Source organism: Arachis stenosperma, chromosome 1 (genome assembly GCF_014773155.1).
Source record: "Arachis stenosperma cultivar V10309 chromosome 1, arast.V10309.gnm1.PFL2, whole genome shotgun sequence".
NCBI classification, from domain to species: domain Eukaryota; kingdom Viridiplantae; phylum Streptophyta; class Magnoliopsida; order Fabales; family Fabaceae; genus Arachis; species Arachis stenosperma.
Window position 1 is genome coordinate 129,200,826 of NC_080377.1, and position 144,179 is coordinate 129,345,004.

Consider the following 144,179-nt stretch of genomic DNA (forward strand, 5'->3'; position numbering starts at 1 on the left):
CGTTTGGCGACACAGTTTAACTATTCTGCTTTCATGATGCGATATTGAACGAGATTTATATAAGGCAAACATATATTGCGTTAATTAATAATTTCCTTAACCTAATTACTCTTTGTTGTAGTTGTTAGCGTGTGGTTATATCCTTGAAAGTTGAAAATTGAAAGGCATGAATGATGAATGCAATGCCCACTGAGTTTTACTTTTACCTTTTCGTGGAGCAGGGCCAGTCGCAAGTTTCAACTATGTCCTCCTAGGATACTTTTCATTTCTTCAATTTTTTAACCACACCTTCAATTTCTTACCTTATTCAAGAAGCCTACTCTGTCAAACTTGTTACACTGATAGATGGTCCTTAGTCAGCATTAGACTTTTACATTTTGACCCCAATTTTATTCTTTGACCGAGTTATCAATAACTTCTATTATTTGATTATCTTAAAATAGTAAATATAATGTGAAATTTCCCTTTAAATAATATTATTGAAAAGAACAACAGACTCCAATTTTCCGCACCATATAGTATGCTGAATTGGTGATAACTTAACATATGGGATATGCATGGTTGTTGATGAAAGTGAACAGGTTGCAAGGATTAGGATTTAAGCGACAAGTTAGGGTTGCATTATTGGCTTATTGCTATGATGGCTCCAAACATAATTAATCTTTTTCACACGATTTGTGCAACATACACATGCAATGTGATACACTTTATTTGGAGCCTAATTTCTTTTGTTCTTCTTAATTATTAAGTTTCAGTATTTCTGTTATGAGTCTCTGCAGTTTGGACCTATTGTAATAGTCAAGGGTATGTGTCTTCAAATATATGAGAATAATAGAATATAGACAAAGGTATTAGTCAAAGTCAAAGACTCAAAAGATCTACTATAGAATACAGGGGTTCAGATTGTTATATATAATTTTAAGGTGGGTACTCCCATGAAGATATTATAATTGTCTTTATGTGATGATTTTTTTTTTGATCATTGGATGATGGATTGTAGGGTTAGATTTTGATATATTATAAAAGTGTTGCTTTTATTTGAAGTGTGGCCAAATCAATAAATTACACTTTTATACAAATCATCTTCATAAAAAGATGTTTTTTGCATCTTCATTTGAGTAGCTCCCTAATTTTAATGTATGTATCATCAGTATAAATAAATTTATTATATATATATATAAATAATTAATTTTTATATTAATAATATGAATAATTATCCAAAAGAAAATATATAATTATGATTCAGTATTATCAAGTATGAACCATATGTATGTAATAGTCATTAAAAACACTAACCCATAATAGACTCTTGAGTGTTGAATCCCTTCATAGCACAAATAAAGAAAGAAAAAGAAAATGAGAAAAAAGTGATATGAGTACCTGACTACTTTGACACATACATGTTACAGCTCATATATGTGTTTAAAGAAGTGTATGAGATGAGAGTCATGATAAAAGCTTAAAGCTGATCCTTTCCTATTAATATTGTACTCCATTACAATCCCCTAAATCTAATGGTGACTTATTCTGTCTTCCCTTTAGAGATATATGACAAAAGTTTATCACTTAAATGACACAGATCATGATCTTCAAATTAGAAACCTCTCTTTTATGGTGGAAGAAAGTTGAACTGCCATATATATTTGAGTTAAAGGGATAGTAGTCGGTGGTGTTAGTTTTTTTTCTTTACGATGACTTTTTTTACCTTACCCTTTCTCAATAATTTTCTTTAAGGAAAAAAATTAAACTCTATGACTAAAATACATTTACAAGTTTAATACTAATTAGTTTAGTGTGCTATATTCTGTTATGTCATCATCAACTAAATTTTAAACCATGATTTTATTGGATTTAGGAAATTATTTAACGGATAATATACTATACATTTAAGTATTTTTATGAACTAAGTTTAACTAAATTAAATAATTAAATTTAAATAATATTAATCATAACTGATTTTTATTATGTTAAATTAAATTGATTAAACTTAATTAACAAAAAAAATTTGTATATAATATTTCTCTTATTTAAGAGATAAGTCATTATAAATACTACTTAAGGAATGTATCTGATATATAAGAATAAAATTTTTATATAAAAATGTAAAAATATATTTATAGTCATTGAATTAATTTAAATTATTAAAATTAAATGTGTCTAATAAAAATAAAAAACAATAACTATAAATATAATAACTGTTAAATATATTTTTTCATGAATTTAATAATTATATTAAATATATTACTTATATATCATTTATTAATCATATTTATTTTCAATTACTTAAATTAATCAAATGACTATAATATAAATAATTTTCGTATTTTCGTATATTCTCATAACCTATATATACACTAACAATGAATATACTATGATTTATTTATAGATATTTTAGTCTTTAGGTAAGGAAAGGATTCCTTGTGCATCTTGATTGGTTTCTCTCTAGTTTCTATGTCAGTAAGATTAAACAATAAAAAACAAAAAATTCTTAAAAATTAGGATTGCTATGATTTTTTACTATATTAAAAAGTACACTAATATTAGAAAAATTAAAAAAATGTCAAAATTTTTCTTATTTAATATTTATTAATTATCATAATAATTAATAAATATTAATATTAAATAAAATAAATAATTAATAAAGTATATGGTCCACACAGCCTACAGTCCTTTTGTTCCCTTCTCTTACCTCATCATTACACTTAGCAACACAATTCCCAAATCTCCTCTCAGCTTTTATTATTATTAACTAATTGCTAGATATTCATTACCCTTGATTAGAGTAAGCTTTTGTTTAAGTACATTTCTCAACCGTAAAATATGAGCAATCATAACCGCAAATGAGCTTTTAGAATCTTAAATTCTTATTATAATGACTAATAGATAAATACCACAATTTACCAAAAAGAATGAGTAGATAAAGTAGCTCAGGAACGATGTACTTTCTGTTCCTTTCCTTCGTTCGGTGAAAAGGACATACGAATGCGCAGATATGAACACAGCCATAAGGGAAAATATAAAGTATACAATGTTCTATACATAAAAATATTGTTAAACTAACTAAAAGTTTCTTTTTCTTTTTTAATTTCTGCTCCCTTTTCTTTTCTTCCTTCAATTTTATCGTCAATGAGAAGTGTAATTATTGTCATCACATGAATTCATATAAGCTTTCATGGGAGTCACATTAGGACAATTATGTGATCCCACTTTTCCTTTGGGTACATATGGGGATCACACTTTTTTATACCTACAAGTCCTCAACTACCCGATAATTTATTGGTTGAGACATTATTAATATCATTATAATGAGTGAATAAATTGTAAGTTCAATGCATAGTGCCCTTGGTCATTCATACAATAATACTAGTAATAATTAATCTCATAACCAAGCATTGATTGCCTCACTAATCTCTTTAAATAAATGTTAGGATTTAAATTCTATTTATATATTATTTATTTATGAATGATAAATTTTTAAATAAAATTTAAATTCATAATAAATTAATTCTTGAAATATCTAACATGAGTAAAAAAAATAAGCTAAAGAGGTACGCTTCATATGTTGATGATAAGGAAGAAACACATATATATGTGGTGAGAAAAGTTGAGGTAAAGTATTTACATTCTTAGAAGTATTCAAAATGATGATGACTAAGCTTATAGGGTTGATCTCTTTCTTTCTTGGTTAATCTACTAGGCATGAAAACCCTACTCCTAAGGATGTTATTATTGATATGATTAGGCACCTCGGGTGGCTTAATAGACCTAATCAAAGCCCAATTAACAGGCTTAAAGAAGTCATGCCTCTTAATCTCAAGAGAACCCATGCAACTGCCAATCCTCTTGTTTGGATTCTTCACCAAAAGCTTGCTTATAAGATCTTGAACCTTCACCATCTCCTCATACTCCTTGCTACTAGTAACCGCAATCCTTGGAAAAACCAACGGCATCTTGAGAATATTCAACAGCGTCTTCTCATTATTCTCGCCTTTGAACGGCGTTCTTCCGTACAGCATCTCATACAAGAACACTCCGAAAGTCCACCAATCCACGGCGCTGCCATGGCCTTGACCTAAGATCACTTCCGGCGCCAAATACTCGTGCGTTCCGACGAACGATTTCGACCTTGCTTCTATTGGCTCCGCTACGAGCTCTGGATCGAGTTCTTGAACGTGGTTAGCGTTTTCTGTTATGACGGTTGTAACGGTCGGGGAACGTTTCTTGTTTCTTGATGAAGATAGTGAGAAGCATGAGAGTACTGGCTGGATGGGTGCGGTGGCGCAGGATCTGGTCTTTGTGGACTTAATGGTGCGTTCCAATCTGGTGGTAGTTTTGGTCCTTAGGAGCTTGGGAACGACGTCGCATTTGAGAGAGAGATCGAAATCCGATAGCATTATGTGGCCGTCTTCCCTCACCAGAACGTTCTCCGGCTTCAAATCCCTGTACACTATCCCCATCATGTGAAGATATTCTACCGCCAAAAGTGTCTCCGCTCCATAGAACCTATCAATTTCTTAACTTAATTAGCACCATTGTATCATGCATAACGAAACTACACACACCCACGCCATTAAATATAATCTTACACCATTAAAAATATTAGTAATGACCAATTGATAGCTACAAATCACAAAAACTGTTACTCCTATGATAATTTATAATACTAGAAAAAGTGCTTACTTAGCGGAAGCAATGGAGAAGCGCTTGCCGGGCTGGCGTTGGCGAGCAGCGTATAAGTCGCCGCCGGGGCAGAACTCCATGAGCAAGCAAGAGTAGTGAGAAGCTTCAAACTGAGTGTACAAAGTTGGCAAGAAAGGGTGATCAAGCATTCCAAGAATCTCCTTCTCCATCTCCGCTCTATGAAGCTTCTTCCTTATGGCAAGTGCTTCTCTGTCCACAACCTTCATGGCGTAGAAGCACTGCGGAAGCCCCACCACCGGGTTCCTTATCTGGCAAAGGTACACGTTCCCTATGTCGCCGCTCCCCAGCCGCCTCAGCAACCGGAAGTGGTCGAGCCCCACGCGCCCGTGGTGGCTCAGGAGCCGCTGCATGGCCTCCCATGCAACTTGGTTCGCCTTGTGCGGCTTGCTTTGGAGAGAAGAAGAAGTCAGAAACAAAGGGGTGTCTGTGATGGCGGAGGATGAGGAGAAAACGGAGACGGAGCTCTGGCGGCGGAGGCTGCTGAAGCTGAGGTTGCTCATCCAGCTGCGGGTGGATTCAGGGAGGGTGGTGGTGGTGGTGACGGAGGAGGAGCTGCTGTCGTAGTCAGGTTCATTATTATTATCTCTTGAGGGTGTGGTGATGATGGTGGTAGCCATGGTGGGTTCTAAGGTAACATATGTGTTATGGAAGTGTGTGTGGGTGTGGGCTTAACATTTTATATGCACAACCAACCCTTCACTTTAATTTTGTTGCCATTCAAATCTTGCACATGCCACACATCAAATAAAATGTGACTTGGAATAAGAATCAATATAATAGATCAACTAACCCTTTATTATCATCACTATTTTTTTATAACAATTTTTCACAATATTATTAGGACTCTTTCTAATACTTTCAAAATTGTTTACCCTTTTTCTATAATTTTTAAGAATTATATGTAATATAAGAGTCACGTTTATTATTAATTCAAAACAAAAGTTTACAAAAGGGTGTCTGCTTTTACTAACTTGAAATGCCATTAAGTCTGTATACAGTATATTGAACACATTAGAGAGCCCATGTTTCTTTTGGTATCAAAAAGTGACACTTTTATTAATTATCATTCATACATTTAATTTCACTCGAACAAATATAGATCCTTAATTTTTTTTTTCGGTGTAATTAATTAGTTTTTCTGATAGGGTGTTTATTCATAGGAAAATAAATTGACATCTGTCTTAGATATAACTAAAAAGATTTAAATTAAAATTAAAAGAATCTTTTACTGAATGAGAGGCTACACGGGCAGCAACATATTGATCCTAATTAAGAAAATTTTGTTTTGTCAAAAAGCATAATAGTAAAGATTCCTTAAAAATTAGTATTTTCTGCGGCAGGTAATAACGTTTAGGCTTAAATGAATCTTTAGATTTTTATGGGAGCCGTGGAAAATGTTTTTATTTCTTCTTCATTCTTTTTTGAAATGAAATAATATTTTGTTTAGGAAGGAGTGGTGGGAAGAGGGGTATCAAGGCATTTTTTGGATAGTCCTCACGTTTAATTCTTCTTCTTCGGATTTGTATAGAAAATAGAGACAGCCAAAAAGGGATATATGAAGTAACTATAAGCTTTTGGTGTTGTTTTCCTTTTCTTTCTTTTGTTTGAGGCATGCTCTTAGTCTCAGGCAGTCAGGCCAATTGCTGACGAACCCACTAGTTCTTGTTCTCTCTAAAGCGGTTTTCCAAAAAGTAACGCCCATCAATTCTAATATTATATATATTTTTCTTGCTAAATATATATAATCAATATTTATCGTTCTCTATATATGTCTCTTTAATTGAGGTATGCTTGAAACGATTCTTTATTCTTCTATCTCCAAACTTCTCCATCCAAACATATTCTATAACGACATTTCGGGTATGCAAACGTATATGCTGATGAAATTATCAATTTATCATTAAAAACTTTTCACAGATAAAGTTGTTGAAACATAAAAAAAAAATTATATAGAACTATTTCATATATACATATACAAATTTTCATTCTGTTTTCATCACCCAACTAAACATACTCTCAAAAATAAATTATAGTATCTATACAAGAGAAATCCTAGAAAACTAATTTATTATTTTTAATTAACAATTAATCAAAAATGTAATTTAAAATATATTATTAAATTATTAAATTAAAGAAATTTAATTAATAACTAAAATAATAATAAAAAATAATAAATTTTGATAATTTTTTAATATTTTTTGTGTACAGCTAATGTTATTTATATTTATAGTAACACAATATATTCATCAAGAATGTGCTGAAACCTCTGAATGACTATGATTTAATTTTAGGACTTGAGAAGCATATTGATGGATGTTACATATATGACATTTCCTGGCTAACCTTGCCATTGGTAGAACAAGTCCAGAAACACTTTTGGGAAGACATCATTATGGAGTGCACCGTATTATATATTGGTACACTGAATATATATATTGAAAGAGCAGAGAGAAGTACATAATAAAATATTTGGTAACAATAGATACGGTGGAAACTCAGGTAGAGTCGATTTCACGTGAAGTTGATAATTGAGAGTCGTTAGATAATTTGACTGATTTTATTAAATTTTCATCTAACGACTCTTAACTATCAACTTCACATGAAATCGACTTCAATTGAGTTTTTACCAATAGAAAGTGTTATGCCTACAAATTATTCTCTCTCTTATTGTAGTATCCACTATTCACCTTCATATTTGGTAAATGATTGTCAAAATGATCTTTTTGGGTGCATTACAGATATATAAATTACTTCAGTCCAAAGTAATTAGTAAAAGGATATATAAACTACTAATTAATTAGTTAATTTAATTATAAACCGAAGCTTTTAAAAGTGAATTGGTCAAAAGCAAGCTCTCTTTGTGTTTAAAGCTTATGTAAACCGCATATCAAGAATAATTTCTTTTCTTTTTTATTTATTATTCGAATAACAAAGCATAGAAAGCAGGAGCAGCATGCAAACGACATCGTAAACTCTGCCATATATTGATCATAGAGATACCTGGTTCTTCTTGTCTAACACTCCACCATATATACACATTAAGATGTGAACATACATTATTCGTTGAAAAAATTAAATAAATGGTATATAGCAGCTAGGAATGAGGATGCACGAAGAACCCGTGTTCCAAATTGAATTCACCACCTCAATTTGAAATGGGGGGTTGGAAATTAAAGTGGAGTTAGTAATATAGCTTATGTGTCTACGTATGAATGATGATGAGTATATGCATAAGAAATTACGGTACGGAGTAGTAGTAATACAGTAGTGATGTTAATTTATGATTTATGATATTCTTGCTATGCATGTGAACCAATTATGAATGTAGGGGACCTGTCTTTGGTCACTTTTCTTGGGTCCATACTTGCGCCCACCACCTCTCAAAGTATATACATATCTATATATCTCTTGTATTTGTATATACTTAGGTGTATCAGTGTATGTGATGCTATTTGATGATGTATATATGTAGTACTTGTCAATGTAGTTGGTAATATATACTCCTATAATTTAATCTCGAAATAAGTATTGTTTTAGATCCTTAAAATATAAGATCAAAATCAAAATTGTCTTTAATCTTATTTTTAACATTAAAATTGTTTTTGTGTGTTTGTAACCTAAAAATTAGTGTAGGATAATATTTTAAATAAATTACTAAAAATACACTCGAATTATTTGAGGTTGACAAAAATATTTTTAAATTTTATTATCGACAAAATTATTCTCGAATAATTTTAAAGACCTATTCTGTTAAAAAAATATATGACATAACTCACTCGTTAATATTAGAGTCTCACTTGCTATATAAAAAATTCTATTTATCAAATTGTTCTTTTTAATTAACATTAAATGTCTTAATTTATGAATGTGTATTTTTTTTACGTTTTAAAATGATTTAAAGATATTTTTGTTAATAATAAAAATTAAAGATATTTTTATCAATTACAAAATAATTCAGGTATATTTTTTGTAGTTTACCTTATTTGTTTATAATAATGTGTCTATGTATATCATCATATTTGAAGAATATATATCCTAGTTTATTAGCTTCAAGAGAAACTAGCTAACTTCAATGTGATGAGTGTTAATTATTAAATCTAACTTTGTTAGTATTTTAGGGAGGCTTGGCTGCATTATATTCCTCGCTTTTAAAACTTTATACATCAGTCAAACAAAGAGTTATCTCTTCCTAAGTCTTATGTATCTTTTTTTTTTTTGTTTCCCCCTAGAGTAGAGTACATACACTACTACTAGCTGTCACATATATCCCATTTCATTATGCTGATCTTGTGGACCCATAAAATATACACTCTTTTTCTTTCACATTTTCATTTCCATTAAATTAATAATAATTTGATCACATGAACAGGCAGGGAAAGTAATTATCCAAAAGAGAGGAATTCAAGCACAACTTATTCATGCAAAATATTTTGAGGATATAATGAAAAAACAAAATGCATGATGGATTAATTTTGAATTGGAATTGGATGCTTCATGTATATATGTTGTGGCATTGATTATTCAATGGCAACACAAATCTTGTTTCCTACTTGGTGACTGGGATTTGTGGATTATCTTACTTTGAATTCTTGCTTCATGAATTTCACATAAAGCCAATAACTCTAATCATTATTCCATACATGTAGCTCTATTAATATAGTTTTTAGAAATTGTTGGAGTTTATTTTTGTTATCTGCAAGATCTTGTCCTTTTGGTTACAATTTGAGGCAGCAAGAACTGAATGATTTAAATTTTGCAGTGATTCAGAGTGGCAAATATATAGGAAGACTCAAAGGTCCATAACATACTTCTCCCCAACCCTTCAAAAGTGCCATCACTCTACACCCCACCATCCTTTTATGATGTCTTCTTGTTTTTATTGTATAAAGGAAACGAACCCGCAATCAAATTGGGACAAAAGTTAAACACAACAAATAAATGTCATTCGTATTGAATAGACAAGTGATGTACTTACTCCCTTGCTCTGGATTTGGATGCATGTTGGGTCATATTTTAAGTAATAAAAGATGTAGTCTTTGATAAGTTATTGTTTTCTTTTTTCACTTAATCTATTGATTTGAATTCTTCTTAAGTTTTGAATCTTGATGAGGCTTTTTTTATAGTCTTAAGAATCGAACTGAATTGGTCAATTCAACTTTTATAACTAAAAATAGGTTTAAGATAAAACTGTTTGATAGCGAATTAATTGAAAAATTGGTTAATCGATTTAAAATAATAAATTATAAAAAAATTAATTTTTAAAAGATTATATATTTTATACATAATATATTATTTTATTATTTAAATTTCTAATTCTACAGTTGGATAACCGGAACCTTGGTTCTTTGAGATGTAGGTTGCCAATGCAATTCTAATAAATTATAAAAGAATATAAAGTTACATGAGTATTAGAGTGAGATTTATAATAAGTTTTGACCTGTGAATAAAAATAAACAGGTAATGACTAATGAGACGTATTTAATTTGATAAAGCTGCTATACTATATGAAGTGGGATTGTACTTGATTTGTACACAGGAATCTGAGATATACCCTCTGATCAAATGTATTGGCATGCACTTGGCAGAATGTGGTTAATTTAATGAGATAGATGAATTGGAATAAGATGAGAGCAAATTAAAGCAAGGATGACGCATGCAGAAAGAAAGAAACAAGTTCAGCATATCTTAAGAGCAGAGTGTGTATCAGAGTTCCACTCCTCTTCTTCAATAATTTGGAGCATGCACTGAACAAAGTGTGGCCAATCTGGCAAACTCCTGCAAGATAATGTATCATATAAAAACCAAGCAGCACAATTTAAATAAATGTAGCATAATCAGCACCTTATTATAAATGCTAAACTAATTACATGTGTATAATATAATGGGGAGAGCATAAATTTCAGTGAAGGACACGTACCCGGGAATTGGGGAAAACAGCAATGGCAACCTTATGCCGTTATGCGAATTGAACTAATTTGTACTCCCTCCTCTCTCATAATGTTTCTCTTTTGAATTGAACTACATCAATGCTTTTCAGTTGCTTGTACATGTATGTATATCCAACATTATATTTGTAATTAGTGAACTATTTAGTTTCTTTCTTTTTCCCTTTTTCTTTTTTAATAGAATTAAAGACTTTTATTTTATGCAATCACAAATATCCTACACTTTAGCTTCCATGAAAAAATTTCAAGTCAAACTTGGTTGGAAATTCGGCAGATATAAAACCTTAAGAAAACAACATAGTGAAAGTGGCTACTTGGCACGTGTAGTCATGTCAAAGTTAGTAAATATGTCAAACTATCTAGCAACTATTATTTTCATGAGTAGTCCTCATTTATTTAAGGGTAAAGTACGTTTTTTTATTCTTAATATTGATGATTTTTTTAAATATTTTTAATATTTAATTGTATTTAATTTTTTTAAATATTTTTTATTTGTGTCAAAATTATTTTTGGACATTAACTCTATGTAAAATATTAGGAATAAGATTAAAAATTTTAAAGAATAATTTTGATACAAATAAAAAAACAGGGACAAAAATGAATAAATTGAAAGCGTTAGGACAAAATTGAATGAAATTTAATATTATGAGAATTTTGAAAAAAATCATAAAATTTAAGGACAAAAAAGGGGTTAATAGTCATATTAATCCCTAAAAGATGACTCATTTTTCAAATTCGGTCATAGAAAGATTTTATCAATCAAATTAGTAATTCAAAAATTATAAATTAATCATTTTCATCCTTCAATCACTCGATTAATAGTTTTCATAAACAATTAATGACATGAAACGTTAACTCACATCATACATAATAGCTAGCATATATAATTAGACGCTGAACAAATATATTTATGAAGATTTATCAAGGTTATATTAGGATTAGGGTTAATATAATTGGGAAAATAAAATTTATAGATTTTCATAATCATATTTATTCAAGGTCCAATGCAATTAGACATGCTAGGTGTCATACATGCTATTAAATTAATTTTTATTTCATTAATCATTGACAAAAACTATTAATTGAGTGACGGAATGATAAAAATGATTAATTTGTAATCTTTAAAGAACTAATTTAATTAATACAATTTTTTAGGAATAAATTTAGAAAATGACTCATCTTTTAGAAATTAATTTAACCATTAATCGGACAAAAAAGAATAATATTATACATTTAAGTCTTTTAATGAACCAAGTTAAACAATAAAACTTAAAATAATGTTAGCTATAGCTGATTTTTATTATATTAGACCAACTTAATTAGATTTAATTAATAAAAAAACTTAAATATGTAGTATTATTCAACAAAAAAAAATACTTTATCCTTATTTAATTTAACCTAATGTTGTGGTGCTCTTTCCTAACTAACTTCGTCAACAAAAAAAAAGACTTATCATCTTAAATGACTGGAGCGTAAAAGGATAAGCTAGTCCTTATTTGATAGGTCTAACATGATAGGGTTGATAATATAAGAGTCTAATAAATATCACTTTTATAAAGAATTTTATTATTTCCTTTTAACCTCTTGTGAAAAGTCTAAAACTGATTCTCTGACCGTGATAGTTCATGGACAATGATGTTCATGCATCAAAGTTCCATATACTACCCATACCTGTAACCTTTAGGTACAATAATGCTACAACGACAAAACAATGTAGCCAAATCCACCCTCCCCTCTCTATTTGACAGCTATTACGGCAGCCGGATGAAATAGAAATCTTGGTAAGAACTAAGAAGTTACGTGCTAGTAGGTGAGAACTAATTTTTTTTTTTTAAATCTACTAAACTATGCTAGGAAGTATTATTATTATTATTTGGGTTGCCGTTCTAGGAAATATCTTAATGGTGTATTTATTTCTTTTTTATTAAATCTTAGGGGGAACCTTTTTTTTATCACAATAAACACCTGCATTACACACATAAACCGATTCATATCCACTAATACTAATAGGCAAAGCCACAAGAATAGTGTGGCTTTCGCTTTTCGCCCACGACCAAACCAGTAACCATAGTCATGAAAAGGTGGAAATAATAATTTTCGCATTTATAAGATAGAACGCTGGACCATAAACGTTTGAAAATCTAGGCCTTCATGGTTAAGAACTAGTGGCCTAAAAGTAAACTTCAGCCCACTTGAGAGATTTTTTTTTTCAAAATTAGGAGTGAAATTTAAATATGAGGATTTAGATTCTCTAAATTTTGAATTTCACTTTAGAGAGTAAATTGTGATCTCTCACCATTTATTTTACGGAAATGTTTGGTAACCAAAGAAAATCAAGCAAAAACAGTCATAACTTGCCTTATTTAGCTTTCATTAATTGTTGCAACAATTAATGAATGCTAAATAAGGTAAGTTCTGGCTGTTTTTACCTTGTACAAATTCAAAATTTAGAGAATTCAAATCCTAAATCCGAAACCTCTAGGTAGAGCTGGAAGTAAGCCGAGCTGAGCCGAGCTAGACCAAGCTCAAGCTCAACTCACAAAAATTGAGCTTGGCTCACGGCTCGACTCATTAACAATCGAGCCTATTTCTTAAGCTCAAACTCGGCTCACCGAAAGCTCACGAGTTGGCTCGAGCTTACGAGCTGGCTCAAATAATAGAAACATAAATACATAATTTATAATTCTATATCAATAAATTATAACTTATATATTTTAAAAAATATTTAAAATTATATATGCATTTAATATATACTTTTAATATTATATACATACATATGAAATAGTAATATATATATATATATATATATATATATATATATATATATATATCAAGTAAGCTCACGAGCTAATGAGCTGAGTTTATCCAAGCTCAAATTCGGCTCATTTAATTTATGAACTCAATTCCAAGCTCAAGCTTGACTCACTAGCTCACAAACTTAGCTTATTGAGCTATTAACGAGTCGAGCTCGAGCTAGCTCATGAGCTGGCTTGACTCACTTCCAGCCCTACTTTTATGTGAGAATGGAGATACTATATCATTTGAGTTATAGTTTACTGCCTTGAGATTCTCTTTTACATTTATTTCATTTATTTATTTCATAAAACAAGTAGCCTTACTTGCATAGTTAGCCTTTTGAATTCCATAATGAATAAACGTATTAGCAGCTATAGGTTATTAGAACCTCGAAGCAAATTAGCAAACTCACCCCAAACAAGCCTAGTCCTAATAATGCAAGTGCTAGTGGCATTCGACACACTACCACAATATGCAACAATTCATTCTCAAAATGCTAGAAATAATGCATAACTAATAAGCTTAACTTGTACCAAAAAAGATAAATCTGAACATAAGAAGTGCAGCATCTAGCTCTTACAATATATGGTTTAAATGGAAAACACAAATTTCAACCAAAGTTTTGAATTGTACCCTTCCTTTGAATGCTCGTTGGAATCAGTCATAGCCTTTTCCCAGACAATTCAGACAGCGTTGGACCCTACAAAGCCATGAAACATGATGAGGATAACTCGCAGGTCACAATGTTCTAAGAGAATAAATTTATAGGCACTTGGTAATTTCCTTGGAATTCATGTAACCGCAATTATCAAGTGATCTTGTGATGCTCAATTGGTATACTAGAGAAGAGAAACAAGGAAGCAAGGTAACCTGTTTCCCTCACAAGTAGGACAAAGGCAAGGGTTGATTGCAATGGGATCATACATTGGTGACCATGAAATGGTGGCATTCCCTTTGCACAGTTTGCATATGTAGAATCCCTTCCCTCTACAGGCCATACAAGGCAACGCTGTCTTTTTCTGGGGAAAAAATGTCAAATATATGAACATATACACAAGAGCATGATAAAAGAACCATGGCAGAAAAATAAAAGAAAACCCCTTTAGCTTATGCATCTTTACCCGTTTCTTCTCAGAAACAAAGGAAATCGTTTTTAGGGTCACAGTAGAAGCCAAGTTCAAAGCGGCTATTCCACCCAATATGATTCCAGCACCGGTAATCACTGTTCTCAAAGGCCCTTTATTCATCTCTTCTTCTCAGAGGAAATTTATCAAACACCTGAACTGCAGTTTCCACAATAACAACATTTAACCCCCCCAACTACGTGTCTTGCGATGGGGTCACAAAATGAGACAACTTTGAGCCGTTAAGTACCTACCAAGTTGATATAAACGACTTACCGTTTCGCGGGCATGTTTACCATACGATGTCGTTTTCATACTTGGCTTTAACTAACATTCTAACATCATCGTTCTGCAACAGAAGATCGCGTTAGTGTACTATGTGGACTCAGCTAGAACTACTCCAACGACAATAACCTGTCTTCCATCAGCACTCCTCCATGAAAATCGTATTTTCGAAAAACCCAATTAATATTCTAAATTCTCGATCTACTTCTTCTTCCCTTTTTCTCTTCCATTTCCGTTCCAATGTTTTCAGAAGCCGCAGCTTTGTTCTCAGTTCCAGCAGAAAATGGACCCTTGGAACCAAATCTCTCAAATTATCGTCTTCTCCCATAAGAGCTTCGTGTGCTCCTAGCTCAACTGTCTATGGCGGCTGGGACGAGGTTGCAGTCGCCGGTGACTCCGATTCGCTGCACAGCTTTCTCGCTTCCATTGGAATCGATGATAGGAAGAATGTTTTCGTGTTCATCTTGGGCCTTGTTTGCGCCATGGCGATTTCCAGGGTTAGGGTTTCTTCCATCATTGTTATTCCAGCTTCAGCTCTTGTTTTTGCGGTTGGTTTCGCCGTAGGGTTTTTCCGAAGCGGTGCCTTCGGTGACGCCAGGATTAGCGGGACCAAGAGGAAAGATAAGGACGAGAATTCGAAGCAGTTTTTGGAGAAATTGAGGAGCTTGTTGGAATTCTTTGATGAACTCGATGGTGTGGTCAATAACTTGAAGAGCGATGTACAATTTGCCATCAGGAATAAGAAAATTGAAGAGAGTGATTTCTTTGGGTATGTTGATGTCACAGATAAAATAAAGTTGAAGGCTTTGAATGCTAGGAATATTGTGAAGGCTTTAATTGATAATGAGGGAAATTCTAATGGGGCTTTTGTTGAGAACAATAAAGGTAGTAGAAGAAAGAAAGATTCTGGAGAAGCTGGGTACCAGATGCTACAATCTATTGGAAGTTTGTTTGGAGAAAAATCAGTTACCTCGAATTCTAACAAAGTCAGAGAAAATGCTAAGCAAGAGACAGTGGATAGAGCATTGGATCAAGCACCAGGAAACGGTACTGTGCCTCCTGTTGAAGATAAGGCTTCAAATTCAGATAGTAGAGGGAATGGTAAGTTGGATTCTTCTCTAGATTCTTCAATTAGATCTGTTTCGGATATGTACAGAAATGGAAGAACAAAGGGTATTGCCGAGAATGATGATTTTGGATTAGGAGGTGTTGGCAGGAAAACTAATAAATTTCGTGATGAGAAAGAATATAGTTACCGGAACAAAGGATTGAGGTTCACAAATAATCGCAGTTTCTCTCTGAAGATGGATTCCAGCAGTGTAACAGACATGTGGGAATCCCATGACAATCTTCTTGATTCTGAAAGCATGAAAGTCAGAATGGAACACAGGGAAAGTGAATCTTCCTTTGTGCAGGAGCAGTTGCTCAATCAAGGGCACGAAACTTTCACGTCTTCTTATGACAAGAGGGATGATGAGCCTCATAGGTTTCCATTTGAAGAAGATGCGATGAATTATGATCATCGCAATCAGCATCATGGTGATGACTTGCCTGGGCGTGAGAGTGAACTCAATGCTTCTTCATCTGCAAAGACATCAGATGATGAAATGTTTGGTAGGTTCCTTGCTGAAGCAACCGAACTTCAAAAGCAAGCAAAAGTGTTTATAAAGGCTAGGCATGATGAAGAGCAAGCTGAAATCATGTTATATAGGTCTGCTAACTTATTTTCCAAAGCTTTAGACCTGAAGCCGATGAGTTTATTGGCTGTAGGCCAGTTAGGAAACACTTATCTTCTTCATGGAGAATTAAAGTTGAAGATCAGTCGTGAACTGCGAGGTCTACTTTCAGGTAGCATCCAATCATCATCTGGGAGACGTAGTAGAGTACTGAAGGGAATGCGGAAAAAAATCACTAGTAAAGAAGAAGTTGCACCATTGCTTATTGATGTATGTGAAGAATGTGAAGAGCTTCTGGTTGAGGCTGGCAGAAAGTATAGGCTGGCATTGTCAATTGATGCGAATGATGTGAGAGCCCTGTATAATTGGGGCCTTGCTCTCTCTTTTCGTGGGCAATTGATAGCAGACATTGGTCCGGTATGCATTTCTTGACATCTTACTAGAAAGCAGCTTGCTTAAATTCATAAAAAAGCTTCTGTGATTTTGCTGTTTGGTTGGCATGATTTCATATGCCAGTTTGATAAGCTCACTTTTGTTGTTTTATTATTTTGTTTTTGTTTGAAGTTATTGTTGTCTTCAAATATCACAGGGTGCTGCTTTTGAGGCTGAAAGAGTATTCCTGGCTGCTATTGACAAGTTTGATGCTATGTTGTTGAAGGGCAATGTTTATGCACCAGATGGTAATGTCTCCTGAATTTGAAATTTATAATTTCCACATACAAGTGCATCTGTAAAATATTTTGCTGACAAATTTCCTGTACAAAGCATATGGGGGCCGTATATGATGACCCTATTTGAATTTTAAGGTAAAAATAGTTTTGAAGTTGTATCTCTGAGAAGAACCGCGATCGGAATATAGGTCTTGAAAACAAAAACATGCATAATAGATGGAGACACATTTGAAGTAACTTATGGATAAGTTGCACTTTATCCATGTTTGATGGCCTCATGCTCTTTGTCTGTTTGAATTTTCGCTTAGTGAAAAAATAATAATAATCGACAATAAGCAACATATAAGGCTAGGTTGTTGCTTATGATATTAAATTGATCTTTCACCACATCCCCCCCCCCCCCCCCTCCCCCTCCTCTTCTCTTTTTCTCTCCCGTCTCGTTTTGCATATATCTTTTACTTGATGGTACCATTTTGAAAGTCCTAATGCTATGTTTAACTTGGATCTCGAAATTGTTGAAGCAGCTTTGTTCAGATGGGGTGTGGCATTGCAGCAGAGATCTCGGTTAAGGCCAGGAACCAGTAAAGAGAAGGTGAAGTTGCTGCAGCAAGCAAGAAGGCTCTATGAAGATGCCCTTCATATGGATTCCAATAACATGCAAGCTAAAGAAGCTTTATCCTCTTGTCTCTATGAGCTCAATTACCGGTAATTCTAGCAGTCAATTCATCATGGAAAAGAGTTATCCAAGGGAATCAATCTGCTTTCAGTCCCCTGGTTTGCATAATAATTTGGCCATAGTGGAACTTAGCCATGCATGATTCCTAGTATTGTCTTTTTTGTATTGATTCTTCCTATTTAGACAGAGTCAGCAAAATAATAATAGTTAATAATAATGAGGGTGCTAGCATAGTAATAGAGACACAATCTACAGAATGAGTTCTATTCTTGGAGAGCACCTAGGAGGTTAGGAGAGTAATTTTGACTACCTGATAATAACAAAGGGGACACCACCCTTGGAAAGAAAAAATGATTTTTTTTTTTGTTGGTTTTTTGGGTTTACATTGTATTATATGATATGAATCCTGAAGTGAAGATGGAAATAAGCATGTGGTTTTGATTATGGGTGAAAGAAATAAATTGTAGTTGTGAACACGGTTGATGGTTGTTGGTTGATTAGCATTGTTGTGTGGTTTAGGCGCGTAGTCGTAGGGATAGGACTTAGGAATAGGAGGCATTCACATGAGTTGAACTTGATTGAAGTGCTCGTACCTTACCTACGTATGACATCCATCAAATGTGGCCTTCTTTTTTGTCTCTACTCTACTGTTTGTTCAAACTTCAAACTGCTTCAATTTCTAGTACGTCATCATCGTGATTTCAGGATTAATAATTTAATACTTTCTCAAATTCATAAATAATAATAATAATCATCGTTGGATACAGTTACAGGCCCCACGCGCAGCTTGTCTCGTGCCCAAACTTGCAAGTGCCACTTATTCATAAAAATCATAACTGGCTAAATAATTGTGTCTTTAATATTTAACTTAAATTTTATTTTTATTTTTAATGTTTGACGTATTTTATTTTTATTTTATTTTATTTTATTTTTATTAGAATTAATTTTTTAGAAACACCAAAAAAATGAATGATTTTTTTTAAATTTTTTTATTATAATTTTTTTTAAGTACAACGAAAATTATAGTGATAGTCGTTATAGTAGTAGTTGTAGTTGTTATGAAACCACTTATCCCAAAAGTTATAGGAGAAGGTAACACTAATGGTTATATTTCTAACATTTTTTTTCAAGCAAGAGCCTCTCTTTTTGGGTTTGCTTGATTTGCTATTTTTTACACTTTTTTGGGGTTCACCAAGAATCGAACTCTTGACCTTTCGGACATAGAACTCTGATACCATGTCATGAAACTACTCATCTAAAAAACTTAAGCTGATGGAAAAAGGCAACATTCCCCTTCAAACAATAGCCTCTTTTGGGTTTGTTTGATTTTTACATAAGTTTTTTTCTCTTTTATTTGCTTTATGCTATTTTTTATTTTTGGGGTTCACCAAAGAGTGAAAAAATAGGAAATCAAGCAAATCCAAAAAAAGAGGTTCTTGCTTGAGGGGGAATGTTGCCTTCTCCCATTAGCTTAAGCTTTTAGGATGGGTAGTTTCATGACAATAGTAATTTAAAAGTAACAGCGGCAGAATAATAAGAAAAAATATATAATAATAGAAAAATAATTTTGAGACAAAAATAAAATATTTTAAACGTTACGAGTGAAATTAACACTTAATCAAAAGTTTGAAACATTAAGAATTAAAATAATATTTTATTGAGTAAAGTATCATTTTTGTCCCCAACGTTTAGGTAAGTCCTAAAGTTGTCTCTAACGTTTCAATCGTCCTATTTAAGTCCCTAATGTTTCAAAATTGACTCAATGTTATCTTGCCGTTAGGGATCCGTTAACAGAATTGACGGCGGGACAAAATTGAGACGGTTTTAAAACGTTAGGGACTTAAATAGGACGAAAACGTTGGGGACAAAAACGATACATAGAAATAAATTTTAATTTAATTTTATCCTTCAATAATATCAATTTTTTATTATACATAGTATTCAATATTTTTTAATCACATCTAAGTAAATTATATTTAATCATATTACTGTCATTCTACAAACATTTCATGATAACTAAAAATCTTTAAGAGTAAAATTATAAAAAAAAAAGAATTTATTTAAAATGAAAGTAATGTGATTAAGTATAATTTACATAGATGTAATTAAAAAATAATTGAATACTATGTACAGTAAAAAATTGATATTATTAAAAGATAAAATTAAATTAAAATTTATTTTTATGTATCGTTTTTGTTCCCAACATTTTTATCCTATTTAAGTCTCTAACGTTTCAAAACCGTCTCAATTTTGTTCCGCCGTCAATTCTGTTAACGGATCCCTAACGACAGGATAACATTGAGTCAATTTAGAAACGTTAGGGACTTAAATATGACGATTGAAATGTTAGGGACAAAAACGATATTTTACTCTATTTTATTCGATCATAAGTATTTGTACAATCTAGTGGAAAATTAATATATTCTTCACGGACAATAATAAATATATAACTTCTAATTTTAATCCTTAATATTTGAATTAAATCTTAATTTTATTTTTAATATTTGAAACTTCTTATTTTTATTTCATCTCATTTTTGTATTTTGATTAAAATTATTTTTTAAAAAATATCTTTTTTCCATTATGATTTTTTCTTAGTTGCGACAAAAATTATAATGATAGTGGTCATAGTAGTAGTTACGATAAGTGCTTATTTGAACATCATTAAGTTGATAAAAAAGATTTTTTTAATAAAATATATTTTTTATTTTTTTAACGTGTTTGACAAATTTTTAGTAGTAAAAGTAAAAGAGGCTTGCTACACATACAAGCATTTTTGTCTTACAAGCTATACAAGTTGGTTCAAGTAAAAAAAAAAAAAAAAAATACGCGCAACACTCCTTTAAAATCGAGCGTCCAACGCACGCGTTCATTATGCCGCACTCTTCCTCTTCTTCCTCAGTCAAAACGCAAATCGTAAAGATTCGCACTCTTCCTCTTTTTCCTCAATCAAAACGCAAACAGTCAAAATTCAAGCGACATTCGAAACAAAAGACACGTTCCAACTCCTCGCGAAGAGTAGAAGAAATCAAGAAGAAAATATACAAATCTCCATAAAAAATCACCAGAAAAAACGAAGAAACATTATTCAAGGTATTGTTTTACTGTTCTTCTAGGTTTTTTTTCTAGATTGTCTCTGTCATGAGCATCATCTTTAACCAGCAAAATATTAAAAGATTTCGAGAAGAAATATACTGTCTCCCCATGTTTGGGTGTATTTCTTAAATTCTTTGGGTGTATTTTTGTAATCCATTGGGTGTATTTCTGTAACCGTTTATGTGTATTTCTGTAATCCTTTATGGAACCGTTTGGGTATATTTCTGTAATCGTTTGGGATATTTCTGTAATCGTTTGGGATATTTCCGTAATAATTTGGGTGTATTTCTGAAGTTCCATTATCTTCAAAACAATTTCAAAGCTTGATTTCAGAAACCATGAAAATCGGAAAAAAAAAACGAAGCAAGAAGGAGATCCAACAAATTTGGCAAGAAATTCGAAAAAAGAAACGAAATCTTTTGAAAAATGGAAGTTATATATTTGCGCGTTAATTGATTTGAATTGATTTAAAAGATTGTTAAAGAGGCACGTAACATAAGCAGCGTGTTTAGTGGGTTTCAGACTTGTAAAGCTTGTAAGTGCAAAACACTTGTATGTAGAGATTAATCCAAAGTAAAAATAAAAAAATATATTTTTTGAGAAGCTACAATTTATATCATTTTAAAAATAATTTTTTTCTTAAAAAAATATTTCTCATATAATAAATAAACAAAAAATACTTTTATATTGTTGTATTTAAACATAATTATCAGAGAAAAAGACATTTTTGTATTAGATATTCAAATATAAAATTACTTTTATATTTTAAAAAGATCTTTTAAAAAAATAATTCAAAAAAAGATATTTTCTTAAAAATTTATCTAAACAAACTCTAATTTAAATTTTTTGGTGTCTTACCCTAATAATAATAATAATAATAATAATAATAAGAAAAAATATAACAATAGAAAAAAAGTATTTTTAGAAGAAAAAAATCAATTTTTACTAGAAATAGAAAAAATAAGACGTTTGGAATAAAAATAAAATATTTTAAATGTTATAAATGAAATTAACACTTAATTAAAACGTTAAGCACTACATATGTATTTTATTCGATCAGTATTTATACTATCCAGTGAAAAATGAATATATTCTTCAAGGACAATAGTAAATATATAACTTCCAAATTTTTATGCAAGATAAAGTATTAGGATTTGATGTCTATATTATTCATACTAAACATAAGAGAATCAGATTTTTTCTCCTCAAAACCCTATGAATGGACTAAGGAGTTCCATAAGCAAACCTGTTGACATTTCATCAGAGCTTCTCAGGCGGATAAGGCAAGGTGTGATTTTTTTTTTTTTTTTTGGTTCGACTTCTTCAAGTTTCAATGTTTTCAAAAATACACTAACTGGGGCTAACAATCAAACAATGGACTTACATACAAGAAAGCATAAACGTAAAAAATAAAGAAAAACTGACTTATCGTCCATGCAATAATTTATTGATTAATGATAAATTTTTGAATAGAATTCTGATACGAGAGATTGTGAAAAACGAAAAGAAAAAGAAAAATCGATTTTGGCATCAATGAAAATGTTGGTAGAACAAAATGATAGACCCAACACGGATCAAAATAAAAAATAGACCTATTATATGATGGTCCATGTGCAAAACAACAGAACCGACCTAATAATTACACATGAATCATAGAGGAAAATTGAGTTTAGGAGAGGAGTTTTCTCTCATTTCTTATTTAATTAGTTGGAAGAGATAACTGAATTTTAATGTCTAATCATGCCAAACAACATTACCTCCCCTCGAAATATATGTAGAAAAGGGAGGGGAATATAAGGCAACAAATTCCATTGCGAAAGTCAATGTAAATATCTGATAGGAAGCCATAGTTAATTAGTTATCAATCATATAATCTTATAAGCACAATAATGCATGCATCCTCACAAAAAAATTAAAGAACGTGTGTTTGGTTCTGTGGGATAGTCAATCAACACCCTACAATTTGCACTTTTTTTTTTCTTTTCTTTTTTTTTTTAAGTAATGAAAATACTCTTCTCTTCTTTAATTTTCTTTTTATTTTTTTTAGTTTTATGTCACGTTTATTTTTGGTAGGTGATTAGAAAAATAAATACTGAAAATTTAATTTACAACATCAAATTCAGTCACTGTTAAAGTAATATTGTTATTAAGAATCAAACTTTTAATTTAAAAAGAGATTCTTATAAATAATAAGTAATGTTATGAAACACTTAATAAGTACTTAGTGATACTATGAGATTTTTTTTTCAATTTATAAAAAAAAATTATTTCTAAAAAAAATACTTGTATTAAATGAAACTTTTAGAAAAATCTTTATTATTATTTCATGAGTGTTGTCGAGATAAAATAATATCATTATGAATTCATGTTATTTTTTATATTTTTGTCAAATACTCAAATTAACAAAAATCACATTTTTTTGTGGGTACTACTTTTGATTAAGAAGAAGCAAAATAATTTGATGAATGATTTATAAGAAAAAAATATAAATGGTGATCAATTTGAAATATTTTTTCTAAATATTATTATTTCTTGTTTAGACCAAGCATTTAATGAGTTGATTGATTTTTCTTATTCAAATATTTTGGACAATTTATTTTCAAATGATGTTTTCAAAGCAAAAATTATATTGGCTCATATATTAAACATTGTTAAAGAGGTCAACAATTATTTAATGTGTATCATTCTTAGAGATAAAGAAATTATATCTTAATTTATATTCAATTTATATGAATAAAAAAATACAGAGAGTCAACTATATCATTTAATAATATAATATTGATTAATCCAATGGCCTCTTAATAATATAAGGCTATCATTTAAGAGATTTAAAAATTATATTATAAAATATAAAATTTTAATAAATAATACGTTAGTTATACTGTTTTGATTATAAAAATAAATATAATATTAATAAACAGAGTCATCATAATTAGATTTTAACAAAAGCAATTTTTTATTTTAATATCTTTTGTCATGATAATTAATAAATTTTAAAGACAAATTTTATCTTATATATGTTAGTCTGTTAGATAGTACTTGTTTAAACCGATTTTTACTTATAGCTAATTATTTATAGCATTTTTAAGCGTTAAGAATAAGTGTAACTTGAAATAAAGTTTTATCCACAACTCATAAGACAGTATCTGTAAATTCAACCATTAATATTGTTTAAAAAAAAAATCTTTAACAAATATAATTATGTGTAAATTGATTTGGACCATTCCTGTAATTAAGTCCAATACCAAAAATTAGGGTTAAGAGTATGAGAAGTTTTAAGAAATTAGTTTGATAATTAAGATTTAGTTTGGTAAATTTTTTATTTTTTTTTTAAAATAACTTATAAAAATTAATTTTTAAAAGTTGTAGTATTTGTATTTGGTAAATTAAATTAAAAATGACTTTTAATAAGTACAAACAACAATAAATGTGTTTAGTAAAATAGTTTTTAAAATTTAAAAATACTATAATAGATATTAATATAAGAATTAAATTTGAATATTAATTAATGTACGAGGTTATATTAGACTTTTTAATTTTGATAAGCACAAGTCAACTTTAAAAGTTTTCCTTTTAAGTGTTTTTAAAATTACCCCTAACTTTTAAAAGTTTCAAACACAAGCACATAAACTTTTTAATTTACCAAATACAAAACGAGGTGCTTGTGCTTAAAGCATCTCTTCAAAAAATTTTACCAAACCAAGTCTAAGTGTTCTCTCGAATTCCAAATAAAAAAACGTTACAAAGAGAACACTAACTTTTCATGATTCCTTTTGATATCTAATAAGAGTTAATAGTCAAAATCGTCCCTGAAAGATACATCGATCTCCATTTTCGTCCCCGAAAGATAAAGTTAATCAAAATAGTTCCCGAAAGATAATCGAGTTGTTCTCGTCCTTCCGCATCTCCTTTGCTGAGGTGCCTAACGTTGGCTTACGTGTGACGTTAACTGCCAGTGTTGCAGACGCCTAGGTGTACCCTGATATTGCTAACAAGGTAAGTATGTTAAAATAGTTCAAATCAGTCCCTTAATTGATGAACCCGAATCCTAAATTCGATGGTGAATAAGTAGCGACCAATAATTAGAGGGCCATATGCTTGGGTAGAACTTGAAATTGTTGGTTCGCGGTGATCATGGAGATAGGAAATGGAGGCCATAGTGGTGGTGTGTTGTTTCCGTCGCACGACAGTAATGATTCCAACGCTTCAATGCGAACCAGGAGGAAGACTCATAGGGAATCATATTTCTGTGGGTTGAAGGCTGTGATAAAAAAAATCTGGGACAATGAAGAACTCAGATAGATTATTCTATGCATGTCCAAGGCACTGAGTGAGTGTTGTGTAAAAAGCTAAAGGTTTTCCATCTTGTTCTGTGTTGTTGGGTGTTTTTCATTTTTTTCTTTTTTGATTTTTCAATTTGTAGAAGGGCATTCATTACAATTACTTTAAGTGGGTCGATGATGATGACTATCAAGGAGTGAATGAAGGTAGAACAAAGAAAGATTATAGAACTGATTTTCAAGTTGAAAGTGACTATGATTAATGGAGGGTGAAGGTGGCATGAAGATTAGGTAGCTTGGAAGCTGAAGTTAGAGCTTTGAAACTACTAATAATTTTCATGTTTGTGGTAGTTATAATTAGTGTGATCCTTTGTTGTTTGTTATGTATTTTCAAATAAACCAAATTCTGTTGAAATGTCATGGTGTATTGAATTGCATGGCTTGAATGAGAATAGATGTTCAATTTGGTTGTTTAAAATTAAGTCCAAACTATCCATTAAATATTGCAAACTAATCAGAATCACTGTTGCTATAAGATATATTAAGCCATAAACAAACTTAGTAATCAAAGTAAGTAATCTTAACATTGTCTTAAGCATAAATACCACAGCAAATTCATAAGGTTTTGCAAGAGGATACAAACCTAAAAAGAAGGCTACACTAAAATAAAAGGACAGATACAACTTTCAAATACACAAATAACATGTTTAATATGGAACTTCATTTGCCTTGTGAAAAAAATATAAAGTAGCCCCATACAAAAGAAAAGTCAAGCAAAACACGTTTCTTTTTAATCAAAGTTTTTTATCAGTCTTCATAGGGTGCTTGTAGCATGGAGTAGGCACGAAAGTCATAAAGTTAGACAGCTTCTTAGCAGTTGCTGAACTTGTCTCTTTGATTGTCTCTGCAGATATAGCCACTGGTGTAGCTGCAGTAGGTTTAGGAGAGGAAGAAGGTTTGGCTTTCCCTTTAATCACTTGTAAGCTATGATTTGTTCCTACATAATTTAATACCATATGCATTTGTTAGATTATAAAAGAAAGCAGATATTTTTTACAATTGAGTAATGATTATACAACCTGTTGTGTATCTTGGATTGGTAGAATACTTTCAGATTGGCTAATGTCAATCTCTGTTGGAGGCTGGCTTGGTGATGGAAGTGCAGGCAATGGTGCTATTTCTCCTAGAGCTGGATCATGTTCAACAGGGACAGAGTTCACTTCAGGCTCAGCCCCATTTGCACCAGGGGCAACAACTTCTAGTTGCAGCTGCATCTGCTTGCCGTGTTCCTCAGCATCTACAGCTTTCTTCTTTACACAACTTCTTTTGTTGTGTCCAATCGCATCACAATACATGCATCTGATGGGGTTATACTTCCTCTTCATTTTTGTCTTTGACCTAGTTGGTTGCTCATCCTTGTCCCTTCTGCTTTTCTTTATCGGTCTTCTAGGTTTGGGCATAAATGGTGGTGGGACTGGAGTTGGGTGTGGAGTTTTTTTTCATAGATCTTGTCCTTTAACCGGATTGACATTGAAACAATAAGTCCTCCTGTACGCTTTCATCTTCAACCATTCATAACAATACTCTTCAACCCTTTTGTCATTCTTATACTGTATTGCTGATATTGCATGCATACACGGAATTTCTTATAAAACAAATTAAAAAATTAATTAAAATTTCATGCTTGACTGAAGAGATCATAACTAAGTGATGAACTTATTACTTGTGAGTTACTAAAACCTACAACTTCATGTGTACTTTCCCAAGTCAACCTCTATATTGGTTGGCCAGCCATGAACTTCGTACAATTCTTCTTTTTTATTGCCAGACCACTGAGGAATCCAATAGCTAGACAATGTTGTCATTGCTTCAAGTCTACTTTGCTGAACAAGGGAGAGAATTTCTTGATAGTTCTGTAACTTCTTCCTATTGTCAATCATACTCATCATGATGATTCTTCTAACTTCCTCAGCTAAGGTTAGGATGGGATTGCTCCTTTCATGCTTGATTTTTGCATTGAACGACTCACAAGCATTGTTGCATATGTTATCCACTTTTGGAACTTCACTGAAATGCGCCTTTGTCCATGCATCTTTCGGCCATTTGTTGAGATACTCCCAAACTTTCTAATTGATCAAATTCACTCTATTCATGTTTCTGTTGAATTCATTTGTTGTCCTTGATCGAGCACGTTTCCATACCAAGTCTTTTAACTCCCAGCTTGCTCACTGCTTTGAAAAATTGCGCCACAAATACCACACGCAAAATTGATGGTGAACCCTTGAAAACACTTCCTGAACAGTAGGGATTAAACCCTGCACCCAAGCAAACATACGAAAAGATAGTAAATCAAATTAGTCCCTCAATAATTTTCATTAAATCACAATGGTCCTTCAATGTTAATCATTAAATCAAATTAGTCCTAATAGTGTGTTATCATGAATCAATTATATCCTTACTTTCTGCATGTCTTAGATAAAGCACCATTTGTTCTCTCTGTAGTCTCCTAGATCCGTGTGAAGTAACTCTAGGAACCACTTCTAGTTATCTTTATTTTTGACGCTAACAATCGCATAAGCAATCACAAAGATGTGATTGTTAGCAGGGACGGATTTATTTATAAGCTAGTGGGGGCAACTGCCCTCAGTGAGATTTTAAAAAATAAGTAGTAATTTTGAGTGAAATACCATAATTGCCCCCACTATATAATTAATTTTGCCCCCAGTCTAAAGTTTCAAATCCCTAACGCTTCTTTTTCTCCCTTTCTCTCCAAATCGGAAATCCCTAATTGCTTCAAGCCTCCACCCTCCACCCTCCAGGCTCCAGAGTTACTGCCGCCAACCCGCCATTCTGCGTCTCCGCCAATCCGTCGATCGTCAGTTTCTCCTTGCATCACTGCTGCACCGCATCTGATGGTTCTCAAGTTCTTCCTTCTTCTGCGTCACTGTTTGTGATTTGTGTGGTTCTGCTGCTGCTCTTCTTCTGCGTTCCTTCCTTCGGCACTCGATAGTTCGGCGTCTGGTTCTGCTTCTGCGGTTCTACCTTCTTCTTCAACAAACATCAATCTCTTTTGGACTTTAGGTTCTTCTTTCTTGGGGTATGATCCTCTTCTCTGTTACTGTTGGTGCCGCACCACTACTGGGTCGTCCTCCTGGTCCTGGAGTTCAGTCTTGGACTTTGCCTCTTGGTACATAATTGGGGTTTAGGAACCCAAATCAACCTTTCAAGAGTGGTAAATACCAAACAATTTTCAAGTCAACCTGTAACCAATTAATTATAGATTTATAGCATATGTATATTATAAATAAATAAACTTTTGGGATAGGGTCGTGGAGATTCAGAATAAAGAAATGGTTTGTGTCTTTGTGACTTTGTGTAACATGACATTGGTTAGGTGGTATTGTGTTGGTTTTCTTGTTAATGAGATAATGAGATAATGAGATTATGTTCTTGTTAATGAGAAACTAACCAAATCCATTATGTTCATTGAGATAATGAGATTCAAATTCTGTTGGACAGTTGAAATGTTATATTTTTATGTGACTGAATAATAATCAATAGTTACTTAGTTAGCACACCGTCTCTGGTTAGTTGCTTCATTCAGGTTTTTGCTCATTTACTTTATGGTTTGATAATTGATAATTTGATATAGTTGGTTTAGGAACTGTGAATTTGTAATTGAATTTGTTGTGATGATGTAATTGACACTTTAGTTTCATTAATTTATTTGTTAATTATTTTTTGTAATTGATACTTTAGTTTCTTGGTCTTGTTCATGTTTTTAATACTAATGCTTTATCTATAAAATTAGCATTAGAGTCATTATTAGAAACATATAATTTAAGTTTATCAAGAGTACGTGACCAAGGATATGATGGTGCAAGTAACATGCAAGGAGAATTTAATGATTTGAAAACTTTGATATTGAAAGAAAATTCTTATGCTTTCTATGTACATTGCTTTGCCCACCAACTTCAGTTAGCTCTTGTAGCGGTTACAAAAAAACAAGTTAAAATTGTTTTGCTTTTTAATTTGTTATCCAATTTGTGCAATGTTGTTAGAGTTTCGTGTAAGCGAAGATATATGCTTCGTGATAGCCAGATGACTAAGACAATTGAAGTATTACAAAGTGGATAAATTTCTGGTGGACGTGGTTTGAATAAAAAAATAGCTTTGAAAAGAGCTGGAGACACTAGATGGGGTTCACACTATGGAACTATACTTAGATTAATTTCTTTGTTTCCTTCTGTGGTCAATGTTCTTGAATATATTGAGAAAAATAGAAATAATTCAGAACACAGAGCTGAAGCATGTCATTTATTGAATGTCATTCAATCCTTTGAATTTATTTTCAACTTGCACTTGATGAAAAATATCTTGGAAGTTACTAATGAATTATCTCAAGTGTTACAAAGGAATGATCAAGACATTGTAAATGCTATGGCATTGGTTAAAGTGTCTAAGCAACAGTTGCAAACTATAAGAGATGATGGTTGGTCTCTTTTACTTGACGAAGTCTCATTGTTTTGTGACAAACATAATATTATTGTTCCAAAAATTGATGATATATTTGTATCACAAGGAAGATCAAGACGCAAAGCTCAAAAGATCTCAAATTTGCATCATTTTCAAGTTGAGATATTCTATCAAGTAGTTGACAGACAATTTCAAGAACTCAACAATCATTTTACAGAGGTGAATACTGAATTGCTTCTATGTATAGCTTGTCTGAATTCAAGACACTCATTTTTTGCGTTTGATAAGGAGAAGTTGATCTAGTTAGTTCAATTCTATCCATTAGAATTTTCTTCTACTCAACTTTTGGCACTTGATAGTAAACTTGGGAACTTCATATTAGATGTGCATTCTGATGATCAATTCTCAAACTTAAATAGGATTGGTGCTCTTTCTTAGAAATTGGTTGAGACTCACAAAAATATTGTTTATCCATTAATGTTTCTTTTTTTGAAGTTAGCTTTAGTTTTGTATGTAGCAACTGCATCAGTTGAAAGAACTTTTTCTGCTATGAACATCATAAAGAGTCAGCTCAGTAACCGTATGGGAGATGAATTTTTAAATGATCGTTTAGTGACATATATAGAAAGAGAGATATTTGATTGTATTGACAATGAAAAGATTATTCAATCTTTTCAAAGTATGAAACCTAGAAGAATAAAATTTTAAATTATTTATTATTTTGAATTATTATTTTATTGTTTTAATTTGTTAGTTAAATAATTTAAGGAATAATCATATTTTATAATACTATATAATTATAAAAATTATTATTATATTATATATATTTTGCCCTCACTGATAAAATTTTCTGAATTCGTCACTGATTGTTAGCATTCTATCCACATGTTGTCAGAATTTGTCCCCCATGTAACGTCTTTAAAACGCTCCATCCAGCCCAATTAAAGGTCTACAACTTGCCTTAAACCCCCTATTGCAGGCATTAAGACAGACATAGAATCGATCAAACAGGGGAGGACTCTCAAGCATGGGGATGACACCTAATTGTATTGTGGATTCAGGGTTGCTAGTCAGTAACTCATTAGCATAGTCTCACACCAATCCATACTATGCTAACTCATAACCCTCCACAATCTTTCTAGCAGCTTTCAAAGCTTTAGTAATGCATGTGCTATTCAAATACATATTACACTTTCTTACAAACTAGTCATAAACCTCTCGATGCTTCATGGTAAGATGTGTCCTAAGCTTAGGTACTAGTTTACTAAGTGTCCAAGTTTGGGTGGCAGCTCTATTTTTCCTCCTTCTTGGACAGGTGTGAGTATCAACTAGAGTTTTAATTTGCCAAAACCCATCTTGTTTGTTACATGCACAATATACTACCCATAGACAATTTTCAGCCTTACAAACAGCTCTAACTCTAACTTTGTCATTTTTTGTAAATAAAATTTTTCTTCCCAATTAGATTGTATAATCCCTAGTTGCTTGTATAAATTTAACTTTTGACTTAAATATCATACTCTCCTCAAATTTCAACAGTCCAAACTTGGTTTTTTCATTAAACTAAGGATATACAGCTGGTGATTCCTCTAAATGCCATGCGTCAGCATCCGAGGCACCATCAAGGTTATCATCACTGTCATCTAAATTTGCCAAGAAAAAATTCAAATCATAAGCTACCCTAACATTTGCCAAATAAATCAATAAATAAATAAATAACCCTAAGGAAATTAATATACCAGAATCAAAACTTTGTTCATCTTTAGAACCCTCATAGCTAGAGTCATCAATATCTATTTTTTATCCCATAATCTGGCCTTAGGAGGCTTGTGCTTCTCTCTGACATCAGACTTGATGTCCCTTCTTGCACTTCTTTTTCTATTGCCAGAGTCATTATCTCTATACAGATTGTCTCCTAGAACTTTGGGAGGCCTATACAGTTCATTTTCAGTACTCTCATATGAGTCACAAGAGTCGGTGTCATCTTCCTGAATGGGAGCTTCTTTCACTTGTCTTCCAGATATGGTGAGTCTGCAACCACTGCTACTTTTTTTATTCTTATTACCTTGTGAGTTTTTGGCTGTTTGATATGATGCATTGGATTGAGGTGGAACTGTATTGCCCTGATGGGTGGTCTTCCTGGACTGAGGGTCGGGTTTCATGGGTTGCAAGGGAGCCTTCATGTGCTGAGATGTAGTCTTGATGGGCTATGGGCTGGTTTAGTGGGTTGAGAATTGGGCTTCATAGCTGGTTTGTTGGGCTGAGAATTGGGCTTCATTGTTAGTTTGTTGGGCTGAGAATTGGGCTATGAGGTTAGTCTTGTGGCCTGAGAAGTTTGCTTGTTTGACTGAGGGTGCATTGTTATGGGCATCTTAGTAGGTTGAGAATGGCGCTTCTTAGCTTGGGAAGAGTTAATCTGCTTCAAGCTTTCTGCTTCCACATTGACTACATCCTTCTCCATATTGTTTACTATACATGGCTGTGAAATACAGTTCTCAAGGTACAGATTGATCACATTTTAGTTTCTCCTATAATCCTTGCACATTGCAAGCAAGTCTGCATTTGTGACTAAACTTCTCAACTCGGATGAAATGGGAACTCCAGGTGCTTTTTACCAACAGATTTCAGCTTCAATGTATCCCAACTCCTTATAGTAACTCCTTACAAAGAACACATCAAGCGTGTCTCCTTCAACACCCATCAACACTTCCGTATTGTTAGGTTCATATATCATGTCTCCATCAACATTCTTTTTAAACAATCCACCATGGTGAAACACAAAAGTCATCAAAAGACCTTCTATCTACAATAACAGAAATGAAAATACCCTTAGCCCACAGATTGTCACTAGCTATTCTCAATCATAAGAAAACATATCCTAAACCAAAATGTACATGCAACAAACAAAAAGAACCATCACTAAAATGAAACACCCCTAACTAAAAATCATCACAAAGTCACTAAAAGCAAAGCATTCTAACACACTCAAATTCTTTAAGAAGAGTCACACAAAGCCTTAGTCACCCCAAACACTGCCCTAAATCAGAGGAAAACATACAGCACACCACTAGGAAGACATCACGCCACAGAATGACTCAAAAAACATGAAAAAGGTTTCATCCTTACTTCTAACCGTGGCGATGGCTTTCTCCACAATCAATGTTGCTCCAGGAGACGATGAACTCTATATTCAGCAGCAATACCTCTTCTGCTTTAATCATCAACTAACACTGACAAAGGTTGATGGCGTGGTTCAAATGCAGGGTGAAAGGCTTAGGGTATAGCTTGAGGGAGACGACACATTTTAGAGCGAAACATAGAGAGATGGTTGTTATGAGATGGGGTGAGGCTTTACAAAACTGCATCATTTTCATTGTCTGCCACGCTGGCAGTTAACATCACACGTAAGTCAACGTTAGCCACCTCAGCGAAGGAGATGACGGAAGGACAAACGTGAATAACTTGATTATCTTTCGAGGACTATTTTGATTAACTTTATCTTTCGGGGACAAAAATGGAGATCGAGATATCTTTCAGAAATGATTTTGACTATTAACTTTATCTAATAACTCAATTTTATAGTTTAGTTGTTACATTATAACCTTCGTTCTACTATTAAAAGGATTGTTACAATATAGATTATATATAGACCTAAAATCATGAACAAAATATTAGATGAGAGAAAAAAAGGGTATTTCATAAAAAAACTCATGAAAGGATAATTCATATAAGAGAAACTCACAATATATAGGCTTTATTTGGGTGAATTTTTAAGAAAAAATCTTTTTTTTAAAGATCTTATAGAAAAGTAAAAATAATTTTATGTTTGGATATCTCATGTAAAAAGATCTTTTTATTTATTAATTATATTTGGATATAACCATATAAAAGTACTTTTTTGTTTATTTATTACGTGAAAAATATTTTTAAAAAAAAAAGATTTTTTAAAACAAGATGTAAATTGTAACTTCTCAAAAAGATGTTTTTTTTTTTTTTTAGTGCTTTTACTTTACTATTAGAAATTTACCAAATACGCTAAAAAATAAAAAAGATATTTTTTCATTGAAAAAAGAATTTTTTATCAACTTAATGGCGCCCAAACAAACAATATATTATTCCAAATAATACATTTAGGTATGATCTCTAATTTAATGTATCTCGCGATCTATACTAACTTGAATCAATAAAACTCTACATCAAAGCAAAATACTTAACAAAGTCTAATCAAGTTGTTATAACCGCTTTTCAAATCACGCACCTTCTCCTTCCCCTCCTCCTCCTCCTTCTCCTTTCAAATTCATGCACGCATGTTCTTCTTCTTCCCCTTTTCTTCTTCTTATTCTTTCAAATTTGCGCACGCAAATTCTTCTTCTTCTCTGATGCTGCGCCTTCTTCCTCTTCTTTTTCTTTTTCGTTATACTTCTTTTTCTTCTTCTTCCCTGATTCTGCATTTTCTTCTTCTTTTTCGTTATCTTTCTTTTTTCTTATCGTCATCACAAAAAATACCAATATTTTGCTAAAATCTTTAACGGTTCTGATTTTCTCTAGTGCCATCATTAAGTAATTTCGGTTCATTTCTTAGTTTATTTTGGTTCATTTGTGTGTTAAATTTGAGGTTCATTTTATGCTACTGATAAATATTGACCAAATTTTTTATTCCTTAAGTAATTTCGATTCATTTCTTAGTTTAATTGAAGTTCATTAAATCTAGAAATGATATGGAAGTGTTTTTGTTGATGATTGATTTTTTTACTACTTATTCAAAATTGAACTAATTTCGGTTCATTTGTGTGTTAATTGAGGTCCACTCGATGCTTTTAATAAGTATTGACCAAATTTTTTAGCAAAGAAAAATGGAATTATTCAATTATTACTTTATTCAATTGCATTAGATTTTACTACATTCCATTCAATTAGTTCAATTTTGAACAAGCAGTAAAAAATACTCAATCATCAACAAAAACACATCGAATTCATTTTTGAATCCAAATAAACCTCAAATAAACTAAAAAATGAACCGAAATTACTTAAAGAATAAAAAATTTGGTCAATACTTACAGCAACATCAAGTGAATTTCAATTGACATACAAATGAACAAAAATTAGTTCAGTTTTGAACAAGTAGTAAAAAAGACTCAATCATCAATAAAAATACATCCAATTTATTTTTGGATCCGAATGAATCTCAATTAAACTAAGAAATAAACCAAAATTGCTTAAGGAATAAAAAATTTGGTCAATACTTAATAGTAGCATTAAGTAAACCTCAATTAATTCACAAATGAACGAAATTAGTTCAATTTTGAACAAGCAGTAAAAAAAGACTCAATCATCAACAAAATACATCGAATTCAATTCTAGATCCAAATGAACCTCAATTAAAAGAAGAAAAAGAAAAACGCAGCAATAATAAAAGCAATAAAAGAACGACGATTCAGAAAAAACACGCAAAAAAGAAGAAGAAATGCGAAAACGAATAAGGAAGAATGTGAAAAAGAAGTAGGAATAACGCGAAGACGAAGAAGGATATATTTGCATTAGTAAAACGCGTGTGTGTACACGCTGATATAATAAAAGTTATTTTTGTTGAATTTTAAACTAATTTAATTAAATTTGGTTATCAAAAAAATTTAAATGTGTAACTAGACTAAACTTAAATATCAAAATTCTTATAAGTACAATCCTCTACTATTGAAAATAAAAAAATTAAAAATATTAAAAACTTGAAATAAAAAAATTGTGACGACTTTGTATTTCTAACCTACTCTTATCTCAAAAGGACTAAATACTTCCGAACATAAATATTATCATGTATTACTATCTATGTATAAATGTTTCACTTTAGAGAAACTTAAAATTCTTACTCTTATTTTTTAGTTAAACGTTGATTTTGATGGTAATTTAGTAAAGTTTTTCGAACAACATTTATTTTGTGCGTTTTCACTCAACAGTTAAAAAAATAAACCTTTAAGGCTATGTTTGGTTGGAAAGAAAGAAATAGAGAGGAAGGAAATAGAAAGGAAAGAAAGGAAAGGAAAGAAATTGTGTGGATTTTTATTTTTTTTAGATGTGTTTGGATAAAAGGAAAATAAGAAGGAAAGAAATGTTATAAAAAGACAAATTTACCCCTATATTATAATATATATTAAAAAAGTTAAGGGGTAGTATTGGAAGTAAAGAGAGAAATATTAGTTTTCTCTCTATTTTCTTTCTAATGTTGGAGAGAAAAAAAGTTGATGGCCCCACCAATTTTTTTCCATCCATCTTCTTTCCCCTTTAATTTTTCTCTTCAACCAAACAATAAAAAATAATCATTTTTCTTTCCATTTTCTTTCCTCCATTTTCTTTCCTTCTATTTTCCTCTCAAACAAATATAACATTAGTGTATTTTCCTATAAAAAGTACGAAGATATATACTAATTTTATTTATTAAATGTGTATAATAAAAATAAATATTAGGTTCATCGAATTAAAAGTATTTATATTTTAATTAAAATATTTTAGATTTAAATTTTTAAAAATAACAAACTTTTATGGACAGCGAATGTATCAAAACTCTTCTAATGTGTAAATAAAATAAATTTGATATATTATAAGTAAAAATAATGATATTGTTGGTTGGGATTGAATTTTTCGGTTTCCAGAAATAAGATGGAATTCAATTTAAATGACTGTTTGAATTGAATGGTTTGAATGTGAATGTCAGTGAGAGAGCGTAGATGCACGCTCCAAGGAGACAGAGCGGTGAGGCGAATGTCAGTGACTCAGTGAGGTCTGAGGTGAGCGGCTCTAGTCCCTCCCAAACAAAACAAAAACGGCGCCGACTCATATACTAATCTTTTATTTCAAAAATAAATAAATCCATAAATATTACTAATTACTAATTAAACTAAAATTCGGGGGAAAATGTTTGGAATTTCGCCAGAACAAACATTTTAGCAAAATGCCACGAGCGAACCCTTCAGTGCCACGTCAGCAGCAAGTTCTACTTTTTATATGATTCTCTCTCTTTCTCTCACTTCTGCTCCTATAATTACCACATCTACCTTGTCACATTTTCTTCTCTTTCTCATTTTCTCTCTCCTCCTTCTCCCTCTTCTCTCTGTCTAGCTTCAGGAGCAACCAGCTCCAGCAGCACCCTTTCTCTGACTCTCCCTCCCTCTCTTCTCTGCTCCGAAAGCTAGAAGAGACTTGTTGCTTCGGACCTTCCAATCGCATCTACCGACTTTGATCTTCCTGAATCCCCGCCCCAGATTCCACCTTTTTTGGTAACTAACAAAAGCCCTAATTTTTTCCCTGTTACCTAATCGATTTCCGCTGGTTGGGGTTATGTACCCAAAGTTCTAATATTTTTTAGGTTTTGTATCTGGGTTTCGATCGGCTTTGCTAATTGTTGTATGGGCAAGTTGGAAATGATTTTGTGTGTTCTGGACTTTGTCTGATGACGGACTTTTTTTGGACTTTGTTTCTGCTTCTAATAGGGGTTTCTGCGTTTTGCTTTGTGTAAATTGTTTCTTTGTATTTTTGTTGTTTTAGCGCGGCTTTAGTGGTACTCGAGGGTTTCTGTGGTGGTTGTTTTTCGGGTTGCTTCGAGAGTTCGATTGTTGTGCTCCTAGCTCTATTGTAACTTTTTTTTTGTTTTTTAATTATTTATGTCGGTGTTTATAATTCACAGAGACAGAGGTTATCTAATATGCAGTGTTAAGCTCGTCTCATGGTTTCGATATATCCCTTAAACATTGTGAAATTAACCTTTGTTTTATGAACTGTTGGTCTAATTTACTACTAGAGCTATGTTAGGACTTTGCAATTCATGTTGAATCATTTGAATTTTCATTTTGTATTGTGGATTTGGCCTGTGTGTCATTTCATATTAGTTTCCTACATATTGTATGACAAAATTGAAAGGACTGATGTTATACATCCATCTGTACAACTGTAACATAGTTGTTGTATATTCTGAAGTTAATGTGTATTGATGATCACTATGCAAAAAAGACTCCTTTTCTTCAAATATGATCATCGATGCATCTTTTGTCTTGTTCTTCTGATAGTGCAGGCTGGAGTTATGCTTATTAAGCTGGAAAATGTGTACAAATGCAAGTACATAATTTCATGAAAAGTGATATTGCATATGCTATTCAATAGAGTTTGTATTTGGTGAATGAACATGTGATATAATCTAAATTTGTTATGTGATGATATATAAAGATTGCAGAAACATGCCATTTCGCAGTGGATGGGGGTAATATGACGCAAGGCGGCAAAAAGTGATAATACAGATATGTTTTGTGTTGTATGGCTGAATTATATAATCTGGTTCCAGTTGAATAAGTTAACCTCTGAGGCATACTTTTATGTGATTATAACTATAACATAAGTTACAGCATTTGGAATGCTGCTAATAATATAGTGCATATTTTTCTGTGCTTAACTGATTATATTATTTAATGATCTTAGCCCTCTCGTTCATCTTAATGACAACTAATCCTACTTGTTAGATAGACACTGATAATGAACCTTGTCTGTTCATATCTAATGATTATGCATGTCATGCTGAATGTCTTTTGGGTTCTGTTGCTTTCAACTTGTATAAATTAATACAGTATTATTTTTCAGTTTTACCTATTTTTTTATATTGATGTCATCTATATGTAGATCCAAGTCTATTTGATTGTTCGTGCCGGTGGTGAAGATCACCTTAGTATATTTATTAAACGACATTGAATATTCAGAATGCCAAAGGAGAGAAGAGATAGGTCTTTGTCGCATGATAGTACCAGAACATCACCTTATCCAAGCAGCTCTAGCCGAGTCCGAAGATCGGCTCCTAAAAGTACTTTTGAATCTGAGGAAAACGTTAAAGAATGGGAGGACGCTAGATGTCCAGTCTGCATGGAGCATCCTCACAATGCTGTTCTCCTCATATGTTCATCGCATGAAAAGGGCTGCCGCCCTTATATGTGCAATACTAGCTATCGCCACTCAAATTGTCTTGATCAGTTCTGCAAGTCATTTGCTGAAACCTCTTCAGCGCCTCCTCAAGTAGAATCTCAGTTAGAAAGTCAAATTTCAAGCCCAAATTCATCTCATGTCCAAAGTACTGAAGCAAATACCGATGATACGCAAGAAGAAAGAAGTGAAGGATTTGTGACAATGCAATCTTTAGAAGAGGGGACTGAAAAACCAAAGCTAGTATGCCCTCTATGTAGAGGGCACATAAAGGAATGGAAAGTGGTGGAGGCTGCTCGTCATTTCATGAACGAAAAATCAAGGAGCTGTTCCTGTGAGACTTGCACCTTTACCGGGACATATACAGATCTCAGGAAGCATGCAAGGATAGAGCATCCTCTTGTACGTCCATCCGCAGTAGACCCAGAGCGTCAGCGGAACTGGAGGAGGTTGGAACGACAGAGGGATCTTGGCGACCTGCTTAGCACTCTGCAGACTTCCTTTGGAGAGAACAGGGCTGATGATGGTCTTCCTCCCATAGATGATGGTGGTTTGCTGGCTGTGTTTTTCCTTATTCTTCAACCTGCATCCGTGTCTCGTGGTGGTGCTACAGGAACTAGACTCCAAATGCGTATAAGGAGACCTAGGCTCTGGGGGGAAAGCTATGAAGGGGAATCTGGATCTGCATCTAGAGATGATGCAAATGAGTCTTCGGATGGAGGATCAGATAATAGAAGGCGTCGTGTCCGTAGACGGATGAATCCCGAGGATCAGCAATGATGTGGAAAATATTTGCATTATTTGTAAGAGTTCCCAAGTGGGTGTCCCCTCTGATCCTTTCCCCTTTTCTTGCTCTTAGCATATTCAGAGATAGGCATGAATCATGAGACTTTTGTTTGTTGCAGGTGGAAGGAAAGGAGAAGGGGGAGGAGTTATCGGCTTTGATGCTCGAATATGCTCCATGATTGTGCAACAATTCTGGGTTTGCATTGCTGATTGTCAGGGGATGAAGAAAAAGACGTTACTCGCCGGTGATTCGGTGATATCTGTATATTTAGCATTTTTATCCTTCCCAATCTGTGCTGCTATTTCTCGAGGATTTTGAACTATTGAGTTTGAAATAAAAATCTACTGTTGTCTTCAATAAGTTCTTTTACTCATTGTCTTGTTGCTCGCTTTTGCCTCTAGCAATTGCTAGTTGCTAGTTACTAGCTACTAGTTACTAGTTGCTGCCATCAAGTGTAGAAAACCATTCTATGTGCTATACCTGAACTGTTGAGGTGTGTAGTAGAGGAATAATTTCTCTTATTAAGTGCTCCGCAAGAACGTTTCAACGCGATGCAAATCTTTAGGTGTCAATGATTGCCAGTGATTTATAGTAACGATTAGTGTCAGTGACAGTTTGTGTAATAAATTTTTCTATTTTATAACAATAAACAAGAAGGGGCATGATCACAGATTCAGTCAGCCGGTAGCCAATAGCACAAAAGCAAATTTTATCCATTGAAGTATAGCCGAATAAATGTGGAGGAGGTTTCAATAGGACTTGATTGCCAAAGATATGATAATAATAAAGTCAAGTCATTATTCATTGAACAAACGGGTAGAGGCCTAGAGGGAGCAAAGAATATTCATAAAGACTAAAAAAGTATTTGAGTATTAATAAAGAAATTAATTTTGATGTATCGTTAGTATAAAATAGTTTTATATGTGTATTAAATACTGTTACGGTGGGTAACCGGAGATTTAGTCCAATGGATGGCGTTTGGCGGCCCAAGTGTATGGTGGAGGAGAACTCCGGGTATGTCCGCAACTCGGGAGGCTCCGTCCGACTTGTGCTCGCGTGTGAATGGGGGGTGGTACCTGCAAGGACACTCCGATGCCTAAGTTAGCAAGGGTGTAAGCAGGTCTTAGAGAGTATTGGACTTAGCAATACCTGATTGGTGTCAGTGTACTTATAGTGGTGAGCCAATAACCACCGTTGGTGTAGTGCCGTATCTTTAGGGTGATAACCGTCCCTATTATCTTGGGGAGGTTAAGATATGGCTTTATGAGGCGGTTAGAGAGATTTTAGGGGCGGTTACTCATTTGAATGAGTATTTATCTGCCAGCTAGTCTCACATCCGACCTCTTCATACCAAGTCGTGGTTGACACCGACTTCTTATGTGAAAGTCGGTATTTCGTAAGGCTTATCCTATTGGATTAGGCCTTTCGGTTGGACCTGGGCCCTTATCATTGGGCCAGGGTATGAACAGTGCCCCTACTTGAGCCCAAATTTTCTTTAAAGTTTGGGTTCAAGTATTCAACTCGGGTTCGTAGTCGACTTGTTTGAGAGAATACGGATCTTGGGAACCGACGTGATTTTCGCGACCTTTTGATTTCTGACAGTTACGTCAATTCAAGCGTCGTGTCCGTTGAGGGATCATTTAGGGATCGAGGGCTTTGGTAACGGTGCAGTCTCATTAATGACTGCCTCGCTTTTTACCATTATGCCCCTTAGCCTTTTTTATAAATACTTTCCCTCTCTTTCCATTTTCCGTTTCTGCAATCTTTCAAACTTCTTCTTATCCTGTTCGTGTTGCATCCTTGCGTTCAAAGATTTCTGTTCTTCTCCAACCTCCATTTTCGGATAAAGGTTAGTTTTGCTTTTCCCATGTCATTTTTGTTTGCATGTTTTGTTTGGCGAGTAGATAGGTTGACCCGTAGATTCTAGTTTCGAATCTTTCTTCTTTAGTGGCCTTGTTTTTTGATTTTCTTTTTTCCTTTTTCCCTTTTGTAGGTTTTCTGCCACTTTTCTTTACATAAAAAATGGCTTCTGTAGACATTCTTTCTCAGTGGGTTGACGATACGGTCCTTGGGGAGGAACCGTTGGTCGACGCTGAGTTCGTCACCCACCTTCGTACTCACCATAAGCTCTGTACTTCGGACGAGGACGAGCCCAAATATGAATTGATAATCCCGGGTCCTGAAGACCGGGTCTGCTTTGGGAGAGTTGATGAGGCGACCCCTCACTTTTTCTTTATGTATGAATGCATGATCACCCGTTTGGGTGTTTTTCTTCCTTTCTCGGATTTTGAGATATCCGTTCTGCACCACTGTAAGGTTGCCCCTACTCAACTCCATCCCAATTCCTGGGGTTTCTTGAAGATCTACCAGTTTATAAGCCACGCTCTGGACTTCCCGACTTCCTTGAGAATCTTCTTTTATCTTTTCCATATGACTAAGCCCTTTAGTGGGCTAAATAATAAGCAACAATGGGTATCCTTCCGAGCCATTCAAGGTCGGAGGATTTTCACCCTTTTTGATGAGTCCTTCCACGACTTCAAAAACTTCTTCTTCAAGGTTCAAGCTGTAGAGGGTCACCACCCCTTTTTTCTGGACGAGCATTCCTCCCCTCGCTTTCCCCTTTATTGGCTGCCGGCCACCCCTTGTGAAAAGATTGGTCTAGATGACCTAGACGAGGTGGAGGCGGCCATTGTGGGATTTTTCCGAGAAGCATGGGGGAGGGCCCCATACTTGGATACGAGGAAAATCCTCCAGGGGACATCGGTCTTTGTTCAATCTCAAATAGGTAGTGCATGCATTTTTTATTTCCGAGTTGTTTCCGCCCGACTTGTATTATACCGACTTGTAACTTGGTTGTTTCTTTTGTAGATATGGCAAAAAAGAACGCTCAGGAGGCCTACCAAAGGGTCCGAGAGGCCAAGGCGAAGTCCCGGGCTAGGTCCGGGGCGATCACCTCTCCTCCCCCTCTACCTCCTCCTCCTAAGAACACTGGCACTCCTACTCAACCTATTGTAATCTCTTCCTCGAGTTTGCCTCGACCACCCCCCTCTGCCCAAATTCTCTCCGAACCCGAGAAGAAGAAGCGCAAGACTTCAGAGTCTGGTTCTTCTTCCTTCGATGGTGGGGTTAAGGCGGATGCTATGGCATTCGTCCGAAAGAACATCTATCCTTTTATACATATGGATGATGTTTCTGTTCGAAACCACCTTACCGCCATGGCCGATGAGAGTTTTAGGACGGCGGGTGTTTGTGGCAAGCTTTTGGACATTTTTGAGAAGGCTCCCCTTAGCTCCTTGGGTGCAACCTCGAGGGTTGAGGAGTTGGAGGGGAGACTTCGTATTTTTGAAAAACATGAGAAGGAGCTGAAGGAGGAGAGAGATAAGTTGAGGAAAGAGAGGGATCACCTGAAGGAGGAGGAGGGCAAACTGCGGGCCCAATGTACTTTGGAGGCTAATCTGAGGAAGACGGCGCAAGACAGCTACCATAGCTTATTTCAAGATATTGTGGCCGTGAGGAAGGACTTGCTGAACTCTCGGAACGCATACGCCGAGTTGGAGGACTCTATCGCCGATGGTGCCGAGGAGTCTTGGAGAATTTTCTTGGAACAAGTCAGAGTTATCGCTCCCGACTTGGACCTTTCTCCTTTACATCCCGATAAGGTAGTTATTGATGGCGCCATCGTTGATCCTCCTGTCCCCGAGGTCGTTTCCGAGTCAGACCTGAAGACTCGGGGACAGAGAATTATCGAGTCTCCTCCTCGTCCTACGGATGCCTCGGGTTCTTCCTCTGTTCCTCCGACTTCCTCCTCAACTCCTCAACCTGGTCCTGGTGGCGCTCCTCCTGAGTCTGGCGGTGGTGATTCCTCTACTCCCTTAAGGAAATAACTTCTTTATTTTTGTGGCTATATGGGGGCTCGGCCTGTGAGTCCCCTCTTTTTTGAACTTATATTTATTTGTTGGTGGTTTGTGAACAATTTGCTTTTGGCCTTTTAGGGCCGTAAACAAAATATTCTGTTTGTTGCCCTTTTTTGGATAAGGGTTTAAACAAAATAAATTCCCTTTTTTGGATAAGGGTTTTCTAGTCAAAGTGAGTGCCCCTTTTTGGATAGGGGTTTTAAGTTACTTTGCGCGTATGCATGCTTTTTTATTTTGATCTGTTTGATCTTTTCGGAAAGCCTTTTGTTTGCTTGCATTGTTTTCTTGAGCCTTCTTCGTGCGAAGGTCCGTGTGCAAACTTTAAACTTTCTCAGGCTCTCATATCTCTTTTGTTATCCTTTTTACTCAGCTTTTGCTTTAGTGAGTTTTTATGACTTAGGTTATTTTTGCGATGCGCTTTATCTACTCGGAACTCGGTTTTCTTTTACTCGAAGTTCTGTCGAGTTTGCGTTACTCGGGTTTTCTTTCGACTTAAGAGTCGGACAATTCCCGAGTTTAATGCGATCAACTCGTATAACCTCTTTACACCGACTTGTACCTCGTCGTTTCATCCTGACGACCATGTTAGGTCGGTTCATGGGATTTTCACGTTTTGTCGAGCTTAAGTCGGCGCGTTTCGTAGAAAGACTTAAAAAATAAAGGAGGATATTTAATAGAGACATAGTAATGAAAAAGATCTTTATTAATTGGGAAGGTACCTTTTTGCTACTAAGGGTCTTTGACAGCATGTTTCCCTTAGCCTCTACTATGATGCCTCGTTAAAAACCCTTCTTCAGAAAAAACCCCTTTCTTTGGGAAAAAATCGTGAAGTTGGGAAAAGAGTACATCAAGGAGTAGAGTTCGCTTCTAACTGTAGTACCTTTTCATATTACAAGCATGCCACGACCTTGGTAACTCAGTGCCATCCAGATCGGTTATTTTATAATAACCTTTCCCTAACACTTCTTTGATTTTGTATGGCCCTTTCCAATTGGCGGCGAGCTTTCCTTCCCCCGACTTGTTGACTCCAATGTCGTTTCTGATTAGGGCCAAGTCGTCTACAGCAAATGTTCTTCGAATGACTTTTTTGTTGTATCTGGTAGCCATTCTTTGCTTTAATGCTGCTTCTCTTATCTGGGCGTTCTCTCGGACTTCGGGGAGCAAGTCGAGCTCCTCTTTGTGCCCCTGTACATTTCCGACCTCATCATGGAGAATTACCCTTGGGCTTTGCTCACTGATTTCTATAGGAATCATGGCTTCTACGCCGTACACTAGTCGAAAAGGTGTTTCTCCTGTGGCGGATTGGGGAGTTGTCCTATAAGCCCATAGCACTTGAGGGAGCTCCTCAGCCCAAGCTCCCTTTGCTTCCTGTAGTCTCTTCTTCAGTCCTGCCAGTATGACTTTGTTAGCTGCCTCGGCTTGCCCATTGGCTTGTGGGTGTTCTACCGAGGTGAATTGATGTTTGATTTTCATACTGGCTACCAAACTTCTGAAGGTGGCGTCGGTGAATTGGGTTCCATTATCTGTGGTGATGGAATAAGGTATTCCATACCTTGTGATAATGTTTTTGTAGAGGAACCTGCGACTTCTTTGAGCGGTGATAGTGGCTAGTGGTTCTGCTTCTATCCACTTTGTGAAGTAATCTATTCCCACGATTAAGTATTTAACTTGCCCTGGTGCTTGGGGAAAAGGACCTAACAGGTCCATCCCCCATTTTGCAAAGGGCCAGGGGGAAGTTATACTGATGAGCTCTTCTGGTGGAGCCACGTGGAAATTTGCATGCATCTGACATGGCTGGCATTTTTTCACAAAGTCTGTTGCATCTTTCTGCAAGGTCGGCCAATAGAATCCTGCTCGGATCACTTTTCTGGCCAGCGACCTCGCTCCGAGATGGTTTTCGCAGATCCCACTATGTACTTCCTCCAACACCTCGGTGGTTCTTGAGGTCGGTACGCACTTTAGTAATGGCGTTGATATCCCTCTCCTGTAAAGGACATTTCTCACCAAAGTATAATGTTGTGCTTCCCTTCGGATCTTTTTAGCCTCTTTCTCCTCTTTGGGGAGGATGTCGAACTTCAGGTATTCGACTAAGGGGTTCATCCATCCGAGGTTTAGGCCGACTACCTCAAGAACCTCTCGTTCATCTTCTGCTTTTGATACCGAGGGCTCTTGTAGGGTCTCTTGAATCAGGCTTCTGTTGTTCCCTCCGGGTTTGGTACTTGCTAACTTGGAGAGGGCGTCAGCTCTGCTATTTAGATCCCGAGTTATGTGTTTGATCTCGGTTTCCGCAAAGTGCCCAAGGTGTTCCAAGGTTTTTTCCAAGTATTTCTTCATATTGGGGTCCTTTGCCTGATATTCCCCACTTATTTGGGAAGTCACCACTTGTGAGTCGCTATAGATTGTCACCTTTGTGGCGCCAACTTCTTCTGCTAGCTTTAATCCTGCAATCAAGGCTTCATATTCTGCCTGATTGTTTGAAGCTGGAAATTCAAATTTTAAGGAGACCTCTAACTGGGTTCCTTTTCCATCTACCAATATTATGCCTGCGCCGCTCCCTGTTTTGTTGGAGGACCCGTCTACATAGAGTTCCCATGTAGTTGGTTTTTCCTCTTGTTCACCTGCGTATTCTGCGATGAAGTCGGCGAGGCACTGGGCTTTAATTGCAGTCCGAGCTTCGTATCTCAAATCGAACTCGGAGAGCTCTATCGCCCATTGAACCATTCTCCCTGCAACATCCGTCTTTTGAAGGATTTGCTTCATGGGCTGGTTCGTACGGACTCTTATCGTGTGAGCCTGGAAGTAAGGTCTTAGCCTTCTTGAGGCTATTACTAAGGAGTAAGAAAACTTCTCTAGTTTGTGGTACCTTAGTTCAGAACCTTGTAGAACCTTGCTGGTAAAATAGACCGGGTGTTGCCCGACCTCGTCTTCTCTGATCAGGGCTGATGAGACAGCCCTGTTTGCGACGGATAAGTATAGGACGAGGTCTTTTCCCGGTGCTGGTCGGGTTAAGATGGGGGGTTGGCTCAAGAATTTTTTGAATTCTTGGAACGCCTCCTCACATTCCGGAGTCCATTCAAACTGGCATCCCTTCCTTAATAGGGAGAATAATGGAAGGGATTTTAGTGCTGATCCTGCCAAAAACCTGGAGAGGGCTGCAAGTCGGCCGTTGAGCTGTTGAACCTCTCTCAAACAAGTCGGACTTTTCATTTCTAGGATGGCTCTGCACTTGTCGGGATTGGCCTCAATCCCTCTTTGTGTTAGCATGAACCCTAGAAATTTTCCTGCTTCTACTGCGAAGGCGCATTTTGCGGGATTTAGTCTCATCCCATGCAACCTTATAGTGTCGAGGACTTGTGAGAGGTCGGTTAAGAGGTCGACTTCTTGCTTGGTTTTTACTAACATGTCGTCGACGTATACCTCCATTAGGCTCCCTAAATGGGAGGAAAACATTTTGTTCATCAGCCTTTGGTACGTGGCTCCTGCATTCTTTAGTCCGAATGGCATGACCACGTAGCAATAGTTGGCTTTTGGTGTGATGAACGATGTTTTCTCCTGGTCGGGTTCATGCATCGGGATTTGGTTATATCCCGAGTAGGCGTCCATGAATGATAGGTATTGATACCCTGAGCTGGAGTCCACCAGGGTGTCAATACTCGGTAGAGGATAGGGGTCCTTAGGACACGCCTTATTCAAGTCGGTATAGTCGACGCACATTCTCCATTTACCATTTTGTTTTTTGACTAGCACTACATTGGCTAGCCATGTTGGGTATTTGACCTCTCTGATAAAGCCGGCTTCCAGGAGCGCCTGTACTTGCTCTTCTACTATTGAGGCCCTCTCTGGGCCGAGCTTGCGTCTTCTTTGTTGTACAGGTCGGGACCCTGGGTAAACCGATAGCCTATGGGACATGAGCTCGGGATCAATCCCGGGCATGTCGGAAGCCTTCCAGGTGAAGAGGTCGGAATTAGCTCTTAGGAGTTCACCCAACCCTTGTTTCAGGGTTTCCCCTAGGTTGGCTCCTATGTAAGTGTTTTTTCCTTCCTCCTCACTGACTTGTATCTCCTCGGTTTTTCCTCCCGGCTGGGGTCGCAGCTCTTCTCTGGTCCTGGCACCACCTAATTCTATGGTGTGGACTTCTTTGCCCTTCCCTCTCAGATTTAGGCTTTCGTTATAGCACTTCCTCGCCAATTTCTGATCTCCTCTCACCGTTGCTATTCCTTCTGGAGTCGGGAATTTCATGCAGAGGTGAGGAGTTGATACCACCGCTCCGAGTCGATTAAGGGTAGTTCTGCCAATTAAGGCATTGTAGGCTGACCCTTCATCGATGACTATAAAGTCTATGCTCAGAGTCCTTGATTTTTCCCCTTTTCCAAAGGTAGTGTGAAGGGGTAGAAATCCCAGTGGCTTTATTGGCGTGTCCCCTAACCCATATAGAGTGTCGGGGTAAGCTCTCAACTCTTTTCATCTAACCCTAGTTTGTCGAAGGCGGGCTTGAAAAGGATGTCCGCCGAACTTCCTTGGTCTACTAGGGTTCTGTGGAGGTGGGCGTTGGCTAGGATCATAGTTATCACCACGGGATCATCGTGCCCGGGGATTATTCCTTGCCCATCCTCTTTTGTGAATGATATAGTGGGGAGGTCGGGTGTCTCATCCCCGACCTGATAGACTCTCTTCAGATGTCTTTTGCGAGAAGATTTGGTGACTCCACCTCCCGCAAATCCTCCTGAGATCATGTGGATGTGTCTCTCAGGTGTTTGTGGTGGAGGATCTCTCCTGTCCATATCATCTCGCTTTCTCTTTCCATGGGTGTCCGACCTCTCCATGAGATATCTGTCAAGCCGACCTTCTCTAGCCAGCTTTTCTATCACATTTTTGAGGTCGTAACAGTCGTTGGTGGAGTGACCATATATTTTATGGTACTCGCAATACTCGCTGCGACTTCCCCCTTTTTTGTTTTTAATAGGTCTTGGGGGTGGCAGCCTTTCAGTGTTGCAGATCTCTCTGTATACATCCACTATAGAAGTCTTTAGAGGAGTATAAGAGTGATACTTTCTGGGCCTTTCGAGACCGGGTTCCTCTTTCTTCCTGACTTCCCTTTCCCTTTCCCTAGAGGAGGAGGTAGGTCCAGGTCGTGAACCCAGGTCTCTTAATTTGGCATTCTCTTCCATGTTGATGTACTTTTCGGCCCTTTCTTGTACATCACTTAGAGAAACGGGGTGCCTTTTAGATATGGACTGTGAGAAGGGGCCTTCTCTAAGTCCGTTGACTAACCCCATTATTACTGCCTCTGTGGGCAGGTCTTGGATCTCTAAACATGCCTTATTGAACCTTTCCATGTAGGCTCGTAGAGACTCTCCGACCTCCTGTTTTACTCCCAGGAGGCTCGGTGCATGTTTTACTTTATCCTTCTGAATTGAGAACCTCATCAAGAATTTCCTTGAGAGGTCTTCAAAACTAGTGATGGATCTTGGGGGGAGGCTATCGAACCACTTCATCGCTGCTTTCGATAAAGTGGTCGGGAAAGCCTTGCATCTCGTAGCGTCGGAGGCATCAGCTAGATACATCCGACTTTTGAAGTTGCTAAGATGATGCTTTGGATCCGTAGTTCCATCATAGAGGTCCATATCAGGGCTTTTAAAGTTCCTTGGAACTTTTGCCCTCATTATGTCCTCGCTGAAAGGATCTTCTCCGCCCGGGAGTTGATCTTCTCCTTCATCGCGGGAGTTCTTGAGGGAGGATTCTAGCTGCAAGAGTTTTCTTTCTAACTCTTTTCGCCGTTCCATCTCCTCTTTAAGGTACCTTTCGGTTTCCCTTTGTCTCTCCCGCTCTTGTTCCAGTTGCTCCAGGCGGCTATGGACTAGTCCCATCAATTCAGTTACGTGGGATGGTCCGCCCTTTTCTGATTCACGTCCATCTGAGGAGTTTACCTTCGGATTCTTCATTCCGGAGGTACCCTCTCTGTGTTGGTCGTTATCTTGTTGTTGGGCCATGTCTTCGTTGTCATTACCCATGTCCAGATTCTCTTGTTCAGAATCTGTTTCCACATGGCCTTCTTCGTGGGATCTATCCGCCATCGTTGAATGATCTCTCGGGTCCCCGGCAACGGCGCCAATGTTACGGTGGGTAACCGGAGATTTAGTCCAATGGATGGCGTTTGGCGGCCCAAGTGTATGGTGGAGGAGAACTCCGGGTATGTCCGCAACTCGGGAGGCTCCGTCCGACTTGTGCTCGCGTGTGAATGGGGGGTGGTACCTGCAAGGACACTCCGATGCCTAAGTTAGCAAGGGTGTAAGCAGGTCTTAGAGAGTATTGGACTTAGCAATACCTGATTGGTGTCAGTGTACTTATAGTGGTGAGCCAATAACCACCATTGGTGTAGTGCCGTATCTTTAGGGTGATAACCGTCCCTATTATCTTGGGGAGGTTAAGATATGGCTTTATGAGGCGGTTAGAGAGATTTTAGGGGCGGTTACTCATTTGAATGAGTATTTATCTGCCAGCTAGTCTCACATCCGACCTCTTCATACCAAGTCGTGGTTGACACCGACTTCTTATGTGAAAGTCGGTATTTCGTAAGGCTTATCCTATTGGATTAGGCCTTTCGGTTGGACCTGGGCCCTTATCATTGGGCCAGGGTATGAACAAATACTAATATAGTTTTTATGTGTGTATTAAATTATGCAATATCATGTTAGTAAAAATAACATGAATAGTATGAATGATTATTTAAAAAACAACAATGCTAGGGAACCAACTCTATATAAATCAAGAATCAGCCAACTGGTAAACGAAAGGCCGGATGTTGCTACTGATAGGCACATGGGGCACATGGATGTTTCTTTTTCTTGTAAATTGGATGGTTTTGGATATGATTTCTATGTTTCATGTGTTACGCATTAATAAAACATAATTAATTATATGGAACCAACTAATGAATGATCAAAGCATATGTTCCGTGATTTTCTCCTATCACTAGCGTATCTTCCCTCATGTTTTGAACGTGGTCAACAATAATTTAAAAAATAAATTAAATTATAAATTAATAAAACTAATTATAATTAATTATGTTGTTCCATTCTTAGCTGATTATTAGTTGGTTCCATATACTTTTCTTTTAAAAAATTAATGTTATTTATACTTATCTAAATTGGTAATTTTTTTATAAAATTTTTTTGATAGATAACTTTATCATGTCGTTTTAGTTTGAGAGATATCAATTTGTATGGCTCTTTAATTCTCTCAAAATTAATTTTGAGGTATCTAAAAGTACTTTTCAGTTGAATTATCGCTATACTACCACTACATTTACAATTACTCATTATCTCTTACAATTATGTACAGTAAAGTAGTTATTTACACAATATTTTTATTTTTAAAAGTAGTTATCTTATCCAAATAAAAAATAATTTATTTTATAAAAGAAATCCTCCAAAAGAAAAGGCCAATTATTTCAACTTACTCGATTCAATCATAAATTTCCCAACAGTAAAACGAATGAGGCAAACAAGAAAAAGTTAAAAAATTTGTTTTATTGATTGATTTTTAAATTTGTTTACAAGAATCCGAATCCAGCAAGAGCGCCTCCCTGTCGATCTGAAAGAAGAAAAGCAAAGAAAGTCGTTTAACCTTACGAATAAGTTAAGGTTTAGGGTTAAGCTTGTGCGTGATTTTGTTTGTGTTCAAGGTTCCTTTTTGACAGGGACAGGAGGTGGATCTGTCTCTATTCTCCAAGAATTTCATTTCTTTCCCCACTCCCATCTCCATGCCCATGTCAATAATCGATTGATTCCTTGAAACCATATCACATCATATCTATACTTGTTTGGTTTAAGAATGGGTACGGAGAAGAAGAAAGAGAAGGCGTCGAACTCGAATTGCGGCGGTGATGGGGATGGCTCGGCGGTTGTGTTGAATGTGTACGATCTGACTCCTATCAACAATTACATGTATTGGTTTGGACTTGGAATCTTCCACTCTGGCATTCAAGGTCCTCTCTTTTCTCTTTCTTGCTTTATTGTTCTTAGCACCACATTCAATTCATGGCACATTAATGTTGCGTTTTCTGGTTCGGATCTTCTTGGACTAAACCGGAGTTTACTCCCCTTCCGCTTCAAGATCCCAACTTGGAAATGCTCCCCTTTGATTAAAACAAGCTAAGCTACTCAATATGAGATAGTTGCTTTGAATGATTTGATTGAAGCCTTGGGAATCCGCATCTACCACACAATTTTGACTTTATGTACTACAATGATTCATATGTGGCTAGTGTGTTTGGTGCTGGATATCATTTGTCTAAATTTGGTTTTATGGTTGATTGAGAATCTGTGTTCAACAAATATATAATCAAGAAGGAATGAGTGTCTATGAATTTAATAAATTTATCTGTTTCATATACAGCTGTAGATCGTTTAGTGAATTCTTCCGGATAAGCATGGCATTTTGCATTATTGTTTGGAAAGAATTATTCATGTTGGCATTCAGACTTGTTCTGAAGAATATTAAGATTCTTTCACCTATGAACTCTTTTGTTCTGAATTTCTATGTTGTTTTAACTGATACAAGGCTTATTTTTCTTTCTTTTCTCTCTAATAGTGCATGGTAAGGAGTATGGATTTGGAGCCCATGACTTCCCAGCTAGTGGAGTCTTTGAAGTGGAGCCACGGAATTGTCCTGGATTTATATATAGAACTTCGATCACTTTGGGCCATACAAATATGAATTCTTCTGATTTCCGGACATTTATTGAGAATATGGCCTGTGAGTATCATGGGGATACTTATCACCTTATCTCTAAGAATTGTAACCATTTTACGGATGATGTTTCGTTGAGATTAATTGGAAAACCAATCCCAGGTTGGGTGAATCGGCTTGCCAAGCTAGGTAAAGCCATAAGAGAAATTCTCAAGTTAGCTTTCTTTATACCTCCTATGTTTATATTTATCTTCCTGAATTTATTATTAATTAGTAAGACGTTGCTTTCAGCTTTATCTTTTTCTCTCTTGCAACTGAAATTAAATATCCAGCATTAATCTTCTATTTATCCAGTGCTTCTTATTTATGAAGTTTAAATTTTTCCTAAAATTTAACTTGAAATAGAAATTGGAAAAAAAGGAAAAACTTTCTCTAGAAATAGTGTCTACGTATAAGGTCCACAATGTCTGCATTTCTTCAAGTTATGTTCAGGGAAGGAATTGTTTCCTCTGAACATATAACTATAATTGTTATTCTGTCTATCTGGAAAAAAGTTTCTTTTCGAAGAATAACTAGTCTTTAGAAAATTTATCATGTTAGAATGATAGCAGTTTTTTGGGCAATGGATCCAATCTACTACACCTTTTTCTCTCTTCTACTTCTCTTCTGCACTTTTGACATCATATACACCCAATTCCAACACACCATTATGGCATATATAAACATAATGATCATAAATCTAAGGTAGTCTTCTGTTGAAAAAATTTCAGGTGCTTTGTGCAGTTGTCTACTTCCTGAAAGTCTTCAAGTAACTAGTGTTAAACAGCTACCTGAATACCATGAATGCTCAGGTGTGTATATATTCTTGTTCCTTAAAATTTTCACGTCCAGCATTATCTCGAAACATGGAAATTTCGAACTTGTTAATATTTATAACTACTTATGCTGCCAATTTTTGGTGACTCTTTGCAGATGACGAATTCGTTGAATCCCTCTCAACCGCAACACCCCGTGAGTCAACAGAAATAGATGATGAACCAGAAAAGCACCTTCTGTCACCATCATCTAGAACTGAGGATGTTACTTTCATTAAAGAGACCCCAGTAAAGTGAATATGTTGTGTTTGAGGTGAGAAACTGCCTGGTTAATACAGGATGTGCTCCCTTGAATAGTTATCCATTTGATTTGCAGTGATTCTTTTCTCACAATGTTCTCACTCTTCCATTGTTTTCTGCATTCTAGTTGGTTCATTTATCATAGCTAAAGAATCCAAGCTACATAGTGCTACGTTGCATTTTGTGTATAAAAAAGGTTTTTGTGCGAGGCTTATTTGTGTTTCATTTTCCCCCCTTTTTTATTTTATTTTTTTTTTATTTTTTTAGTTGGAAAATGGGGTGGGGGATTATTGGGGCTTTGAAGTATGTAATGTAAATGAATTCCACTTTTGGGAACTGTATGATTTATGGAATATTGTTTTTCTAAGTAGATAAGCCACTTTGATTGATTGATTTTTGTGACAAATCTTTCAAGCACAGATGTGAATGCTTTCCTGCACAATAGTAAAAGAAAGAACTGCCCTCTGCAAGCATGTGAGGGTCAGAAATCCATTTTCTTTCTAGAAACTTCTGTTATTTAGGTTGGTGAAGGGAAAGATGGTTGCAGCATACAGTTTGGTGAATTACATGTACTCACGAGTTTCAATTGTAGAAAACTATTATTGCATTGTAATATGTTGAATGTCTGTTATGGCCATGTTTATTTTTTACATAAATCTGATCAATGTATCTTGCAGCCATTTTTTTTTGGTAAAGTATGGAGTCATCAGTCATTATGGATAGAATAGGCGATTTACATTTTACAATCTGTTGGGAAATTCTCATGGAAAATTACTATAACGTATATTGATATTTACTCTAAAATCATGCAACATGTTAGAATTTGTACTTGATTTGATGGTCATTATTTACTAGCCAGCGCCTTTTTGAGATATTGTTAGATACTCTTTTATTAATTATTATCAATAGTAGTACTATAATTCTTGACATATGGATCCTTGTGATCATTGGAGTTTGAGGAGTAATAAACACAATGAGTCAACACTTACTCAGTTACTCTTACAAGTAAAGGTTTTCAAATTTCAACTATTAGATCGTTTATCCATGAATTAATTATGGTAAGTAAAATACAAGAATTGACTTATTCATAGAATTTTTTTTTTTTAACTCTATTATTAAAATATCGTCGGTTAAATTGCCGAAAAACATTAGAAAAATGGCAATAGTAATTAGACTACCCAAATAAACTACTACAAAATAATTCGTGTATTTTCATCTTTTTATTCATCTTAATCTTCTTCTTTCTATGTATTGAAAGAGCCAAAGAGGTGTATTGAGTAGTGGTTAGTTGTTTAACACTTAGATTGTATGAATATAGCATTACCAAAAAGTGTTTTGTTGATGATGCTTAAAACACGATGAAATATACAAATTAAAATATGTATCAATATAGTTTGTTGGTAGATATGTTATTATTATTCGAAACGAAGTCAATACAAAAGTCATTATCAAGTAGTAGTATAGAATATATCTCTTATTAAAATTGGACAACAAAAAAATGCGGAATGGCGGTTGGCTGTTGCACCACCTAATTTCTATTTTTTCTTAGTCGCATGTTTGCAAGGATAGACTGGTTCCATTCATTTTACTGGTATTATATTTACAAGGGTTAAAAAATATGTTCTTCTATAATAAATATAAGACAGTGTCGGCAATAGATTCGGTCAAATGAACCTTCAAGCCATTGACAAAATAACAATGCCGGAACTGATGACTCATGAACATTGTATTTCACGATGAGAGAAAGCAAGTATTCATGGGGAAAAAAGAAATAACCTATGTATATAACTATATATAAATTTCTCACTTAAAAAAGCTGTAGAACTAAGTTTCAATTTATAGAATCAAAATTAAACCAAAAGTAATAAAAAAAAATAGAAAGTCCCTCAAGTTTAAACTATGTTTGGACTAGAAAAGGTTGTGAATTAACTGGTAAAGTTAAAAAAATTTATAAGATTATGGGGAAGTGGAATTCTATACAAGTTTACCTAAAGCCTTTCTTGATTGCAGCTTAATAACTATCTACCAGATAGAATAGTGGTAGTTCCCATTGAGTAGGTTGATGAACAATCTTCATGACTAGACATAGATGTCAATAACCTTGCCATGTTATTCTGATTGTGATCCAGCACTACAGGGTTATCTTCATCTTCAGATATCAAATCAACAAGCACCATTCTACTATCTGGTGGCTCCTCAACTGTGACACGGCCTTCTAGCATATCAGCAACTTGTGCCATACTAGGCCTCATTCGTGGCCTCTCTTGTATGCACCACAATGCAACATTCACCAACCTAACCACCTCACTCTCCTCAACACCACCACCCCCCTCCACCAATAATCTCTCATCCACAATCTCCATCAACTTCCCTTCCCTCACTTTCTCATTCACAATCTTTGGAAAAAACTGCAACTTCTTCTTACTCTTGTCCTTTGGATCTTCCACCTTACAAACATTCCTTCTCCCTCCAATCATCTCCAACAAAACCATCCCATAGCTATAGATATCAGTCTTCTCCGAAACCCCTCTTTCCAAGAGCCACTCAGGCGCTAAATACCCTCTTGTTCCTCTCAGTGTTGTCATAACTTGACTAACATCCTTTCCAACCAGCTTGGAAAGCCCGAAATCCGCCACAACTGCTCTGTAACCCTCATCTAAGAGTATATTCTCTGGCTTCACATCAAGGTGAAGAATCCTTGCCCTGCAATCATGGTGGAGGTAGCTAAGTCCTTTCGCCACATCGATTGCCACTTTGTACCTTAAGCTCCAAGGCAAACACCCTCCAACTCTTCTTCTACTATTGTCACTTTCCTTTTTCGGAAAAATCCAAGAATCTAACGAACCGTTTGATATGTACTCATAAACAAGGTACCTTGGTGAAGAAGGAGCATTGCAGTAACCATATAAACGCACGAGGTTGACGTGTTGAACGCTAGCAATGGCTGCAACCTCTGATCTGAACTCTCTTTCGCCTCTTTCGGCTCCGTCGTCGATTCGCTTCACGGCAACGGAAGTTCCGTCGCTGAGGATCCCTTTGAAGACCGTTGCGGAGGAGCCTTTTCCAAGAAGTGCTTGAAAACCGTCGGTTGCTTCCTCGAGCTCCGTGTAACGGAATTTAGTTGGGACGCCTGCCACTTTGCGCAAGAAGCTGTACTCTATTCGGAGCTCTCTCCCTTCTGACTTGAACCGTGACTCTAACTGCTTCCTCCGTTTGTTGTAACGGTTTCTGATTAGGACGAAGGAGAAGATGGCCACGATCACGGCCACGTCAGCACCGCATATTAGGAAGAAGGCCTTTGAGAGCTTCAACGCGATGCGAGCAACCATGATCACTATGATCAGTGTTACCACTGATACGATGGCTATTGTGTTGACTTTTCTGTCCTCCATTAACAACGCTTCATTGCTTTCCTTTTTCTTTTCGTTTCAAAGCTTGAAGAGCAAACGAGAGAAACGGTCCTCTTATTAATTAGTTTGTTGCAGAAGAAAATGTGTCACTTGTAGATTTAAATATATAATATTTGGTTAGTGAAGAAACAGATAAAAAGATGATACTATTATATTCCTTTTAGAGTATTTGATTATTATTAGTTTATTAAAGATTAGAAGCAACCTAGAAATTGAAGGTAAATTGGGTAATGTGGCTTTATTAGAGAGAAAAGACATAAAGAAAATGGTGGCCGCGGTTGCAATATTTAGAGTGACGACCAAAGAATTATGACAAGCGTGTGCTTTTTTATTTGGTCAATAAATGAGTTCCCTAATGATAGTGAAGAGTAGAGACGGGGAATTTTATGCCGTTTCTTTGTATACAACGTGGCTTTTAGTTTGGTCAAAAGTTGAGTTCTCCACCCCACTATGACTTTTTGTAAGTATTAGCTAATAAAGTTATATTTTCTAGTCTTAGTTAATTCTTATCATCTTTTCACTGTAATGGCTAATCTTCTCTATGTTCAATTATGGACTCTTTCTCCAAACTGAGAGTAATTTTTAACTTTATTACATTCATACGCGATGCTGCTGCCCTCAGCTATAAATACAATTTATAATTTTATATGTTTTTCGGCTTCGTCTACGTTGACTAGGAAAGGATGTGTTTGTTGCGTTCGTGGAAAATATATATAGTTACTCTCTCTACTGAGCAGGTTTCATTCTTTTTTCAATGTCAAACTTCCTTTTTATTTCAGACTTCTTGCTTTGTCTAACCTTATATTATATTAGTAAAAACGCTGAAGCTTCTTAATTTAACTCTTAAATGCTTATGTATACAATCTGAATACAAGTGACCGCAAGTGTTTGTTCTTTTAATCTTTTTCTTGTTTCTTGTTTCTTTTTTATTGGAAACACATACACACACACCCACGCCAGACACCATGGGAAAAATCGGTTCGCCTTTTTTTTTTTTTTCCTGTTGGAGGAAGGGGGTTTTGATGTAGCTTGCATGTTTGAGTTGCAAGGATCCATCAAGTTCTTTTTTAGTCATGAATCAAGTTTTTTTTTTTTTTTTCCACGGTATCCTCCAACCCGGCATAGTCATGAATCAAGTTTTTTTTTTTTTATTTCCCATGGTATCCTCCAACCCGGCAGGTCAAGAACTAATCCGTCGCGATACTGAGCTCTATTTAAGGGTTTGCCGCTGGCCACTGGGTTGCTGCATGCACAAGGCGAGATTCGAACTCCAGACACTTGCTTAAGCGGACTAATGAGCTAACCACTAGACCAACCCAACTTGGTTAAGTTTTATTTGGGTTATGACGCTGAAGCTTTGTTGTTGCTTTCTTGATTTGGGCTTCCATCTTCGGATGAGCCCAAACAATATCATGTTTTGGGTTGATTAATCCAGATCATATAACAAAAACAAAAACCCAAGATCAAGTCCCAAAACAAACAATACAAGAAAAAAAAGAATATCATGGTTATTAAAAAATAATAAATAGTATACCAAAATAAATAAATAAATCAGACCATAATTTTTTTTTGAATAAAATTCAGGCTAAAAATACAAATAAATAACAACTTGCGGTTCCAAGAAGGAGGTTGTCACTTGTCAGTGTCTCTGTTTGGAGTTGGACTTTCATAGTTATGATAGTTTGATCCATATTTCGTTACTTTTAGACTTGAATGCCATAGTTAATGTAACTCTCTTCTATTTCCATAGGTATGATTAAGTTTAGAATTCAGAAAATGTAGTTTCAAATTAAAAACAAAGCATGTTATGGTAGAAATTTCCCCTACATTAAAACCTTTGCTAGCTACCTAAGTTGTTAGAAACCTGTACGCTTGTCAAAGGAAATAAAATTTAATTTAGGAAAATTATCAGGTGTACCCGGGAACATTGGTGTTCCAGTTATTTTAACCGTTGATTTTAATTAATATATATTATATATATTTTTTTTAATTCAGATCAACGGTTAAAATAACTAGAACACCGGTGTTCCCGGTACACCTGATAACCTTCCTAAAATTTAACACGTATTTGAAGTCATGGAGGGCTCAAATGGACCAACTCGCATTGGTAGAAAGTTCATAGCTATAGCCTATAGAATGAGTAATCATATATATCTGACAGCCACTGGGTCCAATATTAATTATATTAGTAGAGTTGACTTGACGGATCCAAAAATTTTGTGGGTAAATCACAATAATAAATTAAGGAGGCCAAAATTTTAGCCAAAACGAAAATTGTTTCGTGAATTTATCAATGCACGCTTATATGTAGTTCAAATCAATTAAATTCGAACTCCATTTTTATATAAACACGCGCACACACTAATTCGAACCAGCTTGGTTCGAATTACACACATAATAATTTCTATGCTGTTAAAAAATTAATAATTTATTAAAAAAATTAATAATTTAAAAATTAAAAAAAATATATTTTATTTTATACATTAAAAAAAAGCTAACAAAAAATTTAATTACGAGACTTCTTTAAAATATTTGTGATCTATCAATTCGAATTCTATACAATACTCTTTTGTCCATTTTTAATAGTTCATGAATATTTTTTAGTAAATTTATTTAAATTATACTACAAAAAATATTTTATCCTATGCAAAACAATTTTTAAAAAATGGCTTAAAAAATGTTAGGAGTACTATAAAAATTTGTAATGTTCTAATAACTTAGGTAAATATATTCATGTACTCAAATTTTAAATAAAATACTCTACATAGTCAATAATAATTTAGAAATGAAAGAAAATATTTTATTCCATATAAAATAATTAAAAAATATATTTTATTCTAATACAAAAAAAATTTAGAAAATGACTTAAAAAATGTTACGAGTACTATAAAAGTTTTGTAATATTCTAGTGACTTAGGTAAATACATGATAAAAATATTTTTTATTTAAGATCTAAATATTCGAATCACCATATAACTTAGGAGTACTATAAAAATTTGTAATATCCTAATGACTTAGGACATTAAAGAAATACTCTACATAGTCAATAATAATTTAGATCTTAAAGAAAAAAATATTTTTATCATGTATTTACCTAAATCACAAGAATATTACAAATTTTTATAGTATTCATAACATCTTTTAAGTCATTTTTTAAAATTTTTTTTGTATTAGAATAAAATATATTTTTTAATTATTTTGTATGGAATAAAATATTTTCTTTCATTTCTAAATTATTATTGACTATATAGAGTATTTTATTTAAAATTTGAGTACATGCATGTATTTACCTAAGTTATTAGAACATTACAAATTTTTATAGTACTCCTAACATTTTTAAGCCATTTTTTTAAAATTATTTTGCATAGGATAAAATATTTTTTGTAGTATAATTTAAATAAATTTATTAAAAAATATTCATGAACTATTAAAAATAGATAAAAGAGTATTGTATAGAATTCGAATTGATAGATCACAAATATTTTAAAGAAGTCTTGTAATTAAATATTTTGTTAGCTTTTTTTAATGTATAAAATAAAATATATATTTTTTAATTTTTAAATTATTAATTTTTTAATAAAATTTTTTTAATAAACTATTAATTTTTTAACAGTATAAAAATTATTATGTGTGTAATTCGAACCAAGCTGGTTCGAATTAGTGTGTGCGTGTATTTGTGTATAATTCGAACTTATTTGGTTCGAATTATGTAAAAATAGAGTTCGAATTTAGCTGGTTCGAACTACATATAAGCGTGCACGGGTGGATTCATGAAGCAGTTTTCGTTTTGGCTGATTTGTGTAAAATTTTGCTCCCCTCGACTTAAATGTGTTTTTTGACCAAATTTTGTAAGTAAAAATAAAATATATATAATACGATAATAATTTTTTAGTTTAATTATTTTATTAATTTTTATAATTTATCAATTTTTTAGTTAGATTCTTATAATTTAAAAATTGATAATTGAATCATTATATTAGAGAACAAATTTAATTAATTCTTTAGTAGTTGTTATTTTTCAAAAAATACACAGTAATCATAAATATTTTAAATTTATTTTACATCAAATACACAAAAAAAAATTATTTAAAAAAATAAAAAAGGTTCTGATTGAAATTTTTTATCTAATATAGGAATTCAATATAATTAAAATTTTTAAATTATAAGGACCTAAATAAAAATTTGATGAAGCTATAAAGAGTAATATAGTAGTTAAACTTAATTTTTATAATTATATTTAGTTATTGTAAAATATGATTAATTTTTAAATTATTTAAAAAAATAAATTAAAATACTAAAATAATAATTTAAATTATAACATATACTTTAAAGTTCTATTATTCTAAATTTTATATTTAGAAAACAAAATTGAATAATCTTTTCATTGTCAATACAATTAAATATCTCTATTTTTATATGTACTATGTACCAAATAATTATTTAAAAATTTATCTTCGTTATGATTATTATGAAATTAACTTTTTATAATATTTATAATTGAAAAATTTTTTCAACTGATATAATTACTATGATAAAATTAAAGTTTTTTCTTGATAAAAATGATAAAATTAAAGCTAACTTAAAAAAAACGCTTATAAAGTTATGGATAAACAATATTATTTTAAATCTCAACTAATTGTTAATAAAAAATACCAATTTTATTTAAGTTTAAAAATTAATCATAAAAACAAATATTTAAAATGAAATTCTCGAGTTGATAATGATGTGCCAAAAATTAAGTGAAAAAAAATTCTAGTGGGTCAAATTAATTAATTTAAATGGAAATAAATAATTGTTACTGTTACACACTACTGAAAAAATTTAAATTCTAGTGGAGACACCTAGGACCTAGCTACTTTCACACACTAACATATATATCCGTTCCTGTCATAACAAAATCATAACAATTTCTTTTAAATTTTTGTGAATTTCGTATAAATATATTTTTTATTTGTTTTGAATTTTTTTAGAATTAACAAAGATAAAAAATTTAGACTTTTGTTCATACAAATCTTAAATTATGACATAAAATTATTTTTTTAAATTAAACGAATATATATATATATATATATATATATATATATAGAGGGACATATATAGTTAATGGAAAAGTATAAAGAACCAAAAACTTATCAGTCAAAAATTAAAGAAAATTACATTAATTTATATTAATAATTAATTAATTTTAAATTTTTTAAATTCAAAATTTAAAAATTTTTAAATTGATTAAATAAACCTAATTAAAACCTATAAAAAATTTCTCTTCTCTCTCACATTAATCTACCCACCTCCAACAATCACACACAGACTCCTCTCTCTCACCATCAGGCTCTCTCCGCCTCCCCACCGCGATCTACTGCTCTTCTATCACCGATATCTGACTCGTCGGATTCGCCACCATAAGGAGATGTTATGGAACGTAAGGAATGGATAATCATAGTAGAAGAGTGTGATTTTCAGATATATCATAGGACGTGGCATGGATACTATTGATGGTTATTGCTGAAAGGAGGCTGTGGCATTCAAGAATTTATGTGAAGCATTACATATTTGGTGATAAGTAGAATGCAATGCGACTTCAAGTGAGAAGGGGCTGGAATCCGTGTGTACTGGGTTTTGTTTTTATTAGGGTCTAGGGATAGTTATTATATTAGTAGTTAAAGGGTATGGATGTTGACAGTAATGTGGGAGGTTGTATTCATATATATATATTTTTTTATGTTCTTCTAAGAGTTTCTTGACTGTTATGATCTAGTTCTCTTTCATTGAATGTGTTCCTTTTGTGTTTGGATACACTCTTTTCTTGGGATTTCATCACATTGTATGAAGAAATTCTACCTTGTACGTAATTATTTTGAGATATTAGGTGCCGTTTTGATAAACTACATACTTGATCTTAGCTAAAAGAAGTCCTTGAACAATTACAGAAATATAAAAAAAAAACATTCATTTAATATGAAAAAAACATCCTAATACTTAACAAAAGAAACATCTAATTATATTTTAACAAAAATAATTAAATATCTATAAAATTTAAAAAAATATATAAAATTTTTAAAGAAATAGAGACATTCACATTTGCAATATAAAAAAATTCAAAAAATATATAAAAGAACATCTATTAATATATACTTAATAAAAAAAATATTCATATATATTAATTCATAGAAATTTTAAATTCATCCAAAGGTATTTAACTCATATGATTTTGGTTCCTAGCTTTACTCATAGTTAATTAGGATTGCGAGTAATTTCATTTTGTGTACAAGTGAAGATTAATTCTTCGGTTACGTTTTAGACTTTATTATACTTGTTACTAGGGAAATAACTCATATGATTAGTACATAATTCTTTGAGGGGTCTTAAGTGTGACACGTTTTCCATTGGTGAATTACCTAATTTTAGGTATGGCAGTCATAGAATTGGTGATTACCATGGCTAGTATAATATGCTTAAATTGAAATTTGGAGGTTTGGCACAACGGTGTTACAATCATACAACCACAAATTTAGGCACGTATAAGTAGCGGGAATATAGAGAAATGGTTCATGCATTATATGATGATGATGATGATGATGATGATAGGATATCACATGGTTGATGGATTGGAGAGTCAAGTTTTGTCTAAACTATATGATTCTAGATTTGGTAGTTTCTATTATCATCTTATCATCATAAGATAAAAGACGAAATTTTACTTTAATTAAAGAGAAATGATAATCTTTCGTCCTATAATAATAAAGTGATAAATACGCAATTGATTAAAGAATGCGACACAAATATTTGATGGTCCACTTAAATTACCTGTATGCCCTCGCCCTCTGCATACTCTTCTTAGGAATAAATTTGTTACTTGAAAGTGCATGTAGATGCACATGCACATGCACATGCAATAATGTCTTGAATTACTCTACAAGCTTCTTTTATGCCAATCTTGTTGAACCTCCAGATTGTTGACTTCTGAAATACATTAACGTTTGACTTTTTATACTCATATTCGTTGGCAACTTGAAATTAAAACCTCTTCTAAAGCAAAGGTGCTGAATGAATGCAAATTGCAATTTCCCTGACACTCTATATATAAAATAAGAATTCACCTTATCATCAGTTTATGTACAAATATTTGTTAGTAAAGTATTTCTGTCCAAAGAAATATGCAAAGATCTTCCAGTGTGTCAAGAGCTTCTGGTGAGTTCTTCATTGATTTGTCAACTACAGCTTCAGTTGGATTGCCAGTAATGCATAATAGTAATCTGTACTCTGCATTATTATCTGTTTCTGACGATGATGATAGCAAGAAGGAGAGCATCACCGATCTTATTAATGGTAAGTCTAATTATAAGTCCCAAGGAGAAAAGGCCATTCATCTCATACCCTTTGTGCTTTTCCTTTGTGCTTTTGTTCTTTGGATTTTCTCTCATCCCTGAACCTTATAATAATGTACACAAAAGATCAATAATATATATGAGCCAATTCCATGTTTCTTAATTAGCTTCAATATATATATATCTTAATTATTTTTTTCTGCTTTCCATATGTCATTCATATCCAATATAATTAGAGCGTATTTCATCTTTTTTGTATACATATATACACTTAGTATATGATCGTTTTCTGAACTTGAGTCATTTTCCATCTCAGATTCTCCTTACAAGATGGAAACTAGACATAGTGGTAATTTCCTCTTTTTTTTTTTTCCTTGTTAAAAAGTAATATTACCACTTCGGTAATTATAACTTATTGGAACATAATATATCCGACTAAGTTCATTCATAAGATGTGATGGAATTCCCACACATATTTTATTTACCACGAACTTGAAGGCCTCTTACACGTGAAGCTGTGTACAGCCAAACTTAAACTAAAGCAGATTTTAACTAACATGAACTATATTTATTTATTTATTTATTAAAAAAATACAAAGAGACAATGAATTTAGTAAACAATGTGAATAATAGAGTCAAAAAAGAAATTAAAATCAGATAATAATTAATTTAATTAATTTTTAATAATTTTTTATTTTAAATTAAAAAAATAAAGATTTTAAACATGTACAGTTACATATCTTCTTCTCTCGACACGTGGGGTCAGTATTTCGGAGTCTTCCTCTCTCTATCTTACCGATTCGTCGCCGCTAGAAATACCAGTCGCCACCCAGAACACCAGCCAACACCGCCTTATACACTGCAAACGTCCGAGTACCCCTTCTTGTGTATAATATATACAAATTTTAAAAAAAATAATGTAATTTATCTTTAAATTTATGACTTTAGTTTTCTTTGTAGTTTATATATATAACATCAACAGTTTAACTAAGCCAAGAAGAAAACCTAAGGAGGCAACCTCTTCAGTCTTCACCTTGTTATTAGATATCGGTCTCATCACATTGATCAATTTGGCCAGGGAATATCATTTCTATTAATTGAATAGCATTAATTAATATATACAATATACAGCAACTTTTTAAAAGCCATTTTGTGACAGAAAAAAATATTACAAATAGAAGGCAACTGAACTAAGCGATGATTTTAGAGATTAATCATATAATTAACATTTTAAAAAGCTGGAATAAAATGAAAACAACAATGATGATAATAATAAGTGCATTGATATAATGGTTGTGCAACCCATTTGTGAACGTTGGATCTTATTTGCTTTTATATAGTCCTTGTCACAATATCTATCATATCATAACCATTTTTTTTATAACCTTATGTTTGTTATGTATATTGTCGGCACATATAGAGATATGTTATTTTACATAAAATTATAAGTACAATAATATGTATTTATTTATGGAAAAGTTTAGGGGCCAGCAGTTTTATTGAATTTTGGCCAGCATGTAACCAGCAGAGAAAGGTGAGCCATTGGATGGAATCTCACATCAATCTCACACCATCAAATCATCATTGATGGCTAGTTGATGGCTAACAATCACAAAAATTGCTGGCCCCTAGCATTGCTCTTTATTTATTTTATTTTTTACAGAAAAACTTTCATTCGAATTCGTAGAAAAACTAACAGCCCTTAATTATGGATCGAAAAAAAATATAAGATATATATATTTAAAAAAAATAAATATCTATCGTCAAATATTAGGAGACACAACATTCGATTACAAAGAATATTAATAAACAAAAATATAAACAAATGTGAATCTCTTTTAATTTGTTTATAAATCTACATAAACGCGCTATAACATAGTGATATATATATATATATATATATATATATATATATATGAATAAATTTGAATACTTGCTAAATTTGCGAGTTAAACCCTAAAATGGTCCTTGAGATTCACGGTTTGCACCAATTTAGCCCTTGACTTATCAATTGCACCATTTATGTCCCCGACTTTGCAAAAATTGCACCAAGGTCGTCTCTAGCCACATCTCTGGGCAAATTAATGAACGCCGGCAGTGACCTGATACTGAGAAGCCACGCTGGCGTAGATAACGGCAAGCTGAGGTGGCAATTGAAACTGTTTGACCCAATGTGGTCCCTATACCTAGTTTTAATCCCAATTTCTAGCATGGCATCGTCACCTTCGTGTGATTGTGTATATGATCATTTATGTTCAACGACTACATAGATACGCAATATCTATCATCAATTCACTTGCTAACTCTGTATGCACTTAACATATAACACCAAACAAGGAATGAAATCTAAAATTTTAGTTCAATTTGGTGTTAAGCAAGAACATTCACCAAGTGCATAACCAAAATTCAATCTCAATCATCATAAAAACTTATAGAAAGCTGCACAATATGCGTTACAATGCCTAATGAAAACAAAATTTGAAGCCTATGATGATCAGACATAAGATTTAACTTTCAGGCAATTTATCGAATAGGTTGTATGCAGGATTCATAAACAGCAATTTCAGTTTAATGTAAGCATCAATCAACCCAAAAATTTCAACCAGCCAATACACATTCAGTCCAGAAACACAAATAATCAACTATCCTAAGTCTAACAAGATCAGTAAAAGCAGAATCAAAAGGCACTGAAATAAAAAAAATAATTAGAGAAAAAGAAATAGACACAGAGGATGGAATGAAACCTGCGTTGAGGCGTGAAAAAAGAAGATAGCGTAAGGAGCGGAGGTAGTGTCGTAGCGGCACAGAGTTTCGCCGCCGCTGGTGGTTTTCACCGGAACTGGAAGGTGCAGACAGAGGTGGTGCCACGAACAGGGGTGTTGCGTACAGGAGGAAAGAAATGGAGAAATAGGGAAGAAAGAAAAGGAGAAGGGAGGAGGGAGGGTTAACGATGGTGGTCGCCGGCGGTAGGGACGGACGGACTGACGGAAGGTTGGTGTGGAGGTCTGCGGGCTGGGCTGGGTTTCAGAGAAGAAGAGAAGAAAGAAAGAAGGTTGGGCGGGCGTGGCTTCTCACTGCCGGCATTCATTAATTTGCCCGAAGATGTGGCTAGGGACGACCTTGGTGCAATTTTTACAAAGTCGGGGACATAAATGGTGCAATTGGTAAGTCAGGGACTAAATTGGTGCAAACCGTGAATCTCAGGGACCACTTTGGGGTTTAACTCCTAAATTTGCAGATATTTTCATAAATAACAAGCTTCTTTTAAAATATCTTTCTCTCAAATATGAAAATTTTATATTACCAAAATCAAAATACTAATTAAAAAAAGCATTATATATATCACAAAAGAAAAAAAAAATAAACCACAAAAGGATTGTTGAAGTTTAGATTTAAGACTGAAAATAAAAAAAAACCCAAAAACAAGGAGAATAAAAAGATTGAAAACTAAAGTAACAAAAAAAATAGAAGTAAAGGAAGAGGAAACAAATAATGGATTGGCAACAAATTTTTGGAATGATAATTGGGTGGAAGGGGAAGGAGTGCTGCGCCAGTTAGCTCTGGAGCTAGATATAGATATTAATAGCTTTGTTTGAAAGTGAATAGATAATAGAGGAAGATGGAACACTGATAAATTCAGAAGAAATCTTTTGGAGAGCACTGTTCAAAAAATTACAACTATGCTACCTCCTACTCAAGACAGAGAAGATGATAGAGAAAGTTGGAAACACACTGTAGATGGTGATTTTTCTGTGGCATCAACATATAAGGCGCTGAACAATTGGATTAAGCCAACCAAGAACCCGTGGATGCATCTGTGGGATTGGAAGTGTCCCCAAAGAGTAAAAACCTTTTTCTGGATTTCAATGCATGAGAAGATGCTAACAAACCAGAGAAGGGCGAGAATTTTTAGAGGAAATGGAGACTGCAACCATTGTCAAGGAACTCCGGAGGAGCTGATACATATTTTGAGAAATTGCCCAAAGACCTCTACAATTTGGGTAAACCTTCTTAACACTAGTGAAATTCCTAGATTTTTTGCACTTAATTAAAGGGAATGGGTGGAGGAAAACTTAAAAAATTAATTCGAGCAAGTCCAAGGAATAGAATGGAAAGACATATTCATCACTATTTGTTGGCGATTATGGTACTGGAGAAATAGGGAAATTCATGACGATAATTATAGAAGACCAAACAAGTCATATATAGAGATCATCAAACAAGCAGCAAAGTTCAAACAAGTAATGGAGAAAGCTTACCTAAAGGGGCAGTCGAATAAGTGGAGAGAGGCACACATTCGGTGAGAACTACCTCCGATGGGCTGGGCAAAAAATTAACACCGATGGGACTCAGCAAGGACTCAATGGCAGAGCGGGATATGGAGGTCTCATTCGGAATAATGAGAAGAAGTGAGTGGCGGGGTTTACTCACAACATTGGGTGCAGAATAGCTTTCAAGACAAAACTATGGGAGATCGTCCAAGGCCTGAACCTAGCCTGGGAGTTGGGGTTGAAGCAAGTGATTTTGGAGAGTGACTGTAGTGCTGTCATTAACCTGGTAAATGGAGAGAAATGTCATGAGAAACATCCCAACTCTCTAGTAAAAAAAATTTTGAGATAAAAAAAACTGGAGAGTTCTTTTTGTACATACATATAGCGAAGGTAATAGGAGTGCTGATTGTCTAGCAAAAATGAGTATACAGTTGGAAGAGGATTTTTTGTTTTGGGATAATCCTCCTGTAGAATTAGTTGCTATCCTCTTAGAGGATGTTAGAGGGGCTACCTTACGCCGCCTTATTTGTAATTAGTTTTTTCTTCTTTAGACTTTAGTCCCATTTCAATACCCAAAAAAAAAAAAAAGAAGAAGAGAAAATAGAAGAAAAACAAAGATAAAAAAATAGAGAAAATAGTTTGTATGGCCTAAAAGTAGAAATAACAATAAAAAAGGGGAGAAAAAAGGGAGAAATGAAGGGGATGAGAGAATGGTAGAAAAGGGAAAGAAAGGGAAAACGAACTAAGCAAAGAGAAGAGAAAAACAGAAAACAATCATTGCTAAGATTGAGATGGCGGTAAGAGTCTTCTACTACTATTATCCACTTTTCTTTCCTTAAAAAAAGGAGATTCTTGAGAAAAATTGAATATGAGATTTTGATAACTTCATGTTCTTATGCAATTATTAATTGTGTAAAAAGAAAAATTATATATCTTAACTATCATGTGAATAAGCCAATTTAGCAATTTGACACTAAAAGTTAGTTACAAACTAGACACAATTAGTTAGTTGGTTGGTTAGTTAGTTACAATAGAAGTTTGTTATGCAGTTAAACTTAGTTAAAAAATATTTATTGTAAGAAGGGGACTAGTAATATAAAAGAGAAAAGGAAAAAATGTAGAAGATGTGGTTTGTTCTTTTAAGTCTCATTTTTTTAAGTTCATAAAATGCAAAACTATCTCATAATATCTTTTAAATGGTGTAGTGAGCGTGGATAAAGGAATCAATATTTTGAGCAAGTTCTTGAGCCTTGAACAAATCCAGAACTATCTCAGAGTTTGAATCCATGGATGAAACTCCACCTCTATTTTCTTCCATTGATATCCAAGCAAGTCTGATAAATAAGATAAACTAGATGCATATCAACCAGATGTAGATGAATCAAGTCAAAATTCCAGCAAATCTAGCGCTAGATCCAACAAGTCCTTATTATCTTGTCCTAGAAAAAGTCCAAAAACTTCATTGATCAGAACCACTCTTGGAGCAAGCAATTATCATGAATGAGAGAAAGTAATGTGGCGTACATTAAGATTGAAAAACAAGATCATGTTCATTGATGGATCAATCAAGAAACCAGAAAAAAATGAACCACTCTATATGTCATGGAAATGATGTAACACTTATGTGACTTCTTGGATCAATCTCTCGTTGAGTTCAAAAATTACAAGAAGTGTGTTGTGTATACATTCAATAAAAGAATTGTGGAAAGAGCTATAACTTAAGTACTATTAAAGTGATATTTTTAGAATTGCAGAATTAGAAAAAGAATTATTTACTATGAGACAAGGAGATCTTTCGATAACTGTATATTACACAAAATTGAAAGGAATTTGGTATGAATTAGAGAATTTTCAACAAATTTCATCGTGTATTGTTTGTAAAAGTTATAACTGTAGGTGCAGATTAAATGTAGTAAGATATAAAGAAAGAACCTGTGTAGTGAGATTTCTTAGAAGATTGAGTGACCAATTCTCAGCCATGAGGTCCCAAGTAATGTTAATGAAACCACTACCAAGAGTAGACAATGTTTTTTTGTTACTCTTGCAACAAGAAAAAAAAATAAACACAGGAGAAAAATCGTAGAAGATAGAATTTTGAAGGATAATTCAGGCTTTAGAGGAAAGGGCAGAGGCAAAATAGATATAGAAAATTATGGAAGAGGAGACAGAAGCTCAAAATACTGCACTTATTGTAGCAAGAATGATCATTTGATGGATGTGTGTTACAAAAAACTTATTTTTTCACCAAACATGAAAGATGAAAACAAGAATGGTATGATTAATAATATCACTACTGATGAGAGTGTAATGAGTACAGTAAAGAAAATAAAGTAAGGACAAAATGAGTAATTCATCCACAAAGAAAGGTAAATGCAGAGTTAGTTAGAGTTGAGGGACAGATAACAACAGATCAAATAAAAAAGAAAATACACAAAATTTGAGGCAAAGACAAACAAATACTCAACTCAAGGACTATGTACTGCAGACAATGAGTGGTAATCTTTTTTTTGCCTGAATATTCTTCTCTTTCTTCTGCTCTCCCTCTGGTCACCAAATCTTCTTATTATTGTTAGGTTTATTCCCTTTGGAAGATGACTTGAAGGCTTGTGCTATGTCTAATGCTTGAAGACTTTCATTACTTTCATTAAATTTTTCTTATATGGTTGGCTATTGTTACATTATAGAGTCATTATGAACTCTTGCTATTAATACTAGTTTTATTCTCCTTGAGTTACTTCTAGTTACGTTACATTGGTGCTTTCATAGAATCATGGCAGCGAACACCCGAATGAAGGATTTGGATGTAGGTATGACCTAAAAATATTACAATCATTGATGGAGCAAAAAAATTGAAGAACATCGTGAGTTTGTGTTGAAATTGGCTACAGATCAACGAGCACTATCACTAAAAATGGCTGAGGATAATCAACTGTAATTTGAAGCACTACGCGCTCTTATCAAGTCAGTTAGCATGAGACAAAAAGATTCTCTGGACCATGATCCGAACTCTACATCTGGTACCATTTCCTTCATCGTTCCATGCCAAGCCCGAGAAAGCTCAATTTCGACTTTCTAAGATTTGATGGTACGAATGCCATACTTGAATTTTTAATGTAGATCAATATTTCAATTATTACAATACACCGGAATAGGAGAAATTGGTAATTGCTTCAATTCATATGAACAAGGGCACAGTACCTTGGTATCAAATAATGCAACACAACCAACTTTTCATGATTTGGTTTGAGTTAAAAGGGGGCAATTGAAATTGAATTTGGCCTTTCCTTGTTTGATTGCCCAAGGGTTGCTCTTTTTAAACTTACCCAAAAAGATCTTTAGCAGATTATTATTCGGAATTCATTGCCTTAGCTAATAGATCAGAAATTAATTTTCTAGAAGTATTAGTAGATTGCTTTATTAGCAACTTGAAAGTTGATATTAAAAGAGATGTGATAGCTCAATGCCCTGATTCCCTTATTCGAGCAGTCTCTCTAGCCAAATTATTTAAGGAGAAGTACACCATTAATTTTTGTTACTATTTTAGCTCAAATGCCAACCGAAACACTTTCACTCCTAACAATAGCATCACACCAAAACCACCACTCAAACCACTATTACCACCATTGCTTCTAACCCCAACCACAAAACCTCTGGCTCGCCCAACTAAAAATATGTTCCCGGCTGAAATGCAATTGTGCAGAAACAAGGGGCTATGTTATTGGTGTGGTGAAATTTTTTTTTATCATAATTGACCCAATAGAGGCCTCTTAATGTTGCAAATGAAAGAGATTAAAGAATGCTATGTAATAGTGGAGGAGTTGGATATACTGCGGCAACCGAAACAAGGTGATATCCAGCAAGCTCAATTAGCAGTGGCTCATCACCTCTCGCTCAATGCAATGAAAGGCCCATCCTTGGGAGTGATTCGCTTTAAGGCATTTATCAATGGAATGGAGGTGCAGGTTTTAATATATGGGGTAGCTCAGACAACTTCCTTCAACCAAGAGTTGCAAGATTTTTACAATTGGCAGTGGAACCATCACCAAAATTTTGAGTAGTTATAGAAAATGGTCAAGTTATGGATGCTGAGGGGTTTGGTAGAGAATTGTCGGTACAAACTCAAGGTCATACATTGAAGATGCCATCTTACCTTCTCCCGTTCTCCGAAGCTAATCTGGTACTAGGTGGTACTTGGTTAAAAACTCTTAAGGAGCACTTAGTTAATTATGATGCTTTAAGAATTTACTTCTTCCATCATAGCAAACTAATTACTCTACAGGATGATTGCAACTATTTACCACAGAAAGCGCAATTCCATCATATTTGCAGGTTGCAAAACACAGATGCTATAGCGGAAGCATTTACCTTACAATTCACACAAGTGAAACAAGCGCATTTATCAGAAAAGTTGCTTGAATTATCTTCTGATATAGACCCATAATTGGCATTACTACTGTATAATTATAAGGATGTATTTGACCAACCTGAAGGCTTATCATTTCAAAGAGCTCATGATCATTGCATCCTATTGCTGAACAATGCGCCTCCAGTGAAAGTCAAACCTTATAGATACCTACACAGCCAGAAGGAACAAATTGAATTGATGATTGAAGAAATACTAAGAGAAGGTATTATTCAACCAAGTAAGAGCCCGTTCGTTTTCCATGTCTTATTAGTAAAAAAGAAAGATGGAACATGGCGCTTTTGCACAAATTATCGTGCTTTAAATGCAATTACAATCAAAGATTCATTTTCTATTCCAACAGTGGATGAACTTCTTGATGAATTATTTGGTGCTAAATATTTTTTTAAATTGGACTTAAGATCTGACTATAATCAAATATTGGTTGTTTCCGAAGACATGCATAAGACTGCTTTTAGGACTCACCAAGAACACTATGAGTGGTTAGTAATGCCATTTGGTTTGATGAACGCACCAGCCACATTCCAAACATCGATGAGTGATATTTTTAGAGAGTTCTTGAGAAAGTTTGTTCTTGTATTTTTTTATGACATCTTAATTTACAATCCCACATGGCCTTTACATTTGAATCACTTACAAGTTATTTTGGAGATATTGAAACTATAGTCTCTCTTTGCTAACATTTCGAAGTATTCTTTTGATGCAAAAGAAACAGATTATATGGGACATACCATCAACAGGTATGGTCTGGATATGGAGAAAAATAAGTGGCAATGGTAGAATGGCCAATTCCAATAAACTTGAAACAACTTAGGGGATTTTTGGGACTTACAGGCTATTATAGAAGATTTATCAATGGGTATGCATCCCTGGCTAGTCCTTTATCTGACCTATTGAAGAAAGATTCTTTATATAAAATTCAGAAGCTGCTTTAGCTTTTGAGAAATTAAAGAGTGCTATCACATCTGCACCAGTCCTCGCCTTCCCAAATTTTGCTCAATCCTTCATCATTGAGACTGATGCATCCGGATCCGAGATTGGAGCTATCTTAAGCCAAAATGGTTACCCTGTTGCCTATTTTTCAAAGAAATTATCCCCAAGAATGTAGAAACAGTCATTATATGTTTAGAAACTTTATGCGATCACAGAAGGCATTGCCAAGTTTAGACATTACTTGTTGGGAAGAAAATTCATTATAAAAACTAATCAGAAAAGCTTGAAGTCACTCTTGGAGCAATCTTTACATACACTAGAACAACAACAATGGTTACATAAATTTTTTGGTTATGACTTTGAGATACAGTATAAACCAGAAAAAGAAAACATACCAGTTGATGCCTTGTCTAAAAGCCTCCTTGCTGCATGGTCTGAACCACAGGTAACATGGTCACAATAACTATAACGTGTTGTAAGTGATAATGCTGAGCTTAACTGAATTACACAAACATGCATGGATCCTAACCACATGCAATATCCAAATTACTCACTCAAAAATAGAATTTTGACGTGGAAGGATCGCATAGTTATTCCATAAAAATCTCAACTACTACAAGATGTCATGACTGAGTTTCATACCAGCAGGGTAGGGGGTCACTCAGGAGTAACACGAACAATTGTGAGAATATGTGCTCAACTCTACTGGTCCAAGATACAACATCAAATCAAAGAATTTGTCCTCAATTGTGTGATATGCTAAAAGACAAAGACTGAAAATCAGTTGTCCTCGGGCCTCCTGCAACCATTTCTGATTCCTTCACAACTATGGGAAGATATATATATATATATATATACTTCTCGCTCAATCTTATACTGTTATTATGGTGGTAATTGATAGACTCTTTAAGTTTGCCTATTTTAACCTTCCGATCAGATTTCAATAATGTTACCGTTGTTGAAGCCTTCATTAGTAATGTTGCAAAGTAGTCCATAGTTTCAGATCAGGACAGGGTCTTTATTAGTCATTTTTGGCAGCAGCTGTTCAAGTTACAAGGCACTATACTCACAATTAGTTCTTCATGCCACCCCCAAACTGATGGCCAAAGTGAAGTTCTTAGCAAGACTTTAGAGATGTATTTATGCTGCTTCTGCTATGAGAATAAAAAAAGTTGGCTAAAATTTCTCCCATAGGCTTAATATTGGTATAATACTTCATTCCACAACAGTATCAAGATGACCCCTTATAAGGCATTATTTGGCAAGGAACCTCCGAGACTCACACGATACCACAAAAACTCTAATGATGCACCTCACTTACAAGCTATGTTGTAAGAACAGGACTAGCTTCTTGAGAGGTTCAAAGTTAACATTTTCAAGGCTCAACAATTTATGAAAGATCATGCTGATGAAAAAAGACGACACTGAAAATTACAAGAACGGGACATGCTGCTGGTTAAATTACAGCCATATCGTCAACAATCGGTTGCACTACGAAAGAATCATAAACTAGGGATGAGATTCTCTGCCCCTTTGAAATTCTTACCAAACTTAGCCCTATTGCATACAAGCTGCAACTTCCAGAAAGTGCTAAAATACATCCAGTATTTTACATTTTATTATTAAAGAAGTTTCGTGGGAGATACTCAACAATATATTCCACTGTCCTTGACAACTAGTGAACAAGGTCCAATAATAATGCCACAAGTGATCTTAGCCAAAAAGGTGATTATGCAGGGTGGTAGTGAAGTACTCCAGCTATTGATGCAATGGGAAGGCACTCCTCAAGAGCTTGCCACATAGGAAGATGCTAAAGAGTTTCTTAAACCTTTTTCTCACTTCAACCTTGAGGACAAGGTTGTCTTTAAAGGAGAGAGCATTGTAATGAGTAAAGAAAATGAAGTAAGGACAAAAGAGGTAATTCAACCACAAAAAAAGCTAAATGCAGAGTTAGTTAGAGCTGAGGGACAGATGGCAGCAGATCAAATAAAAAAGGAAATGCGCAAAAGTTTGAGGCAAAGACAAATGAATATTCAACTCAAGGACTATGTGCTGCAGACAATGAGTGATAATCCTTTTTTGCCTGAATATTCTTCTCTTCCTTCTGCTCTCCCTCTAGTCACTAAATCTTCTTATTATTGTTAGGTTTATTCCCTTTGGAAGAAGACTTGAAGGCTTGTGCTACGTTTAATGCTTGAAGACTTTCATTACTTTCATTGAATTTTTCTTATATGGTTGGTTATTGTTACATTAAAGAGTCATTATGAACTCTTGCTATCAATTCTATTTTATTCTCTTTGAGTTACTTCTAGTTACCTTACAAAGAGTAATGAAGAGATCAGCAACAACTTCTAAAGAGAAAGTGAGTCAAGATCTAGTCTATGCTCAAATTCAAGCTAAAGAGGGACAAATATAGATCAATTGAACTAATAGGATGCGCAACCGAAGCTTAGTATCAACTAAATCTTCACAACCACTCTCCTTTCAAACGAAGGTATATCACATATTATGGCATTATCAGTTTTTTTTTTCAAAGGGTTGAGTTGTTGATTTTGGAGCTACTAACCATGTAACATTTGTAATCACCTCATTTCAAAACCCTCATCAAATAAAATTAGTATTGATCAATATGTCTGATAGAACTCATATTATTGCACAATTAGAAGGAACAGTTTATTTTTCAAATGAATTTCATCTAAAACATGTCTTTTATTTATCTGATTTTTTTGAAATAAAAAGCTCAACACAATAATGTGGAGCATCAACGTCTCAACAGAAAAGTACTAGACAGATAAAATAAACTAATTCCTAATTATCTTCGACAAAAGCTATCAACAACCCAAAAGATCAAATATCACTCCACTCTTTGTAACTCTTAATCGACCTGTTAACTATTCCTACAATACCTGATTCTTGATTCATGAAAATTCTGTCATTCCTTTTCAACCAAGTTCTCCAAATGATAACAGAGAAACTAAACTCACCAATATTCTATTAATTTGACTGCATGATTGACCCCTGAACCACGTAAAATTACGGTCATTCAGCTCTATATCCACCAGTTCGATAATGCTGTTAACACACTAGCACATTTTCTTTCTTCCAACTGCACAATATCATTGAAGACACCCATGTAGCAAAGAGAAACCTGGCATATTTCTGATAAAAAAAAGTCAACTCTTCCCACACAGCAAGCTTCTCTTTCCTTGTATGTGCACCATACACCAAACAAACAGCACAAATAAAAATTATTGTTTATCAATTTCCCTTCTAGACACAACCATCTTTCCCCTTTGTAATAATTACTCAACCTAAACATCATAACATCCCACATTATTAATAAACCTCCAGAAGCACCTTCCGATCCCACAAATTCCAAACTCACCACATCATTATCCCAAAATTGCACTACATCAAACTTAGAAATCACTTCCTTATTTGTCTCTATCAATCCTAATATATTCACATTATTTTTACTCTTAAAATTTTTACAATTTTCACTTTCCAACACCCCCTAAATCCCTCATATTTCACAAACTAAAATCATTTAAAAATTTTATTACACACCTTATTTCGGTTTTTAGGGTGGCACCTTCTTGCTTTCTCTTTCTGTTTTACTTGCCTTCTATTTTGTGCCAATACTTCATTCTAAGCTTGTAGAATAGCCATAATGTCCTCATCCTCGTCATATAAAACAGCTCCTGATTCGACAGCCAGATCCCAAGCAGCCCTATTTTCAGCCATATATTTATCCCAACTTTCTCCGTGTTTATCTTGATTAGTTTCACCGTCTGCATCCTGCTCTGGGTCCTCCGAATCTTCTAAGTTCCTTACAGCCCTTTCATCATCCAACCCAATTTCCTGCACCACTGTATTCTCATCCTCTAAATTTGAATCTTGCACTGCATCACCCCTCATCAGACATATGCCAACATGCTGCTTACCACTCTCGTCCAAACTAGCATGGATCTCATTAACTACACTTGGTGGAATGTTTTTTTCCGCTGTGTTGTTCGAACAATTCTCCGCACCTCCACCAATCTCTTTTCCGGCTTGATTCTTCTCGTTGGGTGCATAAGGGGCTTCACGCTCCTCCCTGCCCTCCACGCCATCAAGTTCAACACGGACATTATCACCTCCGCCACTAGCAGCTGACTTCCACACTGCTCCCAGATCTGCCTCGTCGGCGCTGTTCACCGTAGCATCAATCCCGTAAACTCTATGACTAGCCACGCCCCTCTCGTCACTGTCGCCCGCAGTAGCCAGTAAGGAGGCAATTTTTAAACGCACAATGATGTACTCTCCGTCGCGCCACACAGCCACTTCGCCGTCACACCCCACTAACATATTGGGCCTTATATGCTTCAACTCAATCCCAACTGAACTTTTGTTCAACATCAGATCAACCCATTTTTTCTATTTATCCCCGTATTCCCAAGTCTCTGTTCTTTTAGAGATTGTTTCGTTGCTGATTGTTTGAGATCCCATAGATTCCACACTCACCATAACTACCGAATACACCAAAAGATTATCCGATCGCGTTTTCAAAAAACTCTCATGCCACTCATCCAAATCCTCAACAGCAAATACCTTTCTATCCTTGTCATGCTTTGCCTCCCGTAGCCCATGTGGCATCATTACCACCACATCCCATCCCACCTCCAACGGTTCCCTCTGAATTTCTAGTTCTTCACTTCTATGGTGTTCCAAGACAACTCTCTCTTTCTCGTTTACCTCAATATTCTTTTCTTTGATTTTTTCTTGTTTTCCATCAGGAGACTCCTGACATCTTCATCGTAGTGGTTTTTCCCCGAACATCAATCCTCTCCTCCTGTACTTAGCCTCACCCACAAAGATTTTTTTGCTCTTTAATCGCATTCCATTAATCTCTTTGATAGTCTTTAATGTATCTCCTTTTGTAGTATACCTGATAAAAGCAAACAGATGGATCCGGCCATACTTCTCCTTACATATCAAATAGATGTCATTTATCCTTCCTGTCCACTTGAACATAAGTTCAATCTAATATCAGTTTTAAAATTGACAAAAGATTCAAGATGTAAACTGATATTTGATAAGTATAATTGTAAAATTCAGAACAAATTCAATAAGAGAACGATTGATGTAGCTAAACAACAAACGGGACTCTATGCATTTGAGAGCCTAACTCCTATTTCAGCTGCACATCCTCATGACATTCATGCATATACAGTTTTCAGCACACACTTCACAAATAAACACAAGCACATTGTGGCATCTCAGACTTGGTCACTTGCCACATGATAGAATAAATGTAATGAAACAAGATTATGAATTTTTAGATAATACAAAGTGTAATAAGTTATAATCCATGTGATTCATGCCATTAAGCCAAGCAGAAAAGATTATCATTTTCAAATACTATGTCCGAATCACAAAATCTGTTTGACATAGTACACATGTATATTTGGCGATCTATTAGTACATTTTTAATAAATGAGACTTATAAAAACAAACCACACTTTTTACACTTTTTTCTTTTCTCTTTTATGCTACTCACCATTCTTACAATAAATATCTTCTAAACTTAACTGCAAAACAAACTTTTTTATTGTAACTAACTAACTATGTCTAGCTTGTAACTAATTTTTTGTGCTAAATTGTTAAATTGACGGACTCACGTGATATTAACTGTGCATTATTGATCATATAAATTTGGTTGAATCTTCTTTTCTGAACCAAATAATATAATCATTCGGATTAAGCTCTTTTAAAATAAAAAAGTTGATAAAATAAAAATTAAAAGCTTATTCACATTTTGATTAAAGTAGTAAAACTCACACATAATAAAATTTAAAAATTTAATGATAATTAATTTTTTACTTTGTTATTTTATAATTTATGTATTTTAAAATATATTTTTTCTAATTAATATAACCATGTCTGGGTATGAAATAAATAAATAAGTAAAACTTTATATCACCAAGATCTATATATATCTCTTTAATTTGTTCGATCTTACATTAGTTTGGCTACAACATATAATTTCTTTTGAAAGTTTTAATCTGGATTATAGATAGATAAATGACTGATACAATGCGGTGGAGCTAAGCAACAACAACGGGTTTGGTTGTCTTACATTACAAGTTGGGTGGTTGACTGTGATTTTGGCCAACCATAAAATAAAACAAAGTACCGAAATTATTTGATCCAGCATTGGTGTTAAGTTTTAATTAAAATTTAACATACTATTATAGTACTTTTTTTTTAACCGAAGGGTGAAAAGATTATGTTTTTGTTTGGCCTTTATTATTTTGATAAAAAAAATTTCAATAAAAAAAAGATCTTTTTATTTTTTAGCGTATTTAGCAATTAGTAGTAAAAATAAAAGTATTAGAAAAATAAAAAAAAATTAGAAGTTACTGTAATTTACATTTTTTTTAAAAGATTTTTTTTTTAAAATAGATGTTTTTCATGTAATAAATAAATAAAAAATATTTTTATATCGTTATACCCAAACATAATTAATAGATAAAAATATCATTTTGTATGAGATATTTAAACATAAAATTACTTTTATTTTTTCATAAGATTTTTTTAAAAAAATAATTCAAAAAAAATATTTTCCTAGAAACTCACTCAAACAAGATCTATGTCATTTGAGCTATAACTCATTGGTATATTATTATAGTATTTATTAGTAGAAAAAATCATTATTCTGAATTAATTATATGATATTATATACTCATTGTTATTTAATCTGAAAGTTCTGAACTATTGCTTAAAGTTGCTTTCATCTATCATTGCTGGCGTTGTTAACGTTTCAAATTTGAAATTGTGAAATTATTACTTGTATAGTTGCTTAAAGCAAATTCACAACGAATTTAATTTTCTTTTTTTTTTTTAAATATATATACATAAATTATTTAAAGGTAGATCATGATCGTTCTTTGGTACGGATTAGAATCTTAGGTGGGATAAGATTGGTTTTTTGAAGTTATTACTGACCTCAAATGTTTGAAGAGAATGAAATTGAAAATGTGTGGCAGGGAAATGAATTTGGCTCGTGAATGGTGGGGAGTGGGGACTGTATGTATATATATGCACCCAAAGAAGTTTTTGTGGATTGAATGCAATAGTGAATAAAAAATTCAAAAGAAAATAAAAAAGAAAAAGAAAAAGAAAACAATAATTAAGAACCTTTTGATAGAGAACGATCTATTGATTCTATTCCATGCTTTCAATATATAGCTGCAATTATTTTTGTGACGTATTTATGGAAATTTCTCTTTCAGAATTGAATCGTTTGTGTAGTGATACTGATTGCCTCATAAAAATGTAGAGACTCCTCTGAAAACTAGCTTGATGAATATTCAAATATATATTGTTTTCAGTGTCGATCTAAATTAATTTTTTTCTTGTCAGATTGACAATGATGTAATGCAATTAATAATAGTATAATACAATAATATGAATATACACCCTTTATTTATACTTTTTAAACCAGAATATCTGTTATCAAGTTTTTAAAATATTCGACTTTTGATAAAATGGCTTCTAAAAAAAATTGACATTTTAATATTCTAAAAATATTTTAATTTGACAAATATGTTATTATATCATAAGTGATAAATGAAAAACATATTTGATCTAATTTTTTGTTAAAATATTTGAAAAATTATTTTAAAAATATATCAAATAAATTGAGAAAAAAAATTAATTTCTAGATCATTTTTAAATTTTTTTAATTTTTTTCATTCACATAAAAAAATTATTTAATATAAAATTATTAAATTTAAAAAATGAAAATATTAAATTTTTCTAAAAAAATTGTAAAAATTGTGTAGAAATATAGCCATTAAAATCTTTTTCGAATATACCTCTTTGTATTCAATGTATTTTATCAAAAATTAATTTTTTTGCAACCAAGATAATAATTTACTATTAACTTCAGTTTTTTTTAAGATAAAACTCAACACACTAAGTAAAACAAGTGATTAAACAGAACAAACCAAAAAATAAAAATAAAAGTTACAATCAACCTAATTCTTATGTTATTTCTGACATAGCTATCAACATAATGAGCTAACTACTACATCACTTCCTAGAGCAATCAAATAATTTAGTGACACAATCTATTAAATTTGTTGTCTTATTCTAAAATATTATATAATTTTTGTGTAACCAGATATTTCATATGGCAAAAAAGAAACCAACTAACCACTTTATGTGCATTTCTTTTCTCAAAGATATAGTCATCCAACTCTCAAAGTGTTCTTCTATCGTTTCTGAGATAGTCCAAGTACACCCAATATCAATATACCATGTGCACCACACCTGCCAAGAGCATGCACAAGTAACAAACAAGTGTGAAGCATTTTCAACATCTTGCCTACACAGAACGCACACATTATCACCCTGGTCAATAATACATAATCTAGTCAATCGGTCCTTAGTATTAATTTGGCCTACTAACACAAACCAGGTAAATAACTCAACTCGAGGCGGCATTAGTCCTTTCCATATGTCATTTGTAAACCTATAGTTGATTACATCATCCGTCAACGTCTCCTCTTACAATACCTGCACAAATGAATTAGTAGAATAAATGTCTTCCTTGTCAAATTGTCACACCACTTTATCCTACACTTCTACTATCAAACTAATAGATTGCAAAACATCAAGCATTTGATTTAATACTCCAATCTCCCATTAGCAGATTTCTCTTCTCCATTGGAACTTTCAAACCTACTGTAACATATCCCAAACCCTACAATCCCAATTACAGATTCTTGTTGGTTTGAAATCAAGAAAAGTTTCGAAAAGGAGTCTTTCAACTTTTTAGCTTGTAGACATATATCCTCCCAAAACTTGGTTGATATAGCATCTTCTACCTCCATAGCAAGTCCATCAATCATCTTCTGTCTATTATGTTGCTCCTTTATTTGTAGATAATATATATTTCTCCATGGGCCTCCTTTAACTGGTAATATTTGAGTTAACAATATCTGATTTGGATTTAAGTTGTTGCATGAGCACACAATCTTCTTCCACAGCGGACACTCCTTATTGAAAAATCTCCACCACCGTTTAAATAGTAAAGCAGTATTGCGTACCACTGCAACTCTCACTCCCAAACCTCCTAATTTCTTTGGTGCATGTACCATCTTCCACCTTACTAGGGCCAAACTAGGTTGCTCATCTTCCTTCCCCCAAAAGAATCTCCTCTCCAATGAGATTATCTTTCGTGCAATTGTATTTGACATCTTATACAAGTTCAGATAGTATATAGGTATAACTGACTTAATAAGAACAAACTTTCCAATTTTACTAAGGACCTTTGCTTTTCACAAGCTAAGTCTCTCTTCCACCTTATTTATTACCGGCTTCCATATTTTTACTAGTCTCGAGTTAGCTCCCAAGTTAATGCCAAGATATTTCACCGGTAGCGCTACCGCCTGACACCCTAGTAATCAACATATTCGCCTAACCCATTCTTCACTACAATTTATTGGTATCAAACAGCACTTTTCAAAATTAGTGCTCCATCTTGAAATCATTTCAAAACATCTCAAAATCGCTTATAATTTCTAACTGTCTCTTCCTCTAGTAGACAAAATAATAGTGTCATCTGCAAACTATAAGTGTGATAACTCTATATTATTCCTACCCACTACTAGTGGAGATATTCTCCCGTTCCTTATTACCTCCCCAATCATCCTATTTAACACATCCACTGCAAGAACAAATAAAAATGGCAATGGTGGATCTCCTTGCTGAAGTCCTCTCTCCATTTTAATGGTTTTGATAGTGACCCATTTATCAGAATAGAGATAGACGCTACCTTGATGTACTCCTGAATTCATACCCTTCATCTACTACCAAACCCCATCTTTTCTATCACAATATCAATAAAATTCCATTTTATCCTATCATAAGCTTTCTGAAAGTCTAGTTTAATAATCGTTGATGCCTTCTTTCTCAGTTTCAACTATTGTACAATTTCACAAGCAATCAAAGCTTCATCGTGTATTTCCATCCTTTAACAAAGACACTTTATGATTTCCCAGCTAATCTTAGCATAATGCTCCTCATCTTTCTCATCAACATTTTAGATATTACTTTATAAACACATTCAACCATACTAATAGGTCTGATATCTTTTATCTCTTTTGCTCCAACAAATTTCGGAGCCAAAACTACCCACATAACATTAGAGTCCGTTGGTAATAACTTTGCTGTCTGAAAAAATTTCATCACAGTTATAGTAAATTCTGCTCTATTTTCCTCCCATCACTTCTTTATAAAATTCATATTATATTCATCACTACCTGACGTTTTGAAAGGTTCACAATCCCATACTACTTCTTTCACTTTCTCCAACGTTGGCATCATCTCAAGCGCTTTAATGTCCTTCACCTCTATCTAATTAACCAGTCCATCTTGAAAACTAATATTAGGAGAAGCTTTTTGGTGGTACAAACTAATATTATTGGAACCTTAATCCTCGCCTGATTTCTCACTAACCTCCCATTAACCACCAAATTCTCAATTTGATTATTCCTTCTTTTCGCTGATGCAATATTGTAAAAGTATCTTTTGTTTCTATCAATCTCCTTAGTATGTCGAGATTTAGACATTTTCTTTTAATAAATATCTTGTCTAACATACAAATTTTCACGGCACCTAACTATTAGCTTTAGTTTTTAACTTTTCTTTCTTTGCAATATGATACGCTGAATAAAAAATTTATCAAAAAATATTTCAAACAAAATAATAATTAAGAAATTAAAAAAAATTAATATAATAAGTTAAATAATATACAAATTTTAGAATTTTTTTAGTTAAATTTTGACTGTATATAATCAAGAATTTTTTTTTATTTTCTAAAATTAAGAATGAGACTCGAATTCGCAACTTTTAAATGAGTATAAAAAGATTATACCATTTGAATTACAACTCATTGACATAATTAAAAATTTGTTAAATTACTTTTATTTGGTTTGAAACATCACTATAAATAAAAATCATACTTATTATTTGTGATATCCAGCAAAATAATGTGCAAGGTAAACTTCACATGAAAATATTTTAAAGTAAAAATAATAATTTAAAATTATTAGATCATTTAATATATTTAACTAAATAATTAAATATAATATATATTAATATTTTAATTATCTTTTTTTTAATGTACCAATCATAATTTATATATATATATTATATATATAATTACCAAATTAATTATTGGTATAAACTGTATGTTAAATATAAAATACAAATTAAAAATAATTTAAATAATATATGAATTTATATATAAATATATAATAAATATTTAATAATTAATTTTTAGTTTACAGATAATATTTTTATTTATATAAAATTATTTTATATGAATAGTCACAAAAAGTAAAAAACATTGAGCATATAAACCTTGGATTGTCCTTCCATGACTCATTTTGCACAAGCAGTAGGTATGGAAATCCATAAAAAAATTAAACCTTCCATGACTCATCTTCTAATTTCTTAGAATCTCAATGCGAGCTGATTCCAAGACACTGTGATAGCCGATTCTCTTGCTAGAACGGTAAAGAACTGTGGGATATATCTGCAAATAGAGACATTCTAAATAATTAAATATGGTTGTAATTCACAATAAATCTTGGATCCTGAATAAATCTGATTAATTACATTTGATATCGCTGGTTTTCGATTTTGATGGTAATCTATGAAGTAGTGTTTGCGTGTCCGACACAATTTAGACACAACACTCATTCGATATGCTTATTTGCTATCCAATCGTATCTTAATAAAAATAAAAAAAAAATTTATATATATTTAGACATATCTAAATATTATCATGTGTCAACATGTCCAATTTTATTCTTAATATATATTTTTAAAATAAATTTAAAAATAATATATATTATTATTTATTAAAATAAAAAATATTTTAAATATTTTTAATAATTAAAAGAAACATTAAAATTAATTAAAAAATAATTTATATTTTAATATTAATATATTATTATAATTTATTTAAAAAATATTTTATATTTTATATGTATATATTATATATCTTCGTATCTTATATAATTTTTAAATTTGTGTATTTATATGTTTCATATTGTATCATATTTTATATTCGTGTTAGTCTTTATGCATCGGCAATGCAGGAGCAACCGAGAAAGTGGGCTAGCTCTATCTTAAGACTTGGAGGAGCTTAAAATAGGGGCGAGGTCATTTTCAAAAACGTACAAAATTGGGCCCCACTCAAAATTTATTGGGTCGGGTTTATATTTATAATTATGATTTGCGTAACGCTTTATCCGGTTCAGATCATGCATTGGATTGGCTTTATCTCATTCAAAACTTGTATGATTCACCAAAATGTAAAACTTTCACGTGGCCCGCAAAATTTTAGTCTAATGGTAATAATTTTTATCTTGTAAATAGGTGTATTCGGATTCCATTCGAGACTTAATTAAGATTAGGATTTATTTAGGTGAGTTTTTAAAATTTTTTTATTTTTTAAATAAAAATAATTTTATATTTAAATATTTTATGTAAACAAAATTTATTAATTATATTTGATATAATAATATAAAAATATTATTTATTTATTTATTATGTAAAAATATTTTTTTTAAGTAAAAAAAATTTTAAAAATGATAAATTATAATTTTTATATTTTTAGTATTTTTATTTTTATTATTAAAAATTTATCAAATATGTTAAAAATAAAAATATTTTTTTATTAAAAATATTCTTTTAGCCATCCAAATAAGCTCTTAGCAGTGAATGGAAATTGTTTGTTTTTAAAAATAACATAAGACATTAAAAATAAGATACAAAAATAAATTATAAAAAAATTTAATTTAATACACTATATTTATTTATATCTTATTTGATACAAATAATTTTGTATCTCTATATTTTTATCTTAATATTTTATTTTGGTAAATAAATACCGTATAGATGAGTGTTGTGACAATATTTAAAATTAATAACGGTTCAATTTATCCAAAAAAATTAAAAATAAACTTTCATGTAGAAAAAAGTAAAATGTTACGATAAGAAAGCCTAGGTGGATGACCATTTCCTCACAAGGCTCAAAGTTTTGAAGAAGAATCTTATTTAATGTAGTTTGACAAACTACCATCACAAAAGCTTATAAATAGAGGCTTTTGCCTCAGAGAAACATACACAACAATAAAAGAAAGCTAATATACTCTCTCTCTCTCTCTTCTTACGAATACTTCTCTCTTTTATGTTGCAATCAAATACCCTTCTTCTTATATTACTATTACAATTCTTTCTCTTCTTTTATTTTATAAGTATTTGAATCTTATTTAATGTAGTTTGACAAACTACCATCACAAAAAGCTTATAAATAGAGGCTTTTGCCTCAGAGAAACATACACAGCATCAAATACCCTTCTTCTTATATTACTATTACAATTCTTTCTCTTCTTTTATTTTATAAGTTTTTTAAATTCTATTTTCTATTACTCTTTACATATAATATTAATAGCAATATTAGCCATCTTTATTATATTGATAGTATCAAATGCAAATCTCTCTCTTTTTTTTAATACTTTTTCTTATCTTTGTATATATATACACAACAACATATAATATTATTATATATATAATAATTATTGAGCTAATTATATAAAGTCTTCTATTTATACATCTCTATTTTATATTTTTATTTATTTTACAACACGTTATCAGCACGAGACTCTGATCAAATTTTTAGGAAGACTCAGGTAATATTTTCATTATGTCGAAGCTCTCTCATCTTGAATTCAATGCTCTTGATATATCTGGAAACAATTATTTATCATGGATATTAGATGCTGAAATCCATCTTGATTCAATGGATCTTGGAGATACCATTAAAGCTGAGAATAATGCATCCCAGAAGGATAAAGCTAAAGCCATGATTTTTCTCGTCGTCATCTTGACGAAGGATTGAAAATGAATATCTCACATTAAAAGATCCTGCAGATCTTTGGAAAGACCTTGAAGAAAGGTACAATCATCAGAAAACGGTGATACTTCCTCAAACCCGGTATGAATGGACGCATTTGCGTTTACAAGATTTTAAATCTATAAATGAATATAATTCTGCAATGTTTCGAATCACCTCACGAATGAAATTGTGTGGGGAAAAAATAACTGATCATGATATGTTGGAGAAAACTTTCTCAACCTTCCATGCCTCGAATGTGCTCCTGCAGCAGCAGTATCGAGAAAAAGGGTTTAAAAAATATTCTGAGTTAATTTATTGCCTTCTTGTTGCCGAACGCAACAATGAGTTGTTATTGAAAAATCATGAAGCGCGCCCAGCTGGCGCTGCCCCATTTCCTGAAGTAAATGCGGCAAATCATTACCCCAGAAGAGGTAAATGGCAAGCTTTTAATAACAAGAAAAATTATGGAAGGAAAAAGAATTATGTTCAAAAGAGAGGATCTCACCAGAAGTGGGACAAAGAAAGGAATATCGGGCAGAATAAATCAACTGAGGAGAAGTGTTTCCGCTGTGGTGGAAAGGGCCATTGGTCACGTACCTGTCGTACCCCAAGGCACCTAGTCGATCTTTACCAGGCATCTTTGAAAAAAAACGACAAAGGAAAGGAAACAAATTTTGTTTCAAATGATGCTGAGAACTCCTGTAACACCCTACCATACAGAGTCTTATGCTTAAGTCATAATTCAGAGATGGCAAGGTATTACGACCTCTAAAATAAAAATTTAGTACATATAGTAGTATGAATGATTGATCATAACTAGGAGCCTTTGTAGAAAAGTGGTAAACAAAAACCGCAACTCAAAAGCGCAACACTCCGATCGATAACGTGACGAACAAGGATAAACCAACGCGAGATTATATATATACAAAAGAGTTTCAAAAACAGGAATATCAGGACTCAAGATCCGGCTGCGAAGATAACCGGTCCGAGCATAGCAATATATACATATGATAAAATAAGGAAAACCCCAAGGAAACCCAAAGGGACACAAATACATAAAACCTATTCTCCAAAATCTCCCATAAGAGGAGTCATCACAGTTTGTATTATTTAATGGAGATAAAAGTATCTAAACAAAACATGTAAACCAAGACATAGCCCCGAGAACAAAGGATCTTCGCAATATAGAAGTCTCCAGCATGCATCAGCGGGACACCTCACGTCCTGCATCTGAAAACCACAAAATCCGCATGGGTGAGAACCAGAGGTCCCCAGCATGGTAACAGCTTCCACATATATAATATATAATAATAGAGGAAAGCCAAAGGCAATCCTAGAACATCCTCCAAATAATATCAAGCTTATAAACAAGCTAAACCATATAAGGGCATCTGACTAAAGATTCTTCAGTCTAACTAATACTTCCCTTTCCAATTCCTTCAAACCTCCCAACCACCAGCAGGAGTATATTATAGCAAACACAGTGATATCAGACAAAGAATATACAATTAGGAGCAGTTAAGACATTTAGACAATTAGCAAGTAATATGCAGTCAAATAGGCAATCTCAACAATTCACATAGTCCCGACAAGTCCTGGTCGCTAACCATTGGACTGTCCCTCTGTCGTGCATCCCCAAACTCGAGTTATACTCGTTATAAACTTGATCATAAACATGATCCATATCCTTCACCCTCACTGGTGAATATTTACGGGGGTTCGAGCTCATCCGGGCCTTTCACAGTGCCCGGCCACACTTACAACATAGGGTTAACAGAGCTTCGAGTCTCAACCTGGAGCACGTGGTGGCTAGCCACTGCTACTACCAAGGAACTCGTACTCAGATAGTGGAAGTGCAATTTCACAATTATCAATAATTCAGCATCAACATGCATGAATTCTCATCCATGGATCAACATCCATACCAGCCATTCCGGCTCACGGTTCAATCCAGAACCAGCCAATATTCATAGCATACACAGCTATTCCGGCATGGTTAAATACATAACCAGCCATTTCATAAACAATTACAGCCTTTCGGCCCATGGCATAACAAACACTTCCACCACCATCCTCCGCATCTCACATAATCATCTTGATCCTCATTGATCATACATTTTTCCCTTGCTTCACTCGCAAGTTATCACATTCACTAGCCCCTTTCTAATAGCTAGGCATATTATGATGATTTAAGACATGAATGGTGAGATCGGAGGCTTAGAAGTGTGAGATTTGGCTTTTAAAACTCAAATATCAACTTTGGGATGAAAACAGGGCCACGCGTACGCGCACTCCACGCGCACGCGTGGATGGCCTCAAAAACTCATCGACGCGCAAGCGTCATTCACGCTAACGCGTGGATTCCAAACTTGCCCATCGACGCGCACGCGTCAACCACGCGTACGCGCGGGTGTTCTCGTGCCCCAGGCACAACACCGGCACAGTTCTGGCATAACTCTCGGGAAAATGGCTGGGCATTGGGTGCAGCACAATCGGCGCGCCCGCGCACACCACGCGTACGCGTGGATGGCACTTTTCGGAAGATCGGCGCGTACGCGCCAGGTGCGCCCACGCGCAAGGGGTCATTCTGCTAAAAATTTTCTAAGTTAAAAACTGCAGAATTCACAGATTTTGACCCCAATCTTCCAACGGACATAACTTCCTCATTTTAAATCGTTTTTCGTCCGTTCTTCGAACGGCACGGACATCCCGGATCCAATTTCATTTCTAAAAGGATTTGGTACAAAACAGAGATCCGTAGTCCAAGTTATGTCCCGCCAAAGTATGCCCAAAAACCATGTTTTTTATAAAAACCACAAAGTGCCATTTTCAAACAAGCCATTTCCATTTCTTTCCAAAATCAATCAAAACATGCCAATTTCATCCCTTTTCTTTGAAATCAATCAAAATACATCAAATTCAACATTAAGCCTCCTCAACTCACACATTGACACATAACTCACAATTTACCAAAATCACTATTCCACCATTATATCCCACTTCACCCAAGTGGCTCAAACTCAAACATATTGACATATCATATACTATTCCTCATACCAATCCTCAACAACACCAATTCCAATAAATCAACATGGTACACAAACAACATCATACTCACCATCAACATGGTTCAACCCACAATTCAACCATAACCAATAATCAAGCATATATCACAACATGCATATTTCTCATACATCATTCTATCAAGGCATCAATACTCATCATCACATATATGACCACATCATATATCTCAATCATTCAACACATCAACCATTCAATGCTATCTTAGGGCCTCTAGCCTAAGTATTTCCTACCACATTACATATTAGATACGGGAAACCGAAACCATACCTTAGCCGAATTTCCCAAGCTCCACCGGAGCACTTTTAAACCACTTATCCTCAAGCTCACAAGGCCTCAACACCTCCAAGAGCAGATTTTTCACCACCAAGCCCTTTCCAAGCTTGTTCAAAATCACCAATCAAGCTCCAATATCCACACATACACAACCTAAGCCACAACCATCATACCCATACACAACACCTCAAAACCCAAACATCATAAAACAACAAAATTACACTAGGGTTAAGAACCTTACCTCACCCAAGGTCCAAGGAGACAAGATTAACCTTCTCCTTCAAGAGAGTTGGGTCCTATAACATCAAAGAACCCAAAATCTCAACATTTAACCCATGAAACTCGAAAATAAGGGCTGAGATTTCGAACAGCAACACATGGCTTACCTCAAGATTGATGGTATGGGTTTTGTAGAGCTCTCCGCGGTGAACGCGTGGCCGCAAACGGGGCGGCAATCGGAGCTCTAGATCAAAAGTTATGGTGGTTTGAAGATCAAGTGAGAGAAAGAACTTGAGAGAGAGTTCTCCCCTCCATGGCCTCCATTTCAGCGTTTTTTGAGTGATAAGTGAGGAGAGAGAGTACTGAAAACTAGGGTTTTGGTTTAGTTATGTTGGGCCAAGGGCCCACTTTGGGTCCGGTTGGCCCAGTTTGGCCCGTTCGGTCCAATCTTGGTCCGAATTCTACAAAATTGGTACCAAAATTCTCGTCTCAGTCTCCTCTATCACATTTAGCCATAAAAATCACATTTTAGGCTTTCTAGAATAAATTCTCATTTATGGGTTAATTGGCCGTTAATTAACCGGGTTTTACAACTCCACCACTCATTATGATGTATCTGATTTCTTTGAGGACCCTGAAGGAAATATTGGTCATTTGATCAATGATGGAATAGTTTAATATGTGGGATTGTGAAGTATATATGTAAATAAATAATGTAAAGAACTTATTGTTAAGTTTTATTTTCTATGTATTTAAGTTTCAAATGTGATGTACATAAATAATGAAATATTAATATGAATTTTGAAATTATTAAATGTGTCAAATTTTAAAATAAAATTTTAGTATATGACATTATTTTATGTACAGTGTTTCTTAGGAAAATAATTCTGATCAAATACTCAATTTAACTGTGCATACTACTCATTTTATTATTATTTGTTTTTGAAGAATGGCAAGGATATGTAATGAAGATGTATGCCTTGCGGATAGTGCAAGTTCGCACACTATTCTCAAAAGTGATATATATTTTACCCATCTTGTGTCAAAAGAGGAATATGTTAATACTATTATTGGCTCAGGCAATGTGATAGAAGGCTCCGGAAGAGCTGTAATTTTGTTTCCTGGAGGAACAAAATTTATAATAAATAATGCACTATTATCTACCAAGTCTCTGAGGAACTTGTTGAGTTTCAAAGATATTCGCCGAAATGGATATCATGTTGAGACGATGAATGAGGAAATCATGAGTATTTATGTATCACAACTCATGATTCAAATAAGAAAGTATATTAGAAAAATTACCCTCTTTCATCTGGGTTGTATTATACCAAGATTAGTGCAATTGAATCACATGCCACTGTAAACCAGAAGTTTACTAGACCAAATGAATTCATAACTTGGCACAACCGTTTGGGTCATCCGGGAACAACCATGATGAGGAGAATTATTGAAAACTCTCATGGACATTCACTAAAGAACCAGAAGATTCTTAAAACTAGTGAATTTTGCGGTGCTGCATGTTCTCAGGGAAAGCTAATTTTAAAGCCATCACTAGTAAAGATTGGATTTGAGTCCCCTGAATTCCTAGAAAGGATTCAAGGTGATATATGTGGACCTATTCATCCACCATGTGGATCTTTTAGATATTTTATGGTCCTCATAGACGCATCTTCGAGATGGTCACATGTGTGCTTATTATCTTCTCGCAACCTGGCGTTTGCGAGATTACTGGCTCAAATTATTCGATTAAAAGCACAATGTCCAGAAAATCCAATTAAAGCAATTCGTCTTGATAATGCTGGTGAATTTACTTCCCAAGCTTTTGATGCTTATTGTATGGCTATTGGAATAAGTGTTGAACATCCAGTAGCTTATGTTCACACACAAAATGGGTTAGCAGAATCACTTATTAAGCGCCTCCAATTAATCGCTAGACCCTTGCTTATGAGAACAAATCTCCCAACCTCGGTTTGGGGGCATGCTATTTTACATGCCGCAGCACTTATTCGTTTGAGGCCAACAAGTTATCATCAATTCTCTCCTATGCAATTAGCTTTTGGCCAGCAGCCAAATGTTTCCCATTTAAGAATTTGGGTGTGCAATATATGTTCCCATTGCACCACCTAATCGCACCAAAATGGGACCCCAAAGAAAATTGGGGATATGGATGATGATTCTCCCTCTATAGTGAGGTATCTTGAGATACAAACTAGTGATGTGTTTAAAGCCCGGTTTGCGGATTGTCATTTTGATGAATCAAAATTTTCAACATTAGGGGGAGAGAATAAGCTTCCTGAAAAGGAACTTAATTGGAATGCATCATCGTTGATGCATTTAGATCCTCGATCAGGGCAATGTGAACTAGAAGTTCAAAAGATTATACATTTGCAAAGAATAGCAAATGAATTGCCTGATGCATTTTCCGATACAAAGAGGATAACCAAATCTTATATACCAGCGGAAAATGCCTCAATTCGAATTGACGTCCCAGTAGGACAAGTAGCCACTGAAGCAAATTCACGCCAGAAGCGTGGCAGGGCGGAAAATGCCCCAATTCGAATTGATGTCCCAGTAGGACAAATAGCCACGGAAGCAAATACACGCCAGAAGCGTGGCAGGCCTGTCGGTTCCAAAGATAAAAATTCTCGAAAGAGAAAAAGAGGTAAATACGATTCCTGTTGAAAAAGACATAGTAAAGACACCGGCAGTTGTCCAAAATTCTGATATAACGCCAGAAGACGTTCAGGTACCTGAAAATTGTGAAAATGACGAGATCTCGATAAATTATGTCTTTACAGGAGAGAAATGGGACCGAAATAAGACAATTGTCAATGAAATATTTGCATATAATGTGGCATTAGATATCATGCATGAAAGTAAGGATCTTGAGCCAAGATCAGTTGAAGAATGTCGACAAAGAAATGATTGGCCAAAATGGGAAGCAGCCATGAAGGCTGAATTAGACTCACTTGCAAAACGTGAAGTCTTCGGACCTGTAGTCCGTACACCTGAAGATGTAAAACCTGTTGGATATAAGTGGGTATTTGTGAGAAAACGAAATGAGAAAAATGAAGTTGTGCGCTATAAAGCCCGACTTGTGGCACAAGGTTTTTCACAAAGGCCCGGTATAGATTATGAAGAAACGTATTCCCCTGTAGTGGATGCGATAACATTGCGTTATTTGGTCAGTTTATCTGCATATCATAAACTGCACATGCATTTAATGGATGTGGTAACAGCCTATTTATACGGCTCATTAGATCGGGATATCTATATGAAAGTCCCTGAAGGACTAAAGATATCTAAACCATCCAATGAATATTCGCAAGGGTCATACTCAGTCAAATTGCAAGATCTTTATATGGTCTAAAGCAATCTGGACGAATGTGGTATAATCGTCTTACTGAGTACCTGGCCAAAAACGGATTCAAGAATGATGATATCTGCCCATGTGTTTTCATAAGAAATCTGCATCTGGATTCGTTATAATTGCTGTGTACGTTGATGATTTAAATATCATTGGGACTCCTGAAGAGATTCCAACAATTATAAAAACTCTAAAAGAAGAGTTTGAGATGAAAGATCTTGGAAAGACTAAATTTTGTCTCGGCCTGCAGATCGAGCATATAAGGACGGGATCTTTATTCATCAAACAACATACAGAAAAGATCTTGAAAAGATTTTATATGGATAAGTCACATCCATTAAGTACACCAATGATCGTAAGATCTTTGGATGTGAAAAAGGATCAATTCCGTCCTAAAGAAGAAAATGAAGATATCCTTGGTCCTGAAGTACCATATCTTAGTGCCATTGGAGCGCTAATGTTTCTTGCTAATAATACGCGACCTGACATATCATTCGCGGTGAATTTACTAGCAAGGTATAGTTCCTCTCCAACCAGAAGACATTGGAGTGGAATTAAACAAATTTTTCGATATCTTCATGGAACGGTTGATATGGGATTGTTTTATCCCTATGGATCTAAGTCACAACTAGTTGGCTATGCAGATGCCGGATACTTGTCTGATCCACATAAAGGGAGATCTCAAACAGGATACCTGTTCACATATGGTGGTACAGCTATATCTTGGAGGTCCACGAAACAGACGATTGCTGCAACATCCTCTAATCATGCTGAAATACTGGCGATTCATGAAGCTAGTCGCGAGTGTTTTTGGCTGAGGAGTCTGATTCAATATTCTGTCATCATGTGGACTGATTGATCATAAGATAGCTCCAACCGTCCTGTTTGAAGATAATACAGCATGCATTGCTCAACTTAAAGGCGGATACATTAAAGGCGATAGAACAAAGCACATTTCTCCCAAATTCTTCTTCACTCATGATCTTCAAATCAAGGGACAATTGATGTCCAACAGATCCGTTCAAGTGACAATCTGGCAGATTTATTCACAAAGTCACTCCCAAAATCCTCCTTTGAAAGATTGGTACAAGATTGGGATGCGCCGATTTCGAGACATTAAATGATGTCGGCAAGAGGGGGAGACTGTACTCTTTTTCCCTTGGTCAAGTTTTTTTTCCCATTGGGTTTTTCTTGACAAGGTTTTTAATGAGGCAGTCCCCATTACAAAGGATATTGTACTCTTTTTCCTTCACTAAGGTTTTTCCCACAGGGTTTTCCTTTAGTAAGGTTTTAATGAGGCAATAATCCTAAATGGTCATCCAAGGGGGAGTGTTACGATAAGAAAGCCTAGGTGGATGACCATTTCCCCACAAGGCTCAAAGTTTTGAAGAAGAATCTTATTTAATGTAGTTTGACAAACTACCATCACAAAAGCTTATAAATAGAGGCTTTTGCCTCAGAGAAACATACACAGCAATAAAAGAAAGCTAATATACTCTCTCTCTCTCTCTTCTTACGAATACTTCTCTCTTTTATGTTGCAATCAAATACCCTTCTTCTTATATTACTATTACAATTCTTTCTCTTCTTTTATTTTATAAGTATTTTAAATTCTATTTTCTATTACTCTTTACATATAATATTAATAGCAATATTAACCATCTTTATTATATTGAGATAGTATCAAATGCAAATCTCTCTCTTTTTATTTTTAATACTTTTTCTTATCTTTGTATATATATACACAATACAACATATAATATTATTATATATATATAATAATTATTGAGCTAATTATATAAAGTCTTCTATTTATACATCTCTATTTTATATCTTTTATTTATTTTACAACATAAAACACTTTTATTGAAATTAAAATTAGTAACAAATTATTATATTTATAATACACTTTAAACGTTGATCTTTTTCTTTCTTTCTTTCCTGGTTGAAATTGCCTTCAAAGTTCAAACTGCTTACCAACAAACTTAACTATATATTGATCTCATATAAATTATTAGTGCACCTTTTTGAATACCAGAGCTGCGCGTTGATAGTTTCTAAAGTCTGCGTTCTATAAGTCTGCTACTTTAATTATATATTTTCCTCTTTATTGTAATTTTTATATGAAAATGTCAAGCAAATCATTCTATCATTTGATATCCTAAAAAGGACTCTCCTATTTTTCATGTCCAAGTCAAATTAAAATTGTTAATTAAAGAAAAGTTATCTGTTACTGATCGATGATTTGTTGTTGGTACAAAATAGAAACTACTTAACTGGACTATGTATACGGATCTAAATATAAAACTTTTTACTTCTTAATGAAAAGAGTATTATGGAAATATATATCCACTTTATCAGATGGGTACTCAGATTTTGCCATAAAACATAAACCATTTAAGAAAGAGAGAGTGAGAGACAGTTATCAATAATATATTTTTTTATTTTATCTTATCTCTTTTTATTTTGTATAAATACGAAGACAATTATTAAATTTTATTGAAAATATAAATAATTAAAAGAGAAAAATAAATAAAAAGTTCTTAGTATTATTTTCTTTTCTCATTAATTTTTTGTCTCTTAACTTTATTTTTTATTTAATAATAAAAATTAATTAATAATTATTTTGAAATTAAAAATTACTTTTAATTTATAAAAAATACTTAGTATAAAATGAAATAAATATTTTGTACGTGTAATTCATTAATAAAATATTATTAAATGATTTTTTTTAGATAATTAAGATCATATTGAAGGTGTAAATCTTTTTTTAACAGGAGAATATTATTTTCGTTGTCAAATTATTCTGGTCCAGCCCAATAAAAGCTAGAGGTCAATTTGATCTGTTTTTGAATTCGGCGAGTCTTTGACTTGTCCAAACTAACTCGCTTCTCGTAAAGTCATTTTTCAGTAAAATTACTAACAGTTGGTAGTCTGGATAACTGGAGGATGTTTTTAGATTCGGAAGGTTCAAACGAAAAGGTCCACCCGACAACTATAAATAAAAAAAAAAAATTTATCCTTCTTTCAAATACGTCATTTTTTTACTCTAATTAATTGTCTCATTATATAAACACTTATTTTAACAATAGAGTATATTTTTATAGGTGGCCCCATTTATCGACCTACCGATGATCGCGGCCGCACTTTCCGTCACAAAACTCGCACCGAGATCCATATACCTTATCCCTCCTATTGCTCCCGACTAGCTGCTCAACCGACATCTCATCTAGTGAGCAACCGAACACAAACTATACTCTATTTGTTTCTTTAAACAAAATATTAGTTGCCTTAGTAGTTTGTAGCATGTATTTTTTTCCCAATTTTTTTTTCCATTACAACAAAAATTTTGTCACGTTTCAATTGTTAAGTCTAGCGAAGGGAGAGAAAAATGTATATTTTTTTTAGCCCCTTAAAGGTTTGCTAATAAATTGAAATAGATGAAATTATTATAAATTTTACATTTTAAAAGATATTATTATCTTTAGAATATAGGTTTAGATATTGATTGGATTTTTATATAAAAAACCATAATATTTAATTTTTTTAATATATTTTGATTATATTTAAAGAAATATTAGAGATAATTAGAATCTATTATTTTTTGTCAGCAGATAACTATCAATTATTTAAAAATATAGGATAGAAGTATATGTTGTTGAATTACTAAACTGAAAAAATTGGATTGATGACTAAAATGATTAAAAAAATAATAAATTTTAGGATTAAATACGATTTTAGTTCCTCAAGTATAGGTCGAAAATTTTTTTCGTCCCCAACCTTTATTTGTATACAAAATCGTTTCTAAAATTTAAAACCAAGTTTTAAAATCGTTTTTTTTTACTTGAATCTTAAAATTTTGGATCAAATTACCTATAACAAAAAATTATAAAATAAAAAAATAAGAGAATGAGAGTGTTTCTGCTCCTGCGAATGGGAAAGGGAAGAAGAATTGAAGAAGAAAAAGGGGGAATGGAAGAAGAAGAAGAAGTTATTCACGATCCACCTCTGCCTCCACATCTGCCGCCAAAAATTTAAAATTAAGTTAAACCTTAGGGACGACTTTAAAATCAAGTTAAATCTTATGGACCATTTTGTACACAAAAGAAGGTTGAGGATAAAAAAAATTTTTTTTTCAACCTATATTTTAAGGACTAAAATCTTACTTAACTAACCAACTAGCGTTTCTCATATATTTATTAAAATAAAAAATTTTAATATTTTGCTAATAATTTTAATATATATTGTTAAGACACATGTTAACTCAACCCTTAAAATATTTATAAGTATCAAATATTTATCATATCTTAAACTAACTTTTAGATTGGGTTAGATTCACTTAATTTTAACATAATATTAAATTCTATCTAATAAAACTTAGTGTATTTTATTCTAAACCGATCCAAATAAAAATATTTATCCAATTCAAAATAAAAAATTGATAAAAAATACACTAAATTAAATTAAATTAAATTAAATTAAATTTCATTTTTTGGATTAGATTAGTCAAATCTACTTCTTAAAACCAAATCAATCTAATTCAAATCGCAAAATGTGATCTAATATTATTATTTTATTATTAAATTTAAATTTTACATATGATATATTTAATTTATTCCATATTTTATTATATTCATGTATTATAATGATTTATTAAGTATTTTGTGAATATAAAATAAAATTTATTTATTTGACTAATATAAAATTATTTTATTTTTTAATAATAATATTTTAAATTTTATTATTTAAAAATTGAATAAATTGATATAATTCAAACTACAATAAATTATATATTTCGAATTATATTAATTGTTCTTTCAAAATCGATTAAAACAGCATCCTTAACACCCTTAGGATTTGCTCAGCTGTTTTTTACACCTAATCGGCTAATCCTAACATTACTCAACTAATATATATATATATATACTAAAATTAGCTATAAAAATTAATTATTAATATAAAATATATATTAAATTATAAAATATATATTAATAAATAAATATATAATAATTAATTTTAATATATATATAGTATTTTGGATATTATTAATACTAACGAAAGAATATCCAAAATAATCTTATTTAATTCAATATATAAAATTTTATATATATATAATATTTATAATTATATATTTATTATATTTAGTACTGCTTAACTATTCTAGCAATAATTACAAAAAAAGCATAACTTTAAATTATTTTGAATTAATTTTCTATTGCCTCCAAATAATATATCTAAATTTTTTTATGACTTAAATAAGTTAAACAAAAAAAAACCTCTTAAATAAATCTAAGTTTAATTAATACTATAATTTTATTCTCCATCTTAAATTATATACTGTCATCATTATATATAATTTAAATTTAAAACTATAAATAAATAAAATTAATAATACCTAAACATTATAATTAGAATAAATATTTTAAAATAAAAAATAAAATAAAACAGTTGTAATGAAACAAAAGATAGGTTTTTAATTATCTGTGTATCGTTAAATTAGTAATCATTTATTTAGCTCTATTACACGCTACTTTTAAACTCTCAGAAATAGAAAACAAAAGATAATCTTCAAGTTTTTCAATAGAACTAGTTTTTATTATATAACTTAAATAGATTATAAAAAATAACGTTGTTACTCTTTAGAAAAAATAATTTGAATATTTGAGTAATTACTCAAGTCTACTGAGGGTTTTAATATTAGATGCTTTAATTTCTCAAATTTAAAAATATTTAAAATAGTTTTTAATATTAAATTTTAGGATAAAGTATTAAATTGTCTCCTATATTTGGATCTAATACTGTTTTAGTCCCTAAAATTTAAAGTGTCCTATTTGAATTCAAAAAGTTTCATTTAGCTTTAATGTAATCTTGCCGTAAAGTTAATATTAAATAATTAACGAAACTCAGTTTTCAGATATTAGAAACTTGGTAAAAACTCAGGTGCAGTTAACTTCACGTAAAATTAATAGCTTAGAGTTGTTAGATAAAAATTTAGTCAAATCAGTCGAATTATTTAACGGCTCTCCATTATCAACTTTACATGAAGTCGACTGTACCTGAGTTTCTACCTAGAAACTTATATAACCAAACTCTTCGTTGCCGAGGAGAATTCTCTGTGATAGAGGTGACGATGGCGTTGTCCTCGTTGCTACCGGCAAATTTTCTCACGAAAAGCAAATTTTCGAAAATATTTTTCATGTATTTGAACCAAGGCCAGTGACTCGCGATGATGCATCCGCTACTGATCCTATATCTCTCGAGTTTTTACCTCTTCTCCAGGAAAGGACATTAAAGTTTGGTAGAATGGTGACGTTAATTATTTAACATTCAAGCAAGCACGAGATAAAACAGATTGGTTTTGGACAAACTCAAATACTCTCACCTACTCGACTAAAAGTGGGTATGAATGGCTATTGAAGAAGAAATTTGGCTGGAATGATAATGAAAATTAGCTTTGGCTTTGGCGCTTGAGAATACCGGAGAAGATAAAGTGTCTGCTCTGGTTTTGCCTCAACAACGGAGTTCCCACAGCTAGTTACCGGTTTCAAAGAGGTCTTTCTACTTCTGATTTTTGTCAAAGATGTTATCTTGCTCTAGAGGATATTAACCACTGCTTTAGGACTTGCCAAAAAGCTCGTCAGATTTGGATTAGCTTAAATTTGAGAATGACCACTGAGGACTCTAGTTTGGATTTTGTGTCTTGGATTCGTTCTAACCTCAACAAAAATGAGTTTCTCTTTGCAGCGGCCTTTTGGTGGATTTGGAGGGATAGGAACAATGACATCTTTTCACCAAGATGATCCATGGAGTAAGGAGAAAATTGTTCACTTAGTTAAACATGCTGCTCGAGATTTCTCTAATGTTGTTATCAACCAAAAACATATTATTCCTTCTTCTTTGAAATATAAGTGGGAACCACCTCCAATGAATGTCTGTAAAGTGAACTGCGATGCAAGCATTTTTGAAAATGAGCAATTAGCTGGCTTTGGATGTATTATTAGAGACAGCATGGGAATTTGGATAAAAGGTTGTTCTTCAAGTATACCTCTTTCTAGTGTTCTCTGTTGTGAGTTTCATGCTATTTGAAGAGGGCTTGTTATGGTTTGGGATTGCGAGTGCAAAGATGTCATATGTGAAACTGATAATCTCGATGCGTTTATTCTTATTTCGCGAGGCACAACCAGCATGGTTAGGAATAACTCTGATCTGCTTGACAAAATCAAAGAGATGCTTCAGCGCAATTGGACAACTACTTTAGTGCTCATCCAGCGAACAGTAAACAGAGCGACTGGTTTAATGGCTAAGACTGCTGTTTTAAACAAGCAAGTGTATCTAGAGTGGTTACTGCCTCCTAATAATTTAGACATTATTATTAGAGAGGAGTACACTCTTTTTCTTAGGTCTTTTTTCTTTGTGTTATGCTCAGTCACCAAAAAAAGGTTTTTTAAATTCAAATAGGACACTTTAAACTTTAGGGACCAAACATGATTAGACCTAAACATAAGAGACCAATTTAATACTTTACCCTAATTTATATTAGATAACACATTTTTTCTTTAATTTGATCTGTTTAATTAAAATCACTTTTGAAATTTTTAAAAAAGATTTTTGGAGACTATTTTAAAGCTTTTTAAATATTTTAGATATTGTTTTACTCTTTAGATTTAATTGAAAAGAGATTGTATTGTCTAATAAAGATAAATATTGATACTGTTTTGTGTATTTTAAAATTTGAAAGTGATAAAGTATTTGATTTTAAAAATAGTTTAATTATTTTATTTTATAATTTCATCGAATTTTTAATTAAGATTTTATATTTTTATCAATTGGATTTTTATACTATTTTTAATTCTATAATGAGGTCATTTTTATGTAAAAAATGTTAAAATTAATAGAATATTTTTTCAAAGATCTATTTAGATTTTAATTAGGGAAATGTTAAATTACATCAAAATTTATTATTTTTTGACATCAATTAACCATAAATATTTAAAAGTATGAGATAAAATATGTTGTTAGATTATTAGACTAAAAATATTGAGTTGATGACTAATTTATGGCCAAAAATAATAAATCTTGATGGCCCTTAAAATTTTTCTTTTAATTATGAATACCTTTAATTTATAAATAAATATTTAATTAATTCTAATAATTTTTATACTAGGACGGACTTAATAATAAAATTAAAAGTAGTGTAAAAATTTGGATTTTTTATTTTATTAAATAAAAGAAATGCAATATTTACCAAAATAAATATTATTACAAATATTTACCGAAATAAATTTCCTTACCATATATAGTTTACATTGCAAACGAGATGAATTTTCACGTATCTCATTTACAGTGTAAACGAGATATGGTAAGTCAGACGGACACGTGTATATCTCGTTTACAGTGTAAATGAGATACACATATCTCGTTTACACTATAAACGAGATACGTGGAAACGTCGTCTCGTTTACACTGTAAACGAGATATATATATATATATATATATATATATATATATATATATATATGACAAATGTTCAGCTTCTATAAAAGGATGTGTAACCCTTGGTATTCTTCACACACATTTCATATCCTTCTTTTGCCTCTTATTTCTCTCAAAAACATAGCTGAATGGCCAGTAACAAGCCATTCATAGTTGTGCTTCTTTATCCCGATTGTCGCATGAGAAATGGTGACAAAGGGGTGCCATTTGAGTGTCAGGATCCGATATTGTTTCGCACTCAGCATGTAGAGACGTTGTCGAATTTGAAGAGTTTGATATTGAGCAAGGTGGGTGGGACACAAGTGAGGGAAATCGGAAGGGTGGCGTATAGGTTGCTGGCACCCATGGGAAATAGAATTTTTCGGTTTTGACTATTTCGACTTCACGGAGACGAGCATGTGCGACTGATATTCGACATTCATGGGAGGATCATGTGTGAACAGGTAATGGAGCTGTCCGCCGAGGTGGGTTACGGTCCCATTCATGTCGCCATTCCGGAGCATGAGGCAAAGGAGGGTGAGGAGGAGTCGGACGAGGATTATGTGGCGGACAGTGAGTCTTCCGATGATGGCGATGAAGATGAGTTTGTGCCAGAGACACCTGCGGGGGCTGTGCCAAGTCACTATCACAGTCTACATCTGGACGTCATGCATGAGAAGAACCCGGTTTCTGACAGCTATGGAGTCGATACAACCTGGACGGCGGGGTGGAGTTTCGAGTCGGACACAGGTTGAGAAGCCGAGAGGCGGTGCTTCAAGGTGTGAAGAACTACAGTATTCGCAGGAGTGCTGAGTACCGGGTGATTGAGTCCGACCGCTTAAAGTACCATGTGCAGTGTCGTCAAGCCGACAGTGGGTGTCAATGGAGCCTCTGTGTCGCCCTTCGTCGGAATCTCGGATACTGGTAAGTTCAAGTTTAATTGTGAATTTGAGTAGTTTTGTGTTATATGTTATTTCGGCTAGAGATGTCGTGTAAGAATAAATTTTTTTCTGTGGTGATTAGGGAGGTTCGGAGATTTAGTGGACCACACACCTGTTTGGCACCCACCATGTCTCAAGATTATCGTCTGTTAGATAGCAGTCTTATCTGCAGAGTCATATTGCCCTTGATTCAGTCCAACCCGTCTGTCAGTATCCCGGTCTTGCAAGGTGCGGTGTAGGCAAGCTATCACTTCAAACCCTCATACAGAAAGGTGTGGATGGCGAAGCAGAAGGCCATTGAGGCACCTCATAGTGCGCGACCGCTGCATGTTCGACAAGATTTTTTGGGCGTTCCCATAATGTATCAAGGCCTGATACGCCCCGCTGAGCCGCCAAAGATAGGGACTGATATGTCTAGGCCAACACAGCCGAGCCCTAGAAAACGCTCTACACTTCGTAAAGTCCCGCAGTAGTGGTAGCCAACGAAGGTGCACCAAAATGTTGGACTTGTCGATCATCAGATACCCTTCGATCAGTAACATGATATAACACTTGGCGTACTATCGGAGGGTCTCGGGATCGTTTGTCTGGGGCATCTGGCGGACATGATCCCGTAGCCACACAAGCTTCAGCGTGAACGACTCTTTCCTCTGCGCCGCCTACTGTGCTGCCACGGGAGGCCTGGCGCCGAGGAGCTGCTCCACCAACGCCCACGTCTCTGTATGGTACCACCTGCCAAAGTCACGGAGGCACCCCCGACGAGGTTACCGTGTGCGCGTAGGTCTAGGTGGTACGCCACGTCCTGCAGGGTGATAGTGACCTCACCCCACGGGAGATGAAACGTGTGCGTTTCTGCACGCCATCGCTCCACCAGTGCCGAAATCAGGGAATTGTCAAAAGTAAAATCCCTAAGAGGTACGGTGTCGCCGAATCTGGCCTCAGCCAGATATGGGACGATGGCGTCCGGTGGAGATAAAGTATGGCTCACTCGCCGGGGCAACAGGAGGCGAGGGCTATGAATAATGACAAACAAAAATAATATTTAAATTATATAAAATCAATTATAACTTATAGATTATTTTTTAACATTTTAAAGAATTAATTTTACTTTTGGTAATATTTATCTCTCAAAAGTTTCAAGAATAATTATTTTTATTATTACTTTTATTACAAATTAAACAATATAATATAACAACATACCACAGCAATAAAATCAAATTTTATTAACGTATACAGTGTCCTACTATTATAATGGCATTAAATTTACAAATACTAACAACATACCACAGCAATAACAGCATTCCAAACTAATAATATTTATGTCATACTAATCTAGCACAAGCGGATAGAGTTCTAAATAAAGCCTACAGACCTAACTCCTAACTCATATACCAACGGCCCAAATCTTCATAACTACCCTAACAATGGCAACATCATTAAATTTAACAACCATAACAAAATTAACATTGAAGTCAGTCGCTCCGGCATAATATGTCGTCTCGTTCAGCCTGTTTATATCCCTGTCATTTTTCACTTGGTGAGCCATCACCGCTTGGGTCAAAGGTATAGTCAGAAAGGGTTAAAAGAGGGAGAGAAAGATGTTGACAAAGTGAAACTGGGGCCCGAAAGTCAGCTGTAAATGATTTCTTTATATAGGCGCGTACAGCCCATATCTCGTTTACAGTCTAAACGAGATATACACGTGTCACGTTGACATGTCATATCTCATTTACAGTGTAAACGAGATAAACGCATTGTCATCTCGTTGAAAATTTAAATCGGTAAATTTTCTAAAAATTATTTATTTTGGTAAATATTATATTTATTTTATTTATTAAAATAAAAAACCGTAAAAATTCATTTGAAAAAAATATAAAGATATCATGATAAATTTAATAAAATTATAAAGAATAACAAAATAATTAAACCTTTACAAATTTCAGAGACTTATTTGATAATTATTTTAAGAGAGTCACTCACATAAAGATGTTTAAAACGTCTTTTTTTAAAAGACATTTTTTAATAATTAAAATTTAACCTATATAATCAATCAAATTGTGTTATTTTTGTCAAAATTAGACCAAATAAATTAGTTTGACCGAAAATTTGATAAACTAAATCTTGAACCAATTTAAATTAATATTTTTTATAAAAAATAACTATAATATTCTTATTATAAAAAATGACTTAAATACTCTTATTATATATATTAATTTTAAAAATCTTAAATTCTAATACTATGACGATATAAAGAGAAGATAAGGGATATGATTTAGAGTTTTTTAATATATATATATATATATATATATATATATATATATATATATATATATATATATTAAGTCATTTTCTATAACAAGAGTATTGTAATTATTTTTATAAAAAAATATTAATTTAGATTAGTTCAAAATTTAATTTATCAATTTTTTATTAAACCGATTTGTTTGGTTTAATTTTAACAAAAATAATACAGTTTAATCGATTATATAGATTAAATTTTAATTATTAAAAATAAGTATCTTTATGTGAGTGTGGCTCCTTATTCTAATTTTTTTTTCTTTAGATTAAGCAAGTTTATGCATATGTCCATTTTTGAAGCAATACAGAAGCAAGAAAAAGAAGAGACAGAAGGAACAAGGAATGTTTACAAATTAATAATATAAGAAGGATGCAACAGTTATTTGTTATTTCCCACCTCAACAAGCTATTCTTGGGCAGTTGGCAGCTCCGCAAAGATAATTCACCTTTGTAAATTATGCTTCTTCTTTTTTTTAATTTAATTTCAAATTTCAATTTAAACAAAATTAGCAAGAGACAACACACACAAGGAATATGATTATATGTGATATATATGATATAATAATAAATAATTACTCAAATAAAAACAAAAGGGGAAAAATAAAAATTGCTACAACAACCGCAATCACAACAACAAAGAGAAGGAAGAGAGTGAAAAATCAGAGAGACGGAAAGATCGTCTTCTGAATCGGAACAACAACAACAACGAGGTCAGTGAATTTTCTTCTTCTTCTTCTTCTCCTCCTTCTCACGATTTTCCAGCTCCCTCCCTTTCAATCTCATAATCTATACTAATTCACTTTCCATTATTCTTTTTTATTTTCATTTTTTAATGTTTGTTTATTTATTTTCTGTAATTTTGTCAATGAGCTTCTAATTTCAATGTTTCTGTTGGTGTTGCTTCTTTTTGTCTTTTTGGCTCGGATTCTGAGAAATTTGGGAAGAAACAGAGTCAGAATTCTTCTCTCTGTTTCTATTATTACCTGATTTAGTAATAATGAGCTTGATTTTTTATTATTCTATTTTTCTCCTTGTACTATTCATTTCACATAATGAATATAATCCATACAAAAAAGCAAACAAAATTTTTTTATAAAAAAAAATAGAAAATATTAAAAAAAAACTAAAACAAAAGAAAGAACCTTGAAACTCAGCGAATCAGTGCCGTGAAGCACAGTCGATCGTGTTCAGCATTTGAAGAAAAGTGATGAATTTGTTTAATTGCGTTCGTTATTGTTATGATCAATAGCACTTTGTCGTCACTGATTGGTATGTGTGTGTATCGGCGTTTTTATTTTGAAATTTTGCTGTTATGTATTCGTTTTATACTTTGAACATTATTAACTTGCTAGAAGTTGGGATATTTAACTTATTTTTGTGTAAAAGAATATTATGCTTTATGATTGCCTCTAATTTTTGTTTTTTCCTGGTCTTACAAGTCAAGATCTAAATTAATTCAATTCAAGAGTTTCAAAGTAATGTTTTGTAATTTTTGTTACCTGTAAAATCTGGTTTCTCTTCGGTAAGCTTATTAGATACATTTATTATTGCTAAGATCATTATCATTATATGGCTTCTACATGTTGACAATGTGTTTCTTTTATTATTCTTCTCATTATTTTTTTTCCTAAATAGCTGAGAATATGCAAAAAAGTTTATAGATGTTTCCTTGCTTCTCAACAGGTGTTCAGGTTTGAATTTTTCAGCAATATAGTAGCAATTATGAGATTCAAGAAAGGAACTAAGGTGGAAGTGTTGAGCAAAGCTGAGGTGCCTTCTGGCTCCTGGCTCTGTGCTGAGATCATATGTGGGAATGGCCACAGTTACACTGTTAGGTACAATGGATATCACGGTGCTGCTAGTGACGCGATTGTGGAGCGGGTATCTAGGAAGGCGATAAGGCCATGTCCGCCTGAGCTTGAACTAGCAGAGAATTGGAATCCAGGTGATGTTGTTGAGGTCTTCCGGAACTATTCCTGGAAGATGGCTACAGTTTTGAAGGATTGGGGGAACAAGTATGTTTCGGTCAGGCTTCTTGGATCTTCTATGGAATTTCTAGCGAACAAATTTGAAATCCGGGTGAGACAATCTTGGCAAGATGACAAGTGGATTTTGGTTGGAAAGGTACATGTATTTTCACTTATGGATCTCTTGTTTCGGTTGTCCTTCTTTAGCAATTGCCAAGCATCATATGTTGTATATATGTGGTTGGTTTTTGACTTTGATGGGCTTTTGAAGTTGCATTTATTCAGTATATTCTGTTTGATAGAAAGTAACTAATCCAATTTTAGAGAACTGGCTATTTCGTTAGATTGTTTAACTTGTTATTTCAAGGTTGCCAGTTTCTTGGTTCCCCTCTTTTCTTTTCGTGTTAGTTACTGTTGAGTTTTACTTTCTAACATTGTTTCTGAATTCTCTATCTTGTTTTATGGTTAAATAATTATCTTTCCTTCTTTCTCTACAGGGTTCTGCCAGCTGCAGGAAAGGAAAGCGTGATAATACACTCATTCCAAGACAGAGTTTAATTTCTAGTTCCCAAATTCAGAAGACAAATACAAAGACAAAATTGTCAGCTTCAAATGATTATCACTCTGAAAAGAAAGATATAGGCTTTTTCGACTCCCGTCTTGTTTCTTTCAAAACATTGAAACGGAGGAGCCATTCACAAGTTGAGGCATACGCTGAGCCTCCCCCGAAGTTTAGAGCAATTGAGAATGAAGACAGATGTCACAGAGTAAGGGTTAGAAATCCATCCACACCTCTCAAAAAGGTACATGGTGTTGGCATTCCAAGAGATGTGATCATTGAAGAATGTTTACCTGCTTTTGTAAACAAAAAAATTGGGATGTATGATATGGACATTGAGCGGAGGAAACTAACTGGAGCTGTTGGTTGTTCATTTGGAGAAAACACTGAATCAAATGATGCTGATAGCATTACATGCTCTGTTGGTAGTTGTAGTATCACTAGCAGGAATTCCTATAAATTGCAATTTCGTGTACCTGCAGGCCCTTTTGAAGATGTGGATAGTCCATTTAGTGATGCTGAATCTGTTTGCCAGAGGGAATATGACGAAGGAAATTGTTCACCTCCTACACAAGAAGAATTGGCAGCAGAAATCCATAGGTTAGAATTGGATGCGTATCGTTGTACAATAGAGGCGTTACATGCATCGGGACCCTTAAGTTGGGAACAAGAAGCATTGATGACAAACCTCCGTCTTTCGCTCCACATATCAAATGATGAACATTTAGTGGAACTAAAAAATTTGATTTCTTCTGAAAACAGTCTTCCTTTCAGATGACACAAACTTTCTAATCCAACTTTATACTTCTTTTTCAGTGAGTTTCATGACAGTTTGTTCTTTAGCCTCATTCAACTGTAACAAGCAAGATGAAGTATGTCCTACATTTATGTTTTATTACTTAGGGGTGTAGTTTAATGTGAATGTATATGCTAAACTTCATGAATAAGTAATTCTTGTCAATTTTTTCACTTACAATCTTAATTTTTGTTCTGCAACCATTACACCATTCTGAATTTTAAATTAAGTATTATCTTTAAAGATTTTTATTTAGCAATCTCAATGAATGGTATGCTTTATGGGACATATTATTGTATGTTTTCTTTTTCATACAAAGTGAGTTTGATAGATTGTTTTGCATGAATTTTGGACCTCCTCAATTAGGCTTTCTAAAGTCTTAAAAAACATAATGAGACGTGTGCAATACTTATTTGTCTCTTTTAACTCCATATGTTGGAAGTAGAAACAATATCATTTGAGATATTAGTAATGCTTCCCCTGCATTTTCCAGGGCTGAGTAGGAGGCATATACATGATGCTTCCAGATTCTCCAGATGATATTGTTGCTTGCCACCTTTCTCTTGCTCTGCAGCTCTGGACAGGGCTGGCTTTTCTAATGTGGATGAGACAACACTTCCATAGACTTGTGGAGTTTTGCACTCTTCCATTTCAGGTCACCTGTGAGCCTCATATATCTGTATTTGCAGAAAGGTTCATGCTGAGAGTCCTGCGGCTATAATGGATTCACGTGATATGCGAATATTTTATTGGTTTCCTTAAACTTTAATTTCTGCATATCCAATTATGATATCTGTTACATGTTGATGCATGTCTCGCTATCATGTGTTGCAAATTAAATGATCACTGCTGTGTCCTTCGCACATACACACACAACTTGTTACATGCTGAGTCCTAGTTAATGGTTGAAAGGTTATGTCTTATCAGTGAACAACCTTGGGGTGGGAATTTAGTTCTGGAGTAGGAAAACCCTGCAAGAGAAATAATTAGTGGATATTACCAGTAGTCACATATATCAACTGAAAGTAACATAGTCAAGTTGTCTGCAGAATTAAAGTAGCAGTTTTTCTGGAGAAACCTTAAAACTAAAGGTACTTGTAGCAACTGCAGTAGAAATTGAAAGCTGAAAAGGTTTTAGCTACTCCTAAGTCATAAACTTGGCACGTTTTCAGTTTCTTTCAAATTATTATTTGCAATTTCCTCATCTTATTATTATGTGATATCAATTGATCAAATTGATTGCCACCTGATTTCATCTGGTACCTGCCATGGTTACTTTAATGAAAGCTATTTCCAAACTTGTACTACTCCTAGAGTAACATGAACATGTTTTTCTTTTTGTGGCTATAAGCTTACACATGGTGGCTTGTCATTGGTTTCTGTTCAGTGCATCCCTGTTCAGCTATGATCCAATAGCATATGGTCCAAGTGGCTCTTGGATGAACATTGCCACGTTAAAGCAATGAATCAAGGTATGATTCTGCATGAATATTCACCTTGGGGGTTATGTGTGCAAGTTGGAGTTTTGGAGGGAAATAGGAATGCTTTGAACAATAAAAAGGGCACTTCACTTAACAATAAAGCCCTTCTCCCCCTCTTTTCCCCTGGAAAATTCTAACTTGCAAACATCCCCTTAGTGACCTAGGTGGTATATATGTTTTAAGTATATGCTCGATTCTGAATACTTATATATATATAACTCAGATCTTATACTCTATGTTATGAACAATTAACTTCAAGTGTACTAGCTTCTGTAGTTTACAAAGTTTTCTATTTTGCATCTTTAACTTTTGTCATATCAAGTTTATAAAGCTAATGTATTTTTCATAATGCAAATAGAAACTGATATAGGAAACTGTTTATTATATTCATATATTGAACATTAAAAAAAAAGACATAGTTTCGGAATAATTAAAGTATGCTAGTTACATTATTTTCCTAAGTGCCACTTTGAAAAAACACTTAGGCTTTTTTTATTTAAATTAATAAAATATAATATTTATTGAAAATTGTAATGTGTAGATAAATTTAGATTTTAACTACCTATACACATCCCGGTACAGAGACAAAAAAAAAAAACATTAAGTACACAAACCAGAGACTGTGTATCCCGGATATGACCGTTTAAAAAAAACACAGTTACACTCGAAATAGACTGTGTACCCTGAATATGAAAGTTAAAAAAAAAACGTGGTTGTACCCAGAATATGTACAACTAGGTGTGTTTGGCAAACGCGTTATAAGATAAGAAGCACGTTTATCATTTTTGAAAGCTTCAATTTTTGGTTTGGCAAACTTTTGATTCATGAACGCAAGAGTGATTTTGTTTTCAAAATCACGTTTACAAGAAGCTACAATTTTGAGCTTCTACGTTTCTCCAATGGGTTTTTAGCCATCAATATTCCATTTTTATTTATTTTTTACCAACTTTATTCTTTATGCATGTTACTATATTATTTATGGAATTCTTATTATTTTTGTTCAAACGAACTCTCTTTTTCTATTAGTTATTATTTTTATTTTTTATTAATTATTTATTTGATATTATACACTTTTATAATTGTAATTTTTTGTATTATTTTTATTATCTTTTTATACAACAACAACAACAAAGCCTTGTCCCACTAAGTGGGGTCGGCTACATGAATCAAACGACGTCATTGTGCTCTGTCATGTATCATGTCTACAGAGAGATCGTTTACATATAGATCTCGTTTGACCACCTCACGGATGGTCTTCTTAGGTCTTCCTCTGCCTTTCGCTCTTTGTCCATCTTCCATCTCATCCACCCTCCTGACTGTATGTTCTATCGGTCTTCTTCCCACATGTCCAAACCAAGACGCGATTTAACCATCTTTTCCACAATGGGTGCTACTCCAACTCTCTCCCTTATATCTTCATTCCTTATTTTATCCAATCGCGTATGACCACTCATCCATCTCAACATCTTCATCTCTGCCACACTCAGCTTATGTTCGTGCTCCCCTTTAGCCGCCCAACACTCCGTACCATACAGCATAGCCGGTCTTATAGCGGTGCGATAGAATTTACCTTTAAGTTTTAAAGGCACTTTTTTATCGCATATAAAACCAGATGCACTCCGCCATTTTATAATATGATTTATCTTTTTATAATATGATTTATTAATTCACTAGATAAAGTAAATTAAACAAAAAATTAATTGTAAATAATAATAATAAATTATAGCATAATAAAAAAGAGTACTAAAAATATACTATATAAAAAATATCATAAATTTTTTTTATTTATTTCAATTTCTACCAAGATAAATATTTAATTTTTTTTATTATTCTTAGTACTCTCTAAAATTTATATTTTGTTAGTTTTAATTAAAAATATATTTTGCCAATTTTTATATATTATTTTTATTTTAGTGTATAAATATTAATTTTATTATAGAATTAATTAATAAGATCTATTCAAATATCTAAATTAAAATAATAAGATAATATACAAAAATTATTTAAGTTGGTGTCTATTTTAGTAATTTTGTATCTGAAAATGATTTTGAGTAGTATAATCCAAATAACATTTATTTTGCTATAATTCATTTTGATGCAAAGATTGTCAAACATAAATCACTTTAACACAAACTTACTTTTCAACAAAATCAAGTTTACAAAATCAATTTTATTCAAACTCCCATTTGTAAACTGTAATCCAAATACACGTACATATATAAACCGACTGGGATATGGTCATATAAAAATTTTAACCAGTGTATGTGGGATACACACTTATTCAAATAATTTAAAATTTTAAAATTATAAAATTTTAAATTTAAAATTCATATGAATGTACTTATTTTACATTCCACTAGGGCTGGAAGTGAGTCAAACCAGCTCATGAGCCAGCTCGAGCTCGACTCGTTAATAACTCGATAAGCTAAACTCGTGAGCTGAACTCATAAATTAAATGGAGTTTGAACTTGGATAAGCTCAGCTCATTAGCTCGTGAGCTGACTTGATTATATATATACATATGAAATAGTAATATTTAATTATGTATATATATATTAATGATCTTAATTGTTTAAAATTTTATATTTATTTTTTATATATAATTTTGATGTAGGACATAAATAAAAAATTTATAACTTATTGATAGATAAATAATATATAAAATTGATCTTTTTAAATATTTTTTAAAATATATAAGATAATTTATTGATATAGAATTATAGATTATGTTCTTATTATTTGAGCCAATTCGTGAGCTCGAACCAGTTCGTAAATTTTCGGTGAGTTGAGTTTGAGTTTAAGAAATAGATTCGATTGTTAATGAGTCGAGCCGTGAGTCAAACTCAATTTTAGTGAGGCGAACTTGAACTTGGTTACTTCCAGCTCAGCTCACTTCCAACTCTACACTCCACCACTCCGGGGCGCTGGTTACTTATCAGTGGGTTCGGCCAGAATATGATTTCTATAAGGTGAATTGTGATGGGAGTGTCTTCTTTGATTCTGGTTGTGTGATGTGGGATGACGAAGGTCGTTGGGTAGTTAGCAGCGCTGGGAAGGTCTCGGATGTGAATGTGCTTCGATAGTTCGATCTGAAGTGTGAGCGATATGATGTGGTCTCTTATTGGCGTTAGATCATGGAGGCATATACGCTTGTCAATCAGTGGAATCTTCCTCTGTCTCATAGTGAGTCTCGTCTTCTTGCAAACGTGTTTGACATAAATATACGAAGTGGTATTTCTATTTGGTTTTCTCTGGCTCCTAGAGAAGCTAATAGGATCGCGGACACTTTGGCAAAAACAAGGTGCTGTTGGAAACATTGACGATTAGTCTTGGCTTCAACCACCAGGGAACCTAATGCAAATTCTGCATAGTGATTTAGCTTAGTCTTTCTCGTGTTTTTTTTTTTTTTATTTGTTACCCTTTCACCAAAAAAATCCAATATAAATAAATATATTTGTATTATTATATTCATATTTTTTTAAAAAATTAACAACATAAAATTTGTAAATTAAAAAATTAACGAAAGTTTTTAAATTAAAAAATCAACCATTTAAAATTTTAAATGCATCTAAGATTTGTGCAAAACTAATTCAGAATTTGATACATCGATACAATATTTTGGATAATGTTGTGTTGATTTGATTTTTATGTTTTTATTTCATCTAATTTTATTCAAATAATTTAAAATTACAAAATTTTTAATTTAAAATTTAGATGTCTATAATTTAAATTAACGATTTAACTCAATTCAATACAAATATATTCGTATTATTGTACTTATATTTTTAAAAATAAATTAAAAATTAATTAGATAGTATTCCTAATTAACCATAAGAGTACAAAAATAGGAGTATATTTACTTGTATTAGATTAAATTAAATCGTTAATGTTAATTATATTCATCTAAATTTTAAGTACAAAAATAATTATATCGTACTTATATTCATCTATATTTATTTGTATTTATAAAAGGATCTGCAACAATTTGTATTCTCTATAAACATTTCATTTCTTCTTCTTCATTTTTCTTCTAAAGATTAAGCAAAAATATCTAGTGACAGTGGATATGTGATTGTAAGTGTGTATTTCAATTGTCATATGAAAAATAGTGACAGTAGGACATAGTTATCAAAACTGAACCAATGATTAAACCGGTCAAATTATTGGTTCACTGATTTATTGATTTAACTGAAAAATTACTAGTTGAACCGATAGAACTGGTCGCACGTAAATAAAAAATAAAATAACAAAAAACATAAAATTAAAATTTAAAATACATATATTTATTAACATTTTAATATGTAAATATATATTTAAAATTATAATAAAACAGAAATATTAATAATAAAAATTAAAAATACAATATTATTATTGAAATATTAAATTAATATTTGATATAAATTAAATTTGATTTAAAAATTATATATAATATAATATAAGTTTATATATATATTATATTATATGAACAAATATATCAACATATTAAAAGTAAGAAGATATAGGATTTATATAGAATTATATTGTAATGTAAGTTGCACTAGATATTGATTATATATAATTATAAACACATTATGTAGTAGGAAGATAGTTGGCCTATTGGTGGAATTATGTGCAAGCAATGTTGAGTTTCCAAGTTTGAACTTTGCTTTTAGCATTTTTGCAAACTAGCTGCAGCTGACCGGACCAAAACGAGTTTGATCGGTTTAGCTATGATTTACACTTATTTTGACCGGTTCAAGAGGGTTTTGATTGGTTTGTTATCTTAAACGGTCAGAATATCAAATCGAACTTGATAGAGGTTTAGTTCTTCGGTTGAATTGGCCGATCCGATTTGATTTTTATAACTTTGCACTGGGGTGATATTTGAGTGTGATATTTCTATTCTATTGAATATTTGGAGAGTAAATTCTTTGTCTGAGCTAAAGAATCTAATATTGACGAACATCAGTGCTACCAGCACAAAAGAGGTTGGAAGAGTTGGGTATAGGTTGCTAGCACCAATGAAAAATGGAATTTTTCGGTTTCGTCTATTTTGACTCCATGGCGATGACGATGTGCACCTCATGTTTGATATCCACGGGAGAATCATGGAGGAACAAGTAATGAAACTTTTGCGGAAGTTGGTGATGTTGGTGATGTCCAGAATAACCCACCTCTTGCACTATCACCGTTGGACTGTGCTAGTCCAACGGTAGAATTGGATGTGGACGGTGAGGAGTCCGATGAAGAGTATGTTGCTAATAGCAACGATAGGGGTTCCTCTGAGGATGATCATGAGAAGGAGTTTGTACCAAAGACTCCGGTTGGTACTTCAATTCGGTATCTTCTGCCTGTCTCGCAACCAATTCCGGCCTTATCAGTTGTACCCCCTCACTATCATACATTGGATTTGGATGCGATGCACAAGAAAACTCTATTTTTCAATATGGGTGGGGAAGATTATAACACAGACAGTGGTGTGGAGTTTTGCATTGGTCACAGATTCAAAAGTAGAGAGACAGTAATGCAGGGTGTGAAGAATTATAGCATTTGGAGAAGTACTGAGTATCGAGTCGTGGAGTCGGATCGATTAAAGTACCATGTGCATTGCACTCAATTTGCAGCAGAATGTTCTTGGAGTCTTTGTGTTGCTCTCCGACAAAATCTCGGATATTGGTGAGATCAAGTTTAATTGTGGTGTATATTCTTATTTATCATTATTATTTTGGTTATAAATGCCCACCATATATATTTTATTTCGTTAGGAAGGTTGATGCGTGAGCATCTTATCTATCTTTTCCTAGTGAATTTGCATCTAAATTGTTGAGTTTAATTTAGAATTAATTATATTTTAGCCACTATGGATGCTATTTTGAGTTTTGTGCAATTTTATTTATTTTAGGTAGCATTCGGAGGGATTTGATGAAGTTTCTGCAGAGAAAAAGAAGAAACCAAAGAGATGACCAGCGAAGACCGACGCGTACGTATGGCTCACGCGACCGCGCGGAATAGAGAAATTGCAATGACGCGATCGCGTGCCTGACGCGAACGCGTGGACTGGAATCTGCACAAATGACGCGAACGCGTGGACGACGCGGACGCGTCACATGCGCGATATGCAAAAATACAAATGACGCTGGGAGTGATTTATGGGCTGTTTTGACCCAGTTTCCAGCCCAGAAAACACATATTGGAAGCTGCAGAATGGACAAATCAAGTGGTCCCCACCCATAAACTGAAGATTTGTTAATTAATTCGAATTTAAATTCAAATCTTATCTTTTAGGAAAAGATATTATTTTTAATTTTTGATTTTAAACCTATTAGGATTAGTAATAAATAGAAACTCTGTACATTTACACAGGTACCATATTGTTACCAGAACCCTTATTTTTCTTCTCTGAACCATGAGCAACTAATCCTTCATTGTTAAGGTTAGGAGCTCTGTCTATTTGTATGGATTGATTTTATTACTTTTTCTATTTTAATTTATGTTTTGGATTTATATTTAAGAATTGTTTTCGTTCTTTATCTTATGAATTTGGGTGGAACGGAAGTATGACCCTCTTTCTATTTGAGTTCTTGTATAACTTGGAAAAGCTCTATACTTGAACAACAGCTTGAAAACATATTCTCCTGAATTCTAATTATCTGGATTTAACGGGATACGTGACATATAATCCTTTTATTCTTTGGGTAATTAGAGTTTTTGTGGCATGCAAACTGGAATTTGATCATGTACCCTTTAATTGGAATTAATTGACCAAGAAATTGACAGTTAATGAATTTTAGAGGAGACTAGGAAGGTCTAAGGAATTAGGGTCTAGTCACATATAGTTTGCCATAAATTAAATCCTACATAATTAAAATAGTTAGTAAGAAAAGTTAATCCGGAAAAATAGATAACTCTGAAATCTTAACTGCCTTCTTAATATTTTATTCCCAACTTATTTACTTGTCTGTGTTTAATGCTCTTTGAATACCAAAACACTCTTTTCTGCTTGCCTAACTGATGAGCGGATAATTTATACGCTTTTTGGCATTGTTTTTAGGTAGTTTTTAGTAAGTTTAAGCTACTTTTAGGGATGTTTTCATTAGTTTTTATGTTAAATTCACATTTCTGGACTTTACTATGAGTTTGTGTGTTTTTCTGTGATTTCAGATAATTTCTGACTGAAATTGAGGGACTTGAGCAAAACTCTGAAAAAGGCTGACAAAAGGACTGCTGATGCTGTTGGAATCTGACCTCCCTGCACTCGAAATGGATTTTCTGGAGCTACAGAACTCCAAATGGCGCGCTCTCAACGGCGTTGGAAAGTAGACATCCAGAGATTTCCAGCAATATATAATAGTCCATACTTTATTCGTAAATTGACGACGTAACTTGGCGTTGAACGCCAAGTACATGCTGCTGTCTGGAGTTAAACGTCAGAAACACGTCATGATCCGGAGTTGAACGCCCAAAACACGTTATAACTTGGAGTTCAACTCCAAGAAAAGCCTCAGCTCATGGATAGATCAAGCTCAGCCCAAGCATACACCAAGTGGGCCCCGGAAGTAGATTTATGCATCAATTACTTACTCATGTAAACCCTAGTAGCTAGTCTAGTATATATAGGACATTTAACTATTGTATTAGACATCTTTTGATCACTTTAGATCTAAGGAACATCTGGGGGGCGCATAGTTCTCAGATCATGGGGGCTGGCCATTCGGCCATGCCTGAACCTTTCACTTATGTATTTTCAACGGTGGAGTTTCTGCACACCATAGATTAAGGGTGTGGAGCTCTGTTGTACCTCAAGTTTCAATACAATTATTATTACTTTCTATTCAATTCTCTTTTATTCTTATTCCAAGATATACGTTGCACTTCAACTTTGATGAATGTGATGATCTGTGACACTCATCATCATTCTCACCTATGAACGCGCGTGACTGACAATCACTTCCGTTCTACCTTAGGCCGGGCGCATATCTCTTAGATTCCCCAACAGAATCTTCGTGGTATAAGCTAGATAGATGGCGGCATTCATGGGGATCCGGAAAGTCTAACCTTGTCTGTGGTATTCCGAGTAGGATCCCGGGAATCCGGAAAGTCTAACATTGTCTGTGGTATTCCGAGTAGGATTCCGGTATTGAATGACTGTGACGAGCTTCAAACTCCTGAAGGCTGGGCGTGATGACAAACGCAAAAGAATCAATGGATTCTATTCCAACCTGATTGAGAACCGACAGATGATTAGCCGTGCTGTGACAGAGCATTTGGACCGTTTTCACTGAGAGGATGGGATGTAGCCATCAGCAAGGGTGATGCCTCCAGACGATTAGCCGTGCAGTGACAGCGTATAGGACCATTTTCCCGAGAGGATTGAAAGTAGCCATTGATGATGGTGATGCCCTACATACAGCTTGCCATGGAAAGGAGTAAGAAGGATTGGATGAAAGCAATAAGAAAGTAGAGATTCGAAAGCATTCTAGCATCTCCACACGCCTATCTGAAATTTCCACTATTGATTTACATAAGTATTTCTATCCCTTTTTATTTTCTATTTATTATTAATTATTCGAAAATCCATAAACCAATTTAATCTGCCTAACTGAGATTTACAAGGTGACCATAGCTTGCTTCATACCAACAATCTTTGTGGGATCGACCCTTACTCACGTAAGGTATTACTTGGATGACGCAATACACTTGCTGGTTAAGTTGAACGGAGTTGTGGAAAGAAAGTGCTGAGTTAATTTTTATGCACATGCCAAAGAGTCATTATTGTTGATCACAATTTCGTCCACCACTAACTAATCCTATCAAATACTATTGTTGCTTAATACATCAATCCTCGTGGGATCGACCCTTACTCACGTAAGGTATTACTTGGTACGACCCGGTGCACTTGCCGGTTAGTAAGTGTGGGTTATAAATTCTGCATCAAAGGTGCGTAAATTTAGAGGTGCACACACCTGTTTAGCCCCTACCATGTCCCAAGACCATCGACAGCTAGACAACAACCTCATTTGTAGTATCATCCTAGCATTCATACAGTCCAGCCTATCAGTCACTATCCCTGTTCTATAAGGTGCAGTTAGGCAAAACTATCACTCCAAACCCTCATACAGAAAGGTCTGGATGGTAAAGCAAAAGAAAATTGTGCAAATATACGGTGATTGGAAGGAGTCATATAATAAGGTGCCAAGGTGGCTGCAAGTATTACGGATTTGTTGTCCCGGAACAATATGTAATTTCAGGGCCATACCGTACTATGATGGGCACTTGGTGGTACACGATTGCAGCCAATTTGATAAGGTATTCTGGGCTTTTCATAACTGTGTGGAGGCTTTCAAGCATTGCAAGCCCTTTGTCTCTGTCGATGGCACCCATTTGTATGGCAAATATGGTTGTGTGTTGCTAATTGGAGTGACATAAGATGGTAATAGTAATATCCTTCTTGTGGCATTTGCAATTGTTGAGTTTGAGACTACGTAATCCTAATCGTTTTTCCTTCAATTCACAAACCTTAAATCCCTCATCAGACCTGAACTCTAAAGCTTCAAACCCGATCCTCTGAAGCCTCAAACCTGATCCTCTGAACCACACATGGACGGCCACCTCCCAGGCTCCCACTAGCTCAATCCGTCATCGATACCTCCCAATCACCCATCCCCTCAGCCTATCTTCGTCACCACCACCTCTCAGTCTCTCACGCACTGTGGATCTCAGTCCTATCGCTGTCACGTCACGCACACCGGCACACCGCAGCAGGGAGTCTGTCGTCTTCACCGTCGTTGCTTCTTCCCGCGGAGGCGTGTTCGTCGGCGTCACTGGTTTTGGTCGCGTCCTCTCGTCGTCGTCCACGTCATCTGAACGCCTCTTCGCGTCTTCTCATGGTCGCTGGTCGTCGCCTCTTCTCTATCGGGTAAGTGACAGAACTCTTAAATCTTCATTGTTTGCTTTGATTTTGAAGGATTTGTTATAATTTCTAATTCTAATTCCTATGATTCTGATGTGTTAAATTGTTGATTCTGATTCCTATGATTTTGAAATTTTTTATTACATACTTTGATTTTGAAGGATATGTAATGCTGAGTTATTGAGTCTGGTTCTATGATTCTGAAATGTTTATAATTTTACTTTGATTTTGATTTTCTGATGTTAAATTGTTGATTTTGATTCCTATGATTATTTTTGTGAGTTAGGTTAAGTATAATTTATATTTTTAAAGCTGAGTTATTGACTCTAGTTTCTATGATTCTAAAATGTTTAGAATTTTACTTTGATTTTGATTTCTGATGTTAAATTGTTGATTCTGATTCTTATGATTATTTCTGTGAGTTAGGTTAAGTATAATTTATACTTTTAAAGCTGAGTTATTGAGTCTGGTTTTTCTTATTCTGAAATGTTTATTATTTTACTTTGATTTTGATTTTCTGATGTTAAATTGTTGATTCTGATTTATATGATTCTGAAATTTTTATTATTTACTTTGATGCGGAAGGATTTGTTATGATTTATATTTTTTTATTCTGATTCTCAAATTTATATGTTTATGTGATTTTAGAAAATGTCTTCTTCTAATGCATTGAGTAATACTCTTGAGAAAAGTATTCCATCGGAAGAACCTATAGCCACTAATGTTCAAACTACTCAAGAAGCTCCTCAATCTCAACTTCAAGAACCTCCAACCGATACGACAACTACCAATGAAGGAACAACAAACTCTACAAGTAGTGTTCGAAAGAGGAAGTTGACCTCTGAAGTGTGGAATCACATCAAGATTGTCGAAATCAAGGGAAAATTGAAGGTTGAATGCAATTATTGCAAATCGAAGCTACTTGGTGACCCAAAACAAGGAACTTCGCACTTGCATGAACACTTCAAAATGTGCAAGCTTCCCACAACTAAAGATATAAGACAATGTATGATGAAGACAACACCAATAACTAGTGGGAAAACAGTTGTGGTTGGTGCATATACATTTGACCAAGAAAATGCAAGAAAAGAGTTATCTATTATGGTTTGTCTTCACGAGTATCCGCTATCTATTGTGGACCACATTGGCTTTCGACGATTTTGCAATGCTTTGCAACCTCTCTTTAAGGTGATTGCTCGCAACATTTTAAAGAGTGACATTTTAAAGCTCTACAATGATGAGAGATCGAAGACAATGAATGTCCTTGAAATAAGTAAACTTGGCATGAACTTGGTACCACAACTAACATAGGATTTGAGTGCTACACAATTCATAATATTGAAGGAGATGTTGATGTAAGTAAACTATTAAATTATATATAATACACTATTTTTATGTTATTGATTTATTGAGTTATTATATGATTTTAACTTTAACTTATTTTCTTTTCAATGTAGGATTCAAGTAAGTCAGAATCTACCATCTCTACCATTACAAGATGAAAGGAGGATTGAGATTTGAAAATTGTTTTTACAATGTGATGAACTTTGTTTGGTTGTTTGTGGATATGGTTGGTTGTTTATGTAATATTTGCATGTTTATAGATATGTTTGGATGTTTATGTTTGTTATTATTGCTATTTAAGTCTTTAAAGACTATGGATATTATGCTTGTAATGACAATTGATGATTATCTTTAATGTTTTCTAATTTTTTTCAATTTTTATTAGTTTTTACAAAAATTCGCGGATACCCAGGTCCCCGGCGGATACGAGGTCCCTGTTACCCGTCGTGGTGACGGGGCGGGGACAAGGATAGATATTGGGGGTGAGGGGCGGGGACATTGGGGACCCGTTGCCATCTCTAGGTACGAGTGGTACATGGATGCTTTGAGAGGTTTATCGCGTGAGATGGCAGACTGGGCCGGTAGATTCAACAAGAAAATTTGGTTTCAACATTGTGATAGCGATTGCAAGTTTAGGTACATGACAACAAACCTTTTCGAGTGCATGAATGAAGTTCTGAATGGTACGCATTATTTATTGATTTCAGCCATCGTTATATGCACTTACAAGAGGTTCCAATAATTGTTCGTCAGGAAAGACGGAGAGGCACAGGCACAACTGGCAGCAGATAATCAATTTTCTCAGTAGTTGATAGCTGCTGTTGAGAAGAACAGGGAGTGAATCTCCAAGATACGTGTTACGCACTGCGACAGAAGGGCCATAGTGTTTATGGTGGAGGAGTTAGAGCCTTTTGAGGGTTGGTCTCAAGGTTCATTTTGTGTTCAGTTGAGTGCAAACACGTATGACTGTGGTCTTTTCCAATCACTTCATTTTCTATGTCATCATGCACTTGCTATTTGTGTCGTTACAAGTGTCTAGTGCAAGACATATGTTCATCCGGTGTACACGCAAGAGGCTATGTTCAAGAGTTTTTCCCTGATACCAGATAAGAAGCTATGCCCAGAGTGGTATAAGACGTAGTTGCGTCCTAATCCCGCCATGCGTAGGAAAGCAACCAGAAGACCAATTTCCATGAGATTTCGTAACGAGATGGATGAGGCTAAGTGCCAAGAGAAACAGTGTGGATTATGCAAGCAAACCGGGCATACTCGGAGAGATTATCCCAATCAACCCACAGAGGATACCTAGCAGTGTTGTGACCGTTGAAGTATATTCTTTGCACTAGTTGTGTCCTGTATTTATACGGTGTCATTATCTTTTTTGTTTTGTTTATTTTGTTTATTAGGAATTGAATGCAAAATATAAATTAGTATTCAACTTATTTTATTCATGTAAACTTGAAAGGTTACTAAACTAATAGACAACGGTATATAAAATTTAAATTCCAATAAGCTATTTAAAATGTTGATACACAAACTAAATATCGGATAAAGTACATAATACAATCTGAATACTACATAATACACAAAATAAATGAAGTACATAACACAATCTGAATTATTCAAAAGGCAAGTAAAGTAGATCATCGGTACTGGTCATGCCGAAAATGCAAGCAATGTCTAATGCCAAAAAATGGAGGTTGTGTCTGCTGAGAGGGTCTGGCATGTCGTGGAGTTGGAGGAGGCTGTGCGTGCGGTGGGGGATCCTGTGAGTGCAGTGGTGTAGGCGGTGAAGGGTGGAGGAAGTAGGAATACATGAGTGTCATAGTATTGCATACACGGATATGGCTGTATTTGGTAATGAGGCTCTATAGGTGGATAAAGTGATTGTGGAAGCATCGACTGGGATGCAGTCATCAACTACTCATAATTGACGAATGGGGTGTCACATACTGAGTACCGGGATAGACATCTATATTGTATGAGGTACTAGACCCCAGTGACAAGTAAGGAACCCACACTAAGATAGATGTGTGAGAAGATGAATGATGAAGACCCTGTCCGAGAATCTGCTCTCTGCCCGTGCAGAACTGCTCCGCAATACGCTGCATGGTATGCTAGTCAGTGGTATGAATCTGAAATGCCTCATCAAATTGGATCTCCTCGACCATGGAGGCCTCATGATGACTGCTTGATGCACCAAGATCTACCCAGTCAGGTGGGGCGCAAAAGGATCATCCCGAACTCGCTGTGTTTGTGACCCCGGTGGTAGTAGTGGTGGTGAGTCCTCCTCGCTGGATGGTATGTAACCATGCTCCTCCTGTCGAATCTACTCTGCTTCCTCCTCAGACTCGACATTTAAACACTCCCTGCAAGGCTTGACCTACTCCCTCCGGTATCCCGCAGCTCCTCCGTAGTCCTTAGCACCTCTTTCTCTCCTAGTTGGTCTCCGAGTGTGTGTTGAACCTCCCAAGCATGCCTACAACGATCAGGGACATCCTGGGAAAGGTCAAGCATGTCCTTAGGCTGACTCGCGTTAAGCTACACATCACCGGGAGAGTAAAAAGACTGGGATCATTAAGCACATCCTAGCCAGGCAGATGTTTAATGCGGCAAGCATGCTAGAACCAGTCCCAATACTTTTGCGTAGGCCGGTAGTTAGTGAATGGCTGAATAGAGATCCTATGGCCTTCCTCAAATCAAGCCTTCCACCAATCGTACCACTACTGATGACGAGTGGGCTACCACATGTCCTTCCCTTGTCCTGTGGTGGTCGAAAATCGACCGACATTGACCGGATCTCTAGGCACCGGATGCTCACCACCGAGCTGGCGTTTCACCCAGTCAACATGGTGAAACTCAACAATGTTGAAATAGACAATGAGAATAACACTCATCCATGTCCCCTACTTTGTCTCCTCTCTCAACCAATATGGACTAATGGCCTGCAAGACTGGGTTGTCGTATGGCATCCATAGGAACTAAAACATAAAATGTAATATAATTATCAGGTTTAATTCATTACATAGGAGAACTAATCGTTTAGAGAAAACTAACTAAAACACTTTCACGTACCTCATTCAATTGTATATAGTCCAACGAAAGACGCTATCGGAGGACTCGCTGGTCAAACTAGTCCTTACTCTACTGGGCCATGTCTATCCACATGTGGACATATGCAACAATAACAATTTCTCAATTTATGCAACAAACTTTTGAATTACATGCATAGAAAGTACAATAACCATACATGAAAATAGTTACCTCACGGCCAACAAAAATGTCAGAATATTTTCCTCGGGTAGACACCACTGAGAAAATCTATGGTTGATCCACAAGATCAGTAGAGGAGTGCATCTAGTAATGTCGGTGGTAGATCGATGTGTTACAGAGCATAAGGATTGGTACGTCCAGGAAAGCATAGCGGATCCCCAAGACAGACTGCGGCATCTCTCAAAGTCCTCTAATAAGGGCAACCATCTGATATGGACCTGATTGTTTGATTTGTCTGTCATCAGATAACCCCTTATTAGCAACGCGATGTAACACCTCGTGTACTATTGGAGGGTGGCTGCATCTGTAGTAGCTAGCATATGTCGTACTCGGTCCCTTAGCCACGTCAGCTTGATGGATAATGACTCCTTCTTCTATGCCCTTGCTGCTGAGCATGTGATGACGGGATTTCTTATTCCCTTTTTACCAGTATTTTTAGTGTGTTTTTAGTTATATTCTATTAAGTTTTATTATGTTTTAGTGCAAAAATCACATTTTGGATACTACTTTAAGTTTTTGTATTTTTCTTATGATTTTAGGTGATTTTTGGGTAAAATTGGCAAGTTTTGGCGAAGTCTGATTCAGAGGCAAAGAAAGGATAGCAGATGCTATCAGATCCTGACCTCCGTGCATTCAAACGAGCATTTCTGGAGCTACAGAAGTTCAATTAACGCGCTCTCAACGGCGGGAAAGCTAACTTCCAGGGCTTTCCAGAAATATATAATAGTCTATACTTTTTTTGGAGACGACTGCCCAAAACGAGCGTTGAACGCCCAACTTACCCCCTTTCTGGTGTTTAATGCCCAAACAAGACCAACCTTCCAAGTTGAACGCCAGCTAGGGAGCAGGATCAGTAAAGTTCAACGCCATTATCCAAGTTAAATGCCAGTCTTCAGCCCAAAGTACTCCAAGTGGGCCCCAAAGTGGATTTTAGCACTCCTTAGCTTATCTAGTCATATTTTTGTAACTTTTAAATTTAAATTAACATCTTTTAGGTTTAGTATTTTACTATAAATAAGAGACTTCCTTCCTTTTGAGGATTATGCCTCCCAGGAGGGGAGAAGCACAGACATCTTCTTATCTATTTTCTTTGTAAAGTATGAGCAACTAAACCTCCTTGGTTAAAGATAGCAGCTCTGCTCATTCCTATGGATTAATATCCTTACTTTTCTACTTTAATATATGTTTGATTTCATTCTATGATGTATTGTCGTTCTTCATCTTTATGAATCTGGGGTGGAACGAGAGTATGACCCCTTATTCTACATGAGTTCCTTACGAGTCCTGATCCGAATAGTACTGAGCTGCTTGAGAATACATCATGGGTTCCAACAAGTTATCTGGGCTAATTGGGATATGTCACATGAAATCTCGTTAGTCATGGGTAATTGAGGTCCCTGTGGTGTTAAGGCTAGAATACTGAGCTTCATTCTTCGATTCGGAAGATCCGACCTTGTCGGTGGCGTTTTGAGTAGGATCATCAGATATTGAATTGCGTGAGCTTCACCCTCGTCTAGATTGACTAACCTGTTCGGGCATTCGGTTTGGATCAGAGGAGATTAATAACCACTACCCTTGGCTTGATCACTTACAACCTTGTCATTGAATGAATCACTAATTGTTAAAGTAGTCAGTAAAAAGTGTTAATCCAGAAGAACAAGCATATCCAAGGCCTTAACTGATTTATTACTATTGTTTTTACGTCAATTCTTAACTGCTTTCTTTATTATTCTATTTTATGCACCTACAACAACCATTATCTTTTGTATTTGCCTAACTAAGATCTGTAAGATAACCACAGCTTGCTCAATCTAACAATCCTCGTGGGATCGACCCTCACTCACCTGAGATATTACTTGGACGACTCGGTGCACTTGCCGATTCAGTTGTGCGAGTTTCATTTTCGTGCACCAGCATGAGGAGGCCTGGCACTGAGGAGCTCCTCTATCCACTCCCAAGTTGGGTGTTGGTACCATGTGTGGGAATCACGCAAGCACCCACCCACCCACTGGCTCTCCGTGAGCGCATAGCCCAAGGTTGTATGCAACATCCTGCAGAGTGATGGTGCACTCACCTCAAGACGGGTGGAAAATGTAGGTCTTTGGACACCAATGCTCCACGTGTGCAGTAATTAGGGAGTTGTCAAAGATAAAGTTCCTCAGTTGCACCGTGTCGCTAAATCCAGCCTCTCTCATGCTTAGGGAGTAATAGGTTAGGTCTCTATTAAAAGATAAAATATTTCAATAACAAATCTATTTCAATTGTAAAGATTTTATTTCAAAATAAAAAGATAAAAATAATGATAAACAATTATTTCACATTTTAGAATAATTAACTTTAAAAATCGAACATCTAAAAAAGTTATCCAACATGATTATAACAAATATCCAGTAAACAAGTTATCTAGCATATTCAAAATCAAAATAAAAAATATAAAATTCAATTTAAAAAAATAAAAAAATTATCAAAATTTAATAAATAAATTAAATTAACTAATAAGTTAAATTAAATTAATTAATTAACATTTACTAAGAATACATTTCACCACCTAATAAATGCTAATAGAGAAAGTATATGGGAACAACATTTTTTTTAACAACCTTAACAATAGGTTAAAAAGAAAAGTTAATTTTAATTTTAAAAAACAAATTTTGAATTAATTAGATATAATCCTTATTTTTGAAAGGTTAGTGGGCCTGAAATGGAACCCGTTGTTCACGTTATTCGTATCTCTCATTGTTCACTTGGCGGAATTGATGCTAATAACATGCCAAGTAACCTATTTTATGATACCAAAACATAATCTATTCTACTCCTGTATAACAATACTAAATTTATCAAAGTACCCTAACTGTAGTTATATGCTTATTTATTTAAAAGAGGAAAACGACAACACTAACCTGAAAGTCAATTGCTCCTATGATGTGCCAAGTCACATTCAGGCAGTTGATGTCATCTCTCATGCATCTACGTGCCCTATAACGTCCAAGTATCTCAAAAATTATGATGTACAGACACTGACAAAGACACGTGACACGACACAACACGAGATACGCCGATACACGAATTTTAAAATTTTATAAGACACGGGGACACGCATATACATAAAATATAAAGTATTTTTTAGATAAATAATAATAATATTTTAATATTTTATTGATATTAAAATATAAATTAATTTTTAATTATTTTTAATATCTTATTTTAATTATATAAAGTATTTAAAATATTTTTGTTTTAATAAATAATAATATATACTATTTCTAAATTTATCTTAAAAATACATGTTAAGAATAAGGTTGGACACATTAACACGTGATGGTATTTAGGTGTGGGCAGGTGTGTCCGGCGAAGAATTTTTTATTTTTTATTAAGACACAGTTGGACACAGCAGACACACGTGTCGGACAAGTGTCAATAAGTGTCGTGTTCGAAATGTGTCTAACACGCAGACACGGCAACTCAATAAAATGTTCGTGCTTTATAGCTCAAAAATATCTAGAAAAATGTCTGACAAAGGGAGAAATGAGGTTACAAGGCAATAAAAGTGACACTTGAGGCGCTGTGAACGAGTTCGTTATATAGGCAGATTTAAGCCTTATCTCGTTTACAGTGTAAACGAAATAAGAATGCTTATATCTCATTTACAGTAAGCTAAGTGTCATAACTCATAACACATATATAAACGCGATACGTAGACTTTGTGATGTATCTTATCCCTTTATACGAGATATAAACATTATTATTATTTTTATACTGTAAATGAAATAAGTGATACAATATAAATCGATAAAAACATTTTAAATTATATATTTGTAAATAAAACATTTTATTTATTTTAAAAAAATCGGTCTTCACATTGCGTACTTAATGATTTTTTTTGTTTGTATACCCTGAATATATAATGGTCATGTAAAAACCTTAATACACTTAATAATACGTGTATTGGTAATAAATAAAAAAATCCCAAAAATTTATCCCTGATATACTTGTGGATAAACATTCTTGATGGGTCTCCAACTCTCTGGTTGTCTATCTATTTTTTTTAGAAGAGCTATAATTTTATTTTTCGGAAAAACAAAATTCATAATAAATAATGTACTATTGTCTACTAAATCTCTAAAAAATTTGTTGAGTTTTAAAGATATTCATCGAAATGGATATCATATTGAAACAATGAATGAAGGAAGTCATGAGTACTTATATATCACAACTCATGATTCAAATAAAAAGGTTATATTAAAAAATTTATCCTTACTTTCATCTGGGTTATATTATACTAAAATTAGTGCAATTGAATCACATGCCATTGTAAACCCAAAGTTTACCAACCCAAATGAATTTATAATTTGGCATGATCGATTGGGTCATCCAAGAACAACTATGATGTGAAGAATTATTGAAAACTCCCATGGACATTCACTAAAGAACCAGAAGATTTTTAAATCTAGTGAATTTTGTTGTACTGCATGTTCTCAAGGAAAGCTAATTTTAAGACAATCACCAGTAAAGATTGGATTTGAGTCTTCTGAATTCCTAGAAAAGATTAAAGACGATATATGTATACCTATTCATCCATCATGTATATCTTTTAGATATTTTATGGTCCTAATAGACACATCTTTGAGATGGTCACATGTGTGCATGTTGTCTTCTCGCAAATGCCTCAAATTATTCGATTAAAAGCACATTTTTCAGAAAATCTAATCAAAGCAATTCGTCTTGATAATGCTGGTAAATTCAATTCCCATGATGCTTATTGTATGGCTAATGAAATAAGCATTGAACATCCAGTAGCTCATGTTCACACACAAAATGGGTTAGCAGAATCACTTATTAAACACTTTCAATTAATTGCTACCTTTACTTATGAGAATAAATCTCCCAACCTCTGCTTGGGGACATGCTATTTTACATGCCGCAGCACTTATTCGTTTGAGGCCAACAAGTTACCATAAGTTCTCTCCTATGCAAATAGCTTTTGGCCAGTAGCCAAATATTTCCCATTTAAGAGTATTAGGTTGTGCGATATATGTTCCTATTGCACCACCTTCTCGCATCAAAATGGGACCCCAAAAAAATTGGGGTTATATATTGGATATGATTCCCTCTATAGTGGGGTATCTTGAGATACAAACTGGAGATGTATTTAAAAACTTGATTTGCAGATTGTTATTTTGATGAATTAAAATTTTCAACATTAGGGGGAGAGAATAAACTTTCTGGAAAAGAACTTAATTGGAATGCATCATCCTTGATGCATTTAGATCCTCGATCAGGGCAACGTAAACTAAAAGTTCAAAAGATTATACATTTGCAAAGAATAGCAAATGAATTACCTGACGTATTTTCTGATACGAAAAGGATAACTAAATCCTATATAGCAGCTAAAAATACTCCAATTCAAATTGATGTCCCAGTCGGACAAATGGCCACTGAAACAAATTCACGTCAGAAGTGTGGTAGGGCTGTCAGTTCCAAAGACAAAAATTTCCAAAAAAGAAAAGAGGTAAATAATGAAGTTATCCAAAATTCTGATATTGTTTTGAGGCCAGAAGACGTTCAGGTACTTGAAAATACTGAAAATTGTGAAAATGATGGGATCTCAATAAATTATGTCTTTACAGGAGAAAATAAAAACCGAAATAAGACAATTGTCAATGAAATATTTACATATAATGTGACATTACATATCATGTATGAAAGTAAGGATCTTGAGCAAAAAACAGTCGAAAAATGTCGACAAAGGAATGATTGGCCAAAATGGGAAGAAGTTATGAAGACTGAGTTAAACTCACTTGCAAAATGTGAAGTTTTTGGACATGTAGTCTGTACACCAGAAGATATAAAACCTGTTGGATATATATGAGTATTTGATAGAAAACGAAATAAGAAAAATAAAGTTGTACACTACAAGGCTCGACTTGTGGCATAAGGTTTTTCACAAAGGCCCAGTATAGATTATGAAGAAACATATTCTCTCGTAGTGGATGCAATAATATTGTGTTATTTGGTCAGTTTATCTGCATACCATAAACTACATATGTATTTAATGTGGTAACAACTTACTTATATGGATCATTAGATCGTGATATCTATATGAAAGTTCCTGAAGGATTAAAAATATCTAAATCATCCAATGAATATTTATAGGGGTTATACTCAGTCAAATTGCAAAGATCTTTATATGGTCTAAAATAATCTGGACGAATGTAGTATAATCGTCTTACTGAGTATCTAGCCAAAAACGGATTTAAGCATGATGATATCTGCCCATGTGTTTTCATAAAGAAATCTGCATCTGGATTCATTATAATTGCTGTGTATGTTGATGATTTAAATATCATTGGAACCCCTAAAGAGATTCCAACAATTATAAAAGCTCTAAAAGAAGAGTTTGAGATGAAAGATATTGGAAAGACTAAAGTTTGTCTCGACCTGCAGATCGAGCATACAAAAAATAGAATCTTTATTCATCAAACAATATATACAGAAAAGATCTTGAAGAGATTTTATATGGATAAGTCACATCCATTAAGTACCCCAATGATCATAAGGTCTTTGAATGTGAAAAATGATCAATTCCGTCCTAAAGAAGAAAATGAAGATATCCTTGGTCCTGAAGTACCATATCTTAGTGCCATTGAGCGCTAATGTATCTTGCTAATAATACACGACCTAACATATCATTTGCGGTGAATTTACTAATATATAGTTTCTCTCTAACCAGAAGACATTGGAATTGAATCAAACAAATCTTTTGATATCTTCATGGAATGGTTGATATGGGATTGTTTTATCCATATGGATCCAAGTCAAAACTAGTTGGATATGCAGATGCAGAATACTTGTCTGATCCACGAAACAAACGATTGCAGAAACATCATCTAATCATGTTGAAGTACTAGCGATACATGAAGCAAGTTGTGAGTGTTTTGGCTCACAGGTCTAATCCAATATATTCTGTCATCATGTGGACTGATTGATCATAAGATAGTTCCAACTATTCTATTTGAAGATAATACAGCATGCATTACTCAACTTAAAGGTGGATATATCAAAGGTGATAGAACAAATCATATCTCTCCCAAATTCTTCTTCACTCATGATCTTCAAAATCAAGGGACAATTGATGTCAAACAGATCTGCTCAAGTGATAATCTGACAGATTTATTTACAAAGTCACTCTCAAAATCCTCCTTTGAAAGATTGGTACATCCGATTGGGATGCGCCGATTTCGAAATATTAAATAATGTCGACAAGAGGAGGAGACTGTACTCTTTTTTCTTTTGGTCAAATTTTTTCCCATTAGATTTTTCTTGACAAGGTTTTTAATGAGGCAGTCTCCATCACAAAGGATTTTGTATTCGTTTTCCTTCATTAAAGTTTTTTTCCATTAGATTTTTCTTTAGCAAAGTTTTAATAAGACATAATGCTAAATGGACATCCAAATGAGAGTGTTGTGACGAAGATGGATAAGAATGGATGCCCATTTATGAGTGGCTCATTTTTCCTATGTTAAAAGAAACAAGTTCTTAGAATGAAATAAACTTAATGAAGTTTAAAAAGCATATTTTGTATGCCTATAAAAGCATGAACTGAGATAAAAGGTTACACACAATCAATAACAATACTTCTCTATCTTTCTTATATTTTCACTATCAATATATAAATTATTTTTCTCTCTCTTTTATATACACGTTACTACATATATTAATAAATATATATAAATTACTTTTATTATAATGAGATAATAATATTAATAAACTTTAATACTAAAATATTTTATTTATATTTTTTTATTTTATATTTATTTATTTTTCTTTATTTATTTATTTTATAACAACCATTACTATTAAGGTATTTTTTTCAATGCTGATAGGGCACTAATATTTCTGCCCAAAGAAAAGGCACTAAACATATTAAAGTCAAAGAGATTCTGTTAGTCAGTTACCATGAGCAATATGTGTTGCACATACCATGGCTAAATCAATGAGAGAGAAATGTAACCGCGGTTAATTGGTGAAACCTATGTCTTATGGGTTAACAATAAAATGACAAATAATAAAAGTTTAATCTACCTTATTTTTTCAAATAAAATATAAAATAAATAATAATAATAATAATAATAATAATAATAATAATAATAATAATAAAATAAATTGTGTCTTTATATATTATTTAGTGTTTCTATATTTTTCTATTAAAAAAGAGACAAAATATATTAATTCAACATTCCAAAACATAATATCGTTATTTATGTCTCACATGTTGTTAAACATAATTTTGTATTTATATGTCCATACTTAAGTGTTTTGTCTTTATAAACCACAGTCTAAAAAATTACATTCGTTAATTTGATCTCAAAAGAACAAGTATCCCAAATTAGTATCTAAAAACAATAAAATTAAATCATATTTATTCTTTTGTTAATTAGATAATGATGTATTACAAAATAATTATGTCTCATATTATCATCTAATTGATGAAAATACCAAATCTAAATTTAGATTATATTTTTTTTAGGAATTAATTTAAAGTATTTAATTTTTCAAAAACTAAATTAGAGCACTATTAATTTTTTAAAGACTACTTTGATTATTAACTATATTTCTTACATTTTAGCCCCAAATTTCTGTGCTATTTATTTTGTATATAGTATAATGACCTCAAAAATCATGCAAAATTATTGCCATCACCCTCACCCCCACCTTCAGTGTTTAGGGCTGGTCGTTTGACCCCACCAGAATAAACAAAATATAAAGAAGAGATCTCACCAATTAACAACTGTTTGATCTGTATTCCCTTCATTCAGTCGTCAATCTATTTATGCAGTCTAACATCAATACAAAATATTGAGATACTAACAAATCTTTCAGCTATAAACAAAGTACCTTCAATTTTTTTTTCATCTTTATTTTTGAGTAAACATGGTTTTCAATGAGTTTCAAATTAAACACTTTATCTCTTACAAATTTTTTTTATTCAGGAAGTCCTAAAAAAATATTCATGTTAAATAGATTAATTTGTTGTTACTTTCAATCAAATTTTTAATATATTATTAAACAAATAAGTTATTAATAAATTTTATTATAAAATAATTAAATTAAAAAATATTATTATAAGATAAATTAGACTTTTTTTTTTAATGACAAAAGTATTAATTTGACAGTTATAAATTTTCTATGAATAAATTTTTTTTTTTTTTGGTCATTGTCTGGGACGTATAGCCTAGCCCAAACAGAGATATATCTGCAAACATTGATAAGCAAATTCTTATTCTTCTTGGTTTTTCGACAGGGTTTCTTAATTCTTATTCTTGAATATTATTGTTTAGCCCAACAACAATGAAGTTACTCTAGTGGCCTTTTATTTTTGGACAAGCCTCAAAATCTTGGACCTTATATGACTTGGATCTCATATTTCAAATAATCTTCCTTTTTCATGATTTAAACAAAATACAAAATGTAAATATACTTAGTACTCTTCCACTTTATTCAGACCACTAAAAAGACCTTCAACCTTGCTAAATAATAATAGTAAAAAAAGAACCTAGCCCTAGCTTCCATCTCGGTGAATGCACTTAGCCTTCAAATAATATTCTGTTTCATGCTTAGGAAAATTGAAGATAATCGGATATACAACAACTGAAAAAATATATATAATTTGATAGGAGTTGCTCTCTTTGTTTCAATATATTCTAATAACCCTTCTATCCTGTGCAGTATAGTGAATTGTAATAGGCTTGATGGGACTAATTCCCAAATGTGGGTTCCGAGTCATTAGGGTTAATTTAATTTTGATAAATTTATACTTTGTTATACCGTTATTTATACCATTGTTATAATACTTTTGCTAATGTGATAATATACGATTGGATATTTATGTAAAATTCTATTTCTTTCCGAGTTCGATCATCAACAAAATTCATTGTTTTCAAAAGAAAATAAAAATAAAAATAAAAATAAAATGTGCACTTGTAATAAATAAATTTAAATTATAAACTTTTTAGAAAATTATTACAATTTTTTATATCAGAAAATTTTAAGCTATAAAAACATGTATAAAAATTAACTATACTTATTTTAAAAAAAATTAAAATCTTATATGTATTTAACTTTGCATCATATACATGTGTTACGGTGGGTAACCGGAGATAAATGCAATGGATGGTGTTGAATGGCCCAAGTGCGTGAAGGAGGAGAACTCCGGATGGATCAGCAACTCGGGAGGCTCCGTCCGACTTGCGCGCGTGAATGAATGGGGGGTGGTACCTGCAAAGACACTCCGATGCTTAAGTTAGCAAGAGTGTGAGCAGGTCTAGAGAGTATTGGGCTTAAAGATACCTGAGGGGTGTCAGTGTATTTGTAGTGGTGAGCCAATAACCACCGTTGGAGTAGTGCCGTATCTTTAGGATATTAACTGTCCCATTATCTTAGGGAGGTTAAGATATGGCTTCATGAAGTGGTTAGAGAGATTTTAGGGGCGGTTACTCGTTTGAATGAGTGTTTGCTTGCCAGCTAATCTCATATCCGACTTCTTTATACTAAGTCGTGGTTGACACCGACTTCTTAGGTGGAGGTCGGTGTTTTGCTAGGCTTAATCTATTGGATCAGGCCTTTTGGTTGGACCTGGGCCCTTAGCATTGGGCCAGGGTATGAACAGTGCCCCTACTTGAGCCCAAGATCCTTTTAAGGCTTGGGTTCAAGTATTCAACTCGGGTTCGTAGCCGACTTTCACGGGTTTTGAAACCGACGTGATTTTCGCGACCTTTTGCTTCTGACAGTTACGTCAATTCAAGCGTCGTGTCCGTTGAGAAAGCGTTTAGGGATTTGAGGGCTTTGGTAACGGTGCAATCTCATTAATGACTGCCTCGTTTTTACCATTATGCCCTTTAGTATGTTTATAAATACTTTCCCTCTCTTTCTTTCTTCCGTTTCTGCAATCTTTCAAACTTCTTATTTTCTTGCTCGTGCTGTATTCTTGTGTTCGAAGATTTCCGTTCTCTCCAGCCTTCATTTCTTCGGATAAAGGTTAGTTTTGTTTCTTCCCTGTCATGCTTTATGTTTGCATGTTTTGTGTTGTGAGTGGATAGGTTAGCCTGTAGATTCTAGCTTCGTATCTCTCCTCTTTAGGGGCCGTGATTTTTCTTTTTCTTTTTCCTTTTGTAGGTTTCTGCCACTTTTCTTTATATAAAGAATGGCTTCCGTAGATGTTCTTTCTCTGTGGGTTGATGACACTGTCCTTGGGGAGGAACCCCTGGTCGATGCTGAGTTTATCACTCATCTTCGTACTCATCACCGGCTCTGTACTTCGGAGGAAGACGAGCCAAAATATGAATTGATAATCCCGGGTCCTGAAGACCGGGTCTATTTTGGGAGAGTTAATGAGGCGGCCCCTCATTTTTTCTTCATGTATGAATGTATGATCACCCGTTTGGGTGTTTTTCTTCCTTTCTCGGATTTCGAGATATCTGTTTTGCACCACTGTAGAGTTGCCCCTACTCAACTTCACCCCAATTCTTGGGGTTTTCTGAAGATTTACCAATTTATTAGCCACGCTCTGGACTTTCCGACCTCTTTGAGGATTTTCTTCTTTCTTTTTCATATGACTAAGCCCTTTAGTGGGCTAAACAACAAACAGCAGTGGGTATCATTCCGAGCCATACAAGGTCGGAGGATTTTCACCCTTTTCGACGAATCTTTTCATGACTTCAAAAACTACTTTTTCAAAGTTCAAGCCGTAGAGGGTCACCACCCCTTTTTCCTTGATGAGCACTCCTCCCCTCGCTTTCCCCTTTATTGGTTGGCGGCCTCCCCTTGTGAGAAGTATGGTCTAGATGACCTTGACGAGGTGGAGGCGGCCATTGTGGGGTTTTTCCGAGAAGCGTGGGGGAGGGCCCCTTACTTGGATACCAGAAAAATCCTCCAGGGAACGCCGACTTTTGTTCAATCTCAATTAGGTAGTGCATGCATTCCTGATTTCCGAGTTGTTTCTACCGACTTGAATGTTGCCGACTTATAACTGTTGGTTGTTTTTTCTTGTAGATATGGCAAGGAAAAATGCTCAGGAGGCTTACCAAAGGGTCCAGGAGGCTAAAGCGAAGTCCCGAGCTAGGTCTGGTGGTGCCAGGGCGATCACCTCTCCTCCTCCTCCTCCTCCTCCTCCTCCTAAAAATACTGGCACTCCCTCTCAACCCATTGTCATTTCTTCCTCAAGTTTGTCTCAACCACCCCCTTCTGCCCAAATTCTCTCTGAGCCGGAGAAGAAAAAGCGTAAGACTTCAGAGTCTGGCTCTTCTTCTTTTGATGGTGGGGTTAAGGCGGATGCTCTGGCATTCGTCCGAAAGAACATCTATCCTTTTATAAGTATGGATGATGTTTCTGTTCAAAACCACCTCACTACCATGGCCGAGGAGAGTTTTAGGGCAGCGGGTGCTTGTAGCAAACTTTTGGACATTTTCGAGAAGACTCCCCTCAGCTCTTTGGGGGCATCCTCGAGGGTTGAGGAGTTGGAGGGGAGACTTCTTATTTTTGAAAAACATGAGAAGGAGTTGAAGGAGGAGAGAGATAAATTGAGGAAGGAGAGGGATCACCTTAAGGAGGAGGAGGGTAAGCTGCGGGCTCAATGTACTTTGGAGGCGAATTTGAGGAAAACGGCACAAGACAGCTATCACAGTTTATTTCAGGATATTGTGGCCGTGAGGAAGGACTTGCTGAATTCTCGGAACGCATACGCCGAGTTGGAGGACTCTATTGCCGATGGTGCCGAGGAGTCTTGGAGAATTTTCTTGGAACAAGTCAGAGTTATCGCTCCCGACTTGGACCTTTCTCCTTTACATCCTGATAAGGTCGTCATCGATGGTGCTATCGTGGATCCTCCTGCCCCCGAGGTTGTTTCCGAGTCAGATTTGAAGACTCGGGGGCAGAGGATTATTGAGTCTCATCCTCATTCTAAAAATGCTCCGAGTTCTTCCTCCATTCCTCCGACCGGTCCTGGCGGCGCCCCTCCTGAGTCTGGCGGTGATGATTCCTCTACTCCTTTGAAAAGATAACTTTATTTTTTATGGCTATATGGGGGCTCGGCCTGTGAGTCCCCCCTTTTTTAAACTCGTTTATGTGTGGTTGTGTGAACAATTTTGCTTTGGCCTTTTAAGGCCGTAAACAAAAGTATTTCTGACGAATGCCCTTTTAAATAAGGGTATGAAAATAAATGCCCTTTTTTGGATAAGGGTTTTGAGTTACCTTGTGCGTGTATGCTTTTTGATATTTTGAAAATCCTTTTGATCTCTTTCTGAAAACCTTTTTGTTTGTTTGTCTTTTCAGACTTTCTCGTTTAAGGACTTTTTTGGGATGCCCTTTAAACTTCTTCTTAGGTTTTCATATCTCTTTTGTTATTCCTCATACTCGACTTTCGTTTTAGTGAGTTCTTATGACTTAGGTTATTTTTGCGATGCGTTTTTCTTCTACTCGGTTCTACGCTCCGATTTAAGGATCGGGGTATTTCCGAGCTTTCCTACTCGGAATGTTGTTCCGACTTATGAGTCGGATTTGTTTTCCGAGTTTTTACGATCGACTCATATAACTTCTTTACACCGACTTGTACCTCGTCGTTTTATCCTGACGACCATCTAGGTCGGTTCATGGGATTTTCACGTTTTGTCGAGCTTAAGTCGGCGCGTTTCGTAGAAGGACTTAGAAAAATAAAGAAGGATGTTTATAAGAGATATTATGAATGAAAAAGATCTTTATTAATTGGGGAGGTACCTTCTTTTGCTACTAAGGGTCTTGATAGCCTATTTTTCCCTTAGTCTCTACTATGATGCCTCGTTAAAAACCCTTCTCCAGAAAAAACCCTTTTTTGGAAAAAAAATCATGAAGTTGGGAAAAGAGTACATCAGGGAGTAGAGTTCGCTTTTAACTGTAGTACCTTTTCATATTACAAGCATGCCACGACCTTGGTAGCTCAGTGCCGTTCAGGTCGGTTACTTTATAATAACCTTTTCCTAAAACTTCTTTGATTTTGTATGGCCCCTTCCAATTTGCGGCGAGCTTTCCTTCTCCCGATTTGTTGACTCCAATGTCGTTTCTGATTAGGACCAAGTCATCTGTAGCAAATGTTCTTCGAATGACTTTCTTGTTGTACCTTGTAGTCATCCTTTGCTTCAACGCAGCCTCTCTTATCTGGGCATCTTCTCGGATCTCGGGAAGCAAGTCGAGCTCCTCCTTGTGTCCTCGTATATTTCCGACTTCGTCGTGGAGAATTACCCTTGGGCTTTGCTCATTGATTTCTATTGGAATCATGGCTTCTATGCCATAGACTAGTCGAAAGGGTGTTTCTCCCGTGGCGGATTGAGGAGTTGTCCTATAAGCCCATAACACTTGGGGGAGCTCTTCAGCCCAAGCTCCCTTTGCTTCCTGTAGCCTTTTCTTTAATCCTGCCAGTATGACCTTGTTAGCTGCCTCGGCTTGCCCATTGGCTTGTGGGTGTTCCACCGAGGTGAACTGGTGCTTGATTTTCAGACTGTCTACTAGATTTCTGAAGGTGGCATTGGTAAATTGGGTTCCATTGTCTGTAGTGATGGAATGAGGTATTCCATACCTTGTGATGATGTTTTTGTAGAGGAACCTGCGACTTCTTTGAGCGGTGATGGTGGCTAGCGGTTCTGCTTCTATCCACTTTATGAAGTAATCTATTCCCACGATCAAGTATATGACTTGTCCTGGTGCTTGGGGAAAAGGACCTAACAAATCCATTCCCCATTTTGCAAAGGGCCAGGGAGAAGTGATACTGATGAGCTCTTCTAGTGGAGCTACGTGGAAATTTGCATGCATCTGACATGGTTGGAATTTTTTCACAAATTCTGTGGCATCTTTCTGCAAGGTTGGCCAGTAGAATCCAGCTCGGATTACTTTTCTGGCTAATGACCTTGCTCCGAGATGATTTCCGCAGATCCCGCTATGTACTTCCTCCAACACCTCGGCGGTTTTTGAGGTCGGTACGCACTTTAGTAATGGCGTTGATATCCCTCTTCTGTAAAGGACATTTCTTACCAAAGTATAATGCTGTGCTTCCCTTCGGATCTTTTTAGCTTCTTTTTCCTCTTTAGGGAGGATGTCGAATTTCAGGTATTCGACTAAGGGATTCATCCATCCGAGGTTTAAACCGACTACCTCAAGTACCTCCTGCTTATCTTCTGTTTTTGCAACTGAGGGCTCTTGGAGAGTTTCTTGAATCAGGCTTCTGTTGTTTCCTCCTGGTTTGGTACTTGCTAACTTGGAGAGGGCGTCCGCTCTACTATTTAGATCCCGAGTTATGTGTTTGACCTCGGTTTCCGCAAAGCGCCCAAGGTGCTCCAAGGTTTTTTCCAAGTACCTCTTCATATTGGGGTCCTTTGCCTGATACTCTCCGCTTATTTGGGAGGTCACCACCTGTGAGTCGCTGTATATCATCACCTTTGTGGCACCAACTTCTTCTGCTAATTTTAATCCGGCGATCAAGGCTTCATATTCTGCCTGATTGTTTGAAGCCGGAAATTCAAATTTTAAGGAGACCTCTATCTGGGTTCCTTTTTTATCTGCCAATATTATGCATGCGCCGCTCCCTGTTTTGTTGGAGGATCCGTCTACATAGAGTTCCCATGTAGTCGGTTTTTCCTCTTGTTCTCCTGCATATTCTGCAACGAAGTCGGCGAGGCATTGGGCTTTAATTGCCGTCCGAGTTTCATATCTCAAATCAAACTCGGAGAGCTCTATCGCCCACTGAACCATTCTCCCTGCAACATCCGTCTTTTGGAGGATTTGCTTCATGGGTTGGTTTGTGCGGACTCTTATTGTATGAGCCTGAAAGTAAGGTCGTAACCTCCGTGAGGCTATCACTAAGGAGTAGGCAAACTTTTCTAATTTGTGGTACCTTAGTTCAGGGCCTTGTAGGACCTTACTGATGAAGTAGACCGGGTGTTGTCCGACCTCGTCTTCTCTTATCAGGGTTGACGAGACAGCCCTGTTTGCTACGGATAGGTATAGGACGAGGTCTTTTCCCGGTATTGGTCGGGTCAAGATAGGAGGTTGGCTTAAGAACTTTTTGAACTCTTGGAACGCCTCCTCGCATTCCGGAGTCCATTCAAATTGGCATCCCTTCCTTAATAAGGAAAATAGTGGAAGGGATTTTAGTGCCGAGCCTGCCAAAAATCTGGAGAGGGCTGCAAGTCGGCCATTGAGCTGTTGAACCTCTCTCAAACAAGTCGGGCTTTTCATTTCTAGGACGGCTCTGCATTTATCGGGATTGGCCTCAATCCCTCTCTGTGTTAGCATGAACCCTAGAAATTTCCCTGCCTCGACCGCGAAGGCGCACTTTGCAGGATTTAGCCTCATCCCATGCGACCTTATAGTGTCGAAGACCCGTGAGAGGTCGGTTAAGAGGTCAACTTCTTCCTTGGTTTTTACTAGCATGTCGTCGACATATACTTCCATCAAGCTCCCTAGGTGGGGAGAAAACACTTTATTCATCAATCTTTGATACGTGGCTCCTGCATTCTTTAGTCCGAATGGCATGACCACGTAGCAATAATTGGCTCTCGGCGTGATGAAAGATGTTTTCTCCTGGTCGGGTTTATACATCGGAATTTTGTTATATCCCGAGTAAGCGTCCATGAATGATAAGTATTGATACCCCGAGCTGGAGTCCACCAGGGTATCAATACTTGGCAGGGGATAAGGGTCCTTAGGACATGCCTTATTCAAGTCGGTATAGTCGACGCACATTCTCCATTTACCATTCTGTTTTTTGACTAGCACTACATTGGCTAGCCATGTTGGGTACTTGACCTCTCTGATAAAGCCAGCTTCCAGGAGCGCCTGTACTTGCTCTTCTACTATTAGGGCTCGTTCCGGGCCGAGCTTGCGTCTTCTTTGTTGCACAGGTCGGGACCCTGGGTAAACCGAGAGTTTGTGGGACATGAGCTCGGGATCAATCCCGGGCATGTCGGAAGCCTTCCATACGAAGAGGTCAGAATTAGCTCTCAGGAGTTCAGTCAACCTTTGTTTTAGGGTTTCCCCTAGGTTGGCTCCTATGTAAGTGTTTTTTCCTTCCTCTTTGCCGACTTGCACCTCCTCGGTTTTTCCTCCCGGTTGGGGTCGCAACTCTTCTCTGGCCCTTGTGCCGCCGAGCTCTATGGTGTGGACTTCTTTGCCCTTTCCTCTCAGATTTAGGCTTTCATTGTAGCATTTTCTTGCCAATTTTTGGTCTCCCCTAACCGTTGCTATTCCCGCTGGGGTCGGGAATTTCATGCAAAGGTGGGGAGTGGATACCACTGCCCCGAGGCGATTAAGGGTAGTTCTGCCGATTAAGGCATTATAGGCTGACCCTTCATCAATGACTATGAAGTCTATGCTCAGAGTCCTTGATTTTTCCCCTCTTCCAAAAGTGGTGTGAAGGGGTAAGAATCCTAGTGGCTTTATTGGCGTATCCCCTAACCCATATAAGGTGTCGGGGTAGGCTCTCAACTCTTTTTCATCTAACCCTAGCTTGTCGAAGGCGGGTTTGAAAAGGATGTCTGCCGAGCTTCCTTGGTCTACTAGGGTTCTGTGGAGATGGGTATTGGCTAGGATCATAGTTATCACCACGGGATCGTCATGCCCGGGGATTATCCCTTGCCCATCTTCTTTTGTGAACGATATGGTGGGGAGGTCGGATGTCTCTTCCTCGACTTGATAGACTCTTTTGAGATGTCTTTTGCGAGAGGATTTAGTGAGGCCCCCTCCCGCAAATCCTCCCGAGATCATATGAATATGTCTCTCTGGAGTCTGCGGTGGTGGATCTCTTCTATCCATTTCATCTCGCTTTCTCTTTCCATGAGTGTCCGACCTTTCCATGAGATATCTATCAAGCCGACCTTCCCTAGCCAGCTTTTCTATCACATTTTTTAGGTCATAACAATCGTTGGTGGAGTGACCATATATTTTATGGTACTCGCAGTAGTCGCCGCGGCTTCCCCCTTTTTTGTTTTTAATAGGTCTAGGGGGTGGCAGCCTTTCGGTGTGGCAAATCTCTCTGTATACATCCACTACAGAAGTTTTGAGGGGAGTATACGAGTGATATTTTCTGGGTCTCTCGAGACCGAGCTCTTCCTTTTTCTTGGCTTCCCTTTCCCTCTCTTTGGATGAGGGAGGGGGTCCAGGTCGCCAACTCAGGTCTCTTAACTTTGCATTCTCTTCCATATTGATGTACTTTTCCGCCCTTTCTTGCACATCACTTAGAGAAACGGGGTGTCTTTTAGATATGGACTGCGAGAAGGGACCTTCTCTAAGTCCATTAACTAACCCCATTATGACTGCCTCTGTGGGCAGGTCTTGGATCTCCAAACATGCCTTATTGAACCTTTCCATATAGGCTCGCAAAGACTCTCCGACCTCCTGTTTTACTCCCAGGAGGCTTGGTGCATGTTTCACCTTATCTTTCTGAATTGAGAACCTCATCAAAAACTTCCTTGAGAGGTCTTCAAAGCTGGTGATTGATCTTGGTGGGAGGCTATCGAACCACTTCATCGCCGCTTTCGATAAAGTGGTCGGGAAAGCTTTGCATCTCGTAGCGTCGGAGGCATCAGCTAGATACATCTGACTTTTGAAGTTGCTTAGATGATGCTTTGGGTCTGTGGTCCCATCATAGAGGTCCATATCAGGGCTTTTGAAGTTTCTCGGAACTTTTGCCCTC

At 34.4% G+C, this 144,179-nt stretch overlaps 7 protein-coding genes across 19 annotated transcripts; 4 read left to right on the forward strand and 3 right to left on the reverse strand.

Annotated features, from left to right (window-relative positions):
* Nucleotides 1–3,558: 3,558 nt before the first annotated feature.
* LOC130943149 (protein kinase PINOID 2) lies at nucleotides 3,559–5,325 on the reverse strand. The gene is made up of 2 exons (XM_057871057.1): nucleotides 4,681–5,325; nucleotides 3,559–4,503 (listed from the first exon to the last, which is right to left on the reverse strand). The coding sequence occupies exons 1-2, from the start codon at nucleotides 5,316–5,318 to the stop codon at nucleotides 3,627–3,629; spliced, it is 1,515 nt and encodes a 504-aa protein (XP_057727040.1). The 5' UTR covers nucleotides 5,319–5,325; the 3' UTR covers nucleotides 3,559–3,626.
* An 8,556-nt stretch (nucleotides 5,326–13,881) lies between these two features.
* On the reverse strand, nucleotides 13,882–14,792 carry LOC130939231 (protein BUNDLE SHEATH DEFECTIVE 2, chloroplastic). 2 transcript variants are annotated; one of them, XM_057867358.1, is made up of 3 exons: nucleotides 14,564–14,792; nucleotides 14,367–14,461; nucleotides 13,882–14,142 (listed from the first exon to the last, which is right to left on the reverse strand). In XM_057867358.1, exons 1-3 carry the CDS (start codon nucleotides 14,687–14,689, stop codon nucleotides 14,100–14,102), a joined length of 264 nt encoding a protein of 87 aa, XP_057723341.1. In that variant the 5' UTR covers nucleotides 14,690–14,792; the 3' UTR covers nucleotides 13,882–14,099. The 2 variants fall into 2 exon arrangements, with proteins under 2 accessions (XP_057723341.1, XP_057723337.1); XM_057867354.1 differs by having other exon boundaries at nucleotides 13,898–14,142; nucleotides 14,313–14,461.
* LOC130939222 (uncharacterized) lies at nucleotides 14,746–18,516 on the forward strand. Its single transcript, XM_057867346.1, has 3 exons — nucleotides 14,746–16,944; nucleotides 17,117–17,207; nucleotides 17,723–18,516. The coding sequence occupies exons 1-3, from the start codon at nucleotides 15,004–15,006 to the stop codon at nucleotides 17,905–17,907; spliced, it is 2,217 nt and encodes a 738-aa protein (XP_057723329.1). The 5' UTR covers nucleotides 14,746–15,003; the 3' UTR covers nucleotides 17,908–18,516.
* An 18,246-nt stretch (nucleotides 18,517–36,762) lies between these two features.
* LOC130973308 (uncharacterized) lies at nucleotides 36,763–39,825 on the forward strand. Of its 3 annotated transcripts, none has more exons than XM_057897782.1 (3): nucleotides 36,763–36,994; nucleotides 38,385–39,495; nucleotides 39,584–39,825. In XM_057897782.1, exon 2 carries the CDS (start codon nucleotides 38,463–38,465, stop codon nucleotides 39,456–39,458), a length of 996 nt encoding a protein of 331 aa, XP_057753765.1. In that variant the 5' UTR covers nucleotides 36,763–36,994; nucleotides 38,385–38,462; the 3' UTR covers nucleotides 39,459–39,495; nucleotides 39,584–39,825. The 3 variants fall into 3 exon arrangements, with proteins under 3 accessions (XP_057753765.1, XP_057753782.1, XP_057753774.1); XM_057897799.1 differs by having other exon boundaries at nucleotides 38,385–39,481; XM_057897791.1 differs by having other exon boundaries at nucleotides 38,462–39,495.
* An 11,020-nt stretch (nucleotides 39,826–50,845) lies between these two features.
* LOC130973373 (deSI-like protein At4g17486) lies at nucleotides 50,846–53,822 on the forward strand. Of its 2 annotated transcripts, XM_057897869.1 has the most exons (5): nucleotides 50,846–51,366; nucleotides 51,972–52,259; nucleotides 52,841–52,921; nucleotides 53,043–53,198; nucleotides 53,606–53,822. In XM_057897869.1, exons 1-4 carry the CDS (start codon nucleotides 51,213–51,215, stop codon nucleotides 53,180–53,182), a joined length of 663 nt encoding a protein of 220 aa, XP_057753852.1. In that variant the 5' UTR covers nucleotides 50,846–51,212; the 3' UTR covers nucleotides 53,183–53,198; nucleotides 53,606–53,822. The 2 variants fall into 2 exon arrangements, with proteins under 2 accessions (XP_057753852.1, XP_057753843.1); XM_057897860.1 differs by having other exon boundaries at nucleotides 53,043–53,822.
* Nucleotides 53,823–55,047: 1,225 nt separating this feature from the next.
* On the reverse strand, nucleotides 55,048–56,715 carry LOC130973363 (probable receptor-like protein kinase At5g20050). Its single transcript, XM_057897850.1, has one exon. It carries the CDS (start codon nucleotides 56,575–56,577, stop codon nucleotides 55,204–55,206), a length of 1,374 nt encoding a protein of 457 aa, XP_057753833.1. The 5' UTR covers nucleotides 56,578–56,715; the 3' UTR covers nucleotides 55,048–55,203.
* Nucleotides 56,716–106,477: 49,762 nt separating this feature from the next.
* LOC130943856 (uncharacterized) lies at nucleotides 106,478–111,224 on the forward strand. 9 transcript variants are annotated; one of them, XR_009071905.1, is made up of 7 exons: nucleotides 106,478–106,868; nucleotides 107,842–108,282; nucleotides 108,623–108,928; nucleotides 109,167–109,284; nucleotides 109,501–109,556; nucleotides 109,974–110,135; nucleotides 110,868–111,224. XR_009071905.1 is itself a non-coding variant. In XM_057871947.1 (6 exons), the coding sequence occupies exons 2-6, from the start codon at nucleotides 107,881–107,883 to the stop codon at nucleotides 109,977–109,979; spliced, it is 888 nt and encodes a 295-aa protein (XP_057727930.1). In that variant the 5' UTR covers nucleotides 106,478–106,868; nucleotides 107,842–107,880; the 3' UTR covers nucleotides 109,980–111,224. The 9 variants fall into 9 exon arrangements, 5 of the variants coding, with proteins under 5 accessions (XP_057727930.1, XP_057727941.1, XP_057727909.1 ...); XM_057871947.1 differs by having other exon boundaries at nucleotides 109,974–111,224; XR_009071902.1 differs by having other exon boundaries at nucleotides 106,480–106,868; nucleotides 108,623–109,284.
* Nucleotides 111,225–144,179: the final 32,955 nt, after the last annotated feature.

Bases quoted from the DNA above. Each gene is read 5' to 3' on its own strand.
- LOC130943149 (XM_057871057.1), bottom strand. From the start codon at position 5,318: ATGGCTACCACCATCATCACCACACCCTCAAGAGATAATAATAATGAA. The intron at 4,504-4,680 runs GTAAGCACTTTT...AGAAATTGATAG, and splicing joins TTCTCCATTGCTTCCGCTAA to GTTCTATGGAGCGGAGACAC.
- LOC130939231 (XM_057867354.1), bottom strand. From the start codon at position 14,689: ATGAATAAAGGGCCTTTGAGAACAGTGATTACCGGTGCTGGAATCATA. The intron at 14,462-14,563 runs GTAAAGATGCAT...TTTTTTCCCCAG, and splicing joins TTGTTTCTGAGAAGAAACGG to AAAAAGACAGCGTTGCCTTG. The intron at 14,143-14,312 runs GTTACCTTGCTT...ATGGCTTTGTAG, and splicing joins CCTACTTGTGAGGGAAACAG to GGTCCAACGCTGTCTGAATT.
- LOC130939222 (XM_057867346.1), top strand. From the start codon at position 15,004: ATGAAAATCGTATTTTCGAAAAACCCAATTAATATTCTAAATTCTCGA. The intron at 16,945-17,116 runs GTATGCATTTCT...CAAATATCACAG, and splicing joins TGATAGCAGACATTGGTCCG to GGTGCTGCTTTTGAGGCTGA. The intron at 17,208-17,722 runs GTAATGTCTCCT...TTGTTGAAGCAG, and splicing joins CAATGTTTATGCACCAGATG to CTTTGTTCAGATGGGGTGTG.
- LOC130973308 (XM_057897782.1), top strand. From the start codon at position 38,463: ATGCCAAAGGAGAGAAGAGATAGGTCTTTGTCGCATGATAGTACCAGA.
- LOC130973373 (XM_057897860.1), top strand. From the start codon at position 51,213: ATGGGTACGGAGAAGAAGAAAGAGAAGGCGTCGAACTCGAATTGCGGC. The intron at 51,367-51,971 runs GTCCTCTCTTTT...TCTCTCTAATAG, and splicing joins CTTCCACTCTGGCATTCAAG to TGCATGGTAAGGAGTATGGA. The intron at 52,922-53,042 runs GTGTGTATATAT...GACTCTTTGCAG, and splicing joins TGAATACCATGAATGCTCAG to ATGACGAATTCGTTGAATCC.
- LOC130973363 (XM_057897850.1), bottom strand. From the start codon at position 56,577: ATGGAGGACAGAAAAGTCAACACAATAGCCATCGTATCAGTGGTAACA.
- LOC130943856 (XM_057871909.1), top strand. From the start codon at position 107,881: ATGAGATTCAAGAAAGGAACTAAGGTGGAAGTGTTGAGCAAAGCTGAG. The intron at 108,283-108,622 runs GTACATGTATTT...CTTTCTCTACAG, and splicing joins AGTGGATTTTGGTTGGAAAG to GGTTCTGCCAGCTGCAGGAA.